General features: G+C 42.6%; 1 protein-coding gene across 1 annotated transcript; it reads right to left on the bottom strand.

The window, feature by feature from the left end:
• Positions 1–48,040: 48,040 nt before the first annotated feature.
• Positions 48,041–137,871, bottom strand: KCNU1 (potassium calcium-activated channel subfamily U member 1). Its single transcript, XM_081843272.1, has 27 exons — positions 137,645–137,871; positions 136,692–136,787; positions 132,380–132,441; positions 128,488–128,578; positions 124,126–124,237; positions 123,040–123,115; positions 121,463–121,538; positions 121,180–121,350; positions 119,654–119,745; positions 116,667–116,777; positions 112,076–112,181; positions 110,460–110,542; positions 109,180–109,249; positions 108,641–108,793; positions 106,644–106,756; positions 106,070–106,138; positions 104,445–104,531; positions 102,039–102,148; positions 97,299–97,401; positions 76,563–76,662; positions 68,517–68,741; positions 66,414–66,588; positions 57,416–57,502; positions 55,633–55,754; positions 52,567–52,767; positions 48,730–48,828; positions 48,041–48,256 (listed from the first exon to the last, which is right to left on the bottom strand). Exons 1-27 carry the CDS (start codon positions 137,825–137,827, stop codon positions 48,083–48,085), a joined length of 3,147 nt encoding a protein of 1,048 aa, XP_081699398.1. The 5' UTR covers positions 137,828–137,871; the 3' UTR covers positions 48,041–48,082.
• Positions 137,872–144,179: the final 6,308 nt, after the last annotated feature.

Raw genomic sequence — 144,179 nt, 5'->3', positions numbered from 1 at the left:
ACTCTGAAGGATTATTTCGAAATAAATATGAACACTACGGTGGAAAAAAGAACTATCTGGGACGCAAGCAAAGCTGTGATGAGGGGGTTCTTGATACAACAGAACACTGTAAAGAAAAGAACACAAAATCAAAGGAAAGATAAGATTTTGCAGAAAATCAAAGAATTGGAGAAGAAATTAAGATCAAATCCGAAGTCACAGCCGATTCTGAGAGAAATTAAACTATATCAAGCTCAATATTCCAAATTGATAAACCAAGAAATAGAATGGAAGATTAAATTAATGAAACAAAAAACTTTTGAATCGGCAAATAAATGTGGGAAACTGCTAGCTTGGCAGTTGAAGAAGAGACAGAAATTAAATACAGTTACAAACCTAGAAATTGAAGGAAGAAATATCCAGAACCCCATGGAAATTAGAAAGTGCTTCCAGAGATACTTTAAAAAATTATACACCCAAGGGCCGCAAGATGAGGTTGAGATTAAACAATTTTTGGAAAGAAATGGACTAACAAAGTTGTCACAAAAAAACAGATTAATCCTGAATAACAAAATAACACAACAAGAGATTGAACAAGCTATCCAGAACATGCAACTGGGCAAATCTCCAGGGCCAGACGGCCTGACCTCCAAGTATTATAAGACATTAAAAGACTATCTGATCCAACCAATGATGGAGGTCTGTAATGAAATTATGGAAGGGAAGAAGGCGCCGGAATCGTGGAAGGAAGCTTTTATCACATTGATACCAAAGTCTGAAGCTGAAAAGACACAACTCAAAAACTATCGTCCCATCTCCCTTCTGAATGTGGATTACAAAATATTTGCAGACATTTTGGCAAGTAGATTCAAAAGAGTTCTTAATGAAGTAATTCATAAAGACCAGGCAGGCTTTCTCCCAGGCAGACATATGTTTGCAAATACTAGGAACATTTGGAACTTTTGCAAACAGACATAAATACAAAAGCAGTGTTAATTTTCATAGACGCGGAGAAGGTCTTTGATAATATTTCTTGGAAATTTATGAAGGGAAATTTGAATGAAATGGGAGTGGGACGGGGGTTTGAGAATGGGATTGATGCAATATATTCAGAACAAAAGGCTAAATTGATAGTTAACAATGTGGTTACAGAAGAGTTCAAAATTGAAAAAGGAACACGACAAGGCTGCCCGATCTCCCCTTTGTTATTTATCTCGGTTCTGGAGGTGCTCTTGAACTTGATCAGAGGGGACCGGTTGGTGGAAGGGATTCAGGTCGGAGCGAAACAATACAAATTGAAAGCTTTTGCAGATGACCTAGTTTTGACCCTGCAGGAGCCAGAATCTAGTACAAAAAGAGTATTACAATTGATACAGGATTTTGGTCGGGTGGCAGGATTTAAATTAAACAAACAGAAAACTAAAGTGTTGGGAAAAAATTTGACAGATATAGAGTCGGAACGGTTTCAGAGAGAAACAGAACTAACTATGGTTAAAAAGGTAAAGTACCTAGGGGTAAACATAACAGCAAAAAACCTGAGTCTATTCAAGGATAACTATGAAAAATGTTGGTCTGAAATTAAGAGAGACTTGGATAGTTGGACAAAATTGAAGCTTTCTTTGTTAGGCCGAATTGCTGCTATTAAGATGAATGTATTGCCAAAAATGTTGTTTTTGTTTCAAACATTACAGATTGTGGACAAAACGGAGTGCTTCCGGAAGTGGCAGAAAGATATATCTAAATTTGTCTGGCAGGGCAAAAAGCCCAGAATTAAGTTTAAGATATTAACAGATGCGAAAGAAAGAGGGGGCTTTGCCCTGCCAGACTTAAAGTTGTACTATGAAGCTGCAGCTTTTTGCTGGCTAAAAGACTGGCTACTTCTCGAAGACACTGACGTACTGGACCTGGAAGGTTTTAACAATGCTTTTGGTTGGCATGCATACTTATGGTATGACAAAGTTAAGATCAATAAGGCCTTTAAGAACCATATTGTCAGGAAAGCAGTGTTTAATGTCTGGACAAAATATAAAGACTTATTGGAAAATAAAACTCCAAGGTGGCTTTCACCTCTGGAGGCTAAGGCCCGAAAAAGACCCAATATGGAGGCCAAATGGCCAAAATATTGGGAAATATTAGAAAAAGATGGAGACAACTGGAAATTGCAGAGTTTGGAGAAAATGAAGGATAAGGTGCGAGACTGGTTACATTATGCTCAGATTAAAGAAGTTTTTAAAAATGACAAAAAGTTAGGGTTCCAGGTGGAGAAATCGAAGTTAGAAACAGAATTGTTAGAACCAAAGACCAAGGTACTATCTAGAATGTATAACTTGCTGCTAAAATGGAATACACAAGACGAAATGGTTAAATCGGCTATGATAAAATGGGCACAGGACATTGGGCATAACATTATGTTTGAGGACTGGGAAAGGTTGTGGACCACTGGGCTGAACTTCACCGCATGTAATGCTCTGAAGGAAAATGTAATGAAAATGATATATAGATGGTACATGACCCCAGTTAAACTTGCCAAAATATACCATTCGTCTGATAATAAATGTTGGAAATGTAAAGAAAATGAAGGAACATTCTTTCACCTCTGGTGGACATGCCCTAAGGTGAAGGCCTTCTGGGAAATGATATATAATGAGCTGAAAAAGGTATTTAAGTATACCTTCACTAAGAAACCAGAGGCCTTCCTTCTGGGTATTGTCGGCCAGAAGGTGTTAAAGAAGGACCGAACGTTTTTTATGTATGCAACAACGGCAGCAAGGATTCTCATCGCAAAAAACTGGAAAACCCAAGATCTACCCACACTGGAAGAGTGGCAGATGCAGCTGATGGACTATATGCAACTGGCCGAGATGACTGGCAGAATCCGTGATCTGGGAGAAGAGAAGATGGAGGAAGATTGGGAGAAATTCAAGATGTATTTACAAAAATATTGTAATTTGCTTGAATGTTAAGAAGGATGCTAGATTATAAAAAATTGGCCACCACTAAACTAGATTTAAATTTGATGCTAAGTGAGATTAAAGAAAATATAAAAATTTTATTGGAAAAAGTGCTAGATTATATTTGAATGTGTGGACATGAGATTGTAAACAAGTTGATAATTTGTTTGGAAAAAAATTTTTAACGATGTAAATGGGAGAGGGGGACGTGAGGAAGTCCAAAGAAGCGAAGAATTTGTTGTGATAGAAGCAAGATTGTTTTATGTGTGCATTTATATTTAAAAAAAACCTTAATAAATATTTTTTTAAAAAAAAAAGAAATAGGGGTATATTGCACCAGCATAATTTACTTTCACTTCCTATGGTTCTGGTTGCTCTGTAAGGCTGGAATTCTGTGCACACTCATTTGGAAGCAAACAGCATGGATTTAATTCTGAGTTAATATGCATAGGAATTGTGCTCCACTGCTCCCATCCAGTGTTTGTTTTTAAAGGATATTTTTATTATGTTCCTCTCCTCTTTTTATAAAAATATTGCACAAAAACCCCCATAGGAATCAAACGAGCCTCAAAAATATAGATTTTTCCCAATTACCAATCCTACTGAGCTCATTTTTCTTTTCCACCTAAAACTGAGCCCTACTGATTAATCAGGTAAACATTGCCATTTAAGTAATAACAACATACTACTAAGGTACACAGAGTGATGAGTGATATATCAAAACAACAAATTATACAATGAAATGTACCATAAAAGCCATCAACTATCGGAACAATATGAAACAGCAAAACTTCAACATAGGAAAAGGTAGAACGATAAAGAGTACTTTCATCAACCAGCAATCCTATATTCTTACTGGGTGTAAGTTCAGTGGGGACATCCATCCATATAGGATTGTACTCTATGTTTACCTTCCTAGGCAAGCTTATTGAGGTTCTGTAAAACTTGGAGCCTGGGGGGTGGAGGGGTATAAGCCTTTAATTGATTTATTTTTACTCAGTACCATCTTATTACTCTTATCTTAGTCTGTTTCCTTTAAGGGTTTGTAGTTCCTACTCCTCCACAAAGCTGAGATTACCAGATGTCCTTCATTTTTCTTCTAAAAAAAAAATATTTATTTTTTGGAGCTGTTTCTATCTTATTAGCAAGTGACATTTCCTTCCCCAAGTTTTTAGTGCCATGGAGGAATTCCTGGCTTCTCATTAGCCTGAAACACTTTCATTGCTGGCATCAGATCTCAAACATCCTCCTGCATTGGAAGAACAAATAAGGGAGGCAAGAGTCGGGATGGACGATACAACTGATTTTGGTTTCTCTTAGCTTATCAGTTTTCTAATCTTAAATTTGGTCCTCCACATTTGCACATCCTTTTAAGATTTATTTATTTCTTAAATGTCCTCATGAAAATTTATTTCAGTGAGAGTTTCTTCTAACAGACACATAATTGTATGCAACTTTGCCTAATGTACTCATTTTTGCAAACCAATCTCCTCTAATATGATGGGTTTTAGTATGCGTCTCAACCCCCATCGTTCTGCGGTCCTGAGGTCCAGCACTGAGGGCCTTCTGGCGGTTCCCTCACTGCAAAAAGACAAGTTATAGGGAACCAGGCAGAGGGCCTTCTCGGTAGTGGCACCCGCCCTGTGGAACACCCTCCCACCAGATGACAAAGAGAACAACAACTACCAGACTTTTAGAAGACATCTGAAGGCAGCCCTGTTTAGGGAAGCTTTTAATGTTTGATGTATTACAGTATTTTCATATTTTTTTGGAAGCCGCCCAGAGTGGCTGGGGAAGCCCAGCCAGATGGGCGGGGTATAAATAATAAATTATTATTATTATTATTATTATTATTATTATTATTTGCCAAAAATGCCTATGTATAAACTTGACTTTGTTGGAGAACTGCAATGTGAAATTATGAGATGTGTGAATGCTAGATTTTGGTATAGTTTCCTTGAAATGTGAACTGAACCAAATTTATCTGCCCATCCCTAGTAATGGGGTTGTGCTTTGTAGCCCTGATCCCACTGCCAGTTCTCATCCTGGCCACAAATGCTGCCAGCTACACAAAGCCACTTCCGAGCTCGAGAGGAGGGGGGGTTGCGGGGCCATCCCCTTCCCACGCACGCGGGGGCTGGTTCTAGCCCCCACGAGATGAGGGAATCCCCGGGCGTGTCCGCGACCCGGCCCGCCAATCGGCAGGCAGGGGAGGCGTGGCCTGACCCCATTTAAGGCCAAGGCGCCCGGGGACTGCACTCTTTTCCCCCGTTCCTGCTGCCCGGTTTTTCCATCCCACCCACCCTTTAAGACTAGGTAGCTTTGACCTTGCTTCGGTTGGTCGCCGCAAGGGGCCTGGTAGGAATTTTTCCAACTTGGCGCACTTCTAGCCTTTTGGTTTTTTCGCCTACCTCGTAGCAAACATCACAACTTCCTCGGTATTGGCGGTTAGGCATTGGCAGGGGTCAATTGTTATGCAAATGAATGGGGGGGAAGGAAGCGCCATCACCTTCCCCAATGGAAAGGGTAGTCCGGTAGAGGACTCCGGGGGGCGTTGCCTTGTCCGAAACCTAGGGAGGTCAGGGCCCCCGGCACGCCCCTGAGCGGTGACACCCGTGGGATCCTAGTTGGCGTACTTCAACAGGACTCTCACGGCTTGTGGATAACCCTTCCCGGTCTCCATGCCGGGTAGCCGATAGGAGCCAATGCCTAAGGCCGATACCTTCCAATTCCTGTAATCAATAAAGTTGTGGCCTTTTTATGCCCATTAACCTTAAATAACGTGTCCTGTGTCTTCATTTCTCTTGGGGGGAGGGGTTTCGCCACGCAATCAGTGGCTGTGTGAAGGAGCCTTACACACATAATCATGCAGGGCTCGTCATGCAAGGGGAGGGTTATTGTAAAACCTGTGTCTCTCCTTGCATGAAGAAGCTCTCAGTTAAATTGCTAATACTAATACTGATAACAATACTAATACTAATAATAAATAAAAAAAATTTATTTATACCCCGCCCTTCCCGCCCTTAATTGATGCAACAAAGGATTACTAGGATTATGATTTTTTGTTATCTAGACACATTGAAGCTGATTTGTTTCACTGGACATTTTAAAAAATATTTTTATTTATTTCAACTGTGTCAGACCAACACGATTACCTACCTGAATCTAGAATCTCTGTTTAGGTTACTGCTGATTGTAATTGTTTCAAAATGCTTTTGCTATTTGTTTTTAACTGTTTTTATTGGTGATTTTAATATTGTAGAACACTTGGAGGTTTCGTTACCATTAAGCAGTATATACATTTTGTTAAATAAATAAATAAAATCAATATTAGTGATGACATTGTGGGATTTTAATAATGAATAAGAGTAAATTTTGTGATGTTAAATTTAGTTCGGCAATTATATCTGCTAAGTTGTCTTTGTATATCTATGTACTTGAATACAAACTGTAGTTGCAGTTTCAAATATCTACAGTATCTATCGCATAGGCAGGCACACAGGGTGTGCTGGGTGTGCACAAACACACCCTAATGTTTAAAAAATGTGGAGACCATGGCAAGGAGGAGAGCATATGGAGTGGCAATGCAGCTCTCTCAGATGCTATGACCCCACGGGAAAACGGTAGTAAGAGAGGGACCAAGGCAGAAGAGAGGAGTAGGGGAGCAGAGAGAGATGCAGACTGAATAATAACGTTGGAATGGACATGGAAGGGACAAAAAATCTCTGCCTGTCTTTGCTTATGGAATTAGCAGTGGAATGATTGGCTCCAGCAGTGGCTGTCAAGGAGGAGAAGGGAGTCATTCTGTAGGAGAGGAAGATGAAGAAACATCTTCATGTATGCGACAATGGCCGAGAGTGTTCTGGTAGCACAAGGATGGAAGACTGAAGAAACCCCAACTAAAGAATCATGGCAAGAAAAATGGATGGACTATGCAGAACTGGCAAAACCATTAGATAAGCTACGGGACAAGGATAACTGTGACTTTAAGGATGAATGGGAACCCTTTACAAAGTATCTGAAGATGCAACAAAGTGAACTGGACTCCTTGGCAGGTTTTGAATAAACATTCACAAACTTTTTATTGATAATAATCAGCTAAATAGTTTGAGGATCTATACAACTTTGTAACATGCAGAAAATAGCATTCTTAGAGAAACCAAAGACTGGAACTGAGGGAAGTCGGGGGGTGGGTGGGTTTTGTGTGGGAGGGGGGAGGGAGGAAAAATGAGGGGAAAAACAAGGATGAAATGTTTTTGGATAATATGTCTTGTTATAATTTTGAATAATTTTTTAAATAAAAAAGTAAGATGTTTAGTATATAAATATTTTATTAAATTTCCTCTTTTATAACAAATTACACATAACAAATTGTCCAGTTTTTCATTTTTCATCCCCCCCCCCAACCCCCGTGATTCCCCTCATCTTTCCTTTCTGGTATGTTACAAAAATTGTTGTCTTCTGCATGTTAATATACATAAAATGACATTACATTGTCTTCCTCCATGTTTTAATTAAATAAAATTGTGGGTGTTTATTCAAAACCTGCCAATGGATCCAATTCTTTATGTTGTTTTTGTAAATAAACTGTAAAAGATTCCCATTCATTTTTAAAGTCTCTATTGTCCTTTTCATGCAATTTATCTGTTAACTTTGCTAATTCTGCATAGTTCATCAATTTTTCTTGCCATTGTTCTTTCATTGGTACTTCTTCTTTCTTTCAACCTTGAGCTAATAAGATTCTTGCCACTGTACATAAATATTTTCCATTTTTCTTTCAGCGGTTCTTGACCTGAAATGCCTAGCAAAAAAGGCTTCTGGTTGTTGTTTTTTACAAACGTTATTTTAAACATTTTTTTTCAGTTAACTGTATATCATTTCCCAAAAGTTTTTAACAATTTTACATTCCCACCACATATGATAAAATGTGCCTTCCTTAGTTTCTTTAGCTTATTTGATGAATAATGCGCTTTATGGTTTAGTATGAGTATGTATTCAATGAATGTTCACTGGGTGTACAACCTAATGAAATTTGCTTCACCTTCCTATGATCTATCTACTTATCCAGTGCTCTTTTCTGGGGTGGGGGGTACGCAGGGGTACGCATACCCTAAACATTTTGTAAATCTAAGTTTGGCCTCATTGAGGGGCAGTATTACAATACGAGTAGGAAAATGAGAGTACCCCTAAACACATTTTTTAAAGAAAAAAACCACTGTAACCTATCCATCTTAAATACTTCTTTGACTTCTGTACCCTGAAAGTTAGGAAACATTGGACAAGACAAAATCACACCACACATAAATGACCATTGCGTGGCGAGTTCCCGGCCCCCGCAGGTGGAAATAATGACACATGACACAATTATTAAGGTTAATGGGCTAGAAATGGCCACAACTTTATTGGTTACAGGTAATGAGCGGTATTGGCTTAGGCATTAGTCCTAACCGACTATATCTGACTCCAGCCCATCTGCTTGAAGTCCAGGAAGGGTTAACCACCAGTAGCGGGAGTTCTGCTGATGCACATCAACTAGGAACTCCCCCAGGGTCACCGATAGGGGGCGTGTCTTAGGCCCTAACCTCCCTAGGCTTCGGACAGGGCCACACCCCCCGGAATCCTTTAGCGGGCTACCCTTCAATATGTGGGGCAGGTGATGACACTACCTCCCCTCTTCCATCTTCAGAACTAAACCAATGCCTAACCACCAATACCCAGGAAGTTGTGATGATTTGCTACAAGGGAGGTGAAAACCAAGTGGCTGGTGCCAATTTGCCAAGTGGAAAAATACCAGGCCCCTCAACGGTGACCAAATACCAGGCCCCTCAACGGTGACCAACCAAGGTCCATAGCGAGGTCAAAAAGAAAACCTTTTAGGGCGGGAGGGTGGGAAAAAGCAGGAACAGCTGGCAAGCGGCAAAGAGGGAGATCCTCGGCCGCGTCCTGCCTTATAGGGCAGACCCTGCCCCCGAGGCAGCCGATTGGCCAGCTAGGGAGTGATGCGGCCGGGAATCCCCCTAATTGCGTGGGGCCGCTGTGCGTGTGGAGGTGCCATGAAGTCCTTAACCTCACCTCCTTCTTAGCGCGGAAGTGGCTTTACCAGGAGGCATGGGGAGGCAGGGTGTCCCAGTGGTGATTGGGCTTTGGAGACAAGAGTTGTAACTGTTTCTTTGGCAGTTTGGCCAGAACTGTTTCTTCAGTCAGGGTGCTGTACTGTTGGCAAAGAGGGGACCTGAACCAACGCAGGACTTGACAACTCAGTTGATGGAGATGGCGCTAATGCTGTTTTGATGGGGCTGTGCAACTGCACGCATTAAGAAAAGAAAGTGGGGGATGGAAAGCTTTGTTCAAAGACCTCCATTTCACAGGAGGGCACAAACAAAATATACACTGCATTACAGCAATCTGTCAGCTGTCAGGAGAGACCTTGCTGGAAATTAATTTTCAAGTGCAATTTCAATAGCCAGTTGATTTAAAGCAGTGCACCAGTGGATGGGACTGGACTTGAACATTCTTTTGTTATGCGTTGCCCACATACGTAAGATCAACTGCATCTCAGATACATTTTATTTACTTAAAACATGTCTATAGCACCTTTCAAGGCAACCTCCAAGTGGCTTACAAAAATGTAATAACGGCATGTTTGTGTGTGTGTGTTTATACACACATACAAAAATGTCAAAATGAATCACTGTCAGCACCTTTAAAAAGTAGCAGCAATGTCAAATACCAGTAAAAGCAGCCTAGAAGCCTTCAAATAACAGGGGCAAAGCCATAACATAACTCATCCATCAAATGCCTAGGAGAATATTTATTTTCTTACATTTTTGTCCCACCATTTTCCCCATTATGGAAGCCATGGACATGTATCCCATTCGGGCACTAACCAGACTCAAGCTGGCTGAGCTTCAGAAAAGTGGTGGCCTCCTGCATAGGAGCAAACTCTTAGGGAACAGTGTCCTCCCCCCCTAAAATATTTGAGGGGCATCTTGTGATTGTTTATGCAGGGCAGGCCTTGCTTCTCCCCTCTCTCCCAGTATTATATTCAAGTTGGTACCCCTGGCCTTCTGTAACTTTAAATCAGTCATGGGATTGTTTTAACCTGGGGCCTAAAAAATGATAATCAAAGGATGCCAGGTAAAGATGCCTGGGTAGGGGTATTCCATAAACTGGGTACCACCACAGGAAATGGAACTTTCCTCTAAATTACCTTGTGTGAGCCGGAGAGATGGTATTGTCGGCCATCTTCCAATGCGCCCCCTAGCGGCCCCCCGGTCACCACAGGATTTTAGGGCTGGGGAGTGGTGGCAAGAGGTTTTAGAGCAGTGGTGTGCCACATGGCACGTCCTACACAACCTAACCTAGCCTTCTGCCCAAAAGGATGGTAGAGGACCTGTCTCATGGTCAGTGTGAGAGTAAGATTCAACTACCAATCTAGTCAGCTTCTCTATGTGGAATGGGAGGGAGTATCTTGTTTGCCTCAGGCAGCAAAATGTGTTGGGCCAAACCCTGTTCCTGTCCTAGTGTACTGATTATGGCATGCTTGCTATCTCATATGTCATAAAAGAAGAAAACCTATCTCCAGTAAATTATATTTGCTCTATTAAGCTTGATATAGATGAGAAGAAAGAGATTCACTGAAACACATCACACTTAAGCAGTTCTTAAAGAGCCAAGGCTTTCCTTCCAGGTGGAAAAATCGAAACTGGAAACAGAACTGTTAGAACCTAAAACTAAGATCCTTTCAAGAATGTATAACTTGCTGTTGAAATGGAATATTCAGGATGAAACAGTTAAATCTGCTATGATTAAATGGGCACAGGACATAGGTCATAACATTTTGTTTGCTGACTGGGAAAAGTTGTGGACCACCGGTATGAAATTTACGGCATGTAATGCCTTAAGAGAGAATATTATGAAAATGATTTATAGGTGGTACATGACCACAGTCAAGCTTGCTAAAATTTATCACCTGCCTGATAACAAATGTTGGAAATGTAAAGAAACTGAGGGTACATTCTTTCACCTTTGGTGGACGTGCCTGAAGATTAAGGCTTTCTGGGAGATGATATATAATGAACTGAAAAAGGTATTTAAATATACCTTCCTTAAGAAACCAGAGGCCTTTCTCTTGGGCATAGTCGGCCAATTGGTGTTAAAGAAAGATAGAACGTTTTTTATGTATGCAACAACAGCAGCAAGAATACTCAAAGTACTGGAAGACACAAGATTTGCCCACCTTGGAAGAATGGCAGATTCAAGTAATAGACTACATGGAATTGGCAGAAATGACTGGCAGAATCTGAGACCTGGGAGAAGAAGCGGTGGAAGAGGACTGGAATAAGTTTAAGATTTATCTGCAGAAATACTGCAAAGTTTATGAATGCTAAAATGATGTTGGATATAAAAATAATATGGCATTAGTGATACAGTGTTAAAAAGTATGCAAAAACGTAATAGAAAAAGGGTGAAAGATTAAAGTTATATTATGTCAAAAGTAAACAATATGCTAAAGGTGTTTAAATATAAGGAGGAAAGATTGGAGACATAATAGAAGTGATTTTAATAATTAGAAATGAGTTTCGAAAGAGGGTAAGGATTTGCTGCATCTGATTGGACAAAGAGGAACACAAAAAAGGGAGGCGTGAGGAAGTCAAGAAAGAAAGTTTTGTAAACATGAATTTAAAAATTGGAGTTTTTATTTTTAATTTCTTCTCTTTTTTTGATGTATATCTGTGATTGGTTTTGCTGTTTTGTACTTCTTTGATGTTTCTTCTCTTTCTGTAAAAATAAATAAATATATTTAAAAAAAAAAAGAGCCAAGGCTTTCCTGTGAATTTCCAGAGGTACAGTGATCAATAACAGTAACAACAGACAATTTGAGAGCATTGTTAACGTGAGTGCCGTATGATGCTGGCAAACAAAGGCTGGCTTGTTCCATCAGGGAGAGGTGACATGGGTATTGTTCGCTACTAATCAATATTAGTAACTAGCATATAGGCTGCAATGTCAGATATACTGCTTGTTCCTCTTGGGGTAGCTGTCCAGAGAGCTGGAGCAGAGAGGGAGGGAGGCAGAGAGAGAAAGGAGAGGAGCAGGCATCCGACAGGATTTGACTTCCTCTTCTAACAGGTGCTAAGTGTACCCCTCTGAAAGGATGAGCTTCATTCCACAGCTGACTTTGGGATAAATTAGCATAAATTCATAAGCCTTAAATCCCAGTGACAGCAGCACAGCATCCCTCCTGTTGTTATTTATTTTGAGATTTTCACTGGGGCAATAGCTCTGCGTTTGACATTTATATAGGTCACGGTGAGCTAATAGCCATCTGCCATCTGGGGACTTTTATAATGAACATTGCAGAAGACTATGAAACAATCTTTGGCATTTCCAAATTGAACACAAGCTGGAATGGGGTTGATCTTTGCAATATGTTCTGCCTTCGACACACAGGTTAGCATGAGTCATTTGTTTGGCCTTGCTCTACACACCCTCTCAAATACAAACACACACACACACACACACACACACACACTTGGGTTTATGGGATCTGAGGGGCACCACAGAATGAGGTAATGTCACAATTCAATGGATTATTTTGTGACACCATAAATCATCAGTTACGTTGGCACCACAAGTTCCAAGATATTTAAGAATTGTACCCACAACTATCCCTGATCATTTAGAACACAATCACGGAAATAAACTACTTTGGGGATAATGTGGAATTTGAAATCTGGGCATCTTTGGCATTGACCCATTTTCACTCACGCTCATTCACACATGATGAAGGAGGCTTCAGGAATTCAATGTTTGTGAAATCTGATCGAGAATAAACTGTGGGTGACAATGTAGATTTATCCAATCAATTTGTCACTTCAATATTATGATGCAGAATGGCTTTCCAGAATGGATATATTAGGAGAAATGCACTCTGAAATACTGACAAAGTCTTGCTAGTTTTAAGAAATCACAAAGTGATGCAAAATTGTGGCAAACTGAAATTAACAATGGAAAAATGAGAAATTGAAATTGATTTGTCCATCTCTATTTGTAATGACACATCATTGTATATGTTGGAAATTGATGTGTGAAAGTCTAAAGTGGGTTCGAAGAGAGTAGAGCATCTTGGTCCCTGTTCTTTGAATCTGTCCAGAGTCTTAGACCATTTTTATTAGGGTCAGTTCTCCGTGAGTTCCCTGAACCTTAGGATAATAAGAATTGCCTATAATTTGTCAGGCTGCAGCTGGATCTTCCCCCTTTTCCAAGATGCATCTCATGTCAAAATGCTTCTTTCCAGGTGCTGAGATCTTTGAAAATTACTCTTTCCAGTCTTGCTCCCAAGTGATGTTTTTCAAGCAAAGCAGCTTGAGAAGCCTTTGATTGGAAATGCTTGCTCTCTTCCTGAGAGCAATGCCTCTTCAGTGGGTGCTATTTGTCCTCGTGAGCTTTTATCAAACTATGTGAGGGGAGCGCTTGAAATGCAATCCCCTCCTAGCAGCAGCACTGGCAAAGGTGAAGACATGATTGAACGCTGACCAGGTTTTGACCCAGTTCGACAGGAACTCAGGTTATAAAGGCCAGAGGCTTGCTGTGATAGGCATAAATCTTTCATATTGAGGCATTCAGGAAAGTTCAGAAGGTTCTAGTTTAAATAATTCAGCCTGCTGACATACTGGTTATAAGCACAGAAGTGAGAGCCTGCTCCTTGGCATGCAGTCCAACTGTCCCTGCTCACCGACACCTGTGCCTACTCAATCAGCTCCCTGTTTTTCATTTCTGATTTTGTCTATTGGATACTCCTGGGTATATTTTTAAAACACGAGTCCCCAGAGTTGTCATTCTGCATGAATTCACATCATCTAGTATTTAAAACTGATGAAGAATGGATGCAGTAGGGTGGCAATAGTAAAAGTAAAGGGACCCCTGACCAGTAGGGCCAGTTGTGACCGACTCTGGGGTTGTGGCGCTCATCTCGCTTTACAGGCCGAGGGAGCAGCTTCCGGGTCATGTGGCCAGCATGACTAAGCCGCTTCTGGCGAACCAGAGTAGCGCATGGAAACGCCGTTTACCTTCCCGCCGGATCGGCACCTATTTATCTACTTGGTAATCTAGTATTGGACTGTAGATGTATTATATCCCCACCCACACATTCAAAATGCACAGAGTGATATTGAGATGAACAATGAAATCCAGGAGGCATCCAAAGGAGGGAAGGTAGCAATGGGGGAACTTCAGTTGTCCCACATAGCCTCTTGTTCCAGACACATGCAGGTTCCAGTCAATACAAACAGACCCTTTAATAAACTCTGCTCTAGAATGGTTTTTCATGGAGCTGTCCAGAGGGACAGTGTATGAAAGCCATGTATGAAAGCTAGTGAATCAATTGGGAGCATATGTGAAGCTGGACAGTTTTCACACTGACATTTGACTCCAAAAGAGAATGAAACTAACTAACTAACTAACTAACTAACTAACTAACTAACTACGGGGTCTAGTAACAAGGAAGTTGAAAGTCAAGATCAGGGGTCAGCAAACTTTTTCAACAGGGGGCTGGTCCACTGTCCCTCAGACCTTGTGGGGGGCCAGACTATTTTTTTGGGGGGGGGGATGAACGAATTTATATGCCCCACAAATAACCCAGAGATGCATTTTTAATAAAAGCACACATTCTACTCATGTAAAAACATGCTGATCCTTGGACTATCCATGGGCCAGATTTAGAAGGCGATTGGCCAGATCCAGCCCCTGGGCCTTACTTTGCCTACCCATGGTCAAGATGATCAACTTTCCCCCCAGAATGCTCAGAAGTTATTCAGCAACATAATAATAGAAGCTCAGCTGGAATGTATGCCACAGTTCATGAAACATACCACCAAGGACAAGAAGATTCCAGTGTGGTTAATAAGCAGAGGCAAGGAAGTTATTAGAGGCAAAAAGGCTTCCTTCAGAAAACAGGAATAACATTTGCTGGGGAGCACAATGCAGGGAATTCTCTTGTTCACATGTCCTCCTAACAGGCTTCCCATAATCCCATGGCTGGCCTTTTGAAAACAGGATACTGGTTGAGATGGGTATTTTGTCTGATCCAGCAGAACATATGCTATGTTCTTATGAGGTGATGGAAGGTTTTACTTTATTTATTTTAATGGAGATTGTCCCTGGTGACCAGGAATGGTAGAGTCTGTTAAATAGAAAATGAGCATCTGCATAAAGCAGGGATGTGGAAGTGGCGTCCCTCCAGATGTAGTTGGACTACAACTCCCATCAGCCCCAGCCAGCTTGACCAATGGTCAGGGATGAGGAGAATTGCAGTCCAAGAACATCTGGAGGGCTAGATGTTCTCTGCCCCTGGCCTAGGACATATAAGTCTTTTATTTAGGTATTGACTACCACAATTTTATGACATGTCCGTGTGCATGTGTGTGTACTTAGCAATGCACTCCTTTGATCAGTGGAATACAAGCAAAACTAATGTTACCAAAACAAAGCCCCCTTCCTACACCAACCTGCCTAGGCCCCAGGCTTATACAATGAAAGCCGCAGCAATATATCATTTTATTTCCTTTATTTCAGCCTCTTAGGCTCTGGTTCTGATTAGTGGGTTTCTGAGAAGGAATGAACCAATTTTAAATGAGAACATTCTGTGTCAGGGGAAGAAAAAGAGCTAATGATTTAGAAGAAAAGGCATTGTTGATGCAAGCCTGCCAGCAGCTGGAAGTTTATGGGAAAGGTTATATTGATTGTACCTGGTGTTGGGGGCCCATCCTGCCTTTAGTATTTCTAAAAGCTGGCTGGTTGAAAGAAGTGTTTGCATGGACTTTAGGTGTTAGTTTTTTAAGAGAAAATTTAAGTTAGTCCTCCTAACCAAACTTACTAGGGACTGATCCATAGTGAAACTACTTTTCCATACCATAGACTGCAACCTTCTGAGGACCACATGTCAGTATTGGGTGGGTCCAAAAGCAAAAAGTATTTGGGGTAAAGGATGTGACACTTATATAGTGGGCTATATTCCACTTATGCAAATGGCAGGTGTTTCTACACCCTGTTACTCACACACATTTCTCCATCCCTCATGTAGTTAAGCAAGAACTGTTATCACAATTCAAGTACACATTCCAGCCAGGCAAAATCACTCAAGGATGGCATAGAGCAGGAAGGAGGCATGGTCTGGAAAGAGTTGGAGGTCCATATAGAAATGTCCTGAGGGCTTGCATTCAGGCCTCATGGCCTTAGCTTCCACACTACTGAGAAAGACAGTCCAGCAGCCTGATTCAGCACAAGGCATCTCTCTATAGGGAGGAGCCCACGTAATGGGACTGGATTTTGTGTTAGCATGGATCAGGCTGCACACGTCCTCAGGGCCCATTATATAATAAAGTTCTTGAAATGCAGCTATTAAATGCAGCACTGCCGTCAAGTGAAGGCCAAGGCTGGATCTACACTGTCCTGTTTAATGTTATTAGAACGATATTAGATAGATCATTCTAAAACGACACAGGGCATACTCGAAAAATAAAGCGTTTCTTACCTCTGCAAAACAGGAAGCTTTCTCTTTTGCTTTCTCCCCACTGTCTCCCTGGTTTCTGGTTGCTCTGCAGCATCCTCTGCTGTCACATTTTAATAATCTTAAGAGCAGAACATCATGTGGCCACATGGTTATCAAAACCATTCCTTAACCTTCTCTTAACATTAAAAACCATGAGTGTAGATCCACCTCAAGATAAGAGGTAGAAGCAAATAGACCCAAGGTAAGGGAAGTTCAAGGGATCAGTGGCAATGGAAAGCAAGGAAATAGAATGGAGTGGTAAGCATTGTTCAGGCCAGGGGCTGTATTTGCTGTTGGCCATCTTTCTGAGGTCTACATGCCAGGGGTAGGTATGGCCAGTGAAAGTGGATGTGGCCACAATGGGCATTGACACAGCTACTGTACCACACTCTTTCCTGCACACAGTACACATGCATATGCACTCTGTCCCAGAGATACAAAAGCACACATGGCAGTATGTTGTTCCAGAGCACATGGTCGTGGGGACTGTGCTGGCCAACAGTGAGGGGTGTGTGATCTGGTAGAGCCTATTTAAAGCAAAAGAAGCCTTCTGCCAGGTTTGATTTCTTTCCCTAATGACACAAAGCACAGGTTAATGAAGTCAGAGTGGTCCTGGACCATCCTGGTTAAGGACATTTGATGTGAGCCGTGCTTTGCAGTGTCCCAGCCAGTATTCTGCCTCTTTCCCCATCTTCTACATTGTGCTATGTGTGTTCTCTGGCATAGTCCTCTGCCACCGAGGCCCCTTGCCTGCATTTTGTCTACATAAATTAGACCTCGTGTAGCATATTGGCCTGTCAGGGGACTGGGAAGAAACTATATATTGTTTCTGGCATTCCCGGGCCCTTCTGCTCCTGACATCTGGTGTGTTTGTGACAGGGAATACATTCCTAACTCATTACCCGGGCAAGCGGAATCCCACCCTGACAGCACCATTAATCAGAATCAAGCAGCCTGGCAACTTCAGAAAGAAAGGAAAGGGAGGAGGAGAGAGAACAGAACCACAAAGCAAGAAAGAAATATAAAAAAGGAGGGGAAAGACACTTTCTAACTTTCACTTGTGTGTCATTTCAGTGTCTGGACAATGAGCAATCTATCTTTCCAAGTGACAGTTGTGATGGATGGCATTATTTATGCTTTTGTGTATTAAAAGACAGCTCAGGCCCTGGCTTGTCACTCCACTGATGATCTGCCAAATAAATAAAAAAAAAAGTTGAAATTTAATTTGGAAGAACAGAGGCCAGAGATCAAGGGAGACTGGACCAAGGAAACCTATCAAGCTGAAGTGGGGAAAGGAACATGCCACCACAAGGAAGGAATATGTCACAGTGTTCTTTTTTATCATTATTGCTGTGCAGTTTTAACTGGGAGTGTTCTTTGAAGAAGGGAAAACAGGCATGGTTGTGTTAGGCCTAAAGCAAAAGTGAATGGTGTAAGACCACATTTACACCATACATTTAAAGCACTATGATATCACTTTAAATACTCATGGCATTCCCCACAAAGAATTATGGGAACTGTAGTTTGTTAAGGGTGCTGAGAGTTCTTAGGAGACCTCCTCTACTTCTTCCACAGAGCTACAATTCCCAGAGTTCCCTTGGAACGGGGGTGGGGGGAGGTTGTTAAATCACTCTGAGGACAGTAGCTCTGTGAGGGGAACAGCGGGGTCTCCTAACAAATCTCAGCACCTTTAGCAAACCACAGCTCCCATAATCTTTTGGAAGAAGCCATTTCTCGGGATAGCTCAGCTATTTAGAGTGTGATGCTGATAATGCCAAGGTTGTAGATTCAATCCCCATATGGCACAGGTGTATATGCCTTCATTGCCAGGGGTTGGACTAGATGACACCCAGGATCCCCTTCAACACTACAATTCTATGATTCTATGACTACTTAAATTGATATCATAGTTTTTATCATGGCATGAATCTGGCTAAAAATGTCCCAGACTGTAGCTAGGGATGGGCAAATCTAGGAATTTTGGCTTCTCTCTGATTCACCTTTTTCCACTCTTAATTTCAGTTCTCCAGATTTCCACATTAGTTTGCATTTTTTTAAAAAGCGTCCTCATGAAAATTCACCAGCATTTTGTTGCATTTGTTTCCTAATAGGCATTTTTTTTGCATGCAATTCTGTCTAACAGACATTTTTTCTTTTTTGCAAAGCATGTTTTCTCCAGTATAATGCACGGTGTATGTCATTTTAATGCATACTTTATCCTAGTATATGCATTTTTGTACATTTTACTTGGCTGGAGAATTGCATTGCAAAATTCAGAGTAATGCAAATCTGCTGCATTTCAGTTCATTAATTGTTTTGGAAAATGTGGATTAGGCCTTTAAATGTGAGCAGAATTGAATTGTTTCCCCTAGTTGTTGTAGCATTGTTAATGTTCTTTAATTAGTTTGCAATTAAATTGTTTTAAACTGATTCCAAATAGTTTAAAATACACAATGTAGCTACATCACATGATTTCTCTTTTCTGGGACATGTTTGTGTAATAACCCCAGTCAACAACTTTGCTGGTGCATTTTGCACCAGCTGGAGCTTCCAGGTTGAGCCGAAGGGAAGCCCCGCATAGAACATATTGCAGTAAAGTAGTCTTGAGGTTGCCAATGCCAGGACCCCAGTGGTCAAGGAAAAAGTTTGAACTGGAGAGCCCTTCAGACAGAGGAATGTTCTCTCTAAATAGGAAACATAGACACCACAATCTTTAAATCCCAATTTGGTCCAGGCACCCCTGTAAACAGAGTGCTGTCCTCTGTAAAGTAATACACATGGCCACATTAAGAACTGACCTCAGGCGGCATGAAAGAAAAGCAATACATATTTTATTACCATCATTACAGATAGATTTCTGCTTTTGAATGAACCTAACCTTGGCTATCCACCCCCCCCCAAAAAAAAACATCTGCTTCATCTGACCCTAACAGCCAACAATTTGTTTTTCATTAATACAAGCTTGTTTCATCCTCCTCTCCCAGGTGCGCTCCCATGTTCCCTTCTGCAGGGTACGGTATTTCATCACTAGAACAGCTGCAAAATGCAATGCAACCACAGCAATTCTTGTCCATGAAGCTGAAGTGTAATTGCCAAGGAAAACTCCCAGTTGTTTCACTCTAATGCTATCAAAAGCTGAGGATTGTTCCAGCATGAGCAATGAGTGGGGCAGGATTATGCAACAGGTTTAGTATACTCCAATTGTGGGGGGATCTCTGTATCCTCTCCCCACCCACCCAAGTATTGCAATTCTCTATAGTCGAGACTAGAGGGACGTGGGTGGTGCTGTGGGTTAAACCACAGAGCCTAGGGCTTGCCAATCAGAAGGTTGGCGGTTCGAATCCCTGCAACGGGATGAGCTGCAGTGGGAAGGTAAACGTGTGCTGCTCTGGTTCACCAGAAAGTGGCTTAATCATGCTGGCCACATGACCCAGAAGCTGTACGCCGGTTCCCTCGGCCAGTAAAGCGAGATGAGCACTGCAACCCCAGAGTCATCCGCGACTGGACCTAATGGCCAGGGGTCCCTTTACCTTTACGCTTTATGGTCAAGACTTAGCTGGTTTCTGGTATGTCTTATTCTTCTGCTCTTATGAACATGTTGGGGTGATAGTTGGAGGCTGGCTACTGGAGCACATGGACCTTCAGTGCCAGATAACCCTGTGGAGGCCCTCAGACAGTCAAAATCTTGGGGGGGAGGTGTTTTCATGTTCGTGTTCTGGTAGGATAACATTGAACTAAGAAAGCTTGATTGCAATTTTATTTCAAGATCAAATCATTTTTAATTTTGATCCATTGTTGGGGAACCCCTAAAAGGCATGGGGACCATAGGCTGGTGTCTATTTGACAGTCTGGTACTGTGGACCTTTGTTCTGAACTATCATGATAAAGAATTCATAAATCTGTTTGAGCTCTGTCAACTCAACATACTGTATGGGCTGGAGGTTCCCCACCTCTGGCTTAGAACTTTCACCCTCTTGGTAGCTAACAAGGATAGTTCCAGGAACTGTTTGTTCTGTTTGGGGCTGCCCCATCTGGTGTGCTATTAGAAATGTATCACAGAACATATTCCTGGCAGTGAAGTATTCCCTAGCCCTGGCCTGGCTATTCCTACCCAAGATAGCCATTAAGCCCTCTTGGACAGGAATCAGTGTTCTCTGTTTGGGCTGGGAGAAACTTCCCGGAGAAATAGTGTCTGCATGGCTCTGTTTTGTTTCTGAGCATCTCCCAGCATGAAATCCCTGGCTGCCTTTGCACACAGATTTTGTATGTGAACGTCAGTGTATCAGGTGGTCAGAGAGAAGGGGGGGGGGTTAATTTTCCAGAATGTACAATATTTCAAAATCATGTACAGACTGAATTGTGACACAGCTGTCATTGTTTTGTGACAAAACTGAATTTTTCCACATTTCGGAAGAAAAATATTTTGAGAATGTCAAACCTGAAGCACGTGTTTTGGGGGACTGTATGAATGAGCATGATTTTGAATGTCAAAACATTTCATTTAGGCATGCTTGAAATGCTTTGTTTGGACACCAACAAAATTATAACTAGCTCCAGGTCTTCTTTGGGGCCTTTAAGGAAATGTGCTAACACACAGTCTGAGTCCCCAAGCTTAGAGACAAAACATGGAGGGTGCTCTTCTCAGGTGGGAGGTCACATAAGAACAAGGCCTTATATGTCTTTTTTGGGGGGGGGGGATATTTCAGTCAAAGTCCTAAAGTGAAAAGGAAGGGGGAATCATTTGGGGAAGGGGAATTCTTGGGTGTGTAAGGGATAATGAGTTTAAATATCATATTTCAGATGTATTTGTTACATTAGAATTTCAGCTTTCCAGAAAAGAAAAGAAAAGAAAAGAAAAGAAAAGAAAAGAAAAGAAAAGAAAAGAAAAGAAAAGGAAGAGGTTTGAAAGCAGTAAAAGCCACATTTAACCCCCCCCCCCCGAAAAAATCCACATAATCTTGCCTCTTAGCCTTACCCTTGGTTTACCGTGTGTGTGTGTGTGTGTGTGTGTGTGTACTCTGAGCTCAGTGTGATTGTTAAACTGCATGTTACATGCCATGCCTCACAAATAGTCTCTCTGGGGCTGGTAAGTGTTGAATCACTTTGAAACACTGGATAATGGATCAATGTCCTTTAGCTGCTTGTATGTCTCTTTATTTGAACGCCTTACATTTTTGGCAAAAGGGCATGTGGATTCATTATATGTAGCTGGAAAATGCTCATACATTATCTCATGCCTAGCCTCTGATTAAAGGTACCTTTGACCATTAGGTCCAATCGCAGACGACTCTGGGGTTGCACGCTCATCTTGCTCTATAGGCCAAGGGGCCCAGTGTTTGTCAGCTTCTGGGTCATGTGGCCAGCATGACTAAGCCGCTTCTGGCAAACCAGAGCAACACACGGAAATGCCATTTACCTTCCCGCTGGAGCAGGACCTATTTATCTATTTGCACTTTGATGTGCTTTCGAACTGCTAGGTGGGCAGGAGCTGGGACCGAATGACGGGAGCTCACTCCGTTGTGGGGATTTGAACCGCCAACCTTCTTATCGGAAAGCCCTAGGCTCTATGGTTTAGACCACAGCGCCACCTGTGTCCCTTAACCTCTGATTATCCCTCATTAAATTAATGCAGAGGTAGCGACATGGTGCTCTCCAGGAGTTGTTGGACTGCAATGCCCATCTTTCCAGACCATGGTCTTGGGTTAATGAGGTGTTGGAGTTCAGAGTATCTGGTGTATTTCTGTATTAGGAGTGATAGCATCTTTCCACTTGAATACCATCTTGTGTGAACCCAGGACAAACTGGGGACCAGTCATTGTACGGGAGCCCCTACATGTGCTACTTGATTCTTGCACTCAATCTTTTAAAATGATGTCTTTTCACATCAAAGGAGGGCAGTGGTATACCTGATTATGGCTGCCCTCTCAATAGTGCATGCATAGGGCTTGAAACATGGCCCTTGCTCAAGCTCAGTGCCGCCAATGGAGCATGCCAAAGGATAGAATTACTTGCTTGTCCCTGTGGCCATAGATGCCAGAAACCTTTTGTGGCAATTCTGGCTGAATCATGTACTCCTATTATGGCTCTTGATTGTGTGCGATTGTCCCTAATGGGATGGCAACATCTGAATCTGGTTTCTGGTTTCTGGGAGGCAGAGAGAAAGGAGAACATTAACATAGCCAGTCAGAGTACATCGTTCAAGATTAGGGTTTGGTTTTGTGAGTGGTTCTGACACCTAAAGCAAGAGCCAGATGGCTTTGTTCTTATCCCATATGAGTAAAAAGAAGAAGAAGAAATGAATTACTTGAGTTCATTTATGTGGAAATCACTGCAGTCCTGCTAGACATGAACTCGGGAAGGCACCAGCCAACACTGGCTGATTTGATTTCAGTATTTATTAGAACAGACAAATCTCCTTCCTCCTTTTCTGGTTTGCTATTTTACAAGTTCACATGGATATTTCATGTAGAATACTGGTCATCTAGACTCACTGGGTTATTTTTATAAGGGGAGGGCTGTAGTTTAGTATTAGAGAACACGTCTTGTGTGCAGGAAGTTCCAAATTCAACCCTTAACATCTCCAGGTAGTGCTGGCAGAGAGTCCCTGGCTGAAACCCTGGAGAGCTGCTGCCAGCCAATAATAATAATAATAATAATAATAATAATAATAATAATAATTTATTATTTGTACCCTGACATCTGGCTGGGTTTCCCCAGCCACTCTGGGCAGCTTCTACAGAGACCAAAAATACACTAAAATATAAAAACTTCCCTGAACAGGGCTGCCTTAAGATGTCTTCTGAATGTCAGGTAGTTGTTTATAGCTTTGACATCTGATGGCAGGGCGTTCCACAGGGCGGGCGCCACTACCAAGAAGGCCCTCTGCCTGGTTCCCTGTAGCTTTGCTTCTCGCAATGAAGGAACCGCCAGAAGGCCCTTAGCACTGGACCTCAGCGTCTGGGCAGAACGATGGGGTGGAGACGCTCCTTCAGGAATACTGGGCCGAGGCCGTTTAGGGCTTTAAAGGTCAACACCAACACTTTGAATTGTGCTCGGAAACGTACTGGGAGCCAATGTAGGTCTTTCAAGACTGGTGTTATGTGGTCTCGGCTGCCGCCCCCAGTCACCAGTGTAGCTGCCACATTCTGGATTAGTTGTAGTTTCCGGGTCACCTTCAAAGGTAGCCCCACCTTCAAAGGTAGCCCCACGTAGAGCGCATTGCAGTAGTCTAAGTGGGAGATATGTAGATATGTAGATAATACTGAACTGGAGGGACCAATGGTCTGATTCAATAAAAGAAATGTAAAGGTAAAGGACCCCTGAATGGTTAAGTCCAGTTAAAGGCGGCTATGGGGTTGTGGCGCTCATCTTGCTTTCAGGCCGAGGGAGCCGGCATTTGTCCACAGACAGCTTTCTGGGTCATGGGGCCAGCAGGACTAAACCGTTTCTGGTGCAACAGGAAACGGTGACGGAAGCCAGAGCGCACGGAAACGCCATTTACCTTCCCACCACAGCAGTACCTATTTATTTACTCGCACTGGCATGCTTTCAAACTGCTAGGTTGGCAGGAGCTGGTGCAGAGCAACGGGAGCTCACCCTGTCATGGGGATTCGAATCACTGACCTTCTGGTTGACAAGCCCAAGAGGCTCAGTGGTTTAGACCACAGCGCCATCCTCTGATTCAGTATAAGTATACTGATTCAGTAAAAGGCTGCTTCTCATGTTTCTCTGGTGTAGTCTGATAATTAGAACAGCAAATTTGGAATTAAGGCAACTGTTGTGCTCCAGGTTTTTGCTCTTGTATCCCGTGACATTTTAACCACATGGTGTACTCAGAACCTGCAGTAGTACAGGACAGGGTGGTCTACTTATTTTTTGCTTTTTTGCCCCCCTGACTCCCCAGTGCATAGTTTTGAGTTAGTGGGGTTTATCATCTGCAGACTGATTACAGAAATGTTAATCAATTACTCAATGGAAGGTTTTTGGTTTTTTGTTGTTGTTGAACAATTGATCAATCGATTGATCAAGTTTGAATGTTGGTAAGGCAATGTATCTGAAGAAAGAAGTATGTGTTAGAAGAAGTATTACAGTTGCTCTTGTGTGTTTTTAACAAATATATCCTCTCACTTATAATAATTCCCCAGCCACTCTGGGCGGCTTCCAACAAAATATTAAAAATACAATCAATCAATCAATACACAATCAGACATAAAAAACTTCCCTAAACAGGGCTGCCTTCAGATGTCTTCTAAAAGTCAGATAGTTGGTTATTTCCCTGACGTCTGATGGGAGAGTGTTCCACAGGGCGGGCGCCACTACCAAGAAGGCCCCCTGCCTGGTTCCCTGTAACCTCACTTCTCACAGGGAGAGAACCGCCAGAAGGCCCTCAGTGCTGGACCTACGTGGGGCCTAGAGAAGGGTGACCAGTGGGGTGGGAAGGAGTGGCTGAGGGTTTGAGGTGACTGGAGTAGCTAGATCTTGGCTGTGCGGAAAAACCTGCCTGGTGGAGAAGAACAAACTTAGGCTCCTCTTTTCAGATTGGCGAAGGGGGATTTTTACAATGCCCATCTCTAGTGTCTCACATCCAAAACACACACACACACACACATTGAAAAGGAAAGGGGACCTTGGATCTGTGACTTTCTGCCTCTTCCCCCCCACCCCCTTCAGGATGGACAGAGAGGCGGATAGTCTAGACTGCTACTGCATGGGAGGGATGGGACATAGTGGTGATTGCTTTGGAGTCACTTTGACTCCAATTCCATGTGCTCTGATTTCCCCCGAGATTTCAGGGATCGGATTCACGCACATCCCAATCCTGGGTTCCTCTGCATTTCTGTACTGGTCATCTTTCTATCTGCCAGAGACTCACTCTGAATTTGTGTGTTAACCATAGCAGCCTGCTGCTTCCAGTTCTTCTCCATTTGTGGTCTCACCCTGCCCATTTATCAGAACCTGCTGAAATAAGCCAGTTCAGGTAACTAACATTATCTGTCAACAGATGAGCTGCAGCCAGAGGAATTTTGAACACATCTCTTTTTGCAGGGAAGAGCTACCCTCCCCAATCTCAAGCCTTCCCCATAAATGTACAAGTGTTGGTGCTTGAACTGGCACAGCCGTCTTGTGCTGAAACCTTCCTTTCATCACCCCATATTAAGCTGAAAGTGCTGCCTCTTTGGTTATGTACACAGTGCATTCCAGATCCTGTCACCAGGATGACTGATGTGTCAGCCTTCTCAGAGGCCCGGCAGCACCTGAGGGGCACAGCAAAGCCGGCTTTTCAGCTAAGAGCACACACAGCTATTTTTTAAAGCCATCGGGGAACTTTCCCGGCCTCCTTTGGCCCCATTCTTCTCCGCCCCAGAACCTGAATGAGTACTTCTTTCAGTAATGGGTTTTTTCCACCTGGTTGACTTGATGAAAGGTTTATGAGTTGACATTATGCGCAAGCAGAACAAAGCAAACGGAGAGAGGAGTGTGAGTGTGTTTGTGTGTTGGGTGGCAGAGGGCGCCGGATGCAGCTGCTGAGAACTTTATTGCAAACTGGGGGCAATAAATCCATTGGATGTTTGCTGCTGACCAAAGGGAGATGCTGTTTCATTTCCCAAGGAACTGGAGAGCTGACATATTTAAGATCTTCATATCAGCAATGTGCACCCAAAGGTCTCGCTAACTCCCAGCTGAGATGAGCCTGGGGAAGAAAGAAAAAATGTGGACTGCTCATTTGGAACTGCAATAATATTTGGTACAATTTTTTAAAGAAACCCAATACCATTATTGTTCATTTGTGTGTGTGTGTGTGTGTTTCTATTGTGATACCCAAATCATTGCATAAGAATGGGAAAACCAAATAATAATTCATCAAACACTAATACAACCATTTAAAAAAATATTTCTGGTCCCCCATAGTTACCGCTACCAAGCAGAGGAATGCAACAGAGAGAAGTGGCCAAACAGTTCTCACTCTTCTCAGTGGTGAAAATAATAGAGGGAGGAGAACAAAACACTGATACCACCATCAGAAAGGTCCTGCCCCAGACCTACATTGATCTAATCTTCTAAAAGGATGGAGTCCAAAGCAGAGCCTTTGCAGTTGATCTCACTGACTGGGGAGGAACATGCTGAAGAAGGAATAATAATAATAATAATAATAATAATAATAATAATAATAATAATTTATTTATACCCCGCCAATCTGGCTGAGTTTCCCCAGCCACTCTGGGAGGCTTCCAATTGAGTGTTAAAAACAACACAGCATTAAATATTAAAAACGTCCCTAAACAGGGCTGCCTTCAGATGTCTTTTAAAGATAAGATAGCAGCTTATTTGCTTCACATCTGAAGGGAGGGTGTTCCACAGGGCGGGCGCCACTACCGAGAAGGCCCTCTGTCTGGTTCCCTGTAACCCCACTTTCAGGTATGTGGTTCCTTGACCAGTTAGGACTTTTAATTTAGGCTGAAACTAATTGAACACCAGTAGGGACCATAGAGAAGGCTGATCGCTGAAGAATTGATGCTTTTGAATTATGGTGCTTGAGGAGACTCTTGAGAGTCCCATGGACTGCAAGGAGATCAAACCTATCCATTCTGAAGGAAATCAGCCCTGAGTGCTCACTGGAAGGACAGATCCTGAAGCTGAGGCTCCAATACTTTGGCCACCTCATGAGAAGAGAAGACTCCCTGGAAAAGACCCTGATGTTGGGAAAGATGGAGGGCACAAGGAGAAGGGGACGACAGAGGATGAGATGGTTGGACAGTGTTCTCGAAGCTACTAGCATGAGTTTGACCAAACAGCGGGAGGCAGTGCCTGGCGTGCTCTGGTCCATGGGGTCACGAAGAGTCGGGCCCGACTAAACGACTAAACAACAACAACAACAAAGGGATGGGCAAGAATATTTATTTATTTCATTAAATGTATATACTACTTGATAGTAAAAGGGCCTAAAGGCCCCGAGACACCTGCATCACTTGCTGCTTCAAAACCAAACATTATTCTAGGGCAGCTTCATGCTGCAATACCCCAGCACCACCACTGTATAGCTCGCCAAAATGTATATAAGACATAGGGTAGCCACATATGCATCGCCAAATGAGCGGGGACAAAAACAGTCACATATTTGCATAACATTTGCATATGCTAAAGTAGAGTTACAGGTTTAAAAACAATTACTATAATATAAATAGAAATGCAACATAGTAGGGAAGAAGACAGTGACCAAGTGACATGCCCGCCAGCTCAGTTTGTTGCCCAGTTGCTAAACACAGATGGACCATGTCAAGGTTCTCCTTTCTTATACAGGTAGTTCTTTTTATCTTTAAAGTGGAGTAGGAATGGGTGAATCTGTTGATTTTGCTTTCTCTGTTTCTCATTTTTCCCGATCTTAAAACTCAGTTCTCCATGCTTCCGTATCAGTTTACATTTTTTTAACGCCCTCATGGAAATTCATCAGCATTTTAGTGTGACCCCCCCCCCAAAAAAACCCCTAGAAATTCTCCCTGTGTGTATTTCTCCTGGGGATGTGGGATAAATGCACTTCACTTCACATGTAAAGATGAACCTACCTAATTGTTTTGCAAGAAATGTTTTATGTTCAGCAAAATCACATACAACCATGTATGTATTAAGATAAATTCACACTAAAATGCTGGTGAGTTTTCATGAGGACTTTTTAAATAAAAAAGTGCACACATATGTGGAGATGTGGAGAACTGAACTTAAAGGTGGAAAAATGAGGGCAATTGAAACTCACAGATTCACTCAGCCATAGCTGTCAGCTGTCATCCATACTGGGCAGCATCCCCACCTTCCTCTGCTTACGGGAAAGCAGAACTGAATATAACATGGGAGTTTCAGAAAAGGTGAGCACCCAGGAAGGCTGCACAGTGCAGGCCACCAGAGAGAAGATTTGTACAATGAATGAAACGACACATGCCACACAGGCAGATTATTGTAATTTGCTCTACACAAGGCTGCCCTTGAAGCTGACCCAGAAACTCCAGTGGGTGCAGAACGCCATGGTGAGGCTTCTTATGAGGTCCTCGCCATGAGGCCACATTCATCCAGTGCTACACCAGCTGCACTGGATTCCGGTGGAGTACAAGGTCAGGTTTAAAGTGCTGGTTTTAACCTTTAAAGCCCTATACAGCCTAGGAGCCTTGTACTTATGGGATCGCCTCTCCTGGTATGCCCCACGGAGGACCTTATGGTCCACAAACAATAATACTTTTGAGGTCCCAGGCCTCAAGGAGGTTAGACTGGCCTCGACCAGGGCCAGAGCCTTTTCAGCCCTGGCCCCAGTCTGGTGGAATGCTCTGTCACAAGAGACCAGGGCCCTGTGGGATTTGACATCTTTCCGCAGGGCCTGCAAGACGGAGCTTTTCCGTCAGGCCTTTGGCCGGGGTCCAGTCTGACCCCCTTCTCTCTATGGGACACTGTATGTAAGTGGCCTCTTTGGCTATTTCTATCGGCCCATATGGACCAGCACAAGTGGCCAGGCCTGGTGAAATTTTAATTCCTTACCCCTACGGTTATGATTTGTGGGTTCCCACTTAATTTCATTTTTATTTTAAATGTGATTTGAATAGTATTTTAAACTAATCGTTTGATTTTGCGTTTTTAATGTATTTTATATATTTGGTGTTAGCCACCCTGTCTTGGTCGGGGAGGGCAGGGTATAAATAAAATTTATTATTATTATCAATTTAGGGCAGCACAACCAGTTCCCCTGCACAGTGTACTGTGCCAAGGGGACACCTTCCTGCCTCCTTCCCAAAGCTTAGAAATTGTTTGCTTTGGGAAGGAGATGGGAGGATTCTGACAGGGTTCTAGCATTCTCCCTCCTCCTTCCTAAAGCCTAGCTAGCACTTACCCAGCTTTGAAAAGGAGACAGGAGGGCTCTAGGACCTTGCCAGAGCCCTCTTGCCTCCTTCCCAAAGCCTGGTGTCTGGCCTTGGGAAGATGGTGTAAGGGATTGGTGGGGCATCAAATTTTGGCCTTGTACAGGGCACCATATTACCAAAGTCTGCCCCAGCTTACAAACACCCACTGCCCACTGCAAAAGTGAAGCAAGCATGGCAAGACTCTGCACAATACCCACAAATATTTCACCAAAAGTCTCTCTCCTTTGAATGCTATTTTTCCTCATTAATTGATGGAGAGCACTTGAAATAAAACACAGTACAGATTTTTTATTGGCACAGCACTCATTTGTTTGAGCATGCCACACTGCTTGTGTTTTCCATACGTGGGGAAAGACTATTGAGAATGTCCTGCGCAACAGTTATTTCTCCAAAACAATCACGACCGCAAGGATAAAATGCTTCTATTTTAAACTCTAATCCATTACTTCTGCATAACTCTTGCAAAGCAGATGTCCTCGAAATGTCAGAGTGGAGCAACATGCTCAAGGGATTAAGGGAGTTCCACTTTGTAAATGACACTGCTGAGTTGCAACTGATGCCCCGGATGGTTGAAAGCAACAAGGAATGGCGGCAATGTCTCAGGGTGGTTGGGCGGTTAATTTAGAGAAAGAAGTACTCAGAGGTGCTGGATGCCCTCAACCTCTTCCGTTGATTCTGTGCTCTGGGAACTGAGCCTGCAAATAATGTTCCCAAAATGAAATGAACTTTTGTTTGTTTTTACACTGATTCCACTGTCAACACCACTCTATTTCTCGGGAGCTGTCCTCATTTGTGATTTGGGTATATGATTCTAACAAAGGCTGTATTTGTTCATTAGGAGAATGGTGCATAATTCTCACTACATCTGCATGTAACTGTGGGTATCCTATATTTGAATGCATCCCTTTGAGCAAAGCTGCCTCTGCTCACAGGAAACTGGGGTATCAAGGAGGAAGGCTCCAAACTGATGTTCTAAACTTCCTGAAATAAGGGCCTAACAATTTATGTGTTTTTTACAAAAATGTGATCGTCTGTTGTTCACCCTGAAGTTTCACAGAGAGTCTAACTAATAATAATAATAATAGCTCATAATTACTTGCTAACAGTCCTTATGGCAGCAACATTGTAAGAAACAGTAATGGATTAACCAAAGGCTGGAGCAAAGGAAAAGGTATTAACTGCTGGAAAGCCATCCTTTTTCATGGAAGGTTAACCTCCTTGGAGAGGGCATTTCAAAACTGCAGAGCTACAATAGAAAAGGCCCGGCCATTGATGACTATCCACCTCACTTTTGATGGTGGAGGGACATTGGCAAATGCTGTTAAGGGTTTATGTTAGTCCCAACAAAAGAACAATGGCAAGAGAAACTGATGAACTATGCAGAAATGGCAAAACTGATGGTCAGAATACGAGAAAAAGAAAACAGGGACTTTGAAAAAGAGTGGGAACCTTTTACATTATACTTGCAGAAACAAAAAAAGAGCATTGACTTGATGGGAGGATTCAAATAAACATCCACACTTTTTTAGATATAGAACATTTAAAACGATGAAGAAACGACATAGTGGACTGGTTGAAACAGCAGTATATGATAAAGGGATAACAAACCAGAAATGGGAGCTGGGAGAAGCCCAGGAGGGATGGGGATGAAGAATTGAAACATGTATGTTACTGATATATTTGTTAAACTAGAAAAGAAAGGTTTTTTTTTAAAGGGTTTATTCTGATAGGTTCCTGTGTCAATTGATAATCCTTAATTTAGGGGTGGGTATGAGTAAATCTGTCAATTTCAGTTTAGCTCACTTTCTTGGTTTTGCAATCTTAAATTCAGTTTTCCACCTTTTCACAACATTGTGCTATGCTTTTTAAAGGCCTAATGAAAAGTCATCAACGACTTTTTCCTAATATAATGCATTTGTGTGTTATTTTCACCACTATATTCATTTTTATGAACACTTTAGCCTAGTAAATGTATGTTTGCACACATTACATGGGTGTGGAACTGCATTACAAAAATCAGAGAAGTGCAAATTTTGTTTTGTTTTGTTTTGCATACACTTTCAGAAGGTCAAACCAGGTAGGATCACCTTAAAATGCAAAGTGAATTGAATTTCTTGCCCTTCCCTAGTTACAGAGGAGTGAATATTTGTGCTCCGTGCATATTTGTTGTCAATAAAGAAATGTGCATGCCCTTTCGGGTTACATGTATAGAACTCCACAATACCTTTATCAGGCCCAACCAACAGGTCAACAGAATTATGTGGAAGCTGCCACATTCCCTAGTATTCTTTATCTAGCTAGATTTATTTTTTCTATTTAACAAGGTTATTAAGCCACTGAATCAACAAAAAAACTTCAAGAGGTTTTCAAAAAAAAACCAAGACAAAATATTCATTTTTAAAATACATATAAACAAAAAAGTTAAAAACAAGTTGACATAAAATGTAAAAAAATATAATAAAACCAGCTATTTTAGAACAAATATGTATAATAAAATGACATTTTTAAATTGCATGTCTGGATGTGTTGTCGAAACAGAAACAGGAGACGCCAAAAACAATACAGTGAAGGAGCTTCCCTGATATTGATGGGTGCAACATTAATAGATGATAAGTAAATCAAGATAGGGCATTTTCATCTGAGACAATTGTCTTGGGCCTCACACAGGGAGGACACCAAATCAACTTCGGCAGAGGTGCTTTGTTATCAACTCTCCCCACCCCAATCCATTAACTTGAGCCCCATAAAACTAGCGGCTAGAAAAACTCCCACTTTGTTGTGAGTGGCCCTGTCCTTTTTCTCCAATAGCAAACTGATGGCTGTAGCTGCGGGAAGTGCTAATGGCAGCCCCAGAGCTGAACCATAGTCAGACCTGCCCACATGCTTTCCAGGCTCTCTGTTCCCCAAGCCGCCAAATTCTGGTTGGCCAACAGACTCAGAAAAGAGGAAGAAAGGTAGGGAATAGTTCTAAATAGATGCTATGAGCAGAAAGAAGAGACGGACCCCTTAGAACTCTTCTCTCTATTTTATCTGCTGCATGTGTCCAATTGTGAAGGAGAAAGAGCATTTTCCAGAATTATCCATTGCTAAAAATAAATTAAGGTCAATAATGCTGCAGCCCAGACTGTCATCTGTTCTCCACATAATGGGAACTTCGGAAATAAATGTCTTTGTATAATCTCATATTTGCCTCCAATTTGCTGCCAAGAAAAGTGGGGGAAAGAACACGGTGTGCCTTTTGCAATAATCTGAGTGTGGTTTTTTTGTCATTGTGTGCAAACATTATCTTCAACTTCATTGCTGTTTAGCTGACTTGATGAAACATGGAAAGAGGATCTGATCTGCAGAAAGGCTGTGTTCTGACTAGGGCCAGAAGGATCCTGCTCCAGAATGGAAGTTTCCCGGACTCAGCCAACATTGATCTATCTAGCTCAGTATTACCCATACTGATTTGGTAGTGGCTTACCAGAATTTATGGCGTCTGTCTCTTCCAGCCCTGTTGGGACTGATCCTGGAACCTTCTGCATGCTACACCACTGAGCTGCAGTCCTTCTAGTAGTTACTACCTGGTGCAAATTACAGCTTTTGTCTAACATGGCCCTTAATTTCTCCATATTTCATTTAGGATGCCTAAGTTTGGTTCTCACTGCAAGAAGACTGAATCACCGTTCACTCAACTCCAGAAGGGTGGCATTCACTCGGAACCCATGGACAGAATCGGTGTTCCCCATCTTTGATTTTCCCAAACTCTGACCCACCTTCCTTTTGGTAAGCAGTCTGAACAGCTCACCTGTTGAATGGCAGAAACAAATTAGACCAGTTGCTGCTTCCTGACATCACCTTTCAATGGTGAGTTGATGGTGCAAACAAAGCATTTGTTTGCTGTCTGCAAACACTCTGGGGAGCATCTGCCTTTGCTGGAACTGTCAATCAAAATTGTGTGCATGTTTCTTGGAATGGTTTTCAAAGGAAAGGGATGAGTTCAACCTGCAGCTCTATCATTGATGTGTCTATAATGTGATTTCCCCCTCTTTCCTCTCCCTCCACCATGGGGGTCAACTTACAGAACTTAACTTTAGACCTACTAAAAACAAATAAAGTTGTTGCATAATTTCTTATACTTGTCCCAACATAAGGCACAGTATCTTAGATTACAAATATTTTGCATCTTGAGCTAAAAATCAAAGCTCCAACTCATCTCTGTTCCAGCCTCCATTAGCCTGAGGCCGTTTACAGGAGAGGAGAGATTCACACATTCATTCTCTTCAATAACTTGAAACATAAGACAGTATTCCATCTAAGATGGATGCCTGTAAATTGCACAATCCTTTGCATGTTATTTAAACACCTTGTGACTGAGCCACAGATATACAACACCACTTAAGGTTAAACCTGTTAGGCTCTCTTCAGCTTCAACAGAGATTTCCTGCTATGCTTCACAGTGCAATACAGGTATATTATATATTTATTTTCCACTTAAATGTACATTAAACAATTATAATTAACACAAACAGCTCAACTGACAAAGCTGGCATGCAGATGGTCCCACTTTCAGTCTCTGGCATTTCCAATGAAAACGCTCAGGTAGCAGGTGGTATGAAAATATCTTCCTGTAACCAGCAGAGTGTATTATGCCATGCTAGGTGGATAAATTGTCTGACCCATTCAAAGCTTCCTGTGTTCGTGTGATGTATAGAGGAGCAGTCTGGGCAAGGATATCTGAGCCAAACCCTTTTGTGAGCTGGAGTATATTCTATAAATGTACGACATCTTCACTACCTTGGCTGACATCTTCTTCCCAGTGACTTTGAGGACAAACCTTTTACCAGGGCAGCCATGCATATGAGTAGTTCTCTCATCATTATTTTTTTTTTAAGATTAAAAATAAGAAGGGAGAGGAAAGCTGGATGACAGCAGAGAAATAGAATGTGCAGCAGTGGGAAAAGAAGACAAATCTATCCCCTTTCCATCTCGTTGGCATTGTCGTAGGTCCATCCTCTTGTAGAACATTTCTGTCCTGTTTTGCTCTGCCGCACCATTTTGCATGAATTCTGTGTGCACCTTTTGCTGGTAACATGAGCATACTATTCAATGTAAAGGTAAAGGGACCCCTGACCGTTAGGTCCAGTCTCGGACGACTCTGGGGTTGTGGCGCTCATTTCGCTTTACTGGCTGAGGGAGCTGGCGTACAGCTTCCGGGTCACATGGCCAGCATGACTAAACCACTTCTGGCGAACCAGAGCAGCACACGGAAATGCCATTTACCTTCCCGCTGGAGCGGTACCTATTTATCTACTTGCACTTTGACATGCTTTCGAACTGCTAGGTTGGCAGGAGCAGGGACCGAACAATGGGAGCTCACCCCATCGTGGGGATTTGAACCAGTGACCTTCTGATCGGCAAGCCCTATATCTTTTATGCACACGGTTTATGCAATGTCAAATCTTGCTGCATAATCTGGCAAGTTTGGGAGCAAGGCTGGGTTAGTTCACTCTGGAATCAGACCAAACAAACCCTTCTCCCACTCAATGGCAGGAGAAAAATGAAAATCTGAGCATTTTCTAAATCATTTCCCTAGGTGCCAGGACTCAACCAAGAACTAATTGACCCTGTACATGGAACATGTAGCTTGCTGCGTTCCACTGGCAGGGGGTATCGCTTCATTAGCAGGCAACAGAGTGTCTTTGATTCCTCTTTATCTTGTGCTACAGTTAAGTCCCCAGAACTGACCGATTCAAATTATAATTGCTGTTATTAAAACTATAAACTCTGAGGCCATTAAAATCAAGAGAAGGGGAAGCTGTAGAAGGAGACTGATTAACCCTTTGCTCTTCTAATTGCTCCTGTAGATCACTTGCTATTCCCAAATGCAACCTAGTCAGAAAATCACCACCACCAGTGGCAGACGGGCTGAACAACTGCAACACAGGAAGGGTGCTTCATATGGAGTCACAGACCATCTAGGGTAGGTATCGGGAAGCAGTGGACAGCACCGGATTTAGGGTAGTGCAGGCAGTTCCCCCCCCAACATTTATTAAAGTACTCTAAAAGGTAAAGGACCCCTGACAGTTAAGTCCAGCCACTAACGACTCTGGAGTTGCAACGCTCATCTAGCTTTACTCGCCGAGGGAGCCAGCATTTGTCTACAGACAGCTTCTGGGTCATGTGGACAGCATGTGGCATGTGGCGAAACCAGAGCAGTGAACGGAAACGCTGTTTACCTTCCCGCCAGAGCGGTACCTATTTATCAACTTGCACTTTTTGGCGTGCTTTCAAACTACTAGGTTGGCAGCCAGTGTGGTGTAGTGGTTAAGAGCGGTGGACTCGTAATCTGGTGAACCGGGTTCGTGTCTCCGCTCCTCCACATGCAGCTGCTGGGTGACCTTGGGCCAGTCACTCAGTCTCTCAGCCTCACTCACCTCACAGAGTGTTTGTTGTGGGGGAGGAAGGGAAAAGAGATGGTTAGCTGCTTTGAGACTCCTTAGGGTAGTGATAAAGTGGGATATCAAATCCAAATTCCTCCTCCTCCTCCTCCTCCTCCTCCTCTTCTGATATAGGGTAGTAGAGAAATGAAAGAATAAATAAATAAATAATGTTTTTTTGGGGGGTGCCACATTTTGTCCTTGTTCAGGCCACCATATTATCAAAGTCCACGCTTCTGTGCATTTCCAAATGTGGCTATTCTACCTCATATAAATGTAGTAGCAGTAGTAGTACCAGTAACAAAAAATAATAATTATTACTACTATACAGTGCTTTTAAGAGGTGGGGCAACTGAGCACTCCAGGCCCAAGCAATACCGGGAGCAAAAGTAAGATCTCTTGCCCAAATATTCCATAGTCTAGAACAGTGGTTCCCAACCTTTTTTGGGGGGGGGGGACATGCCCCACCTAAGCATCTCTAAAATCCTAATGCCCCCCCACCCCCGGTGACATATAATTCTTATTATTCAAAAAGGGAACTCTTATTCACGTGGAGAAAGCCTAAAAGGCCATTAGACGACCCAGGGCAGTGGGCCACTCCAGAGCATTGGTGTGTCAAAGAAGATTGGCCTCTCATTTTGTGGATGTTGCTTCTGAAAGATGGATCGAAAGACACTAATTTAGCAGCAGCAGAAGCAGCAGCAGCAGTACTTAGATCCTCTGCATTTAAGAGTCCAGCTTGCAGCTCCTCTATGCTGCAATTGCCCATTCCTGCACAATTCAAACTGCTGGTCAAACTTCTGCAGGAGATCAGCAGCTGGTTTGCAGGAGAATATTTGACGGGCAGTGAGATTTCTGAGTAAAATGTAATAATCAGTAAACAGTTCCTTTGCACTGTTAACTGTGCATAGCTCCCTATAAAGAAGATGGGGTTGTGGGATGGGGTTGCTGTGCTGCTGTGAGCTCTTCACATGCCTCTGACCAGGGTCGGATTTAGGTTTGATGAAGCCCTAAGCTACTGAAGGTAATGGGGCCCTTTATATGTCCAGCTGTCCTTTGTCAACAACAAATTGTTGCTTTTTTGTGTTTAATATATGCAATATGGTGATTTATGGATCTAATAGGTATCTAAAGCCATTTGCACATAACAAAATATGTATTTTATCAAAGTAATTGTTGAACTGAAATACAATTAAGAAGAAGTATATTAATAGTGATGGGGGGGGGAGAGAGTGGGGCCCTAAGCTATAGCTTGTTTAGCTTATACGTAAATCCGGCACTGCCTCTGACACTCATATGTTCAAAGATTGGATAGAATTCTATCTGCATACCAACATGTGCGTGGAGAACGCCTCTTGGGCCAGGTTGTCGCATTGCACAGATGAGCCTTTGTGCATCCATTGCTATGCATGGAAAACTCTTTCCAATGTATTTTCAATGCGCAGATTTGTGCTAGTCGATGTGGCCTGACAACCCCCTCCATACCTTTAACAAAATGAGTTGTCCCCAGCAAAATCACTGCGCAAGCTGAACAGCTTCTGCTCATGCAGAGGAACCTTCTCTCCCTCTCCTCACCCTGAGAACCCTCCATCTTCTCTGGGTTTTCTCCAACCTCTGGAGGGGGTTGTGTGAGCCCCCATTGTGTAAGCTCAGCAAAGAGTAAAATTTTAAAGCCTGGAGAGAACAGCTTTCTCAGTGAGAGTAAACTTCAGCAAAATGCTATTTGGCAAAATGTGAATGTTAGTTTTTTCCCTCCCAGTGGTGGTGCTTTTCAAGTAACTTGATGGTCTTTTTTAAAAAAATAAATAAATAATAACAATGGACAAACTATTTGGTAGCAATTTCTCTGGAGAGCCACTGTGTTGCAGTGTAAAGAGGGGGTCCTGCTCAGCCATGAATCTCCCTGGGAGTAATAGGAGAAGATAAGCATGTCTAAACCCTTGAGCTCCTAAGGATTGGGGTTGGAATGATAACAATGAAAAAGTAAAATAAAGAAAAAAATACATAAAATAAAAATAAAATATCTGAATACGTAGTTTGTCATCTGAAAGGCCACCAGCCCTTGTGTAGACCTGCAAGAAAACTTAGAACTTATGTATCACCACTTTCATAAGATCACTACATCACATTTCAACAGTGTGATGTGATGAGAGCCATCATAGTATAATGGTAATACTTTGGAGACCAGAGTTCAAATCCCCACTCAGGAATGAAGCTCACTGGGTGACCTTGGTTCAGTTACTGTCTCTTAACCTAAAGAATTAAATTGGAAGCAGGGAGGGAACCATGTACATCACACTGAGCTCTTTTGAGGAAAGGTGGGGTATAGTTGCAACAAAGGGGAAATCTACCCATGATACTGAACCCTACACAATATCATACGACAGTGACCTGAAAATAGGCATTTTCTGCTATTGCCCCTGTACAATGGTACCTTGGGTTAAGAACTTAATTCATTCTGGAGGTTCGTTCTTAACCTGAAACTGTTCTTAACCTGAAGTACCACTTTAGCTAATGGGGCCTTCTGCCGCCGCTGCTGCACGATTTCTGTTCTCATCCTGAAGCAAAGTTCTTAACCTGAGGTAATATTTCTGGGTTAGCGGAGTCTGTAACCTGAAGTGTATGTAACCTGAAGCGTATGTAACCTGAGGTACTACTGTATTATGGAATGGTCTTCCCATTGCTGTACATGAAGCAGCAACCATCAGTTGCTTCAGATGTCTTGTAAAGAAATCCTCTTTGAGTAGGCTATCCCTGACCCATAAGATTGGAGCACAGTTTTAATTTGTTTGAATTCCCCGAATTCTTGTTTTTATAGGCTTTAATACTATTGTTTTACTGATTTTGAGCTGTAGTTTAGTATTAAAGTTATTTACTGGTTTTTGTGTTGTACACTCTTAAAATATTTTTTTAAAAAAGAAATATCCAAGCTTGCACAAAAAAACTTCAGAATTCGAAACTGGTTCTTAAGATTTTGAATGATTTCAAACCCCTCTTCTGAAATTTGACAAATGTCCATATTTCTGTGTTTTATGCTTAAGTCTTGTGAGATCCCATAGTGTGGAACATTCAGCCCCTTGGGCATTCTCTTGGGAAACTTCATAGCAATTTCCCACTTCATCTGGGATAATATTTTGGGTTTTCCAATGGTTGTGAGTATCAAATTTGGCACAGATATTGATGCTAAAACACCTTTCTGTGTTTCTTATAATGAAAAGAGGAATGTGAAACAGAATCAAGACAAAACCCTAAAAAGAAAGGAAAAAGCTGATTTCACTTTCCCTGCAAGAAGGTGGGTTGTTTGCTGTTGAAAGAAAATTCTAGCACCTTTGAAGAGTTCCCATCACAGGGTGGTTGTAGCTCATGGTATTTCCACAGGAGAGAGACTTCCGTGTAAACAGGGAGACACAACCCCTCCCTAATTACATAATAGCTGTGCCAGATGCAAGCTCCCAGGTGGAGTCTTGCTTGAGACAGGTGAGAAGAGAGTGATGACAGAAATGAGATGTAAAGGTATTTTTGAAGAGGTGCCCAACCATAGCAGATCTCATCCCTCATCAGAGGAAAGGAACCCAAAATCATCTGTCACTCAGGGATTAGAACTGGTTTTGGGGGATTTCCAATCTTTCATTCTGACAGTGTGGGTGGCTTTGACTTTTCGCTTGTCAAGGTAGGTTTCTCCCCCTCCCTTTTCTTCCCTGGGGTGTGTTTGGCTTGTTATATACAGCAGTTCCAAGGTCTGGAGAGACGTCCTCTTCTAGGCTTGTCATTTCCAATCATAGAGCAAAGAGATGCTGCTGATCCACGGAGGCAGTGTCAGAAAACACATTGCTAATCATCATGAGGTTGCTGTGTACTACATGCCTAATTGGAGACCATGAAGCTTAATGTTAAGAACAGACCCAAGAGCTCCAGACTATGGGGGGGGGCAGAAAAATTAATAATTACTATTTGGATTACAATTTGGTCTTTTTTATTTTTTATTTTTGTTTTTAATTATGATGTGGACATGTTGATTGGCTGTTTTTATTGGAAAATCAATAAAAATGATTTATTTATTTTTTTTAAAAAGAGAACAGCCCCCAGAGTTTTACATTGCAGGGATGTTTGAGTGAGACTTTGGTTGGGGTTTCAAGTGTGTAACATTCCATGCTCAATGAGGACAAGATCCCTCCCACTGCACTGGTGGTCACCACTACTACCACCAGACTTTGCTTTTCCACTGAACCTTTGAGATATTTGATGTACAGTAGTACCTTGGTTGCCAAACAGCTTAGCTCCCAGACAAATCGGCTCCCGAATGCCACAAACCCAGAAGTGATTGTTCCAGTTTGCGAATGCTTTTCGGAAGCCGAATGTGGCTTCTGCAGCTTCTGATTGAGTGCAGGAAGCTCCTGCAGCCAATCAGAATCTGCACCTTGGTTTTCGAATGGTTCCAGGAGTTGAATGGGCTCCTGGAATGGATTAAGTTCGACAATCAAGGTACCACTTTATAGCGTTGTTCATTGTATGTGGGTTTTTATCTTCTTTGGGAGTATATTACCCTTACTTACTGCTGCTTGTTGCATTTTTAATGCTTGTTTTATTTGATGTTGTTTATCATATAGTTTTTTTTTGTTGTTGTTTTTTAAAATGTGCCTATATTGTTAGCCACTGTGGACACCTTCATTTTAGGAAGGGGGGATTAGGTGACTGTATTATTAACCCTTTCTCAGCTTGTCAATCTCCAGCAGCTTTTCCTCAGACATACTTGTTCTCACTAACATGTGCATAATTAATTGGGAGAGGAGGCTCATTCGCAGAGCACATGGTTTGCATGCAGAAGGTACTATCCCTATAATTTTCGTTTAAGAAGATCAGTGAGCAAGTGATTAGAAAGTCATTTGTCGGCTTTGCGGAGGTGTGGAAATGGTGTCTGTCCTTTATGTGATATGGCTCTTGGAGAGTGTAAAATCCACACAGGATATGTTTGTTTTCAACCCGCTTGTGAAGATTATCAGAGATCACAAAGAAAGGAATATATGATAACAACAAGAAGACGAGGAAAATAACAAGGAGACTATCTGGACAGAATTGGACAGAACTGTGTAATAAATGCAGCAGCAAGAGTGATGTTTGGATCCCTTTCAGAGCTCAAAGTATGGGTACCCCCAACAAAATTTTAAAAAATTGGCTGTATAATTTGGAACTAATGTGATTTGGAATTAATGTGGTTTGATTGGCCTGTTAATAAAAATTATTAAAAAGAAAGAAAAAAAGTCATTTGTCGGAACCACTACTAGTCAATTGCAAACAATTGCCCTCTTGGATCAAACTCAATACCTAAGTTGCATGAAGCTGCCCAGGTGAAAGTAAGATGAATAATGTGGTTTTTGGTAGAAGACAAACTGCAGGCGAATAGGAACAGTGTTGCATGCAATGAATACAGGGTGTAATGGAAAATGATACCATCTTGCATCCCTAAAACCAGAGAATATGGTCACTGCTTCACTCCCCTGCATGGCCTAATTCCAGCTGGTCTTGACATGCTGTCCTTCACTCTTTGCTAGCATTAGAAGTTAATAATAAAGTCATATACTGCTTATTTCTCTCTGAGTCTCCTTTATGTGCAAAGGTGTTTCTGCTTTGCAAGAGATAGAAAATGTGGAAACACAGCTTAAGAAAGGTAAAAGCATTATTTGGTCAAGGGCTTTTTTGCATAATACTATTATCACCCAGAGGACTTGGAAATAATCGTGTTATGTGTGTGTGGTGGAGCATCGAAGTGAATGGTCTCATCTTACTTTTTGATGTTGGAAGGATTTAGGTTCTTCGCAGGAACAAGGTACTTCAGACAGCTGATGGAGTCAGAATGCGCTTGATGGAGCAAAGCATAGGCTGAATAAATGGGATAATTAAAAGCTGTGTGTGATCAAAAACATGGAAAAGATGAGAAGGCTGTTTTTGCAGGACCAAAAAAATAAAATGGTCTGTGCAGTGAAGGAGAGTTGAAGTGTGGTAGTGCACAGTTTGTTAGTCTTTGTTAGTCCAGCATAATTAAAAGATTAAGGAGCTACACATACATGAACTGCAATGCAGTTTTATTCATTACAAAGCTAGTACTCCTTTCTTCCTTGGAATTCAGAGTAGCCTCCATGGGTTCTCCAAGTGATCTCCCATCTTAAACCTACTGGTTGCATCATTTGTCTTCACATCATGCCATGACGACAGTGGAACTGCCCCAAAGGGCTTGTAAGAGCCACGCAACCACTGTCTAAACAAAATTCACAATAGCAACCAAAGTACAGGTTAGGCTAACATGGTGAGGTCTGAGGAATTGCACTTTACCAGCACCTACATAACAAATTTCTGTTTGAACCCTGGGGAAAAGGTGATTTCCTTGCAAAATAAGTGCTGATTTGAGGAAAGAGCTCTGAATCACCTGTAAATGGCGAATGACAGCTGTAAAGTAGCAGTGAGGTGCCTTTGGCCTTCCACTTGTTGGACTGCCATAATCATGGCAGTCCAACAAGTCCAACAATCATGCCACTGCTCATGGTGGTTGGGACTGATGGGAGTTGTAGTCCATCAACATCTGGGAGGCCAAAGGTTTTTCCAGTCCCAATTTAAAGGATCCCATTGACCAAAAGAATAATGATTGTACATTGTTAATGCTAAAAATATTTGGTGAGGCTCTCTATCTACCTTGTTGCCATTTTCAAATGCTTGTGCATACACCATTAAAAAGAAAAAAAGACTGCAGCATGCAACAGCCGACTAATCCATCAATCATAATCCTGGAGCTGCCAGAAGTCATGTAACTGCTTAAAGAATTTAGCAGCCCTCTGGCACTTATAGGGGGAGGAGGAAAGCCCCATCTAATTAATCACAGGTGAAACAGTTTGGCCTTACTCCAAAAAGCCTTGGAATATCTGCCAAGCTTTGATGGTAATTTTCTTTCTAAATAACCCCCTCAAGAAATTTACGATTAAGTAATCAAAGTGATGAATAAAGAGATACTTAGTAAATGGAAGGAGGTTTTGGGGGAAGAGAATAAAGTTCCAATCCATCTTCTCCCCTCCAAAATGAAATCCATTCCTTCTTTTTACATCTCCATTATGTATAGTATAGTATAGTATAGTATAGTATAGTATAGTATAGTATAGTATAGAAATCAAATCCTAATTCCCATAAACGCTTACACTCTAACACTCCCTGTTTACCTTACCTTACCTTACCTTAATTTTTTGTCTTCTGGTGATACCAAAATTGGTGCTTGAACAAACATTATTGTCAAGATGCTGTCAGCGGCTCCCAGCTGGTTGCCCAGGAAAGTATAAAAACAAGGAAATGTTCTTACCGTCTCTGTTTATTCAGTATTTACAGAGAGAGGCTACAGAACCCAGCCTCTTGGGTAATGACATTGTCCCAAGTGAATCTCCACCCTCCATCTCTCTCCGGGTGCTGCTACATACCCTCTGAGCTCCTTGCTCTCCTACTTTTAAGGCTCGCTGGGTTCTGGGAGATGGCAGGTCTGGAATGCTTTCTAAAAACACCATGTCAGCCAGCTGCCATTCCAGTCCTGCCTCCTCCTTTCCCATTATTTCCCAACTTTCCCCCTCATCTGTCTCTGAGCTGTGACCTCCTGCAAACCCCTGTTGTAAATCTATACTGTCCTCCTCTTCCTCCTCCCTGGGTGGGGTTAGGATGGGGAGGCAGTCTCCACCATTCCTCCTCTGCCCAGTCCCTGACAATTATCTGTCTTGGAAACAAAGGCCTTGGAATGTAATGTGAAAATAGCCCTCTTCATGCATCCCTCCACATATATGCTAAATGCATGGAAAAGAGGGGCTGCTCCCTTCTGGCCTCGTGCCAGCTCTGCCCCCGACACCCACATAGGCTGAGCAAAAAGTTTGTGGGTAAAGTATCAGCATGTGTTGCAAATGCGCAGGCATTCCATGTGACCAGAAACCCTGAATGATCTATAATCTCAGCTCAGGATGAAGGAGAAATTCAATTCAGTTTGCACTTAAATGTGAATCTATCTGATTTGCACTTTGCAAGTTGTCTTCTTGGAGGTATGCAAAGCCCAAGGAGTTTAGACTTACTGTACATACGTGTCTTACTAAGGCACCCTCCGTACTGTCCCATGGGCTCCTTTTCATTGTCAGGTCAGGGCAATGAGACCATTTCCTAAAGAGGGGAATTTGTGCTTCGAGCCCCAAAACCCATTCCCCATGGAAATAAAGACACCGTGGAGACAGAATTTAGTTTAAATGTTAATAGGCAAATTTTCGCCACAACTTTATTAAAATACACAAATGTGACTGATATTGGCTTAGGCATTGGTATCAAACTATATCTGGCTCCTGCCCCACCCTGCAGGAAGCCTGGAAGGGTAAACAACCAGCAGGGGGATCTCCATCAGTGTATATTGACTGGTGCTCACCCCTGGGGTTCACGGGGGTCCTGGCATGGCCCTAGCCCCTCTCCGGGCTTCGGATGAGATCCAGACCCCCGGATTCCTTTAACGGAATACCCTATTCATTGGAGGTGCAGGTGATGGCCGCACCTCCCCTCCCCACATTCCCCTAAACCAATGCCTAACCACCAAACCTTACAAAGTTGTGATGATTGCTAAGAGGTAGGCAAAAACCAAGTGGCCACAGCCAATCTGCCACATTGGAAAAAATTCCTACCCGGCCCCCATTCCAAAACAGGTGGCCAACTGAAGTCCAAAGCAAGGCCAAACATGACCTAATTAATGGGTGGGTGGGCAAGTGTTTGGCAGCACGAAGCAAAAGGCGGCCCCTACGTCATGCTGCCAAATAAATACCCTCAACCTTGCCACGCTACTGATTGGCTAAAGGCCATTGGCATAACTGTGGCACCACCAGCTTGGAGCGGGGCAAGCCCCACCCACAAGCCAGTTAGGGAAGAGTTTCAAGGCCCAGCCAATCACTGCTGAGCTTTTTTAAACAACAACAACACAAACTATGTCAGTTGTACTAAGTTTCCAATGAAATCAATGGGATAAATTCCAGTAAGGGATTAATTCCTCCCATCATGGGTTTTGAGTAAGTTCCAGCTGCTCAGTCCCCTCCCTTGACTCGGAGGACAACATCAAGGAAGACCAAGATTGAGGGCAGGAAATCCATCTGAATAATCCAGTCACCATCCAGATAATTTTGTTCCTGATACCAGACTTGTATATCATTTTTGCAGCGTGATTTTGTTTTTGTTTTTTAAAGAAAAAACTTGTTTTGATAGCTTTTCAGGACTGTAATGTGGAATAAAAAGTATTCTTGTAAAAGAAGTCATGACTTAAGTCTCATTGATTTCACTGGGCACTCAGCATAACTAATTGATGATGGCATGAGGTTTTTATTTTGTCAAGAAGATATGAAGGAGATCTGGTGCATGTGTGTATATTTCTGGCAACAGCAAAATAACCACTCACATCAACTTCACACAAGGCAGTGCACATTTTATTTGTAGGGTTTTTTTGTTTTGTTTTGCTTTTGCTACATGGAAATGATTTTCATGGGGAGAAAAAATGTTGCATGTGAAGCAGTGAAAAGGTTGAAAGAGGGAGCGACTCTGAGACCCAATGGGATATTTTTTGAATGACATGGTACAAAGCTGAAATAACTTTGGGGATCATCTAGCCATCGCTTCCCTTCCAAATGAAATGAAGCCTGAGGATAGTTTTCTCACCTTGCCTACCCCAACAGAATCCCTGAGGTGAAAAGCTCTCAAAGACATCACGATGACTGTCACTCGTGCTTAATTAGAGATGAGTGATGATCGGAGATGTTTTCCCTTCACATATTCAGAATGGCTGTGGAAAAGATATGAATGATTAGGATCATGGACAAAGGGCATAGCAAAGGGGTGACCTTGATCTCTTGGGCCTGAATTAAACAGGAATCCAGGTAACAAAAACCCAACGGCTGTGTTGGAAAATTTAAAAGATCAATTATCTTACACAGGAAAAGTGAATTATTTGGAAATGGAAGTAAACAGTAACAGACATTACCAATCAGGTGTCTTCCAGATGTTTTGGGCTAGGATGCCCTGAGGTCCTTGGAGGAAAACCAGGGGGAGATGCCATTAATAAAGGAGGAAGGCTGTCACAGGAAGGGTTGTGTCCCCTACTCTTGAGATTTTGTTGGCATCCATCTGTCTCGGAAGACGATGGAAAAGTGCACCTATGGGGTTGAAGTCAAACCACTGGAGAGTTACAGGGCCTGCTGTGGCTGTAGAAACTGATACGGGAGAGACATGTTTTGTTGCAGCTGAGGCAGATGAAGGCACCCAGTTTTGCTGCTACAGATCCACCAGGGCACTTCTGCTCTTTGCATTCCTCCTCTGGTCACCACTGTGGATTCACAACCTGTCTGTCTTGAGATTTAGTCTCAATATTTTCTGTGAAAAGGGGTCCATTTGCAAAGCGGGGGACGGACAGACCTTGGCCTGAAATCCTGGAAAGATGAGGTTATGACCTATTGCTTGTCCATTAGATGTGTGAGTTGGGATGGGGGAGAATTTTGATTCAATCTGCATTTACATGTGAACCTCTGTTAATTCACTGTAATTTTCAAAACCATACAAGAACTGAAACACAGCTGTGCTTCAAAATTGGCACATGCCTGAATTCTGTAACACAGTTCTCCAGTCAACTGATGTGCAAAAAAAATCTGTATACTGGTAGAAAAATGTGCATAAAATGCATAAATAAATGAAAATAACATTAAAAATGCATTTTTTTATAAATTGCATTGCAAAGCATGCATATTGGACTAAATTGCGTACAGACAGGTGTATCTGGAGAAATTCTCACTAAAATGCTGGTGAATTTATAATGACATACCCCCATAATTCTCAAACTGATGTGAAAGTGTGGAGAACTAAACTGAAGATTGGAAAAATGAGAAACAGAGAGAAATAGAAATGTACATTTTTAGCCATCCCTGAAAAATAAGGCCTCTTCTTACACTCTCCAGCTTAGTCTCTGCTACGTCCAATATCTCTCTGAAATTCCACGGTGAAAGTCGTGCTATTTATTTGAAACAAAGTCTAGTGCTTCCCCTTTTAAAGAGAAAGCGCAGACCTTTGTCTCCAGCCTCAGGGATCACTTAATTGGCTCCCCCGTAAAAATGCAGTGAGCTCAGTTGCCTGATAATGATTATAAATGACAGAGACTATCAGATTTACCTTGGGACATCTCCAGGGAGTTTGCAGTTAGTTTAGTCTGAACTCTGCGTCAGCTGTTCAAGCTTCTTTCTTCTCAGTATGTGGTGGCTGGACTCAAGCTGCAGTCTTTCAAACCTAATTAGTGTTAAGGGAAGGAGGGGAACCCACAAACCCTCCTTTTCTCCCCCCCCCAATCAGTTTTGCAGAACAAGGCCAGAGAAATATTCAAGGTACAAGTAGCTTACATATTTGTAGGGAGCTTGATATTACATAACAAAGGACTTCATCTGTGCTTGCAGATTTGAGACTTTAGAAGGGCAGCTAACATTCTTGGGCCTGAAGACTAAAAACACTCTGCTGGCAACAGGATAAGCAGGGAATGGGAGATGGCATCACTCTTCAGCTTATGGGGATGCAAATCGCCCCTTCCTGACTCGTCAGATGATCAACAGGAGGAACAGTGAGGAGGTGATGCGCTTCTAGGCCAGGGGTTAACCAACCCTTCACAGACCTTGTGAAATGCACTGGTGCACCAGAAAACACACACAAACTCCTAATGTCCTTGTTGTTCCGTTCTGGCCTTGCAGAGAAGGGAGCATCTGGAGCAAGCCATTTGACCCAACAAAGGCTAGAGGTAGATTGAGGCCCTTTGAACCTCAGTGTCCAGTCCAACTCTCTGGCCTGTAGAGGGGCCTCCTGCCTGGTTCACTCCCTATTGCATGGGACCAGCAAGGTAGAGTGGGGGGTATTTGGTTCCTTGGGTCCATGGAAAGCATCCCAGCTGTGGCTCTATGGGCTCTGGTACAGTGACTGACAGAGAGCTCATTGTTCTCTTCAGTAGAAGTGCCTGGGAGCAGCAGAACGCAAGGAGAATGCAAGCGGACTCCAATCACACTCCCTTCATGAAATGTGAGGTCTCCCCAGAAGCCCCTGGAACAATCACATGGGTTTGTCTAAACTATACTTGGTGAGAATTTTGGATTTGGATCCTGGAATGCTTAACCTTAAATCATACCCCAGGGTAAAGGATGGAAGCGGGGAGAAATGGTTGCAGACACTTCATAAAGAACAAAGTATTTATTTGAAGGGAGATGCTGGCATATTTCATGATAAAAACACTTGGTCTGATGTCAGCAAAGCACCCTTTCGTCTGACTGTTCGAATGGACTTTACCACAGCTGACAGGTCATTTACTAAAGTGTTGAATGGGACAAGGCAAAAGAACTGATCAGAGTCGTAGATCTCAAAATTGGTAGGTGGCCGAGCAATCACAAATCTGTTTTTAGAAAAAAAGAGTCAGCAATATCACAATTTGAAAAACTACACACTCAAAGGAGCAATTGTTTTTTGGACATATATATTAAGGGGTTTTGAATGTGTTTTTAAAAACTTGCATAATGGTGCAAAAGATCTGCGTAAAATGGGAAGGGGTTAATGGGAAAGAGAAAATTTAATTCTTACTTGTGTAATAATACCCTAAAATGTATCATACATACATGATACAATCTTTTAATGCAGTAGTACAGTATTATCATTTTGCATTTTTATGTTGTGAACCGCCCTGTGATCTTTGGATGAAGGGCGGTATACAAATAATAATAATAATAATAATAATAATAATAATAATAATAATAATAATAATTGGACCAATACTGATCCATGCAAAGGTGAACTACTTTCTTATTTGTTTTGAAACTGACACACTCAAACGGAGCTGCATCTGTACGTTTCAATTTGCAATATACTTTCCTATTTTCAATCAGACTGGTCTCATCTTTCTGACGGTAGAGGCCAAAGCAAAGGATTCCAAGCAACTCAAGTGCTAGATTGTAGATATCCCCAAAGAAGAGCTGTGAAGAGGGGGAAAGTGACAATATTGTCTTAATGCCATATCAACATTCCTTGATAAGATTAATTTAATTGATAAGTCTGTTTGTACCTTCTTGGGCGGGTGGCTTTGTGGGCGGGCCCTGGGCTTCCCCTGGGAACTGGCCTATTGCAGTCTTTCTGCCACCAAATTGGCCAATGGCAGCAGGAATGTAGAGGGCGTTCCCCCTGGGCACGGTGCCAACTGACCAGTAGTGGCGCTTGGCACTGCGCCCATGGTAAGGATAAATGCCTGGCCTGCAGGGCCTTTCAGCCTCTCCCTTGCTGTGTATGTCCCATAAACAACTGGTTGAAGGCCCTGGTTTAAAATAGTAGTTTCCAAACTTATTACTCTCCTTGGCAGGGTAGGAAGCTAGAGCTAACTCTGAAACTCTCCTCATCCACTTTCCTTCCTCATTTATAAAGCACCCATCTCCCTCACCCCAAAAATGTGGAACATATAGATTAGGAATCATTTGTTATTCTGGTTTAAAATAAAATAAAATAAAATTCTTAATTTTGTATGAATTCATATGCATGTGCATTTTTACCACAGGTTCCAGTCAGAATTGTGGTGGCCTCACATATAATGCATTGGTCACTGGGGTCAGGTAGCTGTCGAGTTCACCGGTGCCTCCACTGGCAAAGTTGGATCCAGACGCACACCTGAAGTATGCAGCCTTTCTCAACCTGTGGGACCCCGGATGTTGTTGAACTACAACTCCCATCACCCCTAGCTAGGAAGGCCAGAGCTCAGGGATGATGGGAGTTGTAGTCCAACAACATCTGGGGACCCACAGGTTGAGAACTGCTGCTTTAGAGGGAGTGAACCTTGTAGAGAACAGGTGACCTGCCAAAGTCCTGAATCCAGGAACCACCCACTCTTAGGATGTCAGGATTCAATCCCAGTATATTGGCCCTCATCCACCCCACAACTGCTTCCAAGCCCTGGCCTAGGTCCTACACAGACTCCCCCTGCTTAAATGATGCACAGAAATAGAGCTGAGTACAGTAGCAGAAAGAGGGATGCGGGTGGCGCTGTGGGTTAAACCACAGAGCCTAGGGCTTGCCGATCAGAAGGTTGGTGGTTCAAATCCCCGCGATGGGGTGAGCTCCTGTTGCTCGGTCCCTGCTCCTGCCAATCTAGCAGTTCGAAAGCATGAAGTTCAAGTAGATAAATAGGTACCGCTCCAGCAGGAAGGTAAACAGCGTTTCCGTGCACTGCTCTGGTTCGCCAGAAGAAGCTTAGTCATGCTGGCCACATGACCCGGAAGCTATACGCTGGCTCCCTCGGCCAATAAAGCGAGATGAGCGTCTCAACCCCAGAGTCGTCCGCGACTGGACCTAATGGTCAGGGGTCCCTTTACCTTTACCTTTACAGTAGCAGAGCTGGCTGCATGGGCACACAGGGTGGCGGCCATGCTGTGCACTTGGGGGGGGGGTCTGCTGCGTGGGGGTGGGACAATCTGCTCCACAGGGGCAGGGTGATCCTCTGCGCATGGTGGCAGGGCGATCCTCCGTGCGTGGCGGCGGCACAATCCTTCGCACATGGCTGCAGAGGTGAGATCCCTCGGGGGCGATGGGGCAAGTCGGGGGGGTGCCTTTTTGTCACCCCATTCAGAGATGGCACCTGGGGTGGGGTGCACCCCCCGCATCCCCCTTCCTATGCCCCTGGCTGAGTGTCACATTGTCTACAAAGTAGTAATATCTAATAATAATAATAATAATAATAATAATAATAATAATAATAATAATAATTTATACCCCGCCCATCTGGCTGGGCCTTTCCATAGAAACCAAAAATACAGTAAAATCACACATTAAAAACTTCCTTGAACAGGGCTGCCTTAAGATGTCTTCTGAATGTCAGGTAGTTGTTTATCGCTTTGATATCTGCTGGAAGGGCGTTCCACAGGGCGGGCGCCACTACCGAGAAGGCCCTCTGCCTGGTTCCCTGTAGCTTTGCTTCTCACAATGAGGGAACCGCCAGAAGGCCCTCGGCGCTGGACCTCAGTGTCCGGGCAGAATGATGGGGGTGGAGACGCTCCTTCAGGTATACTGGACCGAGGCCATTTAGGGCTTTAAAGGTCAGCACCAACACTTTGAATTGTGCTCGGAAATGTACTGGGAGCCAAAGTAGGTCTTTCAAGACCGCTGTTATATGGTCTCGGTGGCTGCCCCCAGTCACCAGTCTAGCTGCCGCATTCTGGATTAGTTGTCGTTTCCGAGTCACCTTCAAAGGTAGCCCCACGTAGAGTGCATTGCAGTAGTCCAAGCGGGAGATAACCAGAGCATGCACCACTCTGGCGAGACAGTCCGCAGGCAGATAGGGTCTCAGCCTACGTACCAGATGGAGCTGGTAAACAGCTGCCCTGGACACAGATTTGACCTGTGCCTCCATGGACAGCTGTGAGTCCAAAATGACTCCCAGGCTGTGCACCTGGTCCTTCAGAGGCACAGTTACCCCATTCAGGACCAGGGAATCCTCCACACCTGCCCGCCTCCTGTCCCCCAAAAACAGTACTTCTGTCTTGTCAGGATTCAACCTCAATCTGTTGGCCGCCATCCATCCTCCAGCCGCCTCGAGACACACAGAACCTTCACCGCCTTCACTGGTTCTGATTTAAAAGAGAGGTAGAGCTGGGTATCATCCGCATACTGATGAACACCCAGCCCAAACCCCCTGATGATCCCTCCCAGCGGCTGCATGTAAATGTTGAAAAGCATGGGGGAGAGGACAGAACCCTGAGGCACCCCACAACTGAGAGCCCAGGGGTCTGAACACTCATCCCCCACCACCACTTTCTGAACACGGCCCAGGAGGAAGGAGCGGAACCACTGTATGACAGTGCCCCCAGCTCCCAGCCCAGCTCCCCTAATGACCACTTCCCCAGGGCTTCATACAGATCACGCCTTTCCAAACTGAGCTTCATTTGGATGAAACAAAATAATAAAAATTCCTTCCAGTAGCACCTTAGAGACCAACTAAGTTTGTCACTGGCATGAGCTTTTGTGTGCATGCACACTTCTTCTGATACCTTCATTTGGATGGTACACAGCATGTTTTTGAAGAATGGCAGATGTAGTGGCTGCACTTGAAAAGTGAGTCCGGTGGGCACAACAGAAACATCCACTGCATTAAAAATTCATATTGATTTGTAATTGTGCTTTTAATGCTTTTATTTCTTATATAGTACAATAAAATTTGATACTTAAGAAATAAAAGAAGCAATAAAAATACAATTAAGAATCATACAACAACTAGCAGTGCATTACAATTGCTACCACTAGCAGAAAAATCATTAGGGGGTCCACCAGGATCATCAGCATATTTATTTTTTTTAAAGGAACCAACGATATAGATGTTAAAAGGCATTGGCACCAACATGGTAAGGATGGATGGATCAGACCAATTCTTATTCCATCCAATTTCACACCTTCTCAGCATGTTCTAAACTGAGGTTCATCTGCCTTTGTCCCATTGTCTTCACTGACTTAAGCACTTCTTGTTGCCTCAAATGGACCTTTTTAAATGAGGTTATTGATATGAATGCTGATACAAAGCTCATGCATGTGATTCAAAACAGTCTATGGATTGCAAATCCAAGAAAACAGTAAACACAGCTACCTATCTTCCTAATTCACTTGCTCATGATGGTTTGAAGCACATCAGTGAGACTTAAAAGAGGTAGCTTGAAGGAAATGAGCTAAATACAACTCACCAGTCGTCCGTCTGCTACACTTGGAGAATCTGTCAGTGCTAAAAGTGCCAGTTTACACCTGTTCCTCGATCCAAAGTGCACCACATTGCTAGTACTGCCACTCAGCGAAGCCTCCTCTGCCAGATATTCTTCCAGTTCTGGACTGGTCCCCCCAGTCACCAGTGACTGCAGTAAAGCCAACACATGGTGATTATGGTAGGTCTGCAATGAAAATGTACAGAAGACAAACATTCATTTCTACCAGATGATACAAAAGACAGCAAATGTCTATCCAATTAGACTTGATAGGGCCTTCCTGTAGGTATTCTAGAACAATGGCTTTCAAATTTCCTATAATCAAGCAATGCTAATTCACATTAATTTGCCTGCCACCAAGAAGCTTGAACATTTTCTGTGGAGTCCATGGGCATTTTCAGAAGGATCCAGCCCGCCTTTTCAAATATTAACATCGTTACGGTACTGCTCAGGGTTCTCGGGCCTCATTGTCGCACAACACAATTTGAGTGCACTCACAATGCATTTTCCAGCAGGAATGAATAGCAGGGAAGGTTGTGGTGGACAGCCTCTCTGCCAGGTAATATATATGGCAGGATTAGGACTGCAGGATTAGGACCTCTGAACAATTTTGAGGGAATCTTGGAAAATTTCATCAAGCAAAGTTTGATTGCTACTCTAACTGATATCTCTTGAGTGTGAAGGGCATGCTGTATTGGCCATCAGAATCCTCACTGGTCTGACACTGGAAATCTCCATATTATTGTATGAGCAAGAAAATAGAGGATCAGTATAGGGCCACAAACTATTAAATTCAGATGACTGGGTGACTATGATTATTTCCGAAAAATAAGGGGACACCAAATCTCTCGTGACAGCCTTAAGCAGGGCCTTAAGCAGGTTTCCTCAACCTCAGTCCTCCAGATGTTTTGACACTACAATTCCACTGGACCTGCTAGCTAGGGATCATGGGAATTGTAGGCCAAAAACATCTGGAGGACTGAGGTTGAGGAAGCCTGGCCTTAAGATTAGAAAATCAAGAACCAGCAAAGTACCCCAACCTCTTAAAGGTATTTAGGGAATCTGAAGGGATGGTTCATATGACATGTAGATGGTAGCATTATTTATGAGTGTTATTTATTTGTTTCAGAGAGGGTGTATATGTTGGTGAAGTCCTTTCCTTTCAACCTGGCTTAGGTAAAAATAGAGGACCCCTGGATGGTTAAGTCCAGTCAAAGGTGACTATGGGGTTGCAGCACTCATCTCGCTTTCAGGCTGAGGGAGCCGACATTTCTCCACAGACAGCTTTCTGGGTCATGTGGGCAGCAGGACGAAACCGCTTCTGGCGCAACGGAACACCGTGACGGAAACTAGAGTGCACAGAAATGCCGTTTGTCTTCCTGCCACAGCGGTACCTATTTATCTACTTGTGCTGATATGCTTTCGAGCTGCTAGGTTGGCAGGAGCTGGGACCTGACATATTGTTATTAGGATAGTAAAGTAAATACTATAAAACCTGCCAAGCATTTAAATAACTGAATGGTCCTTGCAAACTTACAGGCCATGCTGGTGAATTGCACTTCAATTTTACTTGAGCCTTTTCTGCCTTTTTGAGGAGGGATTTTTTTCAGAATTATAATGTTCTCTTGGCCAGGCTTATCTAGCTCAGAGGGAATCAACATTTTACATACTTTGCTGAGCTCTTTAACATATCATGGCTAAACTTTTTTGACATCAAAAGGATTTCATTTACATACTTGGCTTAATTAATCGGATTTATGTGTCACCTGCATTTTATTTGCTGAGTTATACACTGTTTGAGTTTGCAGAGTGAAAAGAAAGACAACTAAAGAGAGCTGAATTTCTTTAAGAACATCCCTGCAGTAAATGTGAGTACATTCAAAAGAAGCTTCAGTCTCATTGAAAAGGATCACACTCCTGCAAAAATCCTAATTCACCTAGACATTACTGATATGCTTAGGCACTGTACATTGATTAAACAGGGTAACAACAACAAAATCAGTCTTGATGTAATTGTATGCATGATTACATCAATATTATTTTGGTGGTGTTTTACCCATGCTCAAGAAGTGCATATGCACAACTGTAAAAACTGTGCACACACCAATGTTCAAGATTAGTTTTGGGCAGTCTTTGGGCCCTGAAAATGTTAAGAAATTTGCACATGCTCTAATTCCAGAATGAACTTTAGAAATTCCTCCACTTAACAATTCAGGAGTAGAATGCATGACAGAGGCAAGTTATGAAACAGCAAAGCAATGAAATCGGTGAAATCTACTCAAACCTGGCTTTAAGATTTTTAATAATATGGATAATTGGTTACATATTCACACAACTTTGTTATCTAGTGCTAACTACCATTAGTACAACATTGGCCTATCTCTAAAGTCAAATTAGGGTGGATTTGTATAGTATTCTGAGTGAGTGAATTTGCATTTCTTATTGTGTCCAACTCCGTTCCAAAGTCCATTCCAGGAATCTAGAGATGTCACCAGGTTGTGCTTGCATCCTCTAGGACCTTTCAGGAACCAAAGAAAACTATCCTACACCATGTGAAAATCTTATAGCCACACAAGTAAAGACCTAACATTATACAGAGGCTCCCTGAGCTGCTCTAGACTTCAATGTACATGTCCAGAGGTTTTGTCTATTGCAGAAGAAGCTGTCCATTGCTGAACATGGTAGAGGTCTGGCCTTATATACTTACAGGAATACACTGCACCCTGGGCCCATTCTAGAAATACCGTAGTTCTGCCAAAATAAACCCTGCTCCTATAAACCCTAGTTATACATTCCACCAAATTTCAGAAAAGTAATTCCTGGCTTTAATGTGAAATAAATGCATGTTTTAAGTTAGAAGTGCATAATACATTTTGTAAACAAAGCAAACATGGACAGCAAGTCAAACTGCATTTCTGCCCATAGTAGAACTTTGCTGGAAGAGGTTAACAATTCAGTGGAGAATCATGCTTAACCATTTCTACCCAGCAGTCTTCTAGAGATGGGTGATTTAATATGAGACTCAAGTTGGAAGGTCTGGAAGGGACTTACAGTGCACATTACAGCATCCAAAAAGCTGTCAGAAAATACTGTTCCTCTGGATACCTGTTGAATTCCATAAACAGATTCATTTGTGTTGCTCTGTTCAAAGAATTGTGCATTGGAGGCAATCTCTGAAAGAGGACAAAGCAATAGCAGAAGCTCAACCGCTTGCAAACACCAAGGTTGTATATAATCAATAGAAATTATCATAATTAAACTCAACAATTTCCTGTGCTGTAAAATAATGGAAATAATGTGAGAGAAAGGAAGGAGTGGTTGCTTTAATGAACTTGTATGACCAAATTATTTACTGAGGCCAGGAGTTGAGATCAATCAAGAAATGAGCTCTTGTGACAATAAATAATGGTGATGATTATCAGTAAGCAAGCAAGCTAGATGCATTTATAACTTGGTGGCACTTGATTAATTATATTATGATAGATCAAAAGTCTTTTAGGCTTTGTGACAAGGCTGAGTACTAAGACTCACCTGGTTTGTGAAAACAAACAAGTCAACATTTAATTACATTTCCCCTACCACTCATGCCCATATTTACCATATTTTTTGCTCTATAAGACTCACTTTTTCCCTCCTAGAAAGTAAGGGGAAATGTGTGTGCATCTTATGGAGCGAATGCAGGCTGCGCAGCTATCCCAGAAGCCAGAACAGCAAGAGGGATCACTGCTTTCGCGGCGCAGCGATCCCTCTTGCTGTTCTGGCTTCTGGGATTCAGAATATTTTTTTTTCTTGTTTTCCTCCTCCAAAAACTAGGTGTGTCTTATGGTCTGGTGCATCTTATAGAGCAAAAAATATGGTATATTAATACAGTGGAAGATGCAGGCCAAAAATATTTGGAAAGCAATATTTGGAAAGTAAGTAAAGTTACTTAAGTAAAAATAGTTAAAATAAGAAAGATGTTCTCAGTTGAGATAATCATTACTGTGGCAGAAAAGCCACCATAAAGTGACTTTTTAAACCTGCATTTTTCATATAAGAACATTGTGAATGTTTCTGATATCTCAGGAGACCTTGACTATTCCAAATCCCTCACTGCCAGGCCTCCACTGCCCCCAGCCTTCCCAGAAACCAAATCCCTCAATTATTGCATTTCATCCCTTTCTTTTCCCCAAAGGCGATCTTCCTTGAGCAGCAACTGAATGTGGAGAGTGAAGGGCTGCTCCTCAGGTCTTGAATGGACCCCTACACCTTCACAGCCCAAAAGTATCTTGAGGACCCAGTTGCTGCTGGGGAAAGTAACTATTTGGGGAAAGGATGGAGGAATATTTCAACAGACTGAGCTTCTGTATAAGCCTAACCCAAATGCAAAGTGGTTGTGGCTTGGAACATAAAAAGTTTGTTATTTCCAAAGTGGAGGTGCTGTTTTCAACCACCTCCAATTCTGAAATCCAGCCGCATCAGTAGTTTTAATCATTACAAACTGTCACAAGATCCAAGAACGGTGACTGAAAGGAATAGATGCTCACCAAAACTTAAAAGCACTTCCAAATCCTCCAGAAACATCCATGTGGATGTTGCAGGGATGAAAAAAAAAAAAAGTTTTGCTTTAGTTTCATGCTGAGTCTTTGTAACACTTTGTTACATATATTCTCCTTATAAGCTATTGAGACTTCTTCAAAGCCTGTGAATTAACATTTAAGTCAAATCTTTTTTATGTTCCTTGGACACGGCATGCCGTCATTTTCCGTCTTTGAATTCTAAAGAGGTTTCAGGAGTAAATAAATAATGCATCAGGCATAACACTGGTGAAATTGGTTCCCAAAGAAGAACTTACTCAGCTCAGTGATGATGGGAGTCCGTTTGGAAAGGATGGGTACTGGTGGACTATCAATTGTTCCCTGGCTGATTTCCATTCGAGCAACTTTCAGTAACAATGCAGGCAAAAGAAGGAAGAAGAGAAAGTCAGGGATCAAAGAGCTAAATTTTGAGACTGCCCAAAAGTGCTTATTGTATATTATTGTAACTATAAAAGACACCTCTGCTTATTGAATGCTGTTCTCCCAAGCTCCATTATCTTGAAAGATTTGAGATATCTACTTGAAAGCTCTTCCTGGAGCTGTTTATTGTCATCAGATATTAGTCACTCAAACCAGTGGTCCTAAAACTGTAAATGAAGTCAATCCTAAATTCCATAATTCCTCTTCTCTACTAGCTTTCCAGAGAGGGTACAAAGTAATAAGATCCCTGCTGGATCAGACCAAAGCCCATCTAGTCCCACATTGGTTGTATCCAACTATGTTCTACTCACAGTACATCTAGTGAAATTAATGAACCAAAGTTTGTCATATCAATTAGCTTCAATGGAGTAGGACTAGTGTTGGATACAATCAAGAGTGGTCAACTGGATTCCTATAGGAAGCCCCCAAGCAAGACCTGGGTGCAACAACAGTTTTCCCATGCACAATTTCCTAGCGACTGCTATGTAGAGGTATAATGCCTTCAATAGTGGCGGCATCTTTTTTATATGGGTTGCAGCTCAGCTGATGAGTTGCTTCAGCGCTGCTTAGATCCTGTGCGCTTTGCAATTTTTCTCCTAACTGTTTTAGTTATCCCTCCGTGTTGCCTTGAGCATATGGGAAGGCTGCTCAACAAATAGATTTAGCAAGACATCAGTTGAATTTATCTTAGTTATATTAATTGTTCAATGAAGACCAAAGCCAGTCTGCAAGAGACATCTTTCAGTGTGCATGTGTGTGTACGTCCGTCAGTATGCTTGTGTGTATTGTCAGCACCCATCTATCTCAAGAGACAATGGAATGCGCCTCAGTCCAAAGCTGTAGCCATTTAAGGGTTGTGAGTCATCCCAGAGCCATCCCCACCGCCCTGCCTGTAAAAAAAATGACTTTTTCTCATGCAGGCCCACAGTATTCTTCCCAACTGCTCACTTAGACCTCCATCTGCACTTTACATTTTAGGGTGCTAAAAGTTTTAAGAGGAAACCCCTACTCCCCTCACAAAGCTATGATACAAAAAGGGATTTAATATCAATCTCTTTTCCCAGGGAACTCTGGGAATTGTGGCTCTCTGAGCATAACAGGGGTTTCTTAACAACTCTCAGCACTATTAACAAACTACACTTCCCATGATTTTTTGGCATAATATTTATTTATATGCAGTGTGAACACAAGACTTTAGACATAAACTTGCTGGCTCCCATTTCCCATGTTTCTGATCAGTGACTACAAAGGCATTAGAATAACCTGTGGGAACTAGGGGTATTGGTGTTCATTTCAAATTATATACACACACCTGAAAAAAGACCCAATTTATGATATAAGAACAGTTTCAGTTTAAAGGATTGGTACAATCTGATTGCAGATTGTGACATAAAAAATACACAGCCCTGTTTATTTGCTTGCAGACAAAGTAAAATAAAGCAAGAATTAACCCCCACCATTTCTCGATTTAAACCCAGGAAAGCATTAGCTGTATTTTCTTCTCCCTCCCATATGCTAATGAAGAAAACAAGGTCACACTACCAAGGTGGAAATAAATTGGATTAAAAATGGAATTGGCTGTATAAGCAGGAATTTGGGTGGTATTAAACTTGTTGGTGGGATATTTTTGTCACGAGATAAAGGAATTATAAAATAGATTTTGGAGTGCACATAGACGAATACAATCCTACAGGATTCAAGGGGGGGCACACCTTTGTGCAGCAGTTAATCCAATTTCAAAGTCAATGAGGCCTATAGTAGTCACTCAGCAAGTTGTTAAAAAAAACAGACCGGGAAGATGAAAATGTTTTCAAAGTGCTATAAGAGGCGCCTGTCTAAGACAATGAAATCTTCAATGTCTTAGAGAGCAGATCCACGCTGTTGAATATTATCAATTAAGTATCATATACCTTATCTGTAGGTACTTTACTGTAGGTATTTTATTGACTTCATTTCAGTTATTTGAGAATATCTAGGTAACAGACCAAAGTCACACTCTGGTACAATGATGGGACGAAACATCACTGCTAATACAAATAGGCCGAACGACTGAAACTGGAAAGTTATGGGGGCAGTATAATTAATTTGCCATATTGCTAAAGGAAGGTTTGTGCAACTGAGTTGTTCTATATCTTTTTTTGAGGTTTCACTCAAAATGGCCACTGCCCTGTATTCCAGCCACAGCCTCTAAACCATCTTCAAGGGCAGACCCCAATGCTAGGTAGCAGCCAGGTTCTGCTGCCTATGAAGGTATGTGAGCTTGGCAGGATGCTCACAGAGTCCTGTAGGCAGATTTGCAAGACCTGGCAGAAGCCAGATGCTGCCTTTGCCAACTAAGGGCATGGCGCAAGCTGGACAAGGCAATCCCACAACAGAGGGCCAGGTGGCAAAATGTGATAATAGAGCGCATTACATTCATATAACATGAAGGTGACCAGAGCATGGATTACTATGTCCAAGCTATCTTTAACTAGGGAATGGCTAACCAAAACTGGAAACAGTCACTCTAGACCAGTATTGGTAGCAGCTGTCCAGGGTCTTGCACTTTCTCTGCCACTGGATTATTTTAACCTGCTGTGCCAGAAATTGAACTTGGGACACTCCGCATGTGAAGCATATGCTAAACCACAGTTCCTTCCGTAGGAGGGGGCAGATAGAAAAGGCCGGAAAGAAGGGGCAAAATGCAGCAAGTGAAAGAAGGATAGAGAAAGAAGTTGTTACACAAGGAGGACAACGTTCCTGCCACTCTCCACCTGGCCTAGGGTGGAGCCTGACAGGCCATATAAGAACTGCTGCTGTGGCTGCTGTCCAGCAAGGACTGGGGTATTCTGAGGAAAGTTTTGTTGGGAGTTTTTGCTGATGTTACTGATATTAACTTTTTGTATTTTTATTTCTACAGTCGTACCTCCACTTACGTATCCCTCTGGATATGTAAACTTTGGGATGCGAACGTGGCAAACCCGGAAGTATTTTTCTGGGTTTCATCGCGTGTGAATGCACAGAAGTGCTAAACCATGCCATGCACATGTGCAGAAGCGGCACCTCCGGTTGCAAATTCCTTGGAATGCAGCCGGACCCCCAGAACAGATCCCCTTCTCAACCAAAGATACCACTGTATGTGGAAATTGTTCAGTTTGGTTATGTAGTTTTTAATGCATTTTATTTATTTTTATGAATACTTTGCTATGTTTGTAATTATGTAAATCTTTTCATATTGTAAGCCGCCTTGAGCATTATTTTAACTGTGGAAAGGCGGCATACAAATAAAAAATGATGACGATGATGATGATGAACGTAGTAGGGGCCAAGATGGGGCAAAGTCACCTGGAATCGGGGAAGAGAATCTGAGGCTATTGCCCACTTTGTCACCTACAATCTATCTTTTTGGCTGCTACCATCTCCATCTCCACTGTTTGATGGACACTTCTCTGATTTCTAGATTAATGGTCCTTTCTTCTCACACAGCATAAGATTTAATGGAGGGAGAGAGAAAATCACAAGGCATTATTTTGACTGAATGTGGCTATGATGATAAGGAAAACTGTGTATTAAGATTTCAGTGACATGGTTAAAGTGGTTATGGTGGGGGAGGACATTTGACTGTGTTTGTGTGTCTGTGTGTGTGACACTCCATTGCTCATGCTTTTATGAAAGGTATTTCTAAAAAAAATATTTCTAAAAAATAAATGTTTTAAAGGGGAGGAGGAGGAGGAGGGTCCTCTAATGCCCTATTGAGGTTATTGGAGGGCATCGGTGCAGCTGGATCTGACTTCTGTCCTTGGCCCCTTTTACCCCAAACTTGGGAGAGTGTTTGCACAAAAGCCAGAGAAGAAGAAGAAGAAGAAGAGGAAGAAGAAGAAGAAGAAGACAACGATGGAGACAGAATGGTGATGCATCACATTTCAGAAACAAGGCCAGGTAAGTGAGACAGGTAACTATCCATGGTGGAAAACATGCCTTGAATGCAAAAGGCCTCAGGATTGATCCTTGGCATCCCCAGCTGAGTCTCAGGGGATGGAAAAGACTCTTCTCTGAGACCCTGGAGAGCTTCTGCCAGGTTGATGAGACAATCCTTGGCTACATACACAAATCATCTGACCAGATATTAGGAAGCTCCATGTTACAAAGAAGCTCCTTTAATAAGCAAGCTCCACACAACTCCAAAAACTGGTGGAGAAAATCAAATGAGAATTCCAGCTGTGCACCTATTCAGATGAGACAGTTTTTGATTTTAATATGAAGGTAGCCATGCCCTGGCTACAGTTTCCTTATGTCAATATTTTTGCTCCCCAGGAGTACACAGCCCATACCTGAAATCTCTCATCTTGGCAGGCTGCTATTACAAAAGATTACTTAATTGCACATTTCTACTGTATGTTTGGATTGTAGCAGCATATTAAGCTGTCAGGCTTAATTATTGTTGTATGTTTAGATTATGCCACAGATTATTTAGTTCAGTACCTAGGTTTGCCAACCTATTTGTGATGGAACATGACAGGATACTAATTACAGCAATGCTGAGAAATCTATTCTCCCCCCCCCCAATCGGAAACAATGTCATGTTTCCACCCCTGTTAGGAGAGTTCCATACCCCTGTATTTAGATAACAGAAGGTTATCAGCTAACTGAGCCATATAAGATCTCCCATGAATGAAGTGTGTCTGCCTGAGCTCATTGTGAGTTCTGAAAGGTTTTTACACCGATGAAAAATCTTTAAAGAAAAAGATTTTATAAAGAACTTCAAAACATCAAACAATATTTGCACAACAAAAAAGATGGTATGAAAGCGCAGAACATTTAACAAAAATCTCAGTGTAGCAGCTGAAATAAGTACAAGCACATTTTGAAAGCTTACTATGAATTCCTAAGGAAGTGGAGTTAGTCTTTCATTAGACATCCTAGTCATATGATCCCTCTGAGCTTTCCCAATGAGGAAGAGAAGAAGCCTCAATGAAGTGAGGGACTAAGGCAGGTTGTCGGGAAGCTGTGGCTCTTCAGATGTTGCTGAACTACAACTCCCATCATCCCTGGCCATTGGAGTTGTAGATCGGTAACACCTGGAGGTACCCCACCCCCGACCCCAAAGGTTCCCCACACCTGGGCTAGAATGTCATTGAGTTTCTCTGAACTGGGATCTAATATTTATACCCTTAAAACCATGAGCTTTGCTAATCATACCTAAGTTGAAAAATATATTTGACATGCATTTTTTAACAACTGAGTTATTTGCATTACAAGCTATGACAAGAAGATGAATATAAGCTTCATTTGTATAGGTAAAGGACCCCTGGATGGTTAAGTCCAGTCCAAGGCGACTATGGGGTTGCGGCACTTGTCTCACTTTCAGGCCTAGGGAGCCAACTTTTGTCCACAGACAGCTTTCTGGGTCATGTGGGCAGCATGATTAAACTGCTTCTGGCACAACAGAACTGGCACATGATTAAACTGCTTCTGGCGTGACAGAAACCAGAGCACATGGAAACACCGTTTATCTTCCTGCTGCAGTGGTACCTATTTATCTACTGGTGTGCTTTTGAACTGCTAGGTTGGCAGGGGCTGGGACAGAGCAACGGGAGCTCACTCTGTCGGTAGGATTCGAACCGCTGACCTTCTGACTGGCAAGCCCAAGAGGCTCAGTGGTTTAGACCACACGTCCCTGATTCTATTACCCTGTTTGTTTGAACTTTCAAAATATCCTTATTCCAATTTTTGTCTTTTGAAGTTACCACTGAACAACAAACTGTGTGAAGCTCAGCTTATCACTAAACAATTTCTTGGCTTTAGGTAAGGTCTGTGCCCTACCTGTGATTCTCTCAATATTTCTTTTTAAGCTCCAAAGTTATTTCCACTGTACCTTCATTGTATCCTGTAAGCAAGCAATATTAATAATACTAGCTGAGACCTAACTAGCTCAGGACCAGGTTATCTCCAAGACCACATTTCCCTGAATAATCTTCCCAGTCCATTCCTTTCTGTTGGAGGAGAAAACTGTTAAAGATAAAAGTTTAATGTACATAAAATGTACATAAAATGTTATGATTGTATGCACTGAAGAGGGTAGAGTTTTCAGTTTGAGTATTTAGGCTAACTGATGTCTCATCCCTGGAAACCCAACCAGCAATCTCTCTCAGCAGAAGATAAAACCAGAGACAACCAACCACTCAGCTGAGCGTTCTTGAACAAGCAAGTTCCATGCATAGGATATCTTTCTGGGGCCAGAGAGAGGAAAGTTTTTGAACTGTATTAAGAATCAATCAATCAATGAACCTTTTTATTCGACCGTCAGTCAGGAAAAAAAAATACAAATACATTTGTCAATACACAGTTAAAACATCCAGGAAGATTTTAGAGCTTAGCCAACACTAAAAGGGCTAAACAGATAGCCCCATGTCAATACAGTCAATTATGGTCTTGTGACGCTTAAAGGCTAAAAAAAGAAATTTGGCCACCAAGAAAGGTATAGCTCTAGGGACATTATTCAGCAAGTGTAAAACCTGGTTTTCTCTGGGTAGGAAGCTAAGTTGACATAGGAGTGGGTCTATAAAGTTTTGTCTAAGCTCTGCATAAGAAGGGCAAGTCAAGAGAATGTGTTCGGTGGACTCAACCACACCGATAGCACAATGACAGGTTCTCTGGGCGTATGGTACGTCCCCTGTACCTTCCCCACAATATTAAGAACTTAAAGAAAGCTGGATCATGTTACCAAATAGTTTGTTTAAGAGCAATGTGCTACTTTGTATTTGCAACATTTATTATGTCACTAGTTTATAACAGTTGGCAGTAAAACTTTTTCTTGCGGTGGAGAGCTCATTCATTTCTACTCTGCACAAGGTCCAGATCAGGGATTCCACTTGCAACAACCCTAACAAAAACTGTGTGTGCCACACAACCTGCCCTGCACCTCATAAGCTAGCCTACTGACCCTACTCCAATGCAGAAGAGTCGACTTCCAGTCAGGTTGGCCTCTGCATTGTGAAATGGAGGGAAATAGCATTTTGTCCTTCATCTTAGGCAACAAAATGCCTTGGGCCAGCCCTGGAGACAGAATGCTGGGATAGGTGGATGGACTTTCGATTTGGACCTATTCCTCTTATTCTCTGTACCGTACTCCCTTTCTGTTCCATTTTCCTCCCAGCCAGTATGGAGCCTAGCAGGTGGGAAAAGGTCTTTGACATTTTTAAAAATCACATCTTCTGCTAATGTAGAAATGGTTAAGGCATGCCCTCATTTGAAGGCACAAGTCTAGCACCACCACTGGTTGTTTTTGGCCCCAGAGACATCCAGATCGTAAGTGTGAAGATGTTTCTTGAACATCTGAGCTTCCTCTTCAATGCAACACAGTCTGAACCCCTTAAAATCCCCATTCCTGCTTAGTTATTACCATCTTTTTTAAAAAAATGCAGACCCATCATTTCCTGATTCCACACACACACACACACACCCGACTTATTCAAGGGAGTTACATTATGAGTCTACATCACATTCATGACAAAAAAATGCATTTTTGGCAAAGTTTTTGATGTGAAACAAAGAGACTTTATCTACTGTTGCAAAGTTTAAAATAACAACTGAATGGGAACAGCAGGGTGGCAGTATGTCAAAACAACTCAGAAACTGGTCTGTCAGCAGCTGAGAAGAATTGTGTTTAAAAGGCAAGTTTTTAATTGTCTTTATTTTTTATTTTATTTTTTAAAAAACAGATGAGAATCTTCTCAGCCTTACTAAAAAGCACATTAACAGTACAATCCTATGCATATTTATTCTGTTGAATGGGAAAATATCCACTGAAGGCTGCAATACCATACCCATTTTTCTTGGAGTAAGCCCCATTTAACTAAATAGGATTTACTTCAGAGTAGCCATGCATAGGAGTGCACCACTGATCTAATTTCCAGTTCCTGAAACTTTGCTGGATTCAACACTCAAGAATTGAGTCTGCTGCATTTATTCCCCATCATCTATCACAGTTAACCTTCTCTGTGGGAGACTTTATGGAATATTTTTTTGACAGGAAAATGTCACCTCATGACAATTTTTCTCTGTCATTGCACAGTTAAAGCTTTCTTATGAAGGTGCCCGCACACACTGTCAGTCTTATCGCCCGACTTACAGTACAAAGTGACTTCAAAACTGTGGTAAATTATCCACATGATCATGTGACGATGCCTTCAGAAACAAGTTTCTTCCTTTACCTAGGAAAATAACTACTACTTCCAAGTTATTGGGCTCCCTATTAGATAATATTCCTCCACAAGTGGAGCTGATTTCTGCTTGCGCAATAGAGTGTTCACTTCTTTGCCTTCACCCGTGTACACCCTAAATATATTCAGTGCTGGATTTACGTATAAGCTAAACAAGCTATAGCTTAGGACTCCACTCTCTTGGAGGCCCCCCAAAAAATTAAAGGGAAAAAAACCTGGATGTACATTTCCAAAATATAAGATAAAAACAAATAAAACAAAACCTACATACTGCAACAGTGTTTTGTGTTGTGTAGGCGCATATGATGTAAGTAATGGTCCTTGCCTGCTAGCCTGCTCCCTAAAATATCACTGGTTTGCTCATTTCTATATATAGGGTGCCTACATTTTGCATGTGCAAATGGCTTTAGATACCTATTAGGTCCATAAATTACCATACAGCATATATGCAACACAAAAGCAGCGAAAATTTGTTGTTGACAAAGGACAGCTGGACATATAAAGGGCCCCATTACCTTCAGTAGCTTAGGACCTCATGAAACCTAAATCTGGCCCTGAATATATTCTAGGGGGTCCCCTAACCCTCTGGAGCTGATGCGGAGAGAAGTCCATGTATCCTCTTTCCCTTTCTTACCTAATGATGAATTTGCTTTAAAATGTAAGGAACGGATGTTCAGAGTAGCCAGGATAGATTTTGTATCCACCAGGATTTGATCACCAGGACCTCTTGCATGAGCTGAGAGAATGGCACACATGCTACAAAACTGGATGTTGGCTGCTTTGAGATCAGCACAGGAAAGTGCACTGCCCTGGTAAAGAAAAAAGAAAAGGAGTGGAAGTCATGAGGGTCAAAGGACTGGCAAGACTTAAAAATCCAAGCTTCAGCTGAAACATCATCATCATTTGAATTTATATACCACCCTATACCAGAGGGTCTCAGGGCAGTTCACATAATAAAATCAAGATATAAAACCACAAAATACCTAATAAAAATAAAAACAACAGCCCAATATCCCCCCCCCAAAAAAAAACACATTTTAAAAGGGCATAGGATATAAATTGGATCAACCAAAGGCCTGGTTAAAAAGGAATGTTTTTGCCTGGCACCTAAAGGTGTATAATGAAGGTGCCAGGCAAACATGTATTCAGAAGCTTTGGTGTTTGTTCAAGAGAAACTTGAATCCCATAAAGGCAGGTAAGTCCGATTTCAGGGACACTGACTAAAATACATCCCTTATTTTCTGTTGAATATATGAAAAAAAAGGTGATGCTTCAGAACAAGGGGCAGATTTCAGATTAAGGAGGCTCTAGCAGGAAGCCATCAGAACCTGAACAGGAAAGCAAAAAGTAGAGAGCTTCTGCACAGAAACAGGACATTAATAGTAAAAAGAATTTCATGAGGTGTGCTCCACTGATACTCTCAAGAGGAAGTCAAATGATGTTTCTCTTGGAGCCAAATGCACTGGATTCGGAATGAAGTTCTAAAGGAGAACCCAGCAGCTGTTGTACAAGGTGGTTGGGAATAACATGTTCCAAGGTTTTCTTTCTTCTGAGGCAAATCTTCTCAGACGTAATGAACAAGCATAGCCAGGCCAGTGTGTGATCAGTTTTGTAATACTGACTTTTGTTCATCTCATCCAAAGGGGATCTTGGATAGGAAAGCTGTTCAGGTTGAAGCTGCTGCTGGCTGCATCTTTCCTATGCAAGATCTTCCTTCAAATTACACCAACAAGTGCTGCCAGTTAAATGAGAAAGTGACCATGCATTAGATTGGCGGAAATTGTTCATCACATCCAAAGAAAAGTAGCTGCCTAAATGGAAGATCCCATAAAGCAGGAGTGGGGATCAAATGAGGCCTGACGGGTGTCCACACTCACTCATCTCACACTTGATGCGATATCAGGTGTGGAGCAGGTAGAGTTAAGTCTGCAAGGGAAAAATAATTTCTTGGCAAGTGGAGCTTACTGAAAGCACTGATTGGCTCACTGGTGCTGACAGCAAGCTCCTCTGAAGTCATACATTTGCAGGTGCAGGCTAGCTTCAACCCTCTCCTGAAAATGAGTGTTTCCTTTTTGCAGACAGCTCTGATGATCTGCAGAGGAAATATATCTATTCGCAGGAATGCTCTGAATCCAAACTGTGCCTGCAAACTAACAAAGCTGGGCTCACTGTCAGAGCAAATCAGTGCTGACCGTGAGCCCTTTTTCCATTGTCATGTGACAGCATAATGACATAAAATGATTGGCAGGTGACCAGACACACCCACTTGTCAAAAATAACTCAAAGGCGGTAGGCCAGTTTCCTTTCTGACCCTTGGGTTGAAAAGGCTTACCCACCCTTACAATAAAGTAGATGTTTGGAAACATTAAGGCAATAAATAGAGAAGGTTTGTTTCATCTATTCATGCTGACCATGATGGGAAAGCACTCTGTTTATGTATTGCTAACTTGTTTGTTTCTTCATTTTTGACAAGGCTTTTACTTCCAAAGGCATAGCCTCCTTCAATTATGCCATGTGAACATGTTAACTCCTTTTGATCAGTTGTGTTCAACTCAATCCCAAATGCCCACAAAGAGAAGATATTATATAATTAATAATGTCAGGGATGTTTATATTTTGATGATCCAGTATCATTAGAGTTGCTCTGAGGAAGTTTTGAGTTCCATGATTTTAACATAAATGCATTTTTAAGATGAGAATATTGGGGAGGGGTACGATATGTAAATAATATGTATACCCTCAGTAAGAATAGTTTGGGGAAATTTTGGATGAATTCCCATTCTCTGTGGAGATAGTCAAGTGATCCAAGAAAGACAATATCCTTCAGCTCACTGAGTGTGAAGTTACTGGCTCGCAGAGGCATCACAAAGTTCCGCAGTCCAATCAGCGCAGAGGTAGCATCTCCAAAAACACAGACTACAATGTGCTCACGCATATCATTGGATTGCCCCTTGCGTCGCTTCTAAACAGGACAAAACAGAACTATATGAAGAAATGAAACATTATTTTAGAAAAATAGTTAAAGGAAAAGGGGGCGGTTCTCATGTTGGGAAAGGGATCCTTGATATAATGTCATATGTGCTGCTTTCAGATTTTGGTGAGCCCTTCAATATTATGCTTGCTCACTTCTGTCACAGCGACAACTACCCATTCATTGTGACTACAATTAATCCAGAATGCGGCAGCTAGACTGGTGACTGGGAGTGGCCGCCGAGACCATATAACACCAGTCCTGAAAGATCTTCATTGGCTCCCAGTACGTTTCTGAGCACAATTCAAAGTGTTGGTGTTGACCTTTAAAGCCCTAAACACCCTCGGTCCTGTATACCTGAAGGAGCGTCTCCACCCCCATCGTTCAGCCCGGACACTGAGGTCCAGCGCCAAGGGCCTTCTGGCAGTTCCCTCACTGTGAGAAGTGAGGTTACAGGGAACCAGGCAGAGGGCCTTCTCCATAGTGGCGTCTGCCCTGTGGAACGCCCCCCCCAGCAGATATCAAGGCAATAAACAACTGCTTTACTTTTAAAAGACAACTGAAGGCGGCCCTGTTTAGTGAAGTTTTTAATGTCTGACGCTGTATTGTTTTTAATATTCGGTTGGAAGCCGCCCAGAGTGGCTGGGGAAACCCAGCCAGATGGGCAGGGTATAAATTATAAATAATTATATATTATATTATTATATTATTTACCTTCTCCCCTTGGACTCAGTTCATACCATTATCGAGAGGGAGAGGAGCAAAGGGAGTGACTATCTAGAGTCTTTGGTTCCTTCTCCTTCCACCTAGTCCTACCAGTTTTCTTGGAAAGGGCAGGCAAAAGGATAGTGACAGCAAGGGAAAGCAACAGAGGTCAGGTCAAAGACTGGTGGTTGAAACAAACTGAGAAGGGAGGATACCAATTTAATTTCCCTGCCCAAATCTGAAATTCAGAATGTATCACACTATCTCAAAATGTATTTTTTTGCTTATGGAGGGGAACCTCCTTCCCCCCTCCCCCTCCCCCTCTCCCTCCCCCTCCCAAGATCAGAATTTCAAGTGTGATATTCTAGGATTTCAACTTCTGTGGTTTGGAACGTGGATTTCAGTTTAAATGACACACAAATGTTGGCACTTCTCTTCTTTAAAAGACCAGTGATTCATAGGAAATCAAATTCATTCAACTGATCAGACACCCATAAGCAATTATCTGGGCAATGTATGTTTAAAAAACCAACAACGAAGAAACAAAAACCTATTCAAAATCAGTGTTATGATAAAACAAGTTAAGAAGCAGCAAATAAGACAATTTTGAAATCAAAATAAATCACTTTAATGCAGAGATCAAGAAATTAAAACACTGAAGTACCAATTTGAACAGAAAGCTGAAATAATTAAAATATCACAGAGCTAAATAGCCATATGTTGCCTTTTAAAAACTAAATGTTAACATTTTAAAAGTCCTGTGGGCAGTGTGTGTGTGTGTGTGTGTGTGTGTGTGTGTGTGTCTGTCCTTGGTACTGAAAAGCCATTAAAGTAGGCAACAGTTAAGCCTCTCTGGGAAGGACATTTCACAACTGAGGGGCCACGGCTGGAAAGGCCCTTTCTGTTGTTGCCATTTTCTGTATCTTACTGGCTGGATATTCTAGAAGAAAGACATCACTTGATGATCTGAAGGCTTGGATAGGCAGTCTCTCAGATATAGGCAGAGAAATCCTATCAAAAGCTGACCAAATTTATGTCAGTTGAAATTAAACTGGAGTAATTTACACCTATTCCAGACATTGTTCAGGTGCTGGGCAACTGCCATGTGAACTGGCCTGAGTCTGGCACCCTTTTTGCTGGCATGGCGTCCACCAGATTGCCAGGTCATGTGATTGAACTGAAAGAGGCTGTGAACAGGTGTCAGTCTTTCCTTGTCCCATCACACCCTTCCATACCACTTTCTGGGGACTTACACGAGCATATGTTCTGCCAGCTGAGCCCTGGCTAAACTGGGATGAGAGTTACACTGGCTCAACTGGGACAGTTGGATATCTGCCTATTCTAAATTCACTCATTGTGGTGGATCTTGGGTTTGTGTGGGACTTTTAGGTCCCATACTAAGAAGAACTTCAACGATGGGGGTGGACACTTTGTGTCTGGTGCAGAAATATATGTTGTGCCAGCACTGGTCTAGCACACACACACACTTTCACAATTCCTCCCCTTTTTCGGTGACAGTTCCGACCTGGTGGAATGCTCTGTCCCAGAAGACTAGGGCCCTGCGGGACTTGATCTCCTTCCGCAGGGCCTATAAGACAGAGCTATTCCACCCGGCCTTCAATTTGTATTAGCCTGATCCTCTATTCCCTTTCCCCCTTTCCTCTTCTATGAAGAAACCCTTTCTGGGACCCCACATTTAAATTCTTCCCTGGTCTCCTTGCTGGCCCTAGTAGGACCAACTTGGCTAGTTAGCCCTGGTGATCATTTGATGTCTACTGACTGGGTTGTTATTTTTTTCTTTCCCCAAAATGACTCCTGAATTTTTGAATTTTATTGATATTGATGCTGCATTTTATGTTGTATGTTATGCTGTTTCATGCTGTTTTTAAGTCACATTTTAATCAATGTCTTATATTTGCTATTAGCCACCCTGAGCCCAGTTTTTAAACCAGGAAGGGTGGGGTATAAATAATAATAATAATAATAATAATAATAATAATAATAATAATAATGCTAGGAATTTTTCAGTGAGAGATGCCCAGCAACATTTCTCAACAGCCCACGAAGCATGCCAATGAGAATAATGTTATGTCATGCAGCTCAGCAGTATTCCTGGGGCAAGTTGCTCCAATAGGAAGGATGCTATGTCATGAGATAGTATCATTCCTATGGGGCATTCATTCCACGAACAACAACAAACTACTTAGGGAAGCCAAAGTGCCACCTCTTATGGTAACAAGGCTTTTGGGGGTAGGTGGGATGCATAGGTCTGATTCAACCTGTGGAATCAGTGCAACCAGAAATCAGCACAGGATGCCTTGTGATTGGCAGCTGCCACTGGGCAAAACTCTTAGGTGAATGATCATTCAGCCATGGCCATGTTCTTCACTGGTCATGAATGTATTCTGGAGATTAAGGACTTCACTGACACTAAGATCAATGAGTTTCACACTTAACTGAATACCATCAACATCCCAGTGGCAATGCCCTTTGAAAAGCACAAGGTACCCTGAAGCCTGCTAGCATATTTAAGCAATTCATAGGCTAACAAACAAAAATTGGTGTTCCTGCTTTGAGATCTGATGTACTTCTTGATTTCAGTGCATTACTGCATCATACAACACAGCTCATTTTGGGATGTTTTCTGTGTATCAACTGATGGAATCTTTCCATGATTGGTATACATAGTATATGCTAGGGATGTGCATCAGATCTGTGGAAATCTAGCTGGTGAGAGTCTTTTCTTTCTTTCTTTCTTTCTTTCTTTCTTTCTTTCTTTCTTTCTTTCTTTCTTTCTTTCTTTTTTAAAAAACAACAACCACAGAGGTTCTTTTTTTAAAAGGTAAAATGCTCTGCTTTAACAAAAAGGAACCAGAACTCTTCTAAACTCTACTGCTACCTCTCGGAGGTCTGCAAAGCCTATATTGAAGGCCACAAGCAACACCAGAAGGGAAAGGTCAGTCCGAAGTAGCAAAGTTTTTATTTAAAAAGGCTAAGGCTACACACCACTTGGCTATCTCTTGGTTATATTATGGTAGAAAGTGAATCACTTTTGCTTCTTGCACAAACACACCCACACACAAACAACATGTTAGTCTGCAATTTGGCAGGCTTCATTCACTCTGGAGGGGTTCCTGTCCCTGTAAATTTCATCCACTTTGGCCAAAAGGGTAAAAGGTTATAGCTTTTTTTATATTCTCTGTCATAGTGAATGGGGGAACATTCATTTTATATGGAGCAGCTCAGAACCCAAAATACAGATCTCAGTGGAGAGAGCACAGGGTGACTCAGAAACAGATTGGTTTTTTAAAAAAATAAAAATGCACAGATACAAGCCAAATCACGGAGACTATACAAACCCCAAGTATATGTCCACATTCCCAATCAAGAGCTGCCGAACTATTACATTCATAAAACACTGTCTTCACAATGGTTTTTTTCTTTTCTTCAGAGGGCAATAAAAGACTCATGTCATGGGAACTTTGCTGATGAGTGATTAGAATCATAGCCAAATTAAATGATCATCTTAACTAATTGGATTAGTCTAAATTGAATAATGAAACCTCAAGCTGTAGTTAGTGGAACGTGCCTTAAATCCAATTATTAGTCTGTCAAGTGGTGCTAAACAATGGAAATGATCCATTCTATAGACCTTTTAATAGGAACTATTGAACAACAACCTAGCCAGACTAGGATATGAGGAGATGGTGAGGGGAAAGGCAGTTGGCGTCCGGGGGAGGGGGAGAGGAGCACACATTATAAGTGTGGTAGAAATCATTTGAACAGACAGTTTCTGACCTGAACTAAGGATTCCTCTTCTTTTTAAATTTATTTTTTATTAAAAGATTTTCATGAATAACAAAGGTACATATAACGTCTCTGTTTTCAATTCATAGACTCCTTTCTACATGTCAGCTACATTCGGTGTGAGACATTGTTATCATAGGCATTGTGAGGTTGGGGTGGGGGGAAGAGATGTGGGGAGAGAGGAGGGAGACAGAAGAAGGGCTAAGGATGCTTCTAAAAAACAAAACAAAAAAAATCCCACTGTAGGGATATCGCGGAGTGGGGAGTGGGGTCCGGAGGGAGCACACTTCCCCACCAGCAGGCAGCCACGTCTGCCTGCACGCGTGACCCTGGGTTGCAGGGCACAACCCCCCCTCAGACAAGCCACAAGCTGTCTAGAACATCGTCCCCTAGGTCTGACCTTTTGCGGTCTCAGAGTCAGCAGTGTCCTGTCTGTAAGTTTTTCCCTGAGACCTTTTGTCTCCTACGTCATACACTGTGCAAGGGGAAAATGACACTGTGGAACAGGTGCCAAAATAACTTTGTACCACCCCACGATTTCGGGACGGAAGATGTGTAAAGGTCACAGCCCAAAAATGTATCTGTCTAGCTTGCATATTTGTCTCAATAAAAAGAGGCTCCACAGGAATGGTGGTAGCTCACTCGCTCGCTTCAGACCACCTGTGCGCAGCTCACATCATGATCAACACCTGTCTTGGGCCTTCACTTCACCCAGTTTAGTTCATTTCCAAATTGACTAGTTTTGTTTCTGAAATGAAACCAGTGATTTAGGAATTCTCACATGTTCTTCTTTAAATTACAAAATTTGTACAGAGTACTGTGCATGGGTAGTTTGATGGTGCTTCCACTTCCTTCCTGATTCCCCCCCCCCCCTTTATTGGATGTCCTCTGGGTTAACAACAGGCATTTGTACCTTGAGAAAACTGGTTGTACTCAAGATAACCTTTTGTGTTGTATTTCATTAATCTGGAGAAGACTGAAGTATTACCCAAAGCAACACATAAACAAATCTTCATATACCTCCCATCTCCAGTGGGCCTTCGCCCTCCCATGAATATGTGTTAGGAACTGATGCTATCTTTGCAGACATTGCAACATGCTTGGGAAGATGTGCAACTTAGTACATGGGTACCTTGGTTTACAACCATAATCCATTCAGGAGCTCCGGTTGTAAACCTAAAGCACACTTTCGCCAATGAGGCCTCCCCCCCCCCAAAAAAAATTGGTTGCAATATATATAAAAAAATGGGTTGTAATCCAAAAAAAGGGACACACACTTCCAGGTTTGACGTGGTTGTAATCCAAAGCAGTTGTAATCCAAAGCAGTTGTAAACCAAAGTACCACTGTACTTGATGATATGACTGCATGGTCTTCCCAATTTCCCTGAGTTTTTTAAATGATAACTATTGTCATGCTGCTGGATTCTGACTGTCAGTTGGTTAAAAAAATTCTCTTGTTTTTAAAATCATGGAGAAGAAATGAATAGGCAGGCACCTTTGCTATGTTGTTTCCGGTACCTGCTAAGCCAGGCATGTAATTTTAACATGCAATCTTATTTTTATTGTGCTTTTAAAAAAACTGACCTTAATTACATTTTGCTAAATTTTAGGTCAGCTTATTGAAGGTTTTATTTTCTCAGTATTCTTTAATGAATATTTTATATTGTTTTATGTAAACCTCTTAGATGTTTTTGGTGATTAAGCGGAATATAAATCCTGATAGTTAATAAATAAATAGATCCAGCCCAGTGTGCTGAATGATACCTGACAGCTAGGTGTAAGTGCTATTTTAATTTCCCCGATCTTGACACGCTGTCAGCTTGGGATCAACATAAAATCCGGGCCTGGATTCTTACAAGAGACGAGGCCATGGACCGGGCACAGTCCACCACAGCTCGCCTCTCCATGTGGCTCCCTAAAGTGAAAGTGGTAAGATCACTTGCCAACTACTTGACAGACCTGACGGAGCCCAATTTGAGAAGAGCGTTTACCATGGCCCGTTTCCATTCTATACCCACGGCCTTCCTGCAGGGGATTTATTCTAAGACCCCTATTACTCAGCGTCTATGTCCATGCACAATGAATGAAGTAGAGGACTTTATACATTTCTTTTTCTACTGCCCTATTTATGAGCTAATAAGAACTAAGCTCCTCCGCTTGATCCCGTCCACCATCACATCTAAGGAAGACTGTTTGAAATCGCTTCTTGTGGACGCAAATCCCCAAGTTACATGTGGGGTGGCAATCTTTATAGTGCAGGCCTTGAAACTCAGGGCTACTCTGACGGGGTAGTGTGTCCTAGACCTGGACCTGTCTTAATTCTTTCATTACCTTTTTAACCTAATGTGTCGAGCCTGTTTTGGGGCCATTATATGCTTTATATACATCCACATTCTAGATTCCCGGCCCCGGCAACTAAATCTCTACATTATTGTCTTAGGGTAATTTAAATGTCATAACCCCAGTAATATCGCTTTGAATTTTGTTTGGTTGCTTGTCTATAGCATTTTTTGTTTTATCCTGCTATGGCTGTATGCTAATGCAATAAAGGTTTGATTGATTGATTGATTTCCAACAATACCCAAGATGTAAAGTCATTTAGGAGCATTGTTGGAAATTTTAATGTTGGCTTAATCTAGCTCAGCGGTTCTCAACCTGTGGGTCCCCAGATGTTGTTGGACTACAACTCCCATCATCTCTGAGCTCTGGCCTTGCTAGCTAGGGGTGATGGGAGTTGTAGTTCAACAACATCTGGGGACCCACAGGTTGAGAAAGGCTGATCTAGCTCCCCAGGTAGATATTGGAGAAGGGGCCTGGCTCGGTGGTAGAAAACCTGCTTTGCATGCAAAAGGTTCGATACTTTGCATTTCCAGATAGGGTTGGAAGAGAGCATTTTTTAAAAAAAATGCTGGAGAGCCACTGCAAATCAGTGTAGACAACACTGAGCTACATGGACCAATGATCTGATGTGGTAATAAGGTAGCTTCCCCTGTTCCTATGCACTCAGAGTATGGCTGAGGGTGCTACCAATGCTTATTGCTGCCTGCCCGCCAGAGTCCAACAAGTCCAACAATGAGGGGGTGTTTTCCCCAGGCAACCCCATCACACTTGGGGCTCGACATGGTGCCTTAGGAACTGCATTAATAACTCTTATTTGGCAGGCAAAGCTTTTCCCCAACATGAGGCTGCCTCCAGCTTCCCTTTCCAAATCTGTACATGCCATGCAGGTGTTACTGGCACAGGCAGCTGGCTAGAAACAAGTTAATAAGCTACCACCCACCCTACATATAGTGCACCTACCAAGAGGGCCTTGTCAAAAGGAACAGCTTTACACCAATGGAACATTCCTGAAGAGTCTAGAGTGGTTTTTTCGTGTTCATCATCCAAGATTTCTGAAGGTCTGGATGAATAAAAAGGGACAAAATAACAGGTGATGTAATAATATTAGCAATAGCAACATCAGCAACATGGCACCATCTACTGTATGTACATGACACTGTGCAAAGAATGTGAAGGCTCCGTTCTTTCCACCCAAAGGGCTTACTATCTGGAAATGGGCAAAAGGGGAGAAAGAGGGAGGAGAAGGTAATGGAGGAAGGGCTCAACAGGATCCTACTGGCACAATGGGGCTTTCCCCTTTCTCCCCTTGTGTTGCCCTGGGCGTGCCTCCCCCAAATCTGCTGGAGAACCCCAGAACAGCATCTAGAGAGAGGAAAGCAGGATAATTTCATCTAGAAATGCTTGCTGCAAGAACAATCAGAAGAGCATGTTGTTGCATCCCTCCAACAATTACTGTATGGTTAAAGTGTTGACATGCTGTCTGACAGACACGGTGTTGCTTGTCTGTGGTCCCTGATTTATTTTTGAGCCTTCCACTCATCCAAGAAAGCAGATGCAGGTTTCAAAATGACCAAAAACATGTACACATTATGTGCATATCGGTGTTTACTTTTGCAAGTAGGCAGCAGGCTGCAAGGCAATGGGTCCAGCAAATCATATTGATGCCACTAAGGGTGATGCTGTAGGAAAGAAATGTGATCTGGCTAACATCACATTGACCTCATCCATAAGGACTTCTCCAGAAAAGCAGCTTCATTGATAAATAGGATGATCACAACTCAGAGCTGTTCTAGGGAAATAACATGTTGGATTGTATCTTGTATTTTCCTCCATCTTACTTGCTTCCTCGGAAAACAGATGTAGTGGCTGAACTGGTAAAAAAGGTAAAAGGGTAAAGGACCCCTGGATGGATTAAGTCCAGTCAAAGGTGACTATGGGGTGCGGCGCTCATATCGCTTTCAGGCTGAGGGAGCCAGTGTTTGTCCACAGACAGCTTTCCGGGTCATGTGGGCAGCAGGACTAAACCGCTTCTGGCAGAATGGGACACCATGATGAGTGCCAGAAAGCATGGAAACATTCCCACCACAGTGGTACCTATTTAAAAACTTGCACTGGTGTGCTTTCAAACTGCTAGGTTGGCAGAAGCTGGGACAAAGCAAAGGGAGCTCACCCCATCATGCAAATTTGAACCGCTGACCCAAAGATCAGCAAGCCCAAGAGGCTCAGTGGTTTAGACCACAGAGCAACCCATATCCTGACTGAAGTGGTATTCAGACTTGAAATGTTGCATCATACCTTGAACATGGTATCGGATCCCATTCCAGTATCTCAGTGTTTGACCAAGCTATTGCATCACAAACCAGCATAAGTACAGACTGGTCCAGCTATCTTAGTAGCAGCAGCTCTCCAGGGTCTGAGTTCCCCACTAAGTTCTGCTATCTGAGAACCTTCAGAAATAAACCAATGGGATGCCAACTGCTTAGGTGAAACAAAAGGCTTCTCTTTGCTTAGTCAATGAAGTGGCAAACAGGGTGTTGTGCAAAACAAGGGGAATTTTTTCTATACTTCAAATGTCATGCAGGAGAGGGACTGAACATGTGGCAAGCGCCACTTGGGTGGAGTAGCTGAAGCAAATATGAGGCAGAACTGGGAGAAATAATGCCCCTCCAGTAATATTTAGTAATGGACCACTGCCCAGTGGTAAAGCATGAGCTTTGTTTCCAAAAGGGCACTGTTTCAATCCCAATCACCTCCAGTTTAAAAGGATCAGGTAGCAGTAGGGATACAGGAGGCATTTAGTTCAGTTCACACTGCAAGGCAAACCTATCTACTTTGCACTTTCTGATGAAATATGGGAACCAAAATGTAGCTTATCTGTTGAAATTTGCAGCTCTCTATATTTCATGATGGAATTTTCTAATCAATTAATGTGTACTGAAATACAGTCGTACCTTGGATCCCTAACACCTTGTGAGTCAAACATTTTGGCTCCTGAACACTGCAAACCCGGAAGTGAGTGCTCTGGTTTGCAAACGTTCTTTGGAACCCAAATGTCTGACGCGGCTTCCAATTGGCTGCAGGAAACTCCACTGTACATATATTTGGAAATCAGAAGCTGCACTTTGGTTTCCAGATGTTTTGGAAGTCGAATGGACTTCCGGAACAGATTCTGTTCGACTTCCAAGATACCACTGTATATATATTATGGGAAAGTGAGCATCAAAATGAATATATCTGTGAAAATAGCATGCAAAAAAAATGCATTATGATGGGGAAAACTGAGCGCAAAAAGTGTGTATTGGACAAAACAGCATACCAAAATTTGCACATTATGGGGAATGCACTCTGAAATGTTGATGAATTTTCATGAGGGCTCTTTAAAAAAAATAAATGGGTTGCAAACTGATGTGGATATGTTGATAACAGAATTTACAATGGGAAATACAAGAAACTGGGAGAAACTGTAATTGACGGATTTGTCCATCCTTTGGTAGCAGGTTCCTTGAAACCCCTCTGCCAAAGAACTTGAGAACTGCTTTCAGTCCAAGAAGAAAGTGCTGGGCTAGATGGACAAATATCATGACCTAGATTTCCTAAGAGCTATAATTCAAGCATTCAAAAGAACAAACAAAGGGCTTAAACCTGGAAGGAGAAATGGGCCCCAAATAGAAGAAGAAGAAGAAGAAGAGTTTGGATTTGATATCCCGCCTTTCACTCCCTTTAAGGAGTCTCAAAGCGGCTAACATTCTCCTTTCCCTTCCTGCCCCACAACAAACACTCTGTGAGGTGAGTGGGGCTGAGAGACTTCAGAGAAGTGTGACTGACCCAAGGTCACCCAGCAGCTGCATGTGGAGGAGCGGAGACGCGAACCCGGTTCCCCAGATTAGGAGACTACCGCTCTTAACCACAACACCACACTGGCGTGTCCGCTGCACCTTTCCCAGAAGGTCTGATGGGAGTGTGTAAACACATTTGGCTAAACACACTTACAAGTTTCCTTGTGGTCAAGAACCCTGGTTTCCTGATCACAGGAAGGAGTGTAAGCACTTACAAGACCCATTCAGACCTTTCTACTCAAAGTACAAATATTGGAGGGGGGGGGGTTAAACCAGTACACTCAGCACATGTGCCCCCTCTCCCCAGTTTCAGTCCAAATGTGTTTATTTGAAAGCCTGAATGGGGTTATGGTTGCAATCCTATCCATGTGTAGCTGAAAGTAAACATTTCAGGTAATCATTTCATTTATCATTGTGAAGCTCCGTTCCAAATAAATATGCATAGGGCTGAGGCTGCATGTTTCATTTCTAGAAGAGGGCATGCAGATACACAGAGTGCCTTGTTGCCTTAAATGATTTCCAGGGTTTACAAATGCCCTTTCATTGTGAAACCAGCTCAGAGTTATACAAGCTGAGCCCTTAATGGCACCAGAAATTAATGACAGCTCTTTGCCAAATACCTTTCCAGCCATTAATGAATAGCTGGTGCTAGAATGTGTGTCTGGGTTCAAGTTTACAAAGCAAAAAGCAAAACACAGTAGAGGGGCATGTTCTTTGTCATTTCAAATAAGCTTCTTTAAAGGGAAACACATACAAAGCTGCCTTATGTTGAGTCAGACCATTGTTTACACTGATGGCTAGCAGCTCTCCAGGGTTTCAGGCAAGGGACATCCTAGACCTACCTGGAGGTGTGGAGGATTGAAACTGGGAATTTCTACACACAAAGCAGGTGCCCTACAACTGAACGATGGCCCTTGTCCATAGCTCAGTAGTAGATTGTATTGTACCCATAGCTGACAGGATGCTCAGATGGCCACTCCAAATTTCCCAACTCATTTTCAGCTTGAGAAACGTGAGGGCTGCTGCCAACCAGAACAGGAAATGCGAGGCTAGGTGAACAGTCTGCATGTAGAGCAGAGACTCTACAACTGAGCTACAGCCCTTCCCTGAATATCAGATACTAGTGGATAATATGGGAGAATATGTTAGCAGTGTATCTCAGTCCTTCCATGCCAAGAATAGACATTTCTGTCCATTAGTCATATGGCACCTCCCCAGCATTTGAAACCTCCTCCCTCCTGCCTGGATGATGGATCGGTCAGGTGGTGATTAAATTGTGTTTTGGCAAGAGGGAAGATATCTTGTTGCAAGCTCTTTTAACTCAGCCCAGCTCAGCAAATCAATCAGTGCACACTTTCCCATCATCATAAAACCATGATCTATGTACACAAGCTGTCACAGATGATATCTCCCTTCACTCAAAATGTTATAGGAAGCATCTATGCCCCGAAGGAAACACCTGTCAGAGCACTGGGTAGGGAAATAAAAAGGCAAGACTGCTTGAAGCACACTTCATCAAAAAGGCATCCTTCTCCAGATATCATTGCGGGGGGCTGGGAGGAGGCAAATGCTTATCTATCTTCCTGTGTCTTAACTAATGTTCCCTTCTGCCATATTCTCAGCAAATGATGTGAGATTTTCAGGAATCTACTTTTCTTGGGAGAGCGGTGAATCATTCTGGTGATTCCCCAGTATCTGCACTGAGGATCTCCAGGAAAATGAAGCAGGAAGAAGGTAGGCTTAGCAGAAGTACACACAGATACAGAGCACAAGGGGATAACTGATGGCCTGGTCTTCCAAGGAAATTTCACAAGCCTGGATCTGGTTTTGTTAAAGCCTAAGATTGTCTTTGAAATCTAGCTCTTAAAATAGGAAGCTGGGAAACTGCCTTCTACCAAGCAGTGCCAGCTCCAGGTTTAAGGGGTCCTTGGGCAAGGCGTGACCATTCACTTTCTTCCTCTCTTGGGACAAAATCCATTCAGTTGCCCACAGAGTTATGGTAAAGCTAGTGCAGGAGACTCCTCCATTTCCCCGACTCTTGACTAGGGATTGACAAATCTGTTGATTTCAGTTTCTCTTATTTTCTCATTATTCTGCTCCTAAGATCAGTTTTTTTGCAGTTTCCCATTAGTTTGTGATTCCCATCCCCCTTAAAAAAAAAGAATTGTAACATGCATTTCTCCTTAAACTGACAGTTTTTCCAGACATTTTCACTAATTTACTCTCTTTCTGCTTGTTATTTTCAAGAATGGATCCATTTTTAGGCACCTCCTCTGCATTTTTATTTACATTAGTTACTTGGAGAACCACACTGCAAAATTCAGAGAAGTGCGAATTTCAAAAGATGGTTATGTTTCAGTTCACATACTGTTTCACTGTGTGAAGCATTAGCTTTACATTAAAATACTGAATTTATTGCTCATCCCTGCTCCTAACACTGCTCAGAAGGAGCAAGTGAAAAGGCAGAAACATCAAGGAGCAGCAGCACCGGCAAGCCCAGCTGCACCTCTGGACAGGAATAGCCAAATTTTCGTTGTGTATGTTCTGATAAACTCTAGGTTATACTACTGTCTTATATGTGGGGCTGCTTCTGAAGATGGTTCAGAAACTTCAGCTTGTGCACGATTCAGCAGCCTGCTTGCTCACCAGGGCAAGATGATTTGAACATATAATGCCAATGGTGGCCCAACTTAACAGGCTGCCAAATAGTTTCTGAGCCAAATTCAAAGTGCTGGGTTTGACCAGCTCAGGACAGGACCACAATACCTCAAGGACACTAGGCAAAAACTTTCAGGCCTTTGACCTTTAACAATCTGTTTCCTTTCAGAAGCGGGTGAGAAGTTTTTAATGTACAGCGGTGCCCCGCAAGACGAACGCCTCGCAAGACGGAAAACCCGCTAGACGAAAGGGTTTTCCGTTTTGGAGGCGCTTCGCAAAACGAATTTCCCTATGGGCTTGCTTCGCAAGACGAAAATGTCTTGCGAGTTCCTGCGGGGTTTCCCCCCCCTTTCCCCCCCTTTCCTAAGCCCTAAGCCGCTTATCAGCTGATCCACTAAAAGCCGCTAACCCGCTAATAGCGCTAATCCGCTAAGCTGTCAATGGGCTTGCTTCGCAAGACGAAAAAACCGCTATACGAAGAGCCTCACGGAACGGATTAATTTAGTCTTGCGAGGCACCACTGTAGTTCTCTTTCCTCTTGGTTTCAGTGTGTCTATGTGGGGATTCTTGTATGTTTGTTTGGTTGTTATTCGCTTTGGATTGCTGTGGGCAAGATAAAGTGACTGGCAAATTGAATAAATAGTAAAATAAATAGAAATAACGGAACAACAGAGATCTATAAACATTACTGCATGTTGTACAGAGCATGGTGAACTTTGGGGAGGAGCAGTAGGGTGAAAAACCATCACAAAACCCTCTCTTCTACAACGATGAATGGTTCAGAGTCCCACTCCTTGTTTGCATCTGGTGGCTCTCTGGTGCCCTGTTATTTATCTTAAACTTTTGATTACAGGAGGTCAGGGTCGAATATTACCATCTCTCCTTATTCTATCCATACAAGGATACTGTAGGGCAGGTTAGGCTGAGGAAGACTAACTGTTCCACCAATGAAATTCACAACAAAACAGGAGTTTGAACATGGGTATCCCAGTTCTGTCCAACATATATGTTATATGGGCTCTCCATCCCACCTCATCACTACTTTTCAGAACAGCACCTAGGGGAAGTGAATGTGTGGAAATCCTCTTTACCTAAGGCTAAAGAAGTTTCCCTTGTCACTTCAGTGCTAGGGTTTTTTGGGGGTGTTTTTTTTTAATTCATTGCCTTTGCTGCCGCCTCTCACCATTGCCACAAATTAATGCCACTTGATTTAGAACAACTCAGCAAAGTGTTTTGCTACCCACTGTGCGAAACTTAATAAATTAGCACATATATAAAGGCGCTGTTTGTAATTGAAAAAGGATAATTATTTAGAGCATTCCAACCCCTAATCAGCAAAAAGCCTCTGTGGACAGGTAAAATCAATCACAAAACCAGCTGCAATAATCTACTAGTGATTATAACCACCAAATCAACACTGCCTCTTTGAAGCAAGACTGAATCCTAGTGAAGACCATATGCTTCTATCTGCCTTGGGTGAGCTACAGCAACAGCCCCTTAAGCTTATCATGACTTCCTTTCTCTTTCACACTAAAGACAACCAAGGCATTCCCTCTTTCAGTGTTCGTGATGAGATGGGAGCTCAAAGGAAGGGATTGATATCAGTAGTCTTGGGGCTATTCTCTACCATTTATTGGTGAGTTGCAACTCCCTGCCTTGCTGCTCTTTCTCCACCTGGCCTTGACTGACTCCAGCTACAAAAGCTGAGGCTGCTGAAAAGACTCTTGGGCCAAAGCATTGTTTAGGGGTGTTTCTTGTGTGGGGAAGAGTGTTGCTGTTTTTGACATTATTTCTCTAATTATTTTAGATCTTATGATGTATGTGGAAATTGTTTGATTTGGTTGTGTACTTTCTATGTTTTATTTATTGTTGGTGATTACTTTTGTTATGAGCATAATTATGTATTTTATTTATGCTGTAAGCTGCTTTGAGCATGATTTTAAGTATGGGAAGGTGGAATACAAATAAAATTATGTATGTATTATGTACGTAATTGGAATACAAATGATAGCCAGGGACAATGTGGGTGGGTGGGTGGGGAGTCTGGGCACAAGAAGAAAAGGCAGACAATGAAGAGGGAAGCAGCAATGTTGCAGTGTGGATATTAATAGGGCTGCCATACATCTGGAATTTCCTGGACATATCCAGAATACAGCAGTTGGAAACAGTGTCTGGGCCAAGAAATCACTGAAATGTCCGGATTTTCACTTTTTAAAATATGGCATCACTAATAGGGCTACCGTACATCTAGATTTTCCCAGACATTACCAGGATTTCAAAGGCGGAATTGAGGTCCAAGAGGAATTATCGAAAGGCGGTGCTTTGTCCTGGATTTTAGGGAAGTCAAATTGTGGGGGGTTTTTTGGCCGGTTTGTAAAGAAAAGGTCAACAACTTTGGCAGTTTCCTTAAAAAAGCTCGATGACTTCCGGGGTTGTCTTGGTTTTTACTTTTTGAAATATGGAAACCCTAGATATTTACCTATTTCAGAAAGGAGAGAGGGTGTCATCAAGTCATCTCTACTGACAGCATGTCATTTATGAGACATTTCTGACAGCTTCTCTATGTATTCGCACGGCTAGTTAGTAGGTTAATTTAATTAAAATTTGGCTTGTCAGCAGGGTGGTGGATAGTGCTCATTACAGGGGTTGGGGGGTTGGGTGGGGGCAGCTTGGAGAAGCTGTTCTCAGTGGGACCTCCCCCTCCCCCTGTCCTCTCTCTCCTCAGTTTTGTTGCAGTTCCCTATTCACTGACCTCTTCCTCTGGGCCCAGACGGCTCCAATTCAGAGAGAACGAGAGGGAGAGAGAGAGATCCTTGTCCACATTTTATTTTCCAGGCATTGGAGAAGCAGAAGTGTGGTTGAGCCCAGAGATAGAGAGATAAATAGAGAGGGTGGGAGGAACAAGGGAAACTCATTTATCTTACTGATTTTGCCCCTGGAGAGGTCAAATGACAAGGGAGGGAGGAATGGGGCTCCAGGCACTTGTGGTAGAGTCCCTACTGAAAGGTGCCCAGCTATGTCAGTCACATATGTGAGCACCTGAATGCCACAGCAGCCTTTTACCACTTTTCATTGAACTATTAATGTAATAAGGAGGCTTAAGCCCCTTTGTACATGTGGGAGGATAAGACTCTGTGCTTTAAAGGAGGAATAAAATTGAGACTTGTGCAATTGTCCAGACTAAGCTGCTAATCTTGAACTAAAGGGTTCAAGATTTGGTCCTACCTAAAGGCTTTATGTTTTGTTCTCCCAATCTAAATTGAGAATGCAGCCAGCTGCAATCCTTGGAGCCTGGATCTCCTTATTAATCCCCTTCATACCTGTTTAACTCGAGTTCCCAGTCCAGCAATTAAAGAAGGATCATTATGATGTGATTTATGGTATATGTGTAAATGTTAGAAATTAGTGTGGGTAATTAAAATATAAAGTGTGCACTGCCAGGAGGTTGAGCCATGTCCTTAGCACAGAATAAGGAGCTGGCCAGATTATAAATAGACAGGTTTGCACAAGTTCACAGGGCAAAACCAATTAGCCAACTCATCTTTATGCACTTGGAGTAGGCAGGGTGGGTTCAGATAACCAGTTTATCCACAGCACGTGATTACTTGTTGGAGAGATCCTATCTAGATATTTAGTTGTTGAGATCCCCTATATTGCTGTATATGGGCTTTGAAGTTACATGCGAGTCTCTTGCATGTCCTACATCACATCACATTCCTTTCCCCACCCCATTGCTTTGTTTTCTAAACTTCTCATTGTATGCTAAGGCAGAACATAGAAATACAAGGTGTTCCCATGTACATATATAACCCTACAGGCTGAAAGTCATGGAAATCCATACAATTGTCGGAATCAACATGCAATAGGTTCTGTGGTCTTAATTTGGGGGGCGGGGCGGGGTTGTTAAAGCATGTTTGCCAAATCCATGGTGTAATCCAGAGGCCATCAGTGCAACTTGCAACATAATTTGACCAGGCTTTGGGTTGTATCAAATGCTAGTCTTACTCAGGGTACACCCAGCGAAATTAAGGGACATGACTATTTAAGGTCCATTAATTCCAGTGTGTCTGCTCTAAGCAGAACTTAGTTGGACACAACTATCCTTTGAAACCAGCACTTCTCTGAATTTTGAAGTGCCATACGCTAGCCAGGTAATGTGTACAAAAATGCATTTACCAGGGTGAAGTGTGCAGGTATCATCCAGGATAACATTAAAAAGGCATTATAAATGCATTAAACATTGAAATGCATTATAAGATTGCTTTGTAAAAATGTGTTTATTAGGCAAAAGTGCACATAAAACCATGTGCCTATTAGGAGAAATGTTGATAAACGCAGGGACTTTAAAAAAAAAAAAAATCCAAACTGATGTTGAAATGTGGATGACTGAATTTAAGATTGGGAGGGGGGGTAGACAAGAACCTGAGAGAAACCAAAACTGACAGATTTTGCCCATTTCTAGTGGCTGCAGAGAGACATATAAATGGCAGAAGAAGAGGCTAAGAGGAAGGAGTCCTGCGGCTCTTTCTGACTGAAGCAAAGCAAGGCAAGGCAAGGCAAACAACAGCAATGGAAAAAGGCTAAGCAAAAAAGCACAGCTAACTGAGCCAAGGCTGAGTCTATGGCTGAAGGAGCCTGAGGCTTGTGCTACCCCGCTCCTTACACAAAACAAATTATGGAAGAAGGGGCATCATTAGTGCCCTTCCTACATGCATCAGAGAAAAGAGCCAATGGCACATTTGATCATATCGGCTGCACTACAAATGGCAGTCATGATTTGGCAGACAGATTCCATCCCAGAAAGAAAGAGGGGTGGGGAAGTGGCAAACCCCAGTTTCTGATGTGCCAGGTGTTGCCTTCTGGCCTGTTTTGCTTGCAATGAAGATTTTCCTCCAGCAAAAAAAGCAGGCAGCTTGGATTTCCCAAGAAGCTCTGCTGTGGAGGAAAAGCCAGGTGAGGTCAGAAGTTAAAACCACCCTGTCCCAGCTGACGGGGGGAGGCGGAGGGGAAGCTTTCTTTAATGTAACAACACATTCACCCACCCCTGCCTGTCTCCCTTTCCTGGAGAACAGAGTTTTACACTTGTCCTTCACACAAATAACCCGAGGGTGGGAATTATTCAGAAAGCTCATGTTTGACACCCCATCTGTTCATTTCTGACAGCGATATATAATGTAAAGCTATAAAAACTTGAAAAATAATGCAACATAAAAAGGGATTGACTCGGCTCCAAGAGGCCATAAACGGTAACAAATACCACTGTGTGATTTATTTTGTGCTGTAATCTTTACAGTAAGTCATCTTTCAGACATTTCCTTGTGACAGGTTTTAATAATATTAATGCCCAGAGCAATCCAAATCATCGCCAATAGACATATTTATCAAGCTGCCAATCCAAGTAAATGAAATTCTATAAGCAATAATGTAACATGTTAAAAGGGAGCTAATAAAACAAGTCAGCGGAGAAATATTACTTCAAAGAATTCTCCCTTCTCTCTCTCTAATCCGTCCCTGAATGTTATACAGCCAAAATGCAAATCTTTCCCCCCCTTTCGTGATTTATCGCTCCAAAAATATCAGTGACCTTTCTGCAGACTCCTGCACAGCCTCTCCTACGCATTCATAAACAGTGCAATGCATTCTCCCAGATTAAGTGAATGCAGGAGTGCTTAGTATTATTACTTTTTCTCTCTCTCCCCACCCTTCCACCGACACCCCCTGCCTTGCCTTTGGACCAGGATTTGATGGGTAGCATCAAAGGGTGAGATCTGAGGTCCTGGAAATTTATTAAAGACTGACATGCTATAACTGTACCTTGGCAACTCAACAGGTATTTATGAGCAATTATCCAGGTGTTAGATAAGTTTCAATTAAGATGGAACACAAGTGTACTTTTTCTAACCTAGGCGTGGTTTGTTCCCATTTAAAAACAAAACAGTTTGGCTTGGTTAAAAGATTTTGGGTTTTTAAAAACTCAAGATAGAAATCAGTGTGTGCGGCTGTAGCCAGCTTTGTATGATTACTATCTTATGCAGTCTCCCCCAATCTGGTGGCTTCTGGAAGTTTTGGGCTATGGCTCTCATCAGCCTTACCAGCATGGTCATAGTCCAAGACATCTGTAGGGCACCAGGTTGGCAAAAGCTGATCTTAATTAGCAAATGACTCCTCCTCTGCCCAGATTGTAAATGTAACCAAAATGAAATTTGAGACTTGATGGCTTCACCAAAAGGAGAGGAACCAAACATCTGGGGGGAAAAGGTGCCAGCACAGCGGACCCTGGAGTACCCCCCCCGGGGGGGGGGAACAGTGTTAAAAGTGTGGCACTTACTGGAACAACTTCATGGCAAGTACTGGCACCTTTTTCCTAGAAGAAAAACTTCCTATAACCAAATAAGATTTTGTCCTAGCAGTGCAAGAAACAGCTTGAAGATACACAAGGGGTAATAGTCAACTAAGTTTTACTCAACACAGACCTGTTGAAATTAATGGACCCAACTTTCTCGTGCTGGTGCGTATACTCTGAATAAGGCCTAGTTAAATGCCACCTGTGGAATTTGAGTGGAGGAATTCATCCCAGGGTTAAGTTTCCTGAAAGCCATTAAAAGATTATCCCACAACATTATAATTATCCCTGGAACAAAGAGAAAGTGTTTAATGGTTCAGAGATCAAAAGCATATTAGCATTTAATGAATGCTTGTGGTGGGGGATAATTAGAGGTAGTTTGGTAGGCACTGGTGGGGGGGATGTCACATGACATGACATGATTTTGTCCATTGTATTTTTGGAAAGGATTTGTAATTATTAATTGGTGGTAATCCTTTGGGTTGTTTATGTTTTATTGCTTTCTGATATTTTCTAGATATTACCTGTATATAAATGAATTCCTGAATTTTATTAATTCTTTAGGGTGTTTTAAAAATTGTTATAGAATGGCAATGTGAATTTTGTTGTATGCTTAGGCACTTCTATGGGCTGTAAACCGCCTTGAGTATAGTCCTGTAGAAAGTGAGGTATGGGAAATGAAATCACCCTATTACTATTTCCACTCCTTTTTCCAAGTAGCAGCCAACGAATGGAGGTGATGGCAGAGGGTGGTGTAGAGATACACCTACATATTGGCATTGTTTTTTATTACATGTTATGGGTTGCAGTGGGGAAGAGAGACTCTGGCTGCAGTGCTGAAACATCTCCCAATAGCATGTCCAAAATGTAATCTCATGTGCAGGGCAATTCTATATAAATTAACTCTGAATCAAATCCTAGTGAGGTCAGTAGAGCAGGGATGGAGGAACCTGAGAATGTGCAGAAACTACAACTCCCATTATCCCTGATCATTGGTCATGGCTGGTTGAGGCTAATGGGAGTCAGAATCCAAAAGAACCAGGTGGGTCACAGGTTCCCCAGCCCTACAGCCAAGCTTATGATAGCACACAGAGTTAATGGTAGAAGTTTCTCTTCCAACTTATAGAAGCAGAGAAAATTGTGCAGAAACAAGCAAATAATAATAATCTTTATAATTGCTGAAGATCTCAACAAGAAAGAGATGTTGTTAGTAAGCAACAATGATTCTCACAAGATGTTAATGGAAACAAACTATAAATCATGAGATATGAAACAACTCAGGTGTTGGACATCAACTCCCATCATCTTGGACCATTGACCATGTTGGCTGGGCTGATGGGCACTGAACTCCAAGAACATCTTGAATGTGCTTGGCTGGCTACCCTTGAACAAAGATTTCTCTCATTCTATTTACATTCTTATTTCCCAACTAACTCTGTCCAGTAGACTCCCTAACTCTCCCTAACTCTTTTGGAATACCGTCAAATGCAGTAACACGCAGTTTCTCACTAACATTCCAGTGGGTGAGGGCATTACACTCAAGGAAGTAATTGTGTATAGAAACCGCCTAAGGGAGGTGTATAGAAACCACCTAAGGGAGGTTTCAAAAAGGAGAAGCTGGAAGTTGACCATGTCTGGATTAAATGGAAGAGAGGTGTAGCCTTTGATGATTGCTACGGGAACATAATCAGGTTGAAATTATAACTTTTAAGATTGATGACACTGACCTAAGAGAGAAAGGCTTCTCCTGTATGCACACACCTGTACCTCACGAGTGGGGGACCTCAGGCCTGGGGGGCCAAATGCATCCCTCTAGTCCCAACTATTGGGCTCTCTGGACGTGCAACAAGACATGGTTCCTTCTCAGGCAACACTCCTCACAGCTCTTGGTCAGCACCTTCCTCAAGTGCTTCTGCATGGCAGGAATGTGTTCTTGAACTGGGATCATGCCTGTTGCTTGCCTAGATGAAGGCTAGAGCCATGTGTGCATGTCAGAAACACTTGATTTTTGTATGTTGTTGTTTTCATCTGTCTATCTTGGGAGACAACGGAAGAGTTCGCCTTTGGAGGTAAAGTCACAGCGCCTGCTGTGTCCATAGAGACAGATATGGCAGAGACCTGTTTTGTTGCAGCTGGGGGCAGATGGTGTCCAGTTGTGCTGGGGCAGATGCTCTGCATTCCTCCTTCCTCTGTTCACTGCTGTGGATAGAAGACCTGTCCGTCTGCAAGCATTGCAATCGTCTGCAAGGGATTCCCATATGACGGGGTTAAAGTCAGCCTTCATGTCACATTTGCAGACATCTTCATAACACAGAGTTGGTCTGCCAACAGTCCTAGAGCCTGAAACCTGCTTCCCATTGAGCATGTCCTTGGGGATCTTGCCATGTTCCATTCTGTGTACATGACCAAGCCAGCATAGACATTGCTGAGGCAGAAGTGTGAAGATGCTGGGAATGTGGGCTTGGGAGAGCACATATTTGCTTGAGACTCTGTCCTGCCATGTGATGCCCAAAACATTCCTGATGGCATATGGAAGGCATTGAGGCGTCACTCCTGGTGTCTGTAAGTTGCCCACGACTCACTTCCCATAAAGCAGCTTGCTCAACATGCAAGCCTGGTAGACCTTCATCTTGGCATTGGTCATTAGCATCACATCCTCCCATACCCTTTTGGAGAGGCCAGCCATTGCTGTAACTGTCCAGCTCAGTGTCAATGAAAAGCTTGCTGGATATGGTGGAGCCCAGGTAGACAAAAGTGTCTACCTTCCGGATAAAAATAAGAGTAACATCTTTTGCATTTGTATGACTCTGATCCCCAGCAATCCCTGATATGTTGTCCTCTATGGAACAGGGCCTTGGGGCTGAAAAGGCTCCCCATCCTCTCTGTTCCTTGTGGTTATCTGCTGATGTCTTTTTCTCAGAGCCCCTGATTCTGAAATTCAGAGACTAGCTATGAAAGAGGGTTCCTGTTCGGTGCCCAAACAAGCCATGGAATTATCTCTCCAGTGAAGTTCACTAGGGATCCACACTGTTGTGCTTTCAGTGCCACGCTAAGACTTCCTTGTTTTCCCCAGGCATTTTAGAATCTCATTATTTCAGTTCTTCTGGTATGGCATGTAGATTCAGCTCCTATATTTCCTGGTTGTCTTTTAGCTGCTGTGATTCAAGTTGTTTTATTGCATCAGTCTTTCCGTATTTCAGTTTTAAGTGAGGTTACATCGCTTAGAGTAATGGGTTTTCTGTTGTATTATTTTGATTGATTTTGGACAACACCTTGTTTTATGAGCAGGTTTCACATATATTAAATAGTAAACAAATACCTTTGCATAGCTACTTGTTCATTGAGTTTTGCTCCAGGAATTTAGCAATAATAATAATAATAATAATAATAATAATAATAATAATAATAATAATAATAGTGACATTTAAGCTGAAACCCTGAAGCAAAATGAAAGGCCAAACAATTTGGAAGGAAATCTGAGGACATATAGTTTTGACATGGAGGGACCTTTATGGGAGTTGTAGTTCAACAACCTCTCGGGAGCCAAATGTTCACCACACCAGCTCTAGCTGATTTCGTCTTTACACAATAACATAAAAAGGTAAAGGACCCCTGACAGTTAAGTCCAGTCACGAACGACTCTGGGGTTGTGGCACTCATCTCGCTTTATAGGCCGAGGGAGCCAACGTTTGTCCACAGACAGTTTTTCTGGGTCATGTGGCCAGCATGACTAAGCCACTTCTGGTGAAACCAAAGCAGCACATGGAAACAGCGTTTACCTTCCTGCCGGAGTGGTACCTATTTATCTACTTGCACTTTGTTGTGCTTTTGAACTGCTAAGTTGGCAGGAGCTGGAACTGAACAATGGGAGCTCACCCCTTCGCAGGGATTTGAACCGTTGATCGGCAAACCCAGAGGTTCAGTGGTTTACACCACAGCGCCACCCACGTCCCCAACAATAACATAGGAAGCTGCTTTTTACTCACTACTGTCAACATGAAGTGGCAGAGGCTTCCCGGGGTTTCAGGCAGGAATTGTTGTCCTAGTCCACCATCTACAAAATCTTGATTGTCAGAGCATATAAGCACATTATGTAAAGCTGGATGTTATCCAGTGTCCAAAAATGAGCCAGATTAGATGATACCTGTCCCTTAATTTCAGTGCTGCTGCAGTGCTTCTGGAACATCTTATTAGGTTCCTTCTCTGATTTCTTTTAGACAGAGGCTGAAACTCCCCACCACCACCGGGAGGGTTTGATATATACTTTTGGTGCTGTTTTGTCCATCTTTCCACTGCTGCTTTTAAACTGGTGCTGTGCTTTTCATTGATTAGTTTAACGTTTAAATCTTCTTGTGTATTTTTGTGCAGTAAAACTACAGCACACTGGGTACTGTATGAGCAAAAGAGCAGGCACAACACCAGAACTGCAAATACTAATACTACTGCAATTAATACTTCTGCAATTAATACTACTGCAATTAATAGTAGTAATAGGGAAAGGAAATGCTCTTCATTACTAGTCAACCCTAGATTTAGGCTGTAATCTAAACCCATTTTGCACTGAGCTGGAATCAGGGTTTGGATACGGTGGGTGCGTCCCTCTTCCTAGCCCTAGTCACCTCTGACAGCTTCCACCCACTCCTCCAGTATGGCACACTGGCTTCTTCACTCCAGATTCACAGGTGGAAGTACCTCTAGTGGAATCTCTGCTGATAGCAGCCCACAAAAATTCTTTGGAAGAAGCCACATGCTTTCAATGTATGGTCTAGATGTGACCACATCCTCTGAATGAACAGTGCCAGTGTGCAAATGCACCCACTGCATTCTGCCCAAAACGAAATAGCTAGCGATATATAAATATTTATTGAACTCTAGTACTAAGGAAACCAGTTCCCTATGTTTGGGACAGGCACTCACTGTACAGAACTCTGGCTATGGGATATATGATATCCCAAGCCTCTTCTTCTTCAGATAAACTTGCAAGTGCTGTTTTCAGATATTTTAAAAGAGAGAGGGAGAGGTGCACATATATATTCATTAATTAATGAATAAAGCTACCAAGGGCATTGCAATGGTGCTGGTGGGGAGAAAACACCAGACTCATTCTGCAAAATAAAATAAAAAATCCAGCGAATTACCTTCTAAAGAGATTGAGAGGCATTGCAGTGTACAGGCTACAGTGGTATGTGGGGGAGGGGCCATATACACAGCTTGCCACCTTAAATAAGGCTTACAGCCAGCTAAACAGCCCACAGAACTTTACCCTAAATATAGTAAATGAATATTGGCATGTTCTGTAATATATGATGCATAAAATATGGTTGCTTAGTGCTGATCTTTTGATGTTAATTGCAATGCTGTCCATATATTTCCAAGCGTCTCTGCCTATGATCATGAGGACTACCAACTTGATGTTTTTCAAAAACTGAAACTATGGAGATTCTCTGGATTGTGGGGGAAATCAGAATTTAGTTAGACTTCCTTGCCCTCCACTACTATTCCCCCATTTTTCTGTTCTTTTAAAATTGCTTATTTCTATAGCAGCCTACTGACACAGATCGAAATAACGCAAGGAAATCAGATCTTGTTACGTTTTGCAATCAGTCTATGTTTTATTGTTGATATATTTTTTCTGTACTTGATTTGATTTTCTTTCATGCATATAGTTTACATTGTGCAATTTGTGGGTTGTTGTTTTTCTTCTTAAGATAACCGAGATCAGAGCTGGGATGAAACATAACCAGCTGAGTGGAGCACTTTATAGAATCATTGGAATGCACCCAAATGGTCATCTAGCTAAAGAATCCCTGACACATGGTCTTCCAACCTCTGTTTAGCAAAGAATTGAAAGAAACAAGATTTACCAACTATTGAAGAATGGCAGATGAAGATGATGGACTATATGGAACTTGCCAAACTGACTGGGAGACTCTGAGACCAGAGAGAAGAGACAGTGGAAGAAGACTGGAAGAAGTTTAAACAATATTTGAAAAAAAAAAACATATTAATATTTAAATCTTAGAATAGCTTTGGAAGTGGATATAGGCTGTAGGGTTTTGTTGTTGTTGTTGTTTAGTTGTTTAGTCATGTCCGACTCTTCGTGACCCCATGGACCAGAGCACGCCAGGCACTTCTGTCTTCCACTGCCTCCTGCAGTTTGGTCATGCTGGTAGCTTCAAGAACACTGTCTAACCATCTTGTCCTCTGTCATCCCCTTCTCCTTGTGCCCTCAATCTTTCACAACATCAGGGTCTTTTCCAGGGAGTCTTCTCTTCTCATGAGGTGGCCCGAGTATTGGAGCCTCAGCTTCACGATCTGTCCTTCCAGTGAGCACTCAGGGCTGATTTCCTTAAGAATGGATAGGTTTGATCCATAGGACTCTCAAGAGTCTCCTCCAGCACCATAATTCAAAAGCATCAATTTTTCGGCGATCAGCCTTCTTTATGGTTCCAGCTCTCACTTCCATACATCACTACTGGGAAAACCATAGTTTTAACTATACGGACCTTTGTTGGCAAGGTGATGTCTCTGTTTTTTCAGATGCTGTCTAGGGTAGGATTAGAAGTAGAATATAGTGTATTTTAAAATATTATTTGTAAGGCATAAAATGTGAAGATTTTTAAGGTAAAAGTAAGTGTGATTTAAAAAATGGTTAAAAATTATGATATATGTAAACTGCTAAAGATGAGCTAAAATGAAAATCAGATAGTGGGGACTTGGGAAAGCGCACCTAACAATGTTTAGAAAAAATAAGGATAAGTCAAGAATTTGTTTGTATTGTTTGTTTTTCTGTTTATGTTGTTCAATTGTGTTATGAAATGAATAATTTTTTGGAAAAAATAAAATAAAAACCTCCTGTGAAGGAGAATCCACTACCTTCCAAGGAAGTCCATTCCACTGTTGAACAGCTCTGTCAGAAAGTTGTTCCTGGTGTTTAGTCAGAATCTACTTTCTTGTAACTTGAAGCCATTGGTTTGGGTCCTACCCTCTGGAGCAGCAGAAAACAAGCTTGCTCCATCTTCCATGTGACAGCCCTTCAGATCTCGGAAGATGGCTATCATATCACCTCTCAGTCTCCTCTTTAGTAATGTTTGTATTTTGAGTTACATAGCAGTGGGGGCAGGGGAGAACTGTGATCTTCTTGGTGTATAGGGCTTCTAAAGGTCTTAATCTGGCCCTGTACGGGGCAAACCTTTGCTGCAGTAATCTCCTCCTCTGCTGTTTGATGGCAGGAGTTAGTTTCAAGGGCCATGGGAACAATGGCTTTCCTTCAGTGCTTGCCCTCCTCTTGCGAGAGCTATAGAGAACATCTGACAGTGAAAATCCTCTCCTCTTTTAAGTTAAACAGCTGCAAAGATTTCAGCAATCTCTGTAATCCCCAAGGTGTAATCCCACAGTAAGGAAACTCGCTTCTCTTAAATACCTCCCTCTGGCATAATTGACTTTTCATGCACATTTTAATAATGATATTTCAGCAGGTTGAGAGAGTTTCTCTCTCCCCACCTTCTTCAAATTATGCTGCGGACACAGGGGGCGGGGAGCGACTGTATTGTAAACTTAATGATGAATTCCTCTCCTCCTGAACAAATTGGTAGAATGCCCTTGTGCATGTCTGTCTGTGTACACACATACATATAGGAGGGGGCATTTAAGGTGCTCTCCTCCAATATTTTACCACTTACTTAACTCATTAAAGGAAGATACTAAAATAGTGTCTAAATCAATAAATGAAAATGTCTTTTTTACCATTCACTGGGGGAAACGAAACCCTCCTGTGAAACCAGGGGGACAGTGTGGTGTAGTGGTTAGAGTGTTGGACTAGAAGCTGGGAAACCAGGATTCAAAGCCCCACTCAGTCATTAAACTCACAGGGGGACCTTAGATCAGTGACTGCCTCTCAGCCCAACCTACCTTACAGCTGTGAGAATTAAATGAGGGGGCTAACATTGAGCTCCTTGTGGTATAAATGCAAGCAACCACTTGGTCATGAAGGTAGGGAAGAATAGTCTCCAAATTTTTCAGGAGTGAGTTGCTACTCGCTTTACTTACCTTCTGAGGTAGCCAAGGGCTTTTCTTCTTCTTTATATGGCTTTATAATAACTATTTTAAAAAGTAACATCTACATCATAGTGATAAAGTTTCTCCCAGTAACTCTACACTGTTTTCACTTCTGGAAATGCCTTTGGATAGATATCCTGCTATAGTCCATTGTGTCCCATCCAAGGCATTTGAGGAACTGTTGCTTGTGGAAAGGGACACAAGGTTCTTCCCACAGGAACTTAAGTGGGACCTAGTAAGACAGGTGTTTGGGAATACTGAACTACAGCTCCCATTAACCCAAGAAAGAATGGGCAATGGCCACCAGGGGTGGAGGTTGAAGTTCAGCAGCATTTGAAATATCAAAGGTTCCTCACACCTACAGGATGTGCCAAATCCCTTCTGGAATTTTTGGGAGAATTCTCCCCCTAAAAAGCAGTAAGAAAATATCCCCATGGGGGGGGGGCAGCCTATCATTAGTGAGCCTGACCTTTGCTTCAGAAAGAGGTAGACCTGGCAGAAAGATGTAACCAATGGCAGTTGGGTGAGAACCCCACTTCAAACCAGAATTCAGATTGATCTGGGCTCAGCTCATAACGCGGCACAGAATCCCCAAATTTCAAAATGCCCACCATAAATAGTGACAAACTTCAGCCAGTCAGATCCAGCTGCCCCCAGCATTAGATGTAAAGTGCAAAGAAGGCTTAGACATCATAACTTTAAAAGAAGCATAACCTCCTTTCTCCCATCTCATGCTCACACAAATTCACAAGGAATTCAGACCAGGAAATGGTGCACACATAGATCTCCCCAATGTCTTACCTGTCCTCACTGTCAGTCTGAAAGGGGAAATTCAAGAAAGGGAAAAATCCAAGGGAGCGTGAAACTACTAGACTGCTCGAATCCTGCGCTGCTTTCAACTTATCTGAAATAAAAAGCATTAAGAGGCCATTTCTTCTCTGGCTAGTCTTAATTGTTTTTCAATAGCCCAGGGTCAATCAAAGTCATTTTGATAGTGGCAAATAAGTGCATGTAGAAGCATCTCATTACCAGTTTCAGGTTCATGGTAGCCCCTAAGCCAGGCTTACTCAACCTCGGCCCTCCAGATGTTTTTGGCCTACAACCCCCATGATCCCTAGCTAGCAGGACCAGTGGTCAGGGATGATGGGAATTATAATCTCAAAACATCTGGAGGGCCGAGGTTGAGGAAGCCTGCCATAAGCCAAGTGAAATGGTAATGTTCAACCAATTAGATCATCCCAAGTTGGTGTCAACATCAACATGGTTGGGCACTTGCTAAGATCCATGTTCCAGGAAGTGGGCGTACTGGCAAGAGCTCCCTGTACTTCCTCACAATTCCCCCCACCTGCTTGTTCACCTTGTCCTTTCTGGACCTGAGCTGGTGAGCATGCCATTTATGGTACTATGAAGACAAGGAACAGTAGCTACCAATGTCCAGCGGCAAAGGAAGCAGCTCGGGGGCCTGGGGCGGTGCGCCCAGGGGCGGCACGAGCTACCCATAGGGGCAGGGTGAGGGTGGGGTGAGCTGACCATAGGAGCGGGGTGCACCGGGGGGCCTCCAGACTCTGCCTGCCTCCTCCCACTCAGCCGCCCTACAGCTGGGGGGAGGCAGCAGATGGACCGTTTGGGCAGCGCAGAGCCTGCGTGCGCCCCAGCCATCACGTCTTTCCCAGGAGGGACATGTGGCTCGGGCGCACTGCAGGCCCTGTGGCGAGTGCCTCCCAGCATTTTGTCACCCCCTCAGTGGTGAGACCCAGGGCAGCCCACCCACCCCCGTTCCCCCACCCCTGTCAATGTCTGGTGCCTTGATGGTTCTCTGTCTGGCAAGCAGGGGCACCAGCTATAGAGGGCAGAAGGGGCTTCAGCCCCCTTAATATTTCTAGGCAGGGAGCTGAGCCCCCCCCCCAGTATTGAGGGGGCTGCCATCTTCTGCCGCCTCCGACAAGCACTAGGTGGGGGCAGGAGGCATGGAGGGTGATTTTCACCCTCCCTGCTCCCCGCCATGATCTCCAGAACATCTTCTGAGAAGACACCCCCCCCCCATGTTGGCTTCCAATTGGTAAGCCTGCTGGCAGGCAAGGAGGTGATAGCAGTACTGAGCTTTAGCATGAACAGCTAGTGATACTGGCCTTTAGAAAGAGGTAGACACTCTTTGGGAGGGGGCTTCATGGAGATATTCACACTGTTATCACACACCAGATAACAGTGTTGGGTGAAACTTTAGTGATTATAAAGCAGGTAAGAGGGGTTGGCAGGGTAGTAGGGCAAGGATTATTATTATTATTATTATTATTATTATTATTATTATTATTTATTCGTTTCAACTAAAAAAAGAGAAGTTTATATATACAACAATATTCAATACCAAAGCTGGAACAAAGAAAAAAGAAGGAAGAAGAAGAAGATAAGGAAAAACAAGTACATAATTTTATACAATTCTTCTGTACGAATATAATAACAAATTGTCCTTGATGTTCATACAAATAAAATTTCATAAAAAGAAGGGGAAAAGGGGGGGAAAGAAAAAAGATTTCTATAAATAAACTTTTAAAAGACTTCCAAAATTTTTAATTTACTGTGTCTATTCTTTCCTTTATAACGCACAGCCTCATATTACATTCAGTTATCTTCATATATCCTAACATAATATTATTTACAGTTTTTGTTTTGCAAGAATCAGTCTAGTTCTGCTAAGAGAATTTCATTCTCATAACGATTTTTTATCTGAAGAAGTGTATCTGGTATCTGAAGAAGTGTGCATGCACACGAAAGCTCATACCAAGAACTGACTTAGTTGGTCTTTAAGGTGCTACTGGAAGGAATTTGTTTTGTTTTAACGATTTTTTAAGTATTCTTTAAATATAAAAGTTATCAGGAAGAGTAAGAAACGACATGAAACAGAGAGTCAATAAGGAATGGAGAATATTTAAAGGATCAATTATTGATTCCCATCAGCACTTGCTGTTGGAATGGCATTCTGTTCAATGGTTGGGACTGCACAGTCCAGTCCTGCTTTCCATGGAAGTTGACTAGTGTTAGACCCTGGCTACCATACAGGACAGGCCAGCATCCAGGATCCCACTGGGCAATCAGGGGAGACATTCTGGCCTGGCAGGACTCCACCTCAGCTAGGAGCATACCCTGAACCTATCTTTTCTCAAAGCCCCTTATGCCCCCCTTACTATTCTGATACTACCCAATACCATAACTACACAGAGTTGTCACAGAATATTGAGAATGCTTAACATGATAAAGCACTCATTAAGAGCCAACTGACGTTGAGAGAAAAATCCCTTTCTGCTCCTGTTAATCAATGACCCAAGGAGCTCAGTGAGGCCACTAACATCACAGGTGGGCTGGTGCAATAGCTCATCGGGCAAAAAGTGCCCAATCTACTTGGGGGTGAAGCTTTTAAGCACTTGGCCTTTCCCACGCCATGTGAGCTCCCATGGGATAATACAACTTCTTGTAGACTCTTGCAAGGGCACTGTGGGAAACTTATGCCCCACCTGTCCACTGTCCCAGAGCCACTGAGTCATTGGCCAAAGATGCTCCATTTGCTTGGTGTGTGGAAGAGAACTTACTAGACCTTCAGCGGAAATTGAATGCTGTGGAATTACAAGAAACCACACTGGGCTGAGCAGTAGCTTTTTTATTTTATGTAGCCATGGAACCAACACCAAACGTGAACACTATAGAGAAATCACATTTGTCTGAAGATAGGCAAATGCTTACATTGGGTTTTCAACATTTGCATGTCAGTTTGCTAGACCTCGTGAGACTTCTTCAGCATTTTAGTGCAGATTTCTCTTCATAAACATGCACATTTATTTTGTAAGATGTTTATCCAACCCTAAATATTATTGCAGCCAATTTCCTCTAATGTAATGTGTTCTATTTTCACTAATATATGAATTTTTAAATGCACACTTTCCCCTAATATATACATTTGCATAGACATTATGTGGTTGGGGAAATACAGCACAAAATTCAGAGAAAGTGAGAATTTCAAAGGATAGCTGTCTTTTGTTTCACAGATTGGTTTGGGGAAGTGTGAATTCAGTAGGTTCATGTTAAAAGTGAACTGAACTGAATTTCCCCTCCCACCCCATCTCTCGTGAATGCAATGTGTGAACAAGCCCACAGGTGTGCACTTGTGAGATCTCACTGAGGATGTGTGTTCCTGCGAAATCTACCAAGGCAACAAAACAGTCGGGTTAGCAATGGGGCTTGCCTGCCATCTGCTGTTCAAATAAAAGATAGAATGTTTAAGAATAAATCCTTGAACAGACCATGGCCAGTTCAAACACTCTGTGGGAGTAACAGTTCTCAAAGCAGTAAAGCTGGCATTAACTACAGCTTCACATACTCTGGGAGATAAATGTTCCTGTTTGGTGAGCCTCTGTGCTCATCTTCATTAACCTAGTAGCCTCCAGATGTTTTGGACTACAACTTCCATCAGCCCCAGCCAGCAAGGATGGGCTTGATGGGAGCTGTGGTTCAAACACAGCTTCAAAAAAGCCGTGTAGAGCACCAGGTTGCTGAGGGCTGCCCTGTGCTGTTTTAGCAACTTAGCACAAGCATGGCTCCCAGTAACAAAGACCCAAGTGGCTACAATTGTGCTCAGCAGTAGTTGGTAAAGCAGTCCAAACAAGGAAGCAGCCATCTCCCTTTGCAGTAACCATCAGGAGGAATTCCCATCACTAAACACCAGAAGGTAGTGATTGTGGAAGCAGAGGGTGCTTCAGTCAGGGCCATGCAAGCATGTGGTCCTAAAATTGGCTAGCCAATTGGCTCACTGACAGCAGCCTGGTAAAGGATGGCTAGCCAATTGGGAATCTCATGCCCCTACAACCACTTTCTGATGCCCCTGCACACACTGGACAGTGGCAGCTCATGCTTGCCACTAAACAAAAACCCTACTTCAGCGAGGGCACCAAATAGATCTTAGACTTGGAGCCAGGTTCACTTCCCTAGGAAGAGCATTCCAAAAATGGAGAGCCACTGCTGAAAAGGTCTTTTCTTGTGCTGTCTCCCTCTGTACCTTCCCCCGAATGGAGTCCTCTGAGAAGGGCTTCTGAAGATGGCAAGAGGGTCCCGGCAGGTTCATATGGGAAAGGGTAGTGGGGTCCTGAGCTATATAAGACTTGACAGGTTAAAATCAGCCCTTTGAATTTGGTAAGGAAACCAAGCACAAGCTAGTGTAGATGGACCAGTGTTGTAAGCTTGGTCCTCCTTGTCATAGTTATAAGTCTGGCCACCAAATTAAGCTTCAGCTTCTGAACTATCTTCAAAGTCAGCCCCACATAGAATGCATTGCAGTAGTCTAGTCTAGTACTGCTATAAACTGCCTTTTCCCATGCATGTGGTGTTACTAAGCCACACAGCTACGAGCACAAGAGTCTCCTTTCCCCCGTATCTTTGGAGATATACATTTTATATCAAAATAAAATTGATAGATGACGGACTTGAAGGCTAGCTATGCAATCCACCTCTGACTTATACATGGTTAGTCCAGTCTGAAATGTAGGGAGAATTTACCAGAAAGGGAGACTGAGGCTTTTCTCGGGACTTTCATTTTGCAACGACACTTTACAATTAGCTCTGGATTCAGAATGTCACTGTGGCATTGTCTACAGTAATACCGTGCTCTAGACAACAAAGGAAAAGAAAAATCATCTGGATTAAATTTAACAGGACTGAAAATAGTCAGAACAGTTATTTGTATGTATGTATTTCCTTGTTTATTTGTGCATTGCATTGCATTCATATCCTACCGTTTTCTCCAAGGAGCTCAAGGTGGTGTACATGGTCCACCCCACCCCACATTTAGTCTCCAAAGCAACCCTGTGAAGTAGGTTAGCCTTACAGGCAGTGCTTACAGGTCACCCAGTGAGCTCCCAGCCAAGTGGAGATTTCAACTGGTAATTTGAACCACTCTAAGAATTGATGCTTTTGAATTATGGTGCTGGAGGAGACTCTTGAGAGTCCCATGGACTGCAAGAAGATCAAACGCATCCATTCTTAAGGAAATCAGCCCTGAGTGGTCAATGGAAGGACAGATCGTGAAGCTAAGGCTCCAATACTTTGGCCACCTCATGAGAAGAGAAGACTCCCTGGAAAAGACCCTGATGTTGGGAAAGATGGAGGGCACAAGGAGAAGGGGACGACAGAGGACAAGATGGTTGGATAGTGTTCTCGAAGCCACAAACATGAGTCTGACCAAACTGTGGGAGGCAGTGGAAGACAGGCGTGCCTGGCGTGCTCTGGTCCATGGGGTGCTCTGGTCCATGGGGTCACAAAGAGTCAGACACAACTAAACGACTAAACAACAACAACAACAACCCCACACCTGGGATGCGGGTGGCGCTGTGGGTTAAACCACAAAGCCTAGGACTTGCCGATCAGAAGGTTGTTGGTTCGAATCCCTGTGACTGGGTGAGCTCCCATTGTTCGGTCCCAGCTCCTGCCAACCTAGCAGTTCAAAAGCACGTCAAAGTGCAAGTAGATAAATAGGTACCACTCCCACGGGAAGGTAAACGGCATTTCCGTGTGCTGCTCTGGTTTGCCAGAAGCGGCTTAGTCATACTGGCCACATGACCCGACCAATAAAGCGAGATGAGTGCCACAACCCCAGAGTCGGCCATGACTGGAACTAATGGTCAGGGGTCCCTTTACCTTTAACCCCACACTGGCAGTCTTTTCTTTTGTTGTTTTGTTTTTGCCTGCTTTTCAACATAGGTTCACAATGCATGATAACATTTTTAAAAAGCAACCATAAAACTCATTGAAAATAGAAAAAGTAAGAATTCTTGAATGCTTCCAGAATATGTGCACCTCAACCTATTTTAATTTTCTAAATGCTTCCAGAATAAAGTTTCTGTTTTGGTTTTTAATATATTTCATAAGGCTAGTTGTATGTGGAAAACAGGTGATAATGAAAAAAATGTATCTAGCTGTGTGTGGCAAGGGAGGTGAAAGAGATAGTTCTGAACAGTCTGGACAAAAGTGTCAAAGGAATTTGACTTTTGGGAAAGCGACAGTTAGGGAAATTAGGCCAGGGGGTGGAGAGGAGGGAGAAGGAATGGTGGGTCTTGTGAGGAGGAAGAGAATGTTATTATAAATTTGTGAAGTGCATCGGATGAGGGGAGATTGGAATCAAAGTCCTGGGGGTGACTATGGTGGACAAAGATGGAAAGCTAGGGGGGCAGAATGCTTTGTAAGGTACAGGTAGAAAGGACTACAATGTTGATTCATTTTATGGGAAAAGATACAGGCCTGTAAGAATGTCATATTGTGGAGAAAATTACTTCATTTCACCTTTCCCAATTCTGGGAATAGCAGTGAAATGTGTGTGGGGGGGGAGAGAAATGGCGGTCAGGCGTGTCATTCAGGAATGTATATCCTTATATGGCTGGTGTGGGAAATCTTTGACCCTCAATATATTGCTGAATTCCTATTCCCATCATCTCTGGCCATTGACCATGCATGCTGGGCTGATAAGAGTTATAGTTCAGCAACATCTGGAAGACCAAAAGTTCCCCACACCTAATATATGTGTTGTGCATGAGTCAAGGCTGTCTTTGTGTTGGGGGAGGATATGTGCATTTTGTTGCATGTTTTCCCTGACAATATGCCTTTTGTAGCTTTTTTTTAAAAAAATAATGCAATCACAAAATTTGTGCAAATTTCAAAGGGCAGAATTGTGTGGGTTTGCATATTGTTTGGAAACTGCAAATTAGGTAAGTTCACATTTAAATGTGAGATTCATCCGCATCTGTTTTCACCTGTATATATAAACGATGAGAGTTTCCCTTCTTTGGTTGTGAAACACAGCACAAAATAACACTGTTACAAAAAACACCTGCCCAATGTTTGACATCCACTCCAATGTTTAACAACTTAGAATACAGTTCAAATATGGATGCAAGTAATTAAAGAAATTACCTTCTGAGTTGCACTGCAGATTTGGCGATGAAAAAGCCCATTGTGTCGAAATGGAGTTTAATAATGGAAGGTGGATTGATCAGGATGCTATTGTAAAACAGTTTGAGAACAACAAGAAATGTCATTTAAGCCTCCCTTAGTTTACTGTTTAAACATTTGTATTAAATCTGTACAGCTGCTACATGCAGAATCAGAGACTAGGAGGTGATGGGGAAAGATGATCTTTAGGGCAAATGGAGGGTGCAAATGCAGATTTGTCCAGGATAACTTGAAGAGCTTCCCCAATTTACTGAATTCAGTGTCTCCAACAAAATAACTCCAATATTCTATCCTGGTGACCTACTTCTTCTATGGAAGGCAAATATTTACATGAGCAAAAAAAGAGAGAAAAGTAGAGAAGCCTTAGCAACTAATCTGATTGTTCCATCTGCCGAGTGGGGTGACTACTCAATGAGCCAAACAAAGCAGGCAGAGACTGAATTGGGTTTAAATCAGGGGCAGAAAACCTGTTTCCTCCAAATGTAGTTGGACTCCAACTCTCACCAGGCCCCTGCCAACACCAGGGAAAGATAGGATCTGTAGTCCAGCAAGGGGCGTAAGTACCCCATCTCTACTCAAAGTAAGTGAATCTGCTATCACATCCAGAGTTTCACCACTTGAATTCCCTACATAGGCATTAAACATAGAATCATAGAATTATAGACTTGGAAGGTACCCTAAGAATCACCTAATCCAACCCCTGAAATGCAGGAACATGCAGCCATCCCATACAGGGATTGAACCTGAAACCTTGGTGCTATCAGCACCATGCTCTAACCAACTGAGCTATCCAGGCTGACATAATGGAGTGGTGTTTTGCCTTTTCAAAAGCTCGCCCACACTTCCGTTTGTGTCACCCCTGAAAAGACCCACTCTTTAGTGATAGATCAGAATAAACGGCAATCCAGGGCAAGTCCCGATTGCAATTTGCTCCAATTAAACTCTAAAAAGCAGTTTTCCCTGGAGGAAAGCAGTGGGACAAGTATGGATAAGTCCTATGGGCTTCTGCTGGAGATAAGAAGAAAAAATTGTTTGGGAGGGGTTATGTTGGAAGAACAAAGATGCTTTAGATCTGATGCTAGCAGAGTTGGGGCAATTTTGTAATGTACAGCCTCCCCTTGGCATGGCTACTCTGAGGCCCAATGTGGCTCCCTTGTCCCAGTTTATCTATACATAAGAAGAAGAAGAAGAGTTTGGATTTGATATCCCGCTTTATCACTACCTGAAGGAGTCTCAAAGTGGCTAACATTCTCCTTTTCCTTCCTCCCCCACAACAAACACTCTGTGAGGTGAGTGGGGCTGAGAGACTTCAGAGAAGTGTGACTGGCCCAAGGTCACCCAGCAGCTGCATGTGGAAGAGCGAGGAAGTGAACCCGATTCACCAGATTACGAGACTACCGCTCTTAACCACTACACCACACTGGCTCTCATATTTCTTCCTCTGCTTTTCTGTAGTCTCACAGCAATCTGTCCTGCTCAGGTCCTAGGCAGGTTGCTCTGGCCATGGTGACATTCCAACCCAAAGATTTTAGGACATCATAGTTAATCCTGCTAAATGCAAGAAGTTCAGAAGGATAGGTACCCACCTATTTCCTTGCATGCCAGATCGAAACTCGATAGCAAGCAGCATGAGATCCAGCTTCAAAAAGCACAATCTAAGAAAGAGATTAATTTGTGTTATTGACAAAGGAACAAGCAAGTGAAGAAAGGAGGGGAATCTGGGGGATTCAGAGTAGCAACCATTGTTGAAAACTGTATCAGTTCTTAAAACCTGCTGGAGACATTTGCGCAACAGGTAAAACACAATGTGAGTGAGCTGTCCCATGAGCTCTACTTGGGCAAAATGATTATTATGCATGAGTGAAGAGCGAGACCATGTCATCACACACTAGACCCATCCATTGGCTTGCTTTGCTTACAACACAAACCCCTGGATGGAATGAGGCCCATAAGCAACAAGACTTCTGAATACCAGTGGCTGTGAAGCATGAGCAGGGCAGTGTTGTTGTGCTCATGTCATGTTTGTGGGCTTCCCATAGATATCTGATTTGTCACTGTGGGAACAGAATGCTGGACAAGAGGAGTCTGGTGTGACCCAGTAAAGATTTCATGTTCTTACTAATCAACTAAGGCAGAGGTAGTGGGAAATCCTGGACTTACTGGGCCACGTCTTTGAAGGACATGTCAATAAAATCGTTGGATAGAAGCTGAGTCATCACTTTATAATCCTGGCCTTCTATTTCATGTAGGTGCTTATTCAAAGTGATCAGTTTCTGTAACAAATATCATCATTGTCATCATCATCTGGCCAACTAACAACATCTAACAACTAAGATAGATGAAATGCACTCTGATTTTATAAGTTTGTTGTTTGCTTGCTGTTTTAACACTTTGATTTCACTGTCAATTTCATAACACTATTTTTGTTGTTGTTTAACTGCTTCAAGAACATTACTGTACCATTGATATAAATAGATATAACACACATTTATTTTATTAAACCTTGTTCTAGCCTTGTCACATTCAAATATATATGACCACACACACACACACACCGTATTTTTGAGTGTATAAGACTATTTTTTCCTAAATTTTTGAAGTTTAAAATAAGAGGTCGTCTTATATACAGATAGTGCATAGTGTATTTTCTTAAGTTTGGATTAAAAAAAATAGGGGTCATCTTATACATGGGGGCGTCTTATACACAGAAAAATATGGGGTGTGTGTGTGTGTGTGTGTGTGTGTGTGTGTGTGTAGAGATATATACACACACAGTATATATATATATATACACACACAGTGGTACCTCGGGTTAAGAACTTAATTTGTTCTAGAGGTCTGTTCTTCACCTGAAACTGTTCTTAACCTGAGGTACCACTTTCGCTAATGGGGTCTCCCGCTGCCGCTGCACTGCTGGCACACAATTTGTGTTCTCATCCTGAAGCAAAGTTCTTAACCCGAGGTACTATTTCTGGGTTAGCGGAGTCTGTAACCTGAAGCGTCTGTAACCTGAAGCATACATAACCTGAGGTACCACTGTATAGTAATATATATTTGATCATATCTAACTATCGCCATATATATTTGATGGTATCTATCACCATCTGTTTTGCCATTTGAAGTACTGAGGGGAAGATTGGCTGGTGTCTCATACCAAGATAGGCTGTGCCCATGTTCCCAGGATGTTGAATGTATGAAGCATATTTTATTATAATGTAGTCTGTATAAACAAGTCAGACAGCACCTAATCAATCCAATGTTAACAGAACAACCTGGAATTGCTGGCTCTTTGCATGTCAATGTTCTTCTCGAGAATTAGATTGATGCTATTACACAGGCTGTAGCAAAATTCCTCTCAGGGGCAGTAAAAAATCAGAAATCAGTATGTATAGGCTAAAGCTCCTCTGTTGCCTAGCAAGGCTGAACTTACACCTTAGTAACTGTTGATATATACTATTGTTGCACTGTGTACGTTGAGTCTACAGACAGCAAAAAAGCTGTGTGTGTCTATAGTGATACAGAGATATAAGGGGGAAAGTGAGGGAGGACAGCAAAGATGTGAGGGGTGTGTGTGTGTGTGTGTGTGCACGCGCACATGTGTGTGCAATGTAATATACTGCCATGCATTATTATATAAACTGGGAGTTGCATTCTGATCTACAGTGGTACCTCGAGTTACATACGCTTCAGGTTACAGACTCCGCTAACCCAAAAATAGTACCTCGGGTTAATAACTTTGCTTCAGGATGAGAACAGAAATCGTGTTCTGGTGGCGTGGCGGCAGTGGGAGGCCCTTCTTAGCTAAAGTGGTGCTTCAGATTAAGAACAGTTTTAGGTTAAGAACGGACCTCCGGAATGAATTAAGTACTTAACCCGAGGTACCATTGTACAAGTAAGTTTGGGAGTGTCAGGTAAGGAGAGTCCACTGCAAAAAGCAGACCAAACAAATTCCTTCTGCATCCCTAGCTGCCTTCAGGTATCTAGAGGGCTGCAGGTTCTATGGAGAATCACCCTAGCCTATGGTGATGTCCAAACCTGTAAAATATATATCTGTTATTTATTTAACTGTAAACAGTGGAACAGCTGTACTGATAAATCTGCAGTAAGGAATGCTCTGGTTAACTCAACACCCATTAAAGAATTGGAAAATGAATTACCTTGGAGTCTTCCCTAATGAACAGACTGGTCAACAGAGTAGTCAAGCCGGGCACCACACAACTCTGTGCTATTAACGCAAGTTTGAGCTCAGCAAAGCAGATTATACTATCCCCTCTCCTCCAGTCCCAGTTGGGGATCTTTGGAAGGTAGACCTGTTTCAGGTGAAAAAGCGGGGAAATGTGGAAGTATGAGAAACAGCAGAATATTAAGTTTCCAATTAAAACAGACAAGCAGGAGGACTATGTGGCCACTAAGGAAGTGACACCCACCCTGGAAGGCTGTCAAGAAAGGAATGTGGCTCTCAGGCTGGAAACATTTTCCCACCACTGGTTTCTAACCATATAGTTTTACATTCATTTGCAGCATTTTGTTGGTGTCTGAGTCACTAAGGCATCACATGACACTTTGGAACAACCTCACTTCAACTTGGGATGGTGACTGAGACATTCCAAGAATATCTCTGAGTTACCACACTTTGGCTTAGGATTTGTGATTTGTCTGAAGCTGATATACACCACAGATAAATAGATAGCCCAACCTTGTTAGACGACTGGATGATCTGTATTATGACTTTGGTGTTTGGGAAGTGATTCTTGATGGACAGTACCCTGCATGAAAAAGAAAATAGTTGTAGTTCCAGAACCATGAATCCCACCCACCCACAGAATCAGAAGAAATGAATCATGTTCACTAACACATTCTACTCTGAATGTTCTGCTTCTGAGATCCATGCTGAAGGTATTTTTAATTATTTTTTTAAAAAAAATCATAAGCCAATGTGAAAACTAAACTTATCATTGGAAAAATTAAAAATTGAGAGAAACTAGGATTGATAGACTTCTCCATGCTTAATCTTGATACAGTATGTATTATACAGATGACTGAGACCCAGTTTCCACTAATGTATTAAGCCTAAATCTCATTTCAGCCACTCCAAATTGCAGGTAGTGACTTACATAAAGGAATAGCCCTCCATTAAAAATATTCTTCTCAGAAAGTAAGGTTTTAGCAAATAAAATTGGTAGATCAAGAAGATGGCTATGTTCAGAGTTTTCCTTACAAATACCTAAATAGATAGATGCATTCACAACTGTGTAATTCTCCACAAGCAATCTAATGTGATTCACTCCACACACAGGTGTACTAGAAGTAGGCCTGTATCTGCTCTACATAAAAACATGAAAAAGGAATCTGAAAAGCAGAGTTTAGCTCTAGAAAAACCTACATATCACCTGGTCAGTAGAACTATTGTTCCTATTCAAAAAAAATGAAAGAATAAGCAACCTACAAGACAATTTTTTAAGATGGTTTGGGTTTATGGTTTTAAAGCTTTACCAACGGAACTTGTTCCAAAACAGACACAAAACAATCAATGTTACATCCAGAAAGTTGTATAAAATCATGTTTGTCTAAGTATAGGTTCAGCTTCTTACAAATATAAAATAACTATGATCAGAGTTAAAAACAAAGCTCTGTCTTTCTTGTTGCCTGCATTCCAGCCTAAGGCGATGTTTACCTGAAGAGAAATCATTATCTCATCCTTTGTCCTCTGTGGCTTTCAGAAAAAGAACAACTCTCATCAAAATGGCTATTTGCAACTGAATAAGTTTTTCATGTGATCTAAAATTAAACACCACATGAGAGAGCAGAGCAGAGATACTTTAACAGTTAAACACTAACCCATGAGAGAGCTTTTCTTTAACTCCTATGGCAATTCCCATACCTCTTTAGCAATACGTAGAGAATCATTTTCTATTTCAATGCACAATTAAACTATTATACTTAATACTATCCCCCCCAGCAACCCCCCCATCTTACCTCATGATGTTAGTAGTATCCTCGATATAGGGGTTGGCAGAACATGTGTCAGCCAAGATGAGACATGCTTCAGCTTTCCCCATCTATTTCCCAACAAGAGAAGAGAGGGGAGGCTAGAAGTAAGCTGGCAGCCTAATCTTATTCATATTTACTCTAAAGTAAAACTGTGTTCAGCTGGGCTTAGGCCACCCATACATCTGAACAGGACTGCAGCTTCACCTTTGTACAAGCACCGCTGTTAATAAAAGTCTGGCTCTAATCTGAGCTAAGCATGACTCGCAAATAGGAGTTGCTCTCTGCCCTTATCAACCCTCCCACTATCAAAAATTCTTCTTGCTTCCCCTAAGAAAAGGGATTGGGGAAAATGTCATCCTCTCCAATTTGATACTCCATTCACAGGCAGCAGCAAATTGGAAAAAGCACATTTTGGTGATTTTCTTTTCTTTTTCAGGGGAGGAAAAAATATTGAAATTATTTCTCAGGAGTGAAGCCTGAGGTCTTCTCTGCTTTTCTAAATTTCCTCCTTGATTTTAAGCTTCACTGCTACATCAGAGCTCCCCTCAGTAACCTCAGGCTGACAACCCCTACAACCTAATGGGAGGGTGTGATAGCACTTGGTGTGTGTGTGTGTGAATGTTTGCTTCCCGACCCTCCCTCCATCAGTTCACATAATCCAAATTCAGCTCAATTGTGCAATACATTAAAGAAACAAACGCTCATATAAAGAGAATGGTAAGTTGCAAGGGCAAATATCTGTAGTGGGCAATTGTGAATGTTTCCCAACAGAATAGGGTAGGAATGGGGAATGTGTGGCATTCTGGAGGTTGCTGGAATCCAACTTCCATTCTTGTTGGTCACCGGCCTACTAACTGGGGCTGATGGGAGTTTGAGTGTAACAACATCTGGTGGGCCAAAAATTCCTCATCCTTGGACTAGAAGAAGCTGCCAAATAATGGATGAAACCATTGACCTACCTAGCTAAGTATCTACACTGAATCAGCAGCCACTGCCACTACAATATAGTTATAATAACTATATACTGTGCTGTATATATTGCCCCTTAGGAACAAATCACATGCTTTGGTTTAGTTTCAGTTTCCATTCTGGCTGTTGACAGTTGTTGTTTTTATGCCCAGGCAGGAAACGTTATTCCATGGTTTTAATAAAGTTTTCAACCCTTAGTTACTGGATGTTCGTATAATTACTACTCAAGCTTTGCAGGATAAATATTGGGGGGAAGTTCTGCTCATTCTGCATTCCTTTTCAACTCTGCCCCAGACTCACAGGGACTTGGGGTCAACTCAAAATGGAGTGTTACTTTCCTAGTGCAGGAAGATTCTTTCCAACTCAAACTCAGTAAACACCTGCAAATTACAAGCAGGGCTGTCGCTCAGTAGTATAGAATCAGGTTGGCACATAGAAAGTCCCACACTCATCTCTGGCATTTCAAAGTTAAGATTGGGAACCTCAACTGCTGAACTCGGTGAGCAATTGTCTGACTTGGTATAATGCAGCTTCCTATATTTCTATCATTTCTTTGGTTCTGCAAAAGAGAATTCACAGCTAAGGCACTCTCCCATTAGACTCTGTTTGTGAAGAAGAGGAGGAAGTCCTACCTGAACTCTCTGCAGATCTTCAGTCTTCATCACAGAACCTTGGAAGAAAGTGGAATATGCAGCATAACATCTGAATATAGTTTCCAGTTCCAGACCTGGATCATTTCTAGATAGGAGAAATGTATGCAGAGAGAATGAAGGTGTCCATCAATTCCTGAGAATGAATATGTATATATAGGCCTGTGATTCTGTGTCCATGCTTAGAATTTACTAGTGAACTGGTTAAACCAATTCATTTGTGAAGGCGATGGCCTTGGCTGGCCTCATCAGCATCTTAAAGATATGTCTTTTTTTTAAAAAAAAAGGGGGGGAGACAAGAGAGAAAAAAAGAACAAGAAAAACAAAAAAAAGAAAGAACAGTACAATACAATACTGTATATAAACAATACAAAACACAACCTTAACACATTAATCTAACACAATAATAAACAATAAACTAAACAAACCAAAACAAAAACAATTTAAAAACATACATCATACCTTTTCCATATTCTATCTTTCATTCCCTTGTATCATCGACCTCCTCTCACCTCCCTCTTTGTATTCCACTTCCATTAATTGTTTCAGCACTTCCTTTCCATCTTTCTCTATTTTCTATCATATAAATGTCTTAACATATTTTTAATCTTATTTCCATTAAAATTAGTATACTTAAGGACTTCCGGGTTAGCGCCATCGGCAATGGCGGAGCTCCTCTGACTTAGAGGAACCCGCTCCGCGAAAATCGGGTCTTGCCACCGTGGCGAAGGCGGAGACCCTTTAAATATCCCAGGCGGAGGAAGCCTGGGAACGCGGGATTCGGCTGACACCAGGAGCGCCCCCCTACCCACAGGGAAACCCCTTTTTGGGGGCTATGAAGGGATGTGAGGTGAGCGGCGCGGTGTTTTGAATCAACCGCTATTTTTATGGAGTGAAGCCGCACAGCCGTTGCCGGAGAGCGCTGACTTTTTCTTGTGGACAATTGGATTTCAAACAACAACCCGTGAGTAGAACAGGAAATTGGGCTTTTAAAATAATTCAATTTGGCAAGGAACGGGGAAGGTCTAAACAGGAGGTCCACCTCCCCCTTCTGTAAATAGACTGAAGCAAAGAGCTTGTTAACTAAGGTCTTGGAAAGCCCTACGTAAAGGATTAAAACTCCACTAATTGAAACTATTACTTATACCTCCTTTGGAAGCAGGGGAAGCCTGCTGGAGAAGGTAAAATTTAGGAATTGAAGCATCACGTCTCCAAACCCAGGAGAGGTCCGCGAGGAGCCCATCGACGGTGAATAGACAGGTTTGACAGCTGTCAAATTTGACAGCTAGCTGTTAAGATACAAAGAAAGACTTTGTTTCCATTGTCCGTTTCTGCGTTTAAAAAGAAGGAAAGGTAACTGGAATTGCTACTAATTTACTTTTGAGACTTTTGGGACTGTGCTGGAAGGATTGATAAATGGACTGTTTTCCTCTAGAGGGAGATTTGGGACATTGTTACAGAATGCAGCTGGGAAATTGGCTATAAAGATAAAGTCTCTGAGAAACTAGCTTTGACCTTGAACATTTCAAGGATGTCGGTGGAGAAAGTTGTACTGAATAGGACATTTTATCTGTTGGGAAAGCTGCATGAACAGATAGATGCCATGGCTACCAGCGTTAATATCTTGGGAACAAAAGTGGGTATTAGTAAAGAAGTCGACAAGAATCCGGCACAAGAATCTTTCTCAACTGAACAAATTGAAGAACCAGAGAAGGAGAAAGTTGTTGTTAATGTGATGCAAGGGGGAGCTTTAACCCTACAGAGACAATTGGAGGATTGCAAGTTGAAGCCTTACACGGCTGTAATTAGGAGAAGCCAGTTTTTGGAGATGGGAGCCTGGCTTGATTTGGAAAATGAAAAGTGGAGAGATCACCCTATGTGGGGATCAAATAACTTTTGGGATATGAATCTGAGCCAGGAGGGGATCAGAGTTTTGGGGGCCTTTGGACTTGGAAGAAGTGTGAAACAAGATTTGGAATACTTTAGGGGCCCTACTTTTAATTATGGAAATCTGGCAGACTTGACAAGAAGGAATATGACCATCGTTGGGTTGGAGCTCCCCCGAGAACTGCTTTTCAATATTAAAGATTATCAAGAAGATCGGCAGATGGGACATGAAAAAGAGTTAAGAGCCTCGGATTTAAGATCTCCAGGTTGATGGACTGTTGTAAGCTGATGGAACTGTTTGGTAGGGGCCGACATCGGGGAGGGGAGACAGTGAAAGAAAATTGGGAATTTAAAGTGTATATATTGAGATTTATTTATTTTTTAATTGCTTTTAATGAGAGATGGAGAACTCGTGGAATGGAATTTTTATGACCCTAGGGGAAATGTCTTAAGAGAATAAGTTTAAATATATCAGTTTTAATGAGAAATAAGATTAAATAAAGTAAAAGTGGATGGCTAATTGGTGAAAGAGAGAATAGTAAATTATAGCATATTAAGATAAATTATTAGGATAAAAACAAAGATGAAGGATTTGCTGAAATACCTATTTGAACTAGAAAACAAAGAGGGGAGGTGTGAGGAGGTCAAGGAAATAAGCCATAGAAAGAAAATCATGTAAAGGTTTAACTTGTTCTTTTTTTCTTTTTTTGATTGTATGTATTTTCTAACTATTTTTTTTTTCCTTTTTAGCTGTTTTTGTTTTTGTTTTGTTTGTTTCATTTTTTCTTGGAAATGTCTTGTTTTTCTGTATTGTGTTTTTTCCTCTTTTTCTTTTTGTAATGTTTTAAAACCTCAATAAATATTATTTTTAAAAAATAAAAATAAAATTAGTATACTTATTTAAGCTTAACTCCTTATAACATTTCTACTAAGGTCATAAAATTTCATTCCAACATTTCCCTGTCACTCATTAATTTTACAATATTTCTATATATAGACTTTAAATTTTCCAGTCTTCTTCCACCATCTCCTCTCCCCGGTCTTGGACTCTGCCAGACACTTCCGTCCACTCCATACAGTCCATCAACCTGGAGATCTTATGTCCGAGGCTCTTAACTCCTTTCCACGTCCCTTCTGCCAGTCTTCTTCATATTCCTTGATGCTAAAGAGCAGATCTCGGGGAAACTCCAATCTAACGATACTTTTATTCCTTCTCGAGAAGTCAGCCAAATTTCCGTAGTTAAAGCTAGGATCCATAAAGTATTTCAGGGCATTTTTCAAAATTCCTCCAGATCCAAAGACCCCCAGAACTCCAATCTCCTCCTGACCCAAGTCCATGTTCCAAAAGTCAGTTAATCCCTGCATAGAGGGATCTTTCCAACTTTCCTTTTCCAGTCCAGGCCGGGCTCCGATCTTCAGAATCTGACTTTTTCTAGTTTCAGTCATAAAGGGCCTCAACTTGTAGTCTTCAATTTGCCTCTGTAAGGCTAAGGCTCCCTTAAAGAGATGTCTTACCAAAGTGACAATTGATTATGCTTTCAGGAGGGAAGCGTTCCCCGCCACCCCCACTTGGCTGGATGCCAGGTCATCTGATGAAGGAAGACAATAGGAAAGAGGAATTTGTTTTTGGTGTTTGAGTTTTGACTAGGTTGGAAGCTAGTGAGAATGTCTTGACTTTCTAGGCTGTGCTGAATCCAAGTGTATGCCTGGGGGGCTAGGAACCAAATGGGGAGGCAAGGTCTGTTGGAATGTTAATGCTGTGAGACCTTCTATCCTATGCTCAGGTTGTAAACGTGTATAAATAAAACCATAAATGCTACAAACATCATAGTCTCAGTTGACCTTCATCCCAAGGAAATTGAACCCTGGGTAAGCACTGGGGCACCCCGGAGTCTCTCACCACTCAGATACTGGGGTATGTGCAACAATATATAATTGCTTTTTCAGTACAATTCTAAACATCTGCAGTAACACCCTTGGAAGAAAGTGTGTGTGTGTGTGAGAGAGAGAGAGAGAGAGAGAGAGAGAGAGAGAGAGAGCTGGAGCAGCAAGAGTGAAGCAAGTACTAAATCAAGTAACCATTTTGCCCATCCTGAAAAGTTCAAACCCATCATTCCCTTTCAGCAAGGCAAGGTCCCATTGAAAATTAACCAAGAGTATTTTGTTTGTATTTCTCAAGTACTTCCAAGCCTACCTCCTTCTGTCAGTCACCCAGAAAAGGAATCCTTGCTAAAATAAGTGGAGGGGGGTGTCCCCCTACGGTTGGGCCTTTGACCTGTGGCAAAACAGCTAAGGATGTCTCAGGAACTGTGCAGTTGTGTCTTCTTATGAAATGTTACTCAGGTACCAGCTCAGATACTTTATGCATCCATAGGTAAGTGGAGTGGTTTTGGCTGTTCCTGTGTTGCTTCCTCAATAAAGTAGTATGAGATAGGTTTTCTCCCTACAGTTTCATTATGATAGTCAGCCACTTTGCTTGCACCCTAAACATCTGGTGCAGCACTAAAGAAGGTTATCAGATGGGCGGGGTATAAATAAATTATTATTATTATTAGTTCATACAATGCAAGGTACTTAAAAATGGTAGTTGTGTTGCTAGTAGATGCAAGAATTAATGCAATTTCCACTCCAGGAATCTGGATGGTATTGCATTTTTTCCCCATTGAAATCAATGTGATATACTTACTCTCCCAAAAAGACAATCTCAGTGGCAACCTGCCCAGAGCCTGGGGCTAAAAAGTCCCTTAGGAAAGTAGTTACGCTGTGCAGAGTGATATAACCACAGACCACAATATATCTGCAGGAAGAAGAAATGTCCACAGATCATTTTCTTGTCTGGAAAATGTAGCACAACACTTCAAATTAGGAAACTGCAGACCAACGTAGCTGCCACCAAGACAATCCAAATCTATATTGAAGTCTGCTTAGAAGCTTTTGTTAATTAAGCAGTATATAATTCTTAAGAAAATAATAATACAATAAATATTGCAAATTGGGATGTATGCATGTTCACACACAAATATACCCCACTGAATAAATGAGTCTTACTCCCAAGTAGGCATATAGAAGCTCCTTATCTAAATTTGATTGATTTTGCTATTTATCTATTTTAAAAGTAATTGTGTTTCATCAACCAATATCTAAGGTACTTTTTTATTTAATGAAGGGACAAAAGTTGGTTGAAATCTAAAGTTCTGTACTTCACATTGCTCCACCCCCAAACATCTGCATGTAGCGCTGTCAGGCTGGGACTCAACTATGCTTCAGTGCTTTGTGATTTATATGCTGCACCAGAGCATAGAAAACATTATTTGAAAGCAAGATTCTACTGCCCTAATCTACATTCATTTAGAGAAAACAGCATTTCTTGTTCAAATAGCAGGGGTAAAAAGATTTCCCTTGCTCCGTTCCTTTAGTGTTCTGTTGGTTTGATCCACCCTGTTTTGCATTCCTCACGAATCCCACTCTATTTCTGCTTGCTGTGATATTTACTCAGATTTTGATTTTTCAAAAAGTGCACTTGCAGATTGGTAAAACACCATACAAAAATAATCTTGACGAAATTATGTTTTCTTTCATATAATGTATGGCTTTTTATTCATATGATGTTACGTCTAATGATATAATCATTATATCACATATTTAGAGAGCAATCCTATAGTCCTTGGAAAGATGTCACAGAACCCAAGAGATACTGCAGATCTGTCAATGTGCCCTGCATAGAAGGAGGTCTATCCTTGCAGACTACTCCATTGTGGGGGTGAAAACCTCCTCCACATTTGTCAATCCATGCAGGGGCAGAGGAAGGTGGGCGGTGGGGGTGGGTTGCCCCGGGTGTCACCACTGAGGGAGGTGACAAAATGCCGGGTGGCACTCATTGCGGGGCCTGCAGCACGCCCGAGCCACGCGTCTCTCCTGGGAGTGATGTGGTGACTTGGGCACCTGCAGGCTCTGTGCTGCCCAAACAGTCTGCCCACCGCCTCCCCCTCAGCTGTAGGGCAGCTGAGTGGGAGGAGGCAGCCAGACTCCTCAGAGCCCCTGCGGAGTGTCCTGACCCAGCTAGCCCCATCCCGTGGGCAGCTGGCCCCGCCCCTGGTTGCAGGGCATGCACGCCACCCCAGACGCCCGATCGGCTTGCTTTGCCGCTGAATCCACTGTTAGTTCCAAGGATGATAAGAACAAAAATGGATCATTTCGTTCCAGGGTGGATTGGGAAAGGCTATAGAACCACTGGATCCACAGCTCTCCCTCTCTCCTGACATGGTTCCATCACAAGTGGGAAATACAGCAGCCCTGGAATTGGCACACTGATTTCCTTTCTGTTTGGGAGCAATGGGAGGAAAAATTGGTGGGGAGAGGCTCTAAAAGATGAAAATATAGAAAAATGCACACACACACACGCACACACACACACACACGCACACACGCACACACGCACACACACACCCCCTTTTGCTTCTGCCCCATTGGTTTGAGCTCAGCAGGGCTTTGGATTTCACCATTCATGTCCCTAGGATTGTATACCAGCAGTGCAGCTCAAAAGCATGCCTCTTCCTAGCAACATTTTGTTTATACATCTCTATTTTGCCTCAATTTGACTTTCTTTCTTTATTTATAAAATCTCTTTAAAATTCAAAAAACAAAAACAAACCACGTGTGGTTAGGAAAGGGCATTGGGAAGGCAAAACAATGCTCACGGGAAACCTAAAATTCTCTAAGGAAGAGATGGATGGGCTGGAGGGAGAGAACAACTAAACTTAAATGTGGACTAAGTGCTTTTGGAATACAAGTTGTTTTATTGCACTCTTACATTTCAGATAATAAATGTATAATAAAACTGTATACAAAGGAAAAGATTGTGGTTTTCCCCCCTCCATTTACAACTGACACCGAGAAAGGCAGAGCAGGACGCTTAAGAAGACACAAGTGTGCAAAGACATCCCACTGTCTATGTGCCCTACAGTGGCGTAGCGTGGGTTGTCAGCACCCGGGGCAAGGCAAGTAATTTGCGCCCCCTAACCCGTGGATTTGCGCCCCCTAACCCGTGGATTTGCCCTAACCCCAGATGTTGCGCCCGGTGCGGCCGGCCCCCCCTGCACCCCCCACGCTACGCCACTGGTGCCCTAAATTGCTATTCTTTTAGCATCTACCCTTCACCAGCAGGTTCCAGAGTGAATTATAACCATTTAACATTCAATATTAAAACATCTAGAGCAGGTTACAGTCACAGGAAGGGGGGAGGTCCTGAAGACACCTATGTCACGTGTGAATGTCCAGGGAAAGGAGATGTGCCTTCAGCATATGTACAGTATAAAGAGGGTACCAGACACAACCTCTGTGGGGAGGGAATTCCACAACCTAGGAGCTGCCACAGAAAATGCCCAATCCGTGGCCACAGCTCCCCAAACTTATGAGGGTGGTGGAACAACCTAGAAGCACCCACAGAGAAGGAGGAGTTCTTTCAGATATTTGGGGTCTGAGTCATTTAGGGCTTTATAATTAAGGGGAGCACCAGGAATTGGGCTCAGAAATGAACTGGCATCCAATATTCACAACCTCTTACTCAACAGCAGCCAGTATGATCAAGCGATACCAATTACAAAAAACTTTCACATTCCGAGCTGTTCTTGTTGTTTTAGTAATTAAAATAAAGGAGAACTTGAATTTACTCACTTTCTACCTTTCACACCCACATAGGAACCCTTGTGTAGTTTAGTGCTTCCAACAATGTCTACCATTTCAGGCACCAAATTTGCAAAAAGCATCTAGGACAATGGAAATATACAAACTCAGTTAAATGAAATGCCGGGATGAAAATTCTTAAGTAAATAAATAGGAAACCCAAGGACATTTGAGGAAGAAAAAATAAATGTTAGCACTGAGGCTATTATTCACCATACATTTAGAAGTCTCGGGAAGAGCTGCAGCTTGGTGGTAGAACATCTGCTTTGTATGCAGGAAGCTCTGGGTTCAACCTCCAGGTATCAAGGACTGGCTGGATGCTGAGAAGTGGTGGAAGGCACCAGCTGGGGGACCCCCAAGGGAACCCCATGGGGAAGAAGGCTCAGAGCCAGGGGATTGGTGGCGGGACGACGATGCGTGCTCAGAGGGAGAAGAAGGAGCAGATTGGGAGGTGGAAGCGTCAGAAGTAGAAGTGGTAACAGGATTTAGTGAGGAGGAAGAGACTTTGGCAGAGAGCAGTTCAAACTCCAAGGCTGCAGCAGAGACTGGAGAGAAGGTTGGCTAGGAGGCAGCGTTGAGATAGGCTGTGGAAGAAACCAGGGAATTTCCCCTCTTCCTGCAACCAGCTCTCCTCCCCCTTGGTCTCCTAGGACATGCAGAGAAATGAAAAGAACAGAGCAGAGATTGGTTATGTATAGATGGAGTTTGCAACTGCAGGGAAAGACCCTGGAGAGGAGGAGCCTTAGGGCAGGCTTCCTCAACCTCAGCCCTCCAGATGTTTTGAGACTACAGTTCCCATCATCCCTAACCACTGGTCCTGCTAGCTAGGGATCATGGGAGTTGTAGGCCAAAAACATCTGGAGGGCCGAGGTTGAGGAAGCCTGCCTTAGAGAGTGGTGGGAAAGTGGGGAGCTTCAGTCCTCACAGCTACCTCATTGGAGTAAGGCCTGTTGGGAAGAGTTGCTGGAATCACAAGGTCTGTACTCTTCTGATTTCTTTGAAATTAAAGGCACAGACACTGTTTCAACCTATGCTTGACTGACTCCTGGCACCAGGTAGGGTGGGAAGAGACTCCTGGCTGAAACTCTGGAGGGTTACTGCCAGTCAGTGAAGACAATGCTGAGTTGGTCTGATTCAAAAGAAGACTGTTTCCTGCACTTCCTAGTACACGTAAGATGTCATTGACCTGACACACTTAATGAACTGAAATTTCTCAGACAGAAATTCTGACCAAGGTTTTGAGGAAATGGTGGTAGGGAACTCTCCTCTTGAACTCTTTGAGAATCTCAGTCCTCCCCTTGAGATTATTCAGCAATGTGGCCTCCTCAATCATACCGTCTGTCAGTTTGGCAAATGAGTTACTATAGTGGTTTATGCACTTGAGAATTGCTACTTAAAGGTGCCAATGAAAAAAGGCTGTTCTGTAATGCATCAAATTAGGTAGAACTAAAGATCTCAGATACAGGATTCTGAAGAAGACTGTAGAGCAGATTTGAAAGGGCTAAGAAATTTCTTACCAAGCCAGCAATGATGAAAATAATGATGAATGAACGCCCTAAGGAGGTTTTTACCACCACATCGCCATATCCAACTGTCGACATGGTTACCATGATCATGTATAAGCAATCAAAGTAAGTCAGGCTTTGGGAATTTTTAGTATATGCCCAGGGATCACCAGAATTTTCGATCTGTGCAAAAAACAAGAAAATGAATAAATTAATTAAAATAGAAGGAAAAATGTTGTGTAAAAAAAGCATTTCACCTGAAAGCCTGAGCCATTGCAGCCATTGCTTTACGTACCCAATGAAGAAATCCTGCAGCTGTGAGACAAGTGCTGACTGAGACAGCTAGGAGTTTGGACAGCTTGACTGCAGTGCTAAAGCGGCAAGAGAAGACATGACCTGAGTGCCAAAGTGCCAAAGTCATCTCTACTTATTCCTCCTAACATTACTCAGATGGGTAGAATCCCACTTGGGCACCGTACCGCTATCATAAGTAATTCAATTGGAGATAAATATAGATCCATTTATGAATTATGCTTTACATTCTGCTATTTGGCCTGTGGTTCAAACAAAGTGACTAACCACCAATAATCACAACACACTGTATGTATGAATTTTCCCCAAACATACCATTTTCCTCTTTATCTTAATTTCTCTCCAGATTTCAGAGTTCCAGGTTTTCTGCTATTGCATCCGAAATGGCACTAATGCATTAGATTTTTTTTTTTACTGCTCTGTTTCAATTTTCATATGTTGTACAGAGCACATTTTGCCATACCTTTCAGTTCCTGCAGTTCATTTTTTATCTCCCCATCCACTGCATTTTAACCAACCTGCAGTTGTGTTTTGATGAAAAACTATGAAAAGCAATTAATACAACTGTGTGTGCTCTTTAATCAAGACACTTCCTGTGTGTGGTGTTTTACCAATGCACAGTAGGACTCCCAAAGGATATGCAGGACATGTAACAAATGTTGCAGTGCAAGAGTATGCAGGGTTCTAGCAAGCCAGCCATACCCACTTCCAGGATATACCATTCCATCCTTACCCCAGGTTATGCATCCATTCCCCAGTCAGCTAGGATTCTGTGATCACTGAGCATGTTCAGTCCTCAATGGGCCGTTTAGGGTTCCCCCCTAAAGTTGTTGTTGTTTCCCAAATCATAAAACTTTCCCTGACCCTCTGATGCATGGATGGTGCCCTTTTGACTACATAAGAAACCACACTCAGTTAGAAAGCCAGTATCCCCACTCATCCAGAAAATTTGCTGGCTGATCTTGGACCAGTCTCAGGCTTGTGCCAGTCCCAGGAATCATCCATGCTCATCCTCAACATGCTGCTTTTAATCTAAATTGATTCTAGATTCTTGCTGTCCAGGTGAACCAAGAAGGAAATGGGGATTGTGATATTGGCATACACCTATGTGCAATGCCATTGGGCACATGTGTGTTTAAACACACACCTGTAGCCAGGACAAACTGCAGTGTAATGCAGAATTCACCTGCAATGAGCTTTGAGCTTTTATTTTTGGAATGAGACCAGTTTCCCAAGAAGCACTTTTGAGGGGCAAAATACACATTAGATCTGGACTGTGTGCGGACTACATAGATAGTAGTTTCCATTGATATTGAGAATAAAATGTTGTGCGGATACAGCCTCAGATAACGAGTTCTCTATACAGGATTCATGGTGATGTCAGGAGGACATTCCACAAGCACAGTCTTGGAATTTAATTGGATCTACAGAACTCCAAGGATGAAACACTCTAAGTGGCCCCTGACTGCTGGAGAAGTTAGAATCATAGAATCGTAGAATTGTAGAGTTGGAAGGGACACCAAGGGCCATCTAGCCCAACATTATGCGAGTCTGACTTACGCAGTCGTCGTAATCTGGAGAAACTGTAAAATTTTGGGAAGTTCCATCAGTCTGAGTGCTCGCAAGAAACGTAAACCTACAGGAAAGGATGCAGAATGAGGCCTTGTGAATGGGGGTGGGTGGGTGTCCTTGTACTGGTGAGCATTTGTGCATAACCCCTGTTATTATCTGGTCTGCTATGCTTAGGTTGAAAGCCTAAGCTTCCTTACCTAAGTGTAAGTCCCACTGAACTCAGTGAGGTGGACTACTAGAGTATAGCAATGGTTCCTGATAGAAACAGGATTTTGAGGAGAAGAGTTGGTAGTATTTGATGGTCAGCATGCATGTACTGAGTATTTGGTAGTATTTCATGGCTAATTACAGCGTCATTTAGCAGTATGTGCATTGGTTCCTTTTGTATCCTGAAATACAAGGTCAATTGGGCTGATTTTCAGAAAGTTCACATATTTCTGTGTTGGGCTGCACTGTTAAAAAGGCATTCAAATTTGGAGCAGGGAAAGCCTAAGCTTTTGAGTAACTCGTGGGCTTCAGTTGTCCCTCACACAGGGATGTTCCAAGCTGAGGGCGGGGTGTGTCTGCTCCGGGTGCCATTCCAAAGGGGGGTGTCACCCTGGGGTGACAAAATGCCACGCACCCCCCTGAATGTGCACCACACCCCCACAGGTGGCATGCTACGCCCCCTGGGATGCATGCCACACACCCTGAGATGTGCGCTGCTCTGGGTACCGGAGCAGGTTGCTTCGCTTCTGCCCTCAAATCCTGTGGGTTTTTCCTATTGAAAAACCAAACCAAACAGCTCTGAGGAAATGCTCAGAGCTTGACAGGGAAGGGGGGTTCTTTAAGTTTGATGGGCAGATCTAACTTTTAACCAGAACAATTATGTTCTCAGAGCACTCCAGTTACAGCAATTTGTGGAAAGGAGAAGTCTACCATATCCCTCATGGGGGCAGAAGCTTGCTCCAGTCAACCATCCTTGGGGTAAGAGGGTCCTTGGTGTGTGAGTGAGAGAGACTGAGTGGTATTTTCCCTACATTGGGAATTTATGCTGTTTTCTATGCAAGTTAACTGAAATATTGGTGTACTCACCAAGCCAGTTTCTTCCTAAATAGAAAGAGATACAGACCGGAGTAATGGTGAAGAAGTCCACAATGGAATTGAGTTCAACCCAGAAGGTCAACTTGTCACTTGCTGCAAAGAACTAGAAAAACTGCACAAAATCAGATGACACAAGGACCATATCTGTCTAGCTGTCTTTCTGCCCACCCACTCATCCAATATCCATCCTCCCAAACTAGCTATGTACACCATTTCAGGGAGGGTGACTGGGTGAAGTTGCTGTTTGATGCCATCTTCTTGCCTGCTTGCCAGCTGATGATCACCCACCATTTCGCTTCAGATATTAGCCCTTCATATGAAAAGCTAGTACAGAGAAGGTTATTATACTGAATCCTGCATCCTTGACCTCCTATCCTCTACTTATTGTACAGTGGTACCTCAGGTTAAGAACTTAATTCATTCTCAAGGTCTGTTCTTAACCTGAAACTGTTCTTAACCTGAAGCACCATTTTAGCTAATGGGGCCTCCTGCTGCCGCTGCGCAATTTCTGTTCTCATTCTGAAGCAAATTTCTTAACCCGAGGTACTATTTCTGGGTTAGTGGTGTAACCTGAAGCATCTGTAATCTGAAGTGTATGTAACCCAAGGTACCACTGTATATGCTGGAAGCTGCCCAGAGTGGCAGGGGCAAACTAGTCAGATGGGCAGTGTCAGAGAGCAGACTGAGGATTACAACTCCGAAGAGGAATGGTGAGAACCTCCCCCTCTTTCTGCTCTTGACCAGGATCCTGAAGCTGCTCAGGAACAGTGGAGCAGTATAGATTTAGAGAATTTGTTTGCAGAGGGACATGATTCGGAAAACAGCAGCTGGGCAGAGCTGCGTGTGAAACAGTTAGAAGAAGCAGAATAGGAAGAGAGATAACTGACCCCCCTTCTCTAGAGAGTGCCCAGCCTAGCCTATCTCTCCAAGGGCAAGGAGAGCTGATAAGGTTGCAGAAGGCTCAATGGTTGCGAGATCAGGTTGCAAATAGGGGAAGTGACAGTGACTGGGGGGGGGGAGGAGGAAAACTTAATTGGGAGCACCTTAGCTCTGAGAATGGCTGCTGTGTTCTTTTGCTGTGATCATTAAACACTCTTAAACTGGTAAGGGTCTCTAAATGCTTTGTTCTGCTGCTGCTCGTCTAAAGGGGGGAGGAAGCCTGACAAGTGGGGTACAAATAATAAAATTATGGTGATGATTAGTATTTCCAGCTAGGAATGGGGGAGAAATTGAATCCATTTTCATTTTTCCACCTTTTTTTATTTATTTCCATAAAGATTTTTCCTGATTCAACAAGATAAAGGGGCAGAGGGAGAGAGAGAGAAGAAAGAGAAAGAAAGAAAGAAGGAAAGAAAGAAAGGGAAGGGAAAGGAAGGGAAGGGAAGGGAAGGGAAGGGAAGGGAAGGGAAGGGAAGGGAAGGGAAGGGAAGGGAAGGGAAAAAGGTTTCCAATTCTCCCCTTGTTATTTATATAAAAAAGAATTATTCCAATAGATTTTTATTGCTTATAGCTAATGGCCATCACAATACAATATAAGCACAAATCACACAGCTTCAGAACGAAAGACAAATCTACAATGTCCAGATTTTTTTTTTTTTAAAAAAAACATTCCTTCTGGTCAGCATCCTTAGGGTTTGACACTTGCACTATCCATAAAGGTTGCCCTTTCTTGCTGCTTGAGCAAAAAGTGCCACCCTATAACTGATGCATTTATCAACATCTGCCACCAGCCATTTAATCTAAAAAACATCTGGTTGACCTAAGGTGGTCTGAAAGGGGGAGATAAATTTGGGGAAAGAAAAGAAAAAGGGTTTCTGATTCTCCCCCTGTAAGTTATATAAAAAGAATTATTCAAAGCATTTGCCCCACAATAACATCAAACTATTCTACTTTCTACAAACCAGTATTATCTCAATCTCCCAGCCCAAATACTGCGTATTCATTTTCTTTTTCACACAAAAAGTCCAGAAGGGGTTCCCCACCTATGGAAAGTTAATTGGAAATTTACGGCATGTTTTATGTTAAGGGAGAACCTCCAAAAGATGCTATATTGATTGTATTTAACCCCCTGTAAACTTTCCAAAATGTACAAAATGTTCCAAATACATGCTGGAGATGTGGAGAACCAGGTGGAACTCTCTTCCACATGTGGTGGATGTGTAAAAAGATTAAGACCTTTTGGAATGATATATATAGAGAGAGCTCAAAACAATGTTAAATGTATCTTTTCTGAAGAAACCAGAATCATTTTTATTGGGCATTCTAGGTCTAGACATTGTTAAGAAGATAAGAAAAGTCTTTCTGTGTGCCACCACTGCCGCAAGGATACTTATAGAAAAACATTGGAAGAATGACAAAATTCCCACTAAATCTGAAAGCTAGTAGATCTAAATCTAGTAGCTTTCTAAATTAGTAGCTTTAGTAAATCTACAGCTAGTAGAATATGCTGAATTAGACAGTCTCTCAGAAAAGATCAAAGATAAGTCAAAACAGGAGTTCATTTCAAACTGGGAACCTCTAAGGAGATATTTAAAGTATAATTGTTGCAATCTGAAATTGGTAGCAGCCTTTGAGTAACCTCTGCAAGTAATATAGGCTAAAAGGGAGAAAACAGATTTATATATGTATGAAAATTATTATTTCGTGACTAATATATTGAGGCAATAGGTTTATTAGAGTGGAAAAATTGGGAAAGGATGGGAAGTCAAAATATGTACTAAATATAGTGTAAAGGTAATGGTAAAGGCACCCCTGACAGTTAGGTCCAGTCGTGGAAGACTCTGGGGTTGCGGCGCTCATCTCGCTTTACTGGCAGAGAGAGCTGGCGTACAACGTCTGGGTCATGTGGCCAGCATGACTAAGCTGCTTCTGGCAAACCAGAGCAGTGCACGGAAACGGCGTTTACCTTCCCGCTGGAGTTGTACCTATTTATCTACTTGCACTTTGACGTGCTTTCAAACTGTCCATTCTTTTGTTGGATTTTCGTTTTGACAAAACTGACATATGCAAAATAAGGAAGATATGTCTTTGACAGGGGACGTGGGTGGCGCTGCGGGTTAAACCACAGAGCCTAGGACTTGCCGATCTGAAGGTCAGTGGTTCAAATCCCCGCGATGGGGTGAGCTCCCGTTGCTCGGTCCCTGTTCTTCCAACCTAGCAGTTCGAAAGCACGTCAAAGTGCAAGTAGATAAATAGGTACCGCTCTGGCGGGAAGGTAAACGGAGTTTCTGTGCGCTGCTCTGGTTCGCCAGAAGCGGCTTAGTCATGTTGGCCACATGACCTGGAAGCTGTATACTGGCTTCCTCGGCCAATAAAGCGAGATGAGCGTCGCAAGCCCAGAGTTGGCCCTGACTGGACCTAATGGTCAGGGGTCCCTTTACCTTTACCTTTATGTCTTTGATGTACAGATGCAAGTTTGAACAAGAAAGTGTTTGTGTATATGTATATGTATATGTATATGTATATGTATATGTATATGTATATGTATATGTATGAAGCCAAAGGGGGTTCCCAATTATACAGAGGCTGGCTTCATTTGCACAGGTTCTTTCACATGAGCTGTGGATGAACTGGGCTCCTGATCACATTGATGAGGTTCTAGGTCAGCTGTCCCTTTGCAGGGCAGCCTCTGTTATTTCTTTCCTCTGGGTGGGATGAGACCAGCAGCACCTCCTGGTCACTGAGAGGCTGCAGCAGAGGCAGCTTGGGTGGGCGACTGCTGAGGAGGCAGAATACCTGGCCTCCAAGGAGCAGGCTGCAGATGTCACTGCCACCAGAGTGGCAGAAGCAGAATCCAGTGGCGTAGCGTGGGGGTGCAGGGGGGGCCGGCCGCACTGGGCGCAACATCTGGGGGGGCACACTCGCCGCCTCCGGAGTCGCCGAAGAGCCTCGGGCGCAGGCTGTAGCAGAGCCCCATGGCAGCAGCCCAGGCAGCAGCAAGAAGCTGGCAGCGGTGGGAGGTTAGGGGTTAGGGGCGCAAATTACTTGCCATGCCCCGGGTTAGGGGGCGCAAATTACTTGCCTTGCCCCAGGTGCTGACAACCCACGCTACGCCGCTGGCAGAATCTGTTGCCCCTGTGGATCTGACCACCTGAGGCAGTCACTTCACCCTGCTTCATGGGTGGGCCAGCCCTGCTGACAGATGTCTCCCATCATGCATTTCATGAAGTGACTTTTCACCAGCCACCTGGGGGGAAAAAAGTTTAGTACTTCACCTGCTACTGAGAGTGTTGGGGCAGTGTTGGGGGAGATACATCTCCTCGGTTTTGCCATATGTTATTCTAACAACTGCACATTCCTTTATGCATGGCCATGACTTTCCCTATTAATTTATAAAAGAAAAATATTTCTTACCCGCAATCCAAAGTAAAAGAGGAAGAATAAATTGAAGAAGAGGTCAACAAAAACTGTCTGGTCTTCAAATGAGAGACAGAACTGTTTAACACTGGAGAAGAGAGGGAAAGTGATTCATTATTGTTTACAGGCCGATATGAATTCCCATCTCAGTGTGGTGTAATGGTTAGATTCTTGGACTGAGACCAGGGAGACCAGAGTTCTATGTAAATAAATTAATAATAATAATAATAATAATAATAATAATAATAATAATAATAATGTCTTTATACCCCGCCCATCTGGCTGGGCTTCCCCAACCACTCTGGGCGGCTTCCAGCAAAATATTAAAAGGTTAAAATACATAACCCTGAGCTCATTGGATGAAATTTGGGATAGAAATAAATATTGTGGGACGTGGTTTGTTTGTCTGTTTGTTCCTCTGCTCTCTTTGGATTTGGATGCCACTTCATATACTATCGCCAAACTCAGCATGAGGGTTCCTGAGGTGAAGAGGTGGTAGTATTTGCCAATGTTTGGATTTAGGGCACCATTTTGAATCACGATGATGGACTGAAACCTGATTTTAGCAAGACTTCACCAGCCTTCTGGCATAGATTCAACCACATCTCAAGACACTGTCACCACAACCAATTCAAGCATTCCAGAGGTGGGTGGGTGGGTGGGAATCTTTGTCAATGATAGGATGCCAGGCACCATTTTGATTCAAGTTGGCAGAACAAAATATGACTTTGGCATGATTTCACCCATTTTTTTGGTCATAGGTTCGACACCATCTGGAGCCAGAACCAGCACTAACACTTATTCTAGGAGTGAAGCTAGCAAAAAAACATGGAAGACTCCTGTTTCTTCTGATTCAGTGGGAATCCAGAAACTGAGAAGGGGCACCTCAGAAAGTGCTGTACTCTCCTTCATTGGGAGTTTTTAAACAGAGCCTAGATGGCCACCTGGCAGGGACCCCTTAGCTCTGATTTCTACATTGCAGGGGTTGAAATAGATGACCCTTGATATCACTTCCAACTATAATTCCATGATTCTATGATATATATTGTAGGGCAATGGAGGGGGAGTGCTGTTTGCTTTAAGTCAATCCCTCTGAAACAGTTAAGTTACTAGGAGACGGGGCAGGTGCCTGAGATAAGCTGAAGTTCCTGGCTCTGTATAAAGAGTAAGAAGCTTTCTGTAATTTAGATTAGGTAAGGAGAGAGGTGGATTTTGGGGGTTCATCACAGGAGGAGCTGGAGTTGTTGTTGTTGTTGTTGTTGTTGTTGTTGTTGTTGTTGTTGTTGTTGTTGCTGCTGCTGCTGCTGCTGCTGCTGCTGCTGCTGCTACTGCACTAATTTTAACCAAAGAGGAGGCCAACATGCCCTAGTTCCTTTTCAAATTAATATAAGCCAGGCTATTGAATAGGGCACCACACAGCAGCCAGTGTAGAGTCATGAGCGATTAGAGACATGGGCAATGAATGGTCCTTGTTTTGATAATGGAAGTCTGAGTGGAATGCTATGCTGTGGTTAATCTGGCCCATTTCATGACACTCATCACAACATTGACCTTTTTTCATGGGAACAATGGAACTATAATATGCTGTATCTAGTCTCTAGGATTTGAGGAAGGGTTGGGGAAATACTCATCTGGAGATGACAGAGATCAAACCAGGGACCTTTTGTTTGCAAAGCATATGCTTGTAAAGCATATTAAGGTGTGACATATGCCTGACTCTCTTCCTTCAACCAGTATAGACTGGTGCAAGATTTGTCATTAAAAGCAAATTTGGGTTTAATGAGATATTCAGAACTGGCAGCAACTGAGCAAAACCATCCTCATGCTGCATCACCATGCTATGTCCCCTCCCAAATATCAACAAGTTGAATTTCACATTCCATTTGGCACCTTTGACAGTTTCCACATTTTGTGTTTTTGACAAGTGCAGAATGACAGAACGAAATTGCCAAAGCCATTTTGATTTGTGCTTTTCAATATGATGTTGCTGTTTCCAACCCAGAAAAAAAAAAAAATCCCACTTTTCAGGATGTAGCCTGAACCCTATATCTCTTAGCAAGACCATATGCTTCAGTTGCAAGTATCTAACAGATACAGGAGCTGTTTTCTCACCATTTATTCCCCAGCTGCTCGTGTGGGTCCTCAATTTGGAGTATTAGCGACTTTGATAGAATACCTTGTATTTTAAATTTCTGAATAAAGTATGGAATTTAGTATTTTAATCTGAATGTGAAAGCCGAAACATACACACTGTGCAAACACACCACATAGTGCCACTACTGTCTCCTCTATGTTGGTTACCAGTAGGTTCCAAAGATCAATTCAAAGTACTGAGGTTGTTGCTTTAATTAAAACCCTACATGGCCTAGAACAAGAGTATCACTGTCTACTCACATATGAGCCTGTCTGAGCAAGAGTAACCACCAGCTCAGTGGTTAAACACATGTAAGGAGATTGCTGTTGCAATTAGGTTCTGCTTGCAGGTTCCTCATGGGCACCTGGCTGGCCAAGTGAGAACAGGATCCTAGACTGGATGAGACTGAGCCAGAAGAGCTCTTCTTCTGTTGTTATGCTTTGCATGCAAAAGGCCCAATCCCTGGCATTGGGAAGGGCCATAACTTTGTTGCAGAGCATCTGCTTTGCATTATTATTATTATTATTATTATTATTATTATTATTATTATTATTTATACCCCGCCCTCCCCAGCCAAGACTGGGCTCAGGGTGGTTAACAACCAATAAAAAACAAGTTGATTGAAATGTAACTTAAAAAACAAGATTAAAATACAACATTAAAACATTAAAACATTAAAATGCAACCTCATCACTGGAGGAGAAAGGAAAAAGAAAGAGGGGGGAGGGAATCAAATTAGCTCCAAGCCAAAGGCCAGGCAGAACAACTCTGTCTTACAGGCCCTGCGGAAAGAAATCAGATCCTGCAGGGCCCTGGTCTCATGAGGCAGAGCGTTCCCCCAGGCCGGAGCCAGAGTTGAAAAGGCCCTGGGGCTCTGGTTGAGGCTAATGTAACTTCCTTAGGGCCCGGGACCCCTAGGGTGCTGCTATTTATGGACCTTGAGGCTCTCCGTGGGGTATACCGGGAGAGGCGGTCCCATAGGTACGAGGGTCCTAGGCCATGAAGGGCTTTAAAGGTCAAAACCATGCATGCAGCAGACCCTTGGTTCAGTCCCTGGCATCTCCAGGTAGGACCAGGAGAGATCCAGCCATTGTGGACAAGACTTAGCTAGATGGTCTAATGGTCTGGCTCAGAAACATAGGGAGTTGCCTTGTACCATTTTTGGGCAGGGCTGGGAAAGACTCTTGCCTGAAACACTGGAAAACTGCTGCCAACCATTGTCTGAACTATAGCAATCCAGGTGTGCCAAGGTTCTGACTGGTATAGGGAGCTTCCTATGAGGGCTGAGGTCATCCTGAATCCTGCTGCAGGTTCCTCTAACATCAGAAATATGACAAATAGTTGGGGGGAGAAGGCATTTTCTGTGTCCCCAGGGGAAGACCACCTGGCTCCATTTTTGATCACCTTTCAACCTTTGCTCACGGCAAAGATAGATATTTGGGGGCGTTCTGCCTCCAAATATAATTCTTGTGAGCATTTCTAGGAGTGCTCCTTCCCAATATAATTTGCTCATTTGATTTTTAATGTGACTGATGGATTACTGAGTGTTTCAATATGAATTTTAACATTGTCTTTTTATTTCTATTTTTTATTTTTATTTTTATTATCCTTCCCTGTTGCTTGTGTTGTTTGCCATCTTGGTGATTTCAAGAGAAAAGTGGATACAAATATTTTGAATACCTATATCACTTGTTTTTTTTAAAAAAGCAACAAATTAAAAATACACTTTAGGATAGATTTCTGAATTATAATTACCTTTGACAGTTGATGAAGTAAATGATGAGTGATCCAATGCTAAACAGGAACACCAGTATAACCTAAAACAGTGATAACTGATATGAAAATCCAGCTGATTCTAAATCATGCCATTCAAATATCAAGATGTGAAACCATTTTACTATCTTCTTGTTTTTTTTTTAATAATATTTATTCAAATTTTAAAGGTTACAAAAAGAAAAAAGAGAAAAAAGAAAAATAAAAAGACAGAAAAAATACAATCAATTAAAAAAAACACACCAAATCAAACCTTTACGTAGCTTTCTTTCCTTTACTTATTTCCTTGACCTCCTCACACCTCCCATTTTTGTATTCTAATTCAAATTGTTATTTCAGCAAATCCTTCCAACCTTGTTTTTATCTTAATAATTTGTCTTAATATACTATAATTTTACATTCTCTATTTCATCAATTCATTTTTACTTAATCCTTTATGTCATTTCTGCCAAAACCACATAATTTTCTTTTTCCAACATCTTTCTAACAATCCTTAATTTTACAGTATTTTTGAAGATAAGCTTTAAATTTTTTCCAATCTTCTTCCACCGACTCTTCTCCTTGGTCCCTTTTACTATCTTCTTGAAACAAGCATGGGGACTCTGTAGCCCTTCAGATTCACTTGGACTCTAACTCCCATTATCCCTGGGTGTTGCCTATGCTAGCTGTGGCTGGTGAAAAATAAGTCCAACAATAACTGGAGGGCACAAGTTCCCCATCCTTTCCTTTAAACTTCACTAAAATGTTGGGTGGATGTACACCTTATGGCTTTCATGTGCAGATTACTGGACACTTTATTTTCTGATGATACACCGTCTCTTTCCAAGCATATGTTCATCACACAGTTCGTACTATGCAGGAATGGGACAAATGGATTACCGGTATCTGTATCAAGCACTGTTTGTTTTTATATATTTTTTTTCAGCACATAAAATTAAACATGTCCAGGAATGTACACAGATGTCACAACATAAATTATTATTATTTGCAACCATCATCAGATAAAATCTTAGGGTAACATAAAGCAACCCTCAATTTTACACAGTGCATTCAATTTTACACAGCGCACATAGAATAATAGAATTGTAGAATTGGAAGGGACCCCAAGAGTCATCTAGTCCAACCCCCTGCAATGCAGGAAGCTCAACACATGGTCCCCCATCCAGTTTGAAACCATAGCAGACCCTGCTTAGCTTGGCAAATGTGCTAGCAGTTTCATTGCCACACTTTATATGGATTTGGGATTTGTAACTTCCCCTGGTTCCATTTCTTTTAAACTGTTTCTCTCTTTAACTTTGCCCTGCTCTCCACTCTTCCTGAATCTTGGTTTTAAATTATAATTTCTAAAACTAATTCAGGAATTGTAGCATGTCCAGGTTGCACATGTTTGCATTCATAAAACTCTGGGAAGGGGAGGGAGAGGTTGATGTGTTTGACAGCATGACTGCAATTGAAGTTGGAAGTGGTGCACTAATCACTGACTCTGTCCAGAATATGAGGCATCTACTAGGAGGGAAAAACTGGTGTGAATGCTCTGGTACACTCTGATGTTAAAATGCTATTACTCAGAATACAAGCCAATTCCACTGAAATCAATGGAGCTTACCTCCAAGCAAATGCTATTTAAGATCAGAAGTGGTCGGCTTCAATCCAAAGAACATTTAGCTGGAAGTAAAATCTATGAGGCTTAGGACTGGAATGTAAGTTTGTGATCTTTTGGGAGAGCGCAATCTGTCCATATATTGCAGTACATTGTCGTTATAGGCCTTGAACTCTTGACAACAGAGATTTTGGTGGAGCATGCTGGGCTTAGGGCCTGCATTTGAGCTTCCTTATCATGTAATGCTGACCTCAAAGCAGAGGAAGTCAAATATTGCTTGGCTTGGAAATAAGCTGAGCTATTTTTTAGGGTTTGGTGGGAAAGTAAAGGTAAAGGGACCCCTGACCATTAGGTCCAGTCACAGATGACTCTGGAGTTGTGACACTCATCTCACTTTACTGGCCGAGGGAGCCGGCGTACAGCTTCTGGGTCATGTGGCCAGCATGACTAAGCCACTTCTGGAGAACCAGAGCAGCGCACGTAAACACCGTTTACCTTCCCGCCAGAGCAGTACCTATTTATCTACGTTACTTGCATTTTGACGTGCTTTCCAACTGCTAGGTTGGCAGGAACAGGACCAAGCAACGGGAGCTCACCCCGTCACGGGGATTCAAACCGCCGACCTTCTGATCAGCAAGTCCTAGGCTCAGTGGTTTAACCCACAGCTCAACCCGCGTCCCTGGTGGGTAAGTAGTCCAGCTTATATCTGAGCCAGTCCCCAATGTAAGCCACAATGAACCTCACACATCACTAACTGAAATAACAAACTGAACCTGCAACATAAAGTTACAGTTTGAAGTGCCATACCCAGGGATGACGTTTTTGAGCTATTTTTATGGGAAATCGGCAAAAACAACACAGCTGACACGGGTTGCCATATGTCTGGATTTTCCCAGACATTTTAATGAATTCCGCCCAGACACTGCTTCCGACTGCAGTATTCTGGATAGGGTTTTTTCTCCCAACGTTCTTTTTTTTTTTGTACTTTGGAAAACCTTGAGATTTTATTGAATCTGCCAGTACCTTCTGATTTTGCATGAGTGGTGTTGTTTTGTGGTGCCTGAACGCAAGGAATGTGTATGGGGGTGGTTATCATCTTGCAGCCCTGCCTCCTCTCCTACTGCAGTATCATGTATGATTATTTGTAGTACTTCTGAGGCATCTAATCATAAGCCTGCATTTTTTATCAAAGCTTATATGTTTGATCAAGGCTTGTATTTTAAAATGAGCTTAAAGATTTTCAAATGTTTCATGCCAGGCAGAAGACCAGCTGCTTAGAGAACCTTGGCAATGTTTATTCTCCTAGACAAAGGGGCCCCCTGATTTATAGCAGAAAACAATTCTCAAAGTCGTAAAAAGGGAATTACAGGCTGAGAGCCAAGGTTAACTGACCCTACAAATTAAGGGTTGGTAAATAGTAAAATGAGCCATATCTTCTTCCTAAGGTTAAAAAGGCCAAGAGCAGTGAAAAAGGCAACTGGCTTGGCTGGAGAAGAAGAAGCTTCTTTCTATTTTTATTTTGAGGCTGGAAACTGTTCCTTCCTTTTCACTTTGAGAAGGTTTAATTCTTTTAAAAGGCTACCTATGATAATGTATTAAATATATTAGCTTAAATGTAATTATGCAAAGGATCTAGAAATAAATAAATGTTAAATTCTTATTTCATAGAGTCATATTGCAATAGGAGACCAGAGGGGCAAATGAGCCCAGCCTCCTGCCAGACAGGAGACGCCATCGAGCACTCCTGATATATAGTTGTCAGGCCTTTTTGTTTAGAAACCTCCAAATGAAGGAGATCTTTCAATGTTGATGTGAACTCAAGATCCTTGAAGATAAAAATTCAAGATTAACCATCTGTTTTGGAAGGCAATAGGGCAAGGAGGGCAAGAGGTGAGCTGGTAATTAAGATTCCTTGTTGAGACACATGTAAGATATATTACTACTTATTTGTCATTTATAGATAGAATATATAGCTTTTATTTTCCATAAAAGGACAGAAGGAAATGGGTGTATCTTTTGTGATTGGTTCTAGCAAACAGCCAATAGGAATTTCAACCAGGCTGATTGGACAGAGGCAGCCACAGGAGGAGCAAGGGGGCTGGATTAAGGAAATATAAGTGCTGGCCAGAATGGCAGGAGGCCAGGCCAGAGCTTGGTAACCATATACCACTGTGCCTCATATTTATTTGTCTGACAAATAAATTATTATTTTAATTTCTCTATTGCTGCGTTGAATATTTCATTCCAGCTAAGCGTTAACTACAAGCAGGGTGCTACACTTCTTCATGTCCCTCCTCCTTGAGAGGTCTGGAGGGTGGCAAAACGAGAATGGGCCTTCTCTGCAGTGGCTCCCCATCTGTGGAATGCTCTTCAGAGGGAAGCTCACCTGGTGCCTTCATTATACACTTTAGGCACCAGGCAAAAACATTCCTTTTTAACCAGGCCTTTGGTTGATTTGATTGACATCCTATGCCGTTTTAAAATATATATTTTTTGTGGGGGGAGCTACTGGGGTGTTGTTCCTATTTTTATTATGTAGTTTGTGGTTTTATAGCTTGATTTTATTATGTGAACTGCCTTGAGACCCCCATGTATAGGGTGGTATATTAATAATAATAATAATAATAATAATAATAATAATAATAATAATTTTACTTCCCTCCCCAATGTGTACATATTAATTAAACAACTCACCAGTATACGTCCCACAACAGTCTGAGCAGAGATCATCCTGACCACCCAAACCTGAAAGTATCTCTTCCAGAGATTTAACCTAGGCATCCTTCGAGTCTGTTAAGGGGAAAAGAAAGGAGCTGGAGTCCTTGAAAAGCGCCACAATCCACATTGCTTTGCTACAGGCAAGCAGGGTGCTCTCATCTCTCAGATTATTGGTGTATCCCCCTGCTACTTCTCCACATCCCCACTTCGCCACACAAGTGAAATCTGCACAGCTGTCTCTGTAAAAGCATGAGAACACTGACCAGGTGTTTAAATAGGGGCAGAATCTTTTGAGGAAACTGGGAGGGGGGGGAAATGGCTTTAAAACTAAGCACACACCTGCTCATTTTGATCGTGTTGGTGAGCAAGGCAGATCTCCTATTGGAGCACCAAGCCCGAATATTAAATAAGACACAAGTGTAAAAGGGGGTGAGAGAAGTGTGGTTTCTGGAAATATTGGAAACCCCTCAGCATGTTGGTGTGTTAACAATAAAAACAAATAGAGAAAATGACGCAAATTCCACTAACACTCCCCAATTCTTTAAAAACATACAACAAACAACTGGATAGCAGTCATGAGCAGCAGAACTAGATAATTCACAGCCAGTCCCAGCTTTCAGTTTCTTCAATTTGTTTACATTTTTCTTAGCCTTTGCGGGTATATTTCCCAAGGCCATGCTCATGAGCTGTTTACTGTTGCACATGTATGTTGTTGTATGTTGTCAGAGCATCACACAAGATAAATTGAATCGCACCAATATTTTATCCCTGGTGTGTGGTTGGGGGGGGCGAGAAAGCAGCCCCCACCCCAAAGAACCAAGATGCCTCCCCAAGGATGGTTCTTAGTAACCAGCTGTAACTAGTTCCATCTGCTGTATATTGTCCAGGCATGCAAACCCTCCTTGCTCAGCACCCAATTGTGTGTTTACCTTAAATCCAGCAAATTTAAACAAGGACTTCAATGTGTATTCAATTACTCTGAACATCAAGATGAGGAGGATGCCTCCCACAAAAATGGACAGACAGGCGGACATAAAGGCCAGCTGAACATATTCAGTGCAGTGGCTCCCAATTTCCTCATCCCAGCTTCCACCCACATCATGATAATACATATCTCATTCCTGTGCTGTCTCTTCTGCTTTTTTCCTACTGTTCACTTGGGATGTTCTAAGAAATACCCTTCCTTTCTAGAATCTTTGTGATGTCACTGCCAACATATGATGTCATTCATAGAGCAAGCTGTAGACATCAGCTATGTTTATGGAAAACCAGCTGAACAAGGAACAATGTGGATTACACAAAGAAAGTTGTCTCAGCTGCTGCTTCCTACTTAGCCCCAAAAGGGTGACTGGGTAAACCCACACTGTCCCAGGGTGGATGGATGAGACACCACAGCAATCAAGGTGCAGTGGTCTTACTTAGCTGGAATGAGCCTTTATGGGTCAGACCCATCCCTTTTCTGATTGACCCACTAAGGTACAAACATCTCCTCTTCTCCACCTTCAGGAGGAAGTCTGTCAAGGCTTCCTCCTCCATTCGAGTGAGCCCAACTTATCTCCATGTGAGACTCAGAGGAGTGGCATGTTCTCATGTTCTCCTCAAGGGGGACCCATAATAACTTTGGTAAACAACACCAGTTGGCAAATGGAATATGGGAAGAATTAACCCCAGCACTCCTTTCACAATCCTACAGCAACTCTCAGATCTGTTGGAAGTAAATAAAAAGAGTTAGCAGATCTCCTATGTCACCAGGGGCATAGTGTGGGTTGCCTGTGCCCAGCATGGGGAAGTGTTGTGCCCCCTAGTGGACTGAGAAACTGGGGTGGAGGTGCACACCGGGCAATCACATTGGTGTTGACAGTTGTGCTGCTCCTTCCTCCCTTGTCCCACCCCAACCCAGAGGCTCCTAGCAGACAATGAATGATGCTGCCACCTGGACAATGAGGCAGCTGGAACCCCTCACAGGAGAGGCGAAGAAGCGAGCAGGGAAGTGTGACTTACGGGGTCCCTCAACCTGGCATTAAGTCTCTATTTGGGTATGTCTACACAGGTAAGGGACGCGGGTGGCACTGTGGGTTAAACCACAGAGCCTAGGACTTGCAGATCAGAAGGTCGGTGGTTCGAATCCCCGCAACGGGGTGAGCTCCCGTTGCTCGGTCCCTGCTCCTGCCAACCTAGCAGTTCGAAAGCACGTCAAAGTGCAAGTAGATAAATAGGTAGCGCTCCTGTGGGAAGGTAAACGGCGTTTCCGTGTGCTGCTCTGGTTCGCCAGAAGCAGCTTAGTCATGCTGGACACATGACCCGGAAGCTGTACGTTGGCTCCCTCGGCCAACAAAGCGAGATGAGCACCGCAACCCCAGAGTCGGCCACGACTGGACCTAATGGCCAGGGGTCCCTTTACCTTTACCTTTACACAGGTAGGACTTGGATGCACTCATTCAATGGATTCAGTCTCTGTAAGAGTGTAAGAGAGCGGCTCAGGGAACAGGTGGTGAGTGGGCTGCACAGATTGCAGAAGCTCCTTCTCAATGCTTCCTCCCTTCCACTCCCCCTGACCACCACCTGCCTGCCCCCTGCTCCCACAACTGGCTCCTTCACAAGAGCAGGGAAGCTACAGCAGCCTCCACAGCAGCAGCTGATTTTTCTCCTCCTTCCTCTGTGCTTCTTTCTTGCTGCTAGCTCCCTCCCCACCCACCACCCTACCATGGTCCTCCTCTGGCCCAGGCAGCCCCTCCACCGTCCTCGACCCCCACTTGCAGTTGCCTTGAGACCCCTGCACTGCACTGGGCAAACTCACCAGCAGCAAAACAAAACACAGCTGCTCTTGCAAAGTGGCACATGGCTAGGGTGCAGGGCCAGCATGAGGAGGCAACAGGCATTCCTCCCAAAACTGTGCCCCCCCCAAATGTGCCCGGGCACACCGCCCCAGTAGCCCCCACCATGCCACAACAAGCCCCCTGTGTGTCACAACAAGTTTGAGTCTCAGGCTAGGCCTTGGGCAGAGGGAACAGACAATGGAGACATAAAGGATGATGCACTATATTCTACATATCGCTTGATATAATGGAACATCCCTCTTTCCTCCTTCCTCTGCTTCAAGCCTCACTTCTGCAGCTGCTGGGATCAGATGGAGCTAGTTATCTCAGCCGTTCACTCCCCATTGCAATATAATTTCATCAAAATCTCTAGGGTTCATAGAGAGGGTTTTTAAAAAATCTTTTATGAAACCAATGGATGAATAATAACGCAATCAGGTTTCTCTTCATGCAATCAGAACAGTTGAGTGGGGAAATGGTGATTTTTGTCTGAAAAGGGGACACATGCCCAGGAAAACCAAGTAGCAAAACAGTTCCCTAGCATGAGGGCTGATGGGCAAAGAATGCAATATTTTGTGGCCTTTAAATATAGCTATTACTGAATACATCTCCTCCCCACTGTGAAAGCCAAAGGGGGCCAGTTCAAGTCAGTGTTACCGTGTGAATAAAGCAATGTGCCGACAGTAGCCATTTTGTAACTTTGGCAATGTGACTCTTCTTCTTTATATTTCCACATGTGTGTCCTTTCCAGCTGACCCAGCACAATTATCATCAACTCTCCATTGTGGAATACCCTCATGCTCAAGCCAACATCTGCTGAAAAGCAAGTTTCTAGAATTAGATTGTATGCATGCAAATACAAGGGTGGTCCCCACCCCTAGAAGCAAGACGTGACTGGGATTCAACGTCACAACTTTATTAACTATCAAGGCACTGAGAGAAAATGAATCTAGGGAACTGTAGGAAGCCTAACATGATGAAGGTGCTTTGAGAACTCCCCAGCCCTTCATCGGGGCAACCCAATCCTGGCTCAGGGGCCCAGATTTAGATAGTTAATGGATTAGTACCCCTCTATGTCTGCTCACTTGAAATCAAGCTGAGGTGGGCATCCAAGAGTTGTATCCCAGCATTTCGAAGGAAGCCTGTTCTAGTGCTCAAGGTCTTTTTCTTCTGTTCCTGGTGAGGAGTCGGGGTAGATTGAATGAACATCCCTTCACTGAGATGGTCCCTTGGGTGCTCATCAGGGATGCTAAGCTAAACTCCTTCCCTGCTCATACTATGTGTCACAAGAGCTTAAGCTGGGCTACCCTCTACCCACCTGCAGAGCACAAGGTCAGACAGGCCCCTATGTGGATCCTTGATAAATAAATCACATCCTTCAGTAGAAAGGTGGACACCACCATCTCTATAAAGATGAGTCACTGAATGGTGGATCTGCTCATATGCAGTGTATGCACACCTGTGTAACCTCCTGATTCTCCTAGGGTTCTAGATTCAGGTAGATAGCTGTGTTGGTCTGATGCACTCTCTCTCTCTCTCTCTCTCTCTCTCTCCCTCTCTCTCAGTAGTTTGTTCTTGGGTTGTGGTCTAAACCACTGAGCCTCTTGGGCTTGCTGATCAGGAGGTCGGCAGTTCAAATTCCTGTGACGGGGTGAGCTCCCATAGCTCGGTCCCAGCTCCTGCCAACCCAGCAGTTTGAAAGCATGCCAGTACAAGTAGGTATCGCTCTGTAGGGAAGGTAAATGGCGTTTCCATGCTCTGCTCTGGTTTCGGTGTTCTGTTGCACCAGGAGCAGCTTAGTCATGCTGGCCACATGACCCAGAAAAACTATTTGCAGAGCAGACAAACGCTGGCTCCCTCAGCCTGTAAAGTGAGATGAGTGCCTCAACCCCAGAGTCGTTCGCGACTGGACTTAACTGTCAGGGGTCCTTTACCTTTTTAAGTTTGTTCTTGGTATAAGCTTTTGTGTGCATGCACACGAAAGCTTATATCAAGAACAAACTTAGTTGGTCTCTAAGGTGCTACTGGATAATTGTTATTTTTAAAAAATATTTTGTCATCCTAGGGGACTGAAAGGTCTGGTTATTGATAACATGGACAGTAAACTGATTATTGTTGTTGTTTGATTTCTATACCACCCTTTATCAAAAGCCCCCAAGGAGGTGTACAATATTAAGAACATACTTTATGGAATATTAAAAAAGCATAATACAGAGCATAATGAAAAACTGCATACTAATAATAACAACAATGGCCTCCCTCAAACAAATATAACAGGCCATGGATTATTTAATAGCCAAAGGCCTGGTGCCTAAAAGACATATCATGGCACCAGTTGATCATTATCACAGCAGAACCTCACCACCGAATCCTAGAAGGCAGTAGATCAGATGTTAAACAACTGCAACAATTGGGAGGGGGCGAAGAATCATGGAATGTTAAACTCCTCATTACCTTAGACAAGGTGTAGGAAAATATTGTGCAAATCTTTATCCTCCTTTTAGACCGCATAGAAGTGGCCAAACATACCCAAATGATGAGATGCAGGGCATGGCCTCAGAAAGCAATCCTAAGGCTCGGGCAACTTCATGCAGATGATGGCGTTTCTTACAGAAAAAGGTGAGGCAGGGCGATATTGCCCAGGATGAAAGGAGGGATATTCCCCCACCTTGTTTACAGACAGATTCCACCTGCCTGCACTTTTAAAGTTTGGATTGTTGACTGTAGATCCTAATGTTATATTAATAAATATAACCTTAAACCAAATGCCCTGTCTCTCAAGTCACCTTGAGAGTGGGCAGGTAATAAGACATTAATTCTGAAGAAAGGAAGGAAGGAAGGAAGGAAGGAAGGAAGGAAGGAAGGAAGGAAGGAAGGAATTTTATTATTTTGGTCACAGACCAATTCAAGCCCACATACAATATCAAGGAAGTCATAAAACATGATAGGGATACATTTGAATTTGCAGTTAGGTATAACAGGGACAATACAGATATAGCAACAGTTAAAAAATGTAGTCTTTGTTATATTTGCATAGTCTTTGTTTTTAGATAACACTCATTACAGCAAGTGTAATTCTCCAAATCTTGCAGCTGTATCTCCCCCACGATCAGGCCACACTTCCTCCTATCTATTAATGCTGCAGTGGTCTGCTTATTCAACCACCGGTATCCATAGCTTTCCTGATAACTTGCATTTTAATGCCAATGCAAGCACATAAATGGGCACCATTCTTGGTTTATAGTCACAGCCATCATCTGCAGCTTGTTTTGGTGAAGGCAGGCTGATATATAGGGCTCACCATTGGATGGCAGCATTCTCCTGCCTTTAAAATGAAGTGCCACCAGCATTCACTTCTTAGTGCAAACAAGTCAGTCACAAATCACAAATTTGTACAGCAAAAACACAAACAGGAAGGGTGTAGAGGGAAATGTGCGTGATTTATTAGAGACAGTGCTACTCCTACTCTGATTTCAAGCTGCAAGGTTGTATTTACTGCAGAGTTGGTGATGCGTGGAGGGATGTGTCGCAGTTGACTTTGCATTTACTTCAGTATATAAAAGACAATCAGTAGTTAGCAGTCTTCCAGAAATGAATTGCTGCTTGTATAATCATTGATTTCAGTACATGCAAATGGAAATTGTCCATTAAGTAACTAGGACAGTTTTTTGTTTTTTGTTTTTAAAAAAGTTAACTCACAGATGAATGGGATTTGGCAGCCACACATTTCAAGCACCCCACCTCTGTCCCAAGGAATCCTGGTAACTGTACTTTAACCCTCCCAGAGCTGCACCCTTAAAAAATATTTTATCCAGGATTCTGATAAGGGGGATGAGTGATTCAATTGCAGTTTAAATCTATGGTGTGTATGTAGCCTTTGTTTTGTTCCTATTAGACTCAAACTCTATCTCACAAATGTGATTGAAGGTAGGTTGTGATAAATACAGGACTAAGGCTGGAAAGGGCTTTTTCGTGTTTTCGTTATTCTTAAGCTGCATCCAGGCAGCGTTTTATTCCATTTTCCTCGCATTCCCTTACCTGATATTTTCCATTTTTTTATGTGAACTTCCACACAAGGAAAATGCCACTTCTGGAAACCTAGTGGAATCTACCTGTTAATTGTTTACAGAGGTGAGGGATCTATTTGCAACCCAGTTCACTTTGAGTTTTGTGTTGCAGTTTCATGTGTTGAAATTTGGGGCAGTATCCTGGCATACAATTCCCCCTCCTACCCCCACCCCCACCGCTTAAAGTTTAGTGTGACTTGGTGGTATATCAATGAAAAAGTCACAGATCCATAATGCAACAGTTACTGCAGTGTAAAGGGAACATTGGAAAATGGTGCTAGCATTATAACATGGAAAACTAAACCAATAAACCCCACATCCACTAGTGCCAACCATATGGGGGGGGTGTGCCCCAGACGTGACTTCTGAGCTCCCCAGGTGCCGCTGTGGCATGTACAACCTGACATCATGTCATGGTGTGGTGTGGCATCATAATGTCATGTTATGTTGCGCACCACTGGGCATCCATAATCTGGGGCCCAAGTTGGAGCCCCTGCCCAGGCGAGGACAATTATTGTCCTCCAGACCTCCCTAGTCTTTGGGACTTTCCCCAGGCCTCTCCTTTCCCCTGCCATTATTCC

Source organism: Podarcis erhardii (assembly GCF_964252035.2).
Source record: "Podarcis erhardii genome assembly, chromosome: 16".
Lineage (NCBI taxonomy): Eukaryota > Metazoa > Chordata > Lepidosauria > Squamata > Lacertidae > Podarcis > Podarcis erhardii.
Note: the sequence above shows the minus strand (reverse complement) of the source record. Positions and strands in the feature narration are given on the sequence as shown.

Bases quoted from the DNA above. Each gene is read 5' to 3' on its own strand.
- KCNU1 (XM_081843272.1), bottom strand. From the start codon at position 137,827: ATGTATTATCATGATGTGGGTGGAAGCTGGGATGAGGAAATTGGGAGC. The intron at 55,755-57,415 runs GTAAGTTCTTCT...GTCCTCTTTCAG, and splicing joins TCCCATCATCACTGAGCTGA to AGATTGCCTCCAATGCACAA. The intron at 48,829-52,566 runs GTGAGTTGTATT...CCCTCTTCACAG, and splicing joins GTGTAGCAGACGGACGACTG to CTCTTCTTTGGGGATATCTA.